General features: G+C 42.9%; 7 protein-coding genes across 12 annotated transcripts; 5 read left to right on the top strand and 2 right to left on the bottom strand.

Moving 5' to 3' along the window:
• The first annotated feature begins 13,526 nt into the window (after nt 1-13,526).
• Nucleotides 13,527-30,504, top strand: LOC125690071 (serotriflin-like). Its single transcript, XM_048938024.1, has 7 exons — nt 13,527-13,709; nt 26,372-26,596; nt 27,403-27,493; nt 28,002-28,147; nt 28,757-28,851; nt 29,531-29,619; nt 30,377-30,504. Exons 1-7 carry the CDS (start codon nt 13,527-13,529, stop codon nt 30,502-30,504), a joined length of 957 nt encoding a protein of 318 aa, XP_048793981.1.
• A 15,409-nt stretch (nt 30,505-45,913) lies between these two features.
• RHAG (Rh associated glycoprotein) lies at nt 45,914-62,189 on the top strand. Its single transcript, XM_048935366.1, has 10 exons — nt 45,914-46,120; nt 50,681-50,867; nt 51,770-51,920; nt 52,072-52,219; nt 52,757-52,920; nt 53,439-53,576; nt 53,887-54,008; nt 54,950-55,035; nt 55,879-55,952; nt 59,599-62,189. The coding sequence occupies exons 1-10, from the start codon at nt 46,015-46,017 to the stop codon at nt 59,674-59,676; spliced, it is 1,254 nt and encodes a 417-aa protein (XP_048791323.1). The 5' UTR covers nt 45,914-46,014; the 3' UTR covers nt 59,677-62,189.
• Nucleotides 62,190-62,346: 157 nt separating this feature from the next.
• Nucleotides 62,347-82,222, top strand: LOC125688830 (cytochrome P450 2K6-like). Of its 4 annotated transcripts, XR_007374914.1 has the most exons (10): nt 62,352-62,697; nt 63,615-63,777; nt 63,951-64,100; nt 65,007-65,167; nt 65,823-65,996; nt 66,727-66,868; nt 67,030-67,214; nt 67,458-67,599; nt 67,876-68,445; nt 81,956-82,222. XR_007374914.1 is itself a non-coding variant. In XM_048935341.1 (9 exons), exons 1-9 carry the CDS (start codon nt 62,518-62,520, stop codon nt 81,570-81,572), a joined length of 1,485 nt encoding a protein of 494 aa, XP_048791298.1. In that variant the 5' UTR covers nt 62,347-62,517; the 3' UTR covers nt 81,573-82,222. The 4 variants fall into 4 exon arrangements, 3 of the variants coding, with proteins under 3 accessions (XP_048791298.1, XP_048791297.1, XP_048791296.1); XM_048935341.1 differs by lacking the exons at nt 63,615-63,777; nt 63,951-64,100; nt 65,007-65,167; ... (3 more) ...; nt 67,458-67,599; nt 67,876-68,445 and adding exons at nt 77,439-77,601; nt 77,775-77,924; nt 78,831-78,991; ... (2 more) ...; nt 80,533-80,717; nt 80,961-81,102 and having other exon boundaries at nt 62,347-62,697; nt 81,385-82,222; XM_048935340.1 differs by lacking the exon at nt 81,956-82,222 and having other exon boundaries at nt 67,876-68,712.
• A 1,944-nt stretch (nt 82,223-84,166) lies between these two features.
• Nucleotides 84,167-92,072, top strand: LOC125688829 (cytochrome P450 2K1-like). Its single transcript, XM_048935338.1, has 10 exons — nt 84,167-84,244; nt 84,335-84,540; nt 85,472-85,634; nt 85,966-86,115; nt 86,502-86,662; nt 87,676-87,849; nt 88,442-88,583; nt 89,399-89,583; nt 89,791-89,932; nt 91,627-92,072. Exons 2-10 carry the CDS (start codon nt 84,355-84,357, stop codon nt 91,812-91,814), a joined length of 1,491 nt encoding a protein of 496 aa, XP_048791295.1. The 5' UTR covers nt 84,167-84,244; nt 84,335-84,354; the 3' UTR covers nt 91,815-92,072.
• Nucleotides 92,073-92,189: 117 nt separating this feature from the next.
• On the bottom strand, nt 92,190-100,006 carry CENPQ (centromere protein Q). Of its 3 annotated transcripts, none has more exons than XM_048935383.1 (9): nt 99,899-100,006; nt 99,288-99,443; nt 97,072-97,132; nt 96,586-96,700; nt 95,690-95,758; nt 95,177-95,306; nt 94,358-94,477; nt 94,020-94,097; nt 92,190-93,624 (listed from the first exon to the last, which is right to left on the bottom strand). In XM_048935383.1, exons 2-9 carry the CDS (start codon nt 99,438-99,440, stop codon nt 93,496-93,498), a joined length of 855 nt encoding a protein of 284 aa, XP_048791340.1. In that variant the 5' UTR covers nt 99,441-99,443; nt 99,899-100,006; the 3' UTR covers nt 92,190-93,495. The 3 variants fall into 3 exon arrangements, with proteins under 3 accessions (XP_048791340.1, XP_048791339.1, XP_048791341.1); XM_048935382.1 differs by lacking the exon at nt 99,899-100,006 and adding an exon at nt 99,609-99,710; XM_048935384.1 differs by lacking the exon at nt 99,899-100,006 and adding an exon at nt 99,548-99,662.
• Nucleotides 100,007-100,017: 11 nt separating this feature from the next.
• Nucleotides 100,018-118,949, top strand: MMUT (methylmalonyl-CoA mutase). Its single transcript, XM_048935331.1, has 13 exons — nt 100,018-100,100; nt 101,475-101,886; nt 103,458-103,825; nt 104,527-104,684; nt 105,420-105,591; nt 106,466-106,714; nt 108,543-108,654; nt 109,148-109,263; nt 109,626-109,741; nt 113,564-113,695; nt 116,548-116,695; nt 116,783-116,950; nt 118,190-118,949. Exons 2-13 carry the CDS (start codon nt 101,508-101,510, stop codon nt 118,316-118,318), a joined length of 2,247 nt encoding a protein of 748 aa, XP_048791288.1. The 5' UTR covers nt 100,018-100,100; nt 101,475-101,507; the 3' UTR covers nt 118,319-118,949.
• On the bottom strand, nt 118,488-125,545 carry LOC125688844 (opsin-5-like). Its single transcript, XM_048935380.1, has 4 exons — nt 125,473-125,545; nt 123,360-123,653; nt 122,498-122,829; nt 118,488-121,680 (listed from the first exon to the last, which is right to left on the bottom strand). Exons 1-4 carry the CDS (start codon nt 125,543-125,545, stop codon nt 121,333-121,335), a joined length of 1,047 nt encoding a protein of 348 aa, XP_048791337.1. The 3' UTR covers nt 118,488-121,332.
• Between the last annotated feature and the right edge of the window lie 16,404 nt (nt 125,546-141,949).

The raw sequence follows: 141,949 nt of genomic DNA, 5'->3' as shown, positions 1-141,949 counted from the left end.
TACTAAGTTTGGAGAATAATTCATAGGAAATTCAATACCGTTTCTCGAACAGAGATGTTATTTTGTGAAAATCTGGGCTGACAAAGATTTATACGTGGGACTGATGGGTGCTGTATAGGATGTACAGGAAAACACAAGGCCAGCAGAGCACTCTAGTCCATGCAAATCAGCACTAGATGTTTCTGAGTGAGCAATTGGATTCACACCTGGCTCTATTTATTCTGCACACCTACAAGCTCAGGAGTCTTAAATGACAGCACTGATGAACACTTCATTGGTTAGGTTAGGAGCTTAGATACTCAGATCACACCCACATATAGACATTTATATTTACGTATTTTAATCTGCAAGCCAAACCTTACTCCACGAGATCTTACAGTAAATCCTTAGGACTACCTGCATGGGTAACTTGCCTCCTACTTTAGCTGTAGTTATTCAGACAATGAAAAAAAATCTTTCTCATATTTTGAAAAACCTGGACTTTCTTTGGATGAGGGACAAGAGTGCTAGACTCCAGAGATTCCTATTAATTCTGGTAAATGCCCAAGAACTTCTCAGTTAGAAGGCAAATCACTAACTCGCTTCATCAGTTTTCAAATCCCTGTTCTGAAATTCCCCAGAGAACAAACATGCTCTGTAGAACACACGTGACCCAGGTATACAGAGACCACAGTATGATGAACCATAGAATAATCCATCTGGAAATGATCCAGGGAGTGATTCTGAAATCCAAAAGATGATTTGAACACCAGTTCATGCGGCAACAAAACTAAGCACAACCCAGTAGTGCACAAGTCTGGATTGTTACCCTCACCCTGTGTACACCACTAAGCCTATAAGCTACCACAACGAGACACAGTTGCATATGTATGACTGTCATCCAGGCATACATCCAGCTTAAGCCACCTTGAAGATTCATGTTCAGTCTTAATTGCTTGGAGCAACATAGAAATATATTTCATGTAAATTGCATGGAACACAGTTAGGAGAAGCTGGTGATCTGGAAATGGTCAATGAATTTCGGATTAGATGACAAATTTTCAGTGCACGATAATTAAGTGTGTTTGTGGTTTTCTGGACAAATTGTTCATAACTCATGAACAACAGCTTATTCCTCGGGAGAATTCTTAACTGAACTTGCTCTAAAGATAAGCCCACCTGTATAGTTATTTGTCTTTAATCAACAGGTAATAATCATGCCTGGATGGTCACTACTGAATAACAGTAATTCCCATACCGAAGATGTAAGGCTATTTACATGGCCTCCAAGTTATGATAAATGATATAACTTCCCAAATAATCCTCTGCCTCAGAAATCGTTTTTGATAGCTGAGAATTAGAGGATTGTAATTCATAGTGAAAATTCATTTTGAACACACAAAAAGGGAGAATCCAAAAGCTAATCCCTAGGGGCAGTGCAACACAGTATAATTCAGTGCTGGAAGTTAAAAGTGAAGGTGTTATAGATAGGATTTGCTTCTCTTTGACTTACCAAAATAAGATTTAGTTTAAGCAGTACCACTTACGTTCTGTCTTTCTTCAATGAAGAGCAAGAGAAGATGTCCAGAATATAATTTCTCTACCTGTTCTATTATCACAGAATCATAGAATGTCCTGGGTTGCAAAGGCCCACAACGTTCATCAGTTCCAACCCCCTGCTGTGTGCAGGTCGCCAACCAGCAGCCCAGGCTGCCCAGAGCCACATCCAGCCTGGCCTTGAATGCCTGCAGGGATGGGGCATCCACAGCCTCCTTGGGCAACCTGTTGAGGACAGATGAAATGAATCATGCACTGAATATGCCTCAGTTCACCAGACAACCGGGTCAGAGGACTAATTTTATACAGCTGAAACCAGTTACTAGGAGTCTTCATTTTGAACAATTTAGTTCTTTGTCATACAAGTTAATACATCTCTCACATGAAAGACAACTGGCATAGAGCAAATGTTGCATGTCATTGCTCCTGGCAGGTGTGTTATGTGAGTCAGCTTGGTAGGTGTACGAGTGCATGAAGGTCAATGCTAGGGATGCAACATGTGTGCTTGAAAGACAAAATAGCTGTTGCACAGCATGCCTGGAGATTCCACGAAATTAGTACGTGTAGTGTTGCTCATTCACATGGACAGATGTTGTGTGACTTTGCAACTGAGAAACAACGTCTGCAACAGCACTGCATTGAGGTCTAGGGCAGGAATGGGTGATGTGTCCATACCAGGACTATGAGTTAGCTAAGAAGTTGAAGGATGAGTGGAGAGGTGTAATTTTGTGCTGCTATTCATAGATGAAACATAGCACGTTGAATCATGCCTAAAAAGCCCTACAGATATATGGAGTCCAACTACCTCTTCCTTACACATCTGTTGTTGCCTGCCACATTCTTCTCATGTTTTAGAGAACTCCCACGCACTACAGGTCAATAACTGATTACATTTAAAGTGCAAAGAGTAAATACTGCTTCTATTCTTAGTTTTAGACCTTTTTTCCAGATGTGGCTCTAAATCTTGACCCTTTCACCTTGTCTCCACCTCTGTTACGCTACAGAGAGCCAGAACACTGGCTTGATCCATCTGATAACAACATGAAGGCAGTAGTCATTTGCCTTTGCTGGTCATCTAGCCTCAGACACCCCCTAAAAGTAACCGCAGGAGAGAAAATATGGTGGGTCACCTGCAGAGCATGTAAGCCAGCTACTGTGTCATACTTTCAATTTCTGGTGCTCTGCTTGTATATATTTTGGTTTATTTCCTTCTTAAACTACCTTTGCCAACTATTTTAGTAACTGTAGAATGAAATTCTGTTTAATTAAACCTTAGGAAGTAACTTCTTGATAGCACCTGTCAGGAATCATTAGTTTTGTATGCACAGATTTTAAATAAAATAAACCTTTGCTTTTTGCCAACATATTTCCTTTGTAAAAGACTTCTTCCTTATATCCAACCTAAATCTACCCTCCCTGAGCCTGAAGCCATTCTCACATTCCTTCTACATCCCTAGGTAGAAGCCCTAAAAACTGCATTCTCTTTGGCTATCAAAAACCAAAATGCCTAGATTGTGTATCCAAGTACGTTACCTTAAATACAGTAGTAGCTTTCTAAGAGTGAGTAAAAAACATTTAAAAAACATAAAAAACAGTGAGTCAAAGAAAGAGGCCTCTAAGTGCTAAAACTTCCTTACAGGGATGAAGTCCAGCTAAACAAACAGGTTCTCCACTGTCTGCAAATTTCAGTGTAGCTGCTTGCTTCTTGTTTCATGCTGCTATTAATTCTCAAGCACCCAAGCTGAATCCAAACTGCATCAACTTCCCAAATGATATGATTTTCATAAAAACCTGTCTTTCCATACACTAAGACAGAACCAGTAGGCAGTCCTGATGGCATTTCCCATAGAAAACGTGGCTTCCTTTCCTTTCTCCCTGCTCAAATAGACACAGATCCTTCCAATCCCAGGCTAAGTTCTGTCATATCCCAGCCACATCCATGGTGCATGATCCTACTATTTATTTTACCTCCACAAATTCAGCACATGTGCTGGAGGCTTCTGTGCACAACCAGCTGGGTTGTAGCAGATAATGTGTTGCAGTGACAGGTGTGCAATAAGGTGCAGCTCTTCCTGCATTTTTCTGCTTGCTGCATTGCAGCTAGAATCACACAATTCATACCAAACTGTGCAAACCTGTCCGCGTTGTTCAGAAAGCTGCCTTCATTAAAAATAGAGGAGTGCCCTCTGGTGGAAAACTGAACGTCAGAAGTTGAAATGTCTGTGTCACTAAATATTACCACATTACTCAGCTCCAAAACAATGCAGTTTGCTGATAAATCAAAAGAAATCCTAGGGCTCAGACCACTTCTCAGTAACATCAGTAGTTATTTTTATGTGGAAAGAAGAGAGTTTACTAAAAAGTGCATCTAGTCAGAGGTTATTTTATTCTTAAATAAAAACTTGGTTTAGATTTCACTATTTTCCTTCTTTAATAAAAGATAGATTGGGATAGACTTTGTCATGGTATATCTGGGATTTAAACTGATTTAGCAGACACCCAGAGTAACACTCTGTGCTCTGAATATAGAGGGTATGCCCTGGATTTAGAGGGGACTGTGGGAAGTGGAGCCCTGTGCTAGATAACACAACTTTCTCTGTAGGCATAGGAGAGTTAGGCACCATCAGAAGAGCACCCTTTCTTGCCAACACACCACAGAAACGATTGTTGCAGTCAGGGAGATCTCTCCTGCACCTCTGCACTGTATGTCTGTATATAATCACACTCAACTTACAGACCTCACTGGTAGAAGGATGTCACCTACTGGCAGTTTGGGGATGAGAGACGGTCTATGAATTCCTCACATTCAACAAGAGTGAAACAAGAACAGAAAATCCCTCTGTCACCTCAACTTTCTCATCTTTCTGTTCTGATCTTTCTGTCAGAATCATACATTTAACGCTAACAGACGCATGTGCAAAGTTTGGTTCTCCGAGGTGCTGAATTCCTTGGCTTGAACATAAAGCCACCTCGCCTTAAAATTACATGTATACTTAAATATTTGTCAGGATCGGTGCCCAATCCTATCAACTATCTGTGCCGCCAAACCTTTAGTCAAAAGTCTGGGTTAGACATGCCAAGGAGATATGCATCTTGATGGTCCTTCCCTCAGTCTTAGTCATCATTACCATAGAAGAGCAAAATACTCCAATGTGTGATATCATAGAGCACAAAATAGTTAATAAATACACTGCTACTGTATCCAGAATGGCTTCAACTCTGTAAAAGAAACAGCACCTCCCTTTGAATATCCTATACAAACATGTAATCGTAGAGTCAGAGAATGAGAAAATCAATTCAATTGGGAAAGACTTTGAAAAGCCATCTGTACCCGCTCCCCTGCAATAAACCTATGACTTGATCAGGTGCTCAGAGCCCTTTCCAGCCTGACCTTGGTTGCCTGCAGGGATGGGGCACCACCATCTCTCTGGGCAACCTGTGTCAGTGCCTCACCATCCTTACTGTAAACAGCTTCTTCAGTAATGGAGCTCTCTGCATCCAGAGGGAGAGGTATGGCCATGAGCAGAGTTTAGAAAAGTACAGAACAATGTGGAGTGAACCAGGAACTTGTTTCCTATCTGTCAAGTTCAAGAAAAGAGGGTTATGCTTGTGATAATCTCTAGCACCTTCTTCTCTCCATGCAAAAGCACAATGACTGATTTCAAGAGTTTCTGGCTTCAAAAGATATTAGGCTAATGTATATGTGCTCTGCTTGGAGAGAAAAAAAAAAAGTTTGTTTTTACCTTCAGGGATCTGAATCACAAAATCACAGAATCACAGAATCCTAGAATCCTAGAATGGTTTGGGTTGGAAGGGACCCTTAAGATATTCCATTTCTAATCTACTCCTATAGTCCCCACTATCCCAGGCTGCTCACAGCCCCATCCAACCCGATCTTGAGTACTTCCATGGAGGAGGCATCCACAGCTTCACTGGGCAACCTGTTCCAGTGTCTCACCACTCTCACAGTAAAGACTTTCTTCCTAACATCTAATCTAAATCTACCCTTTTCCAGTTTAAAACTGTTTCGAAACAGGGCTTTCCCTATGGCGAGGACAGTGCAAGCCTTTCAGATGGGAGCAGCAGGACAGGAAGGAAGATACATTTCCCTTGAAGTGAATCTATGCATTCTATCAAATAATTGGTATGATGGTATTATAAATAGTAGATGAGTATAAGCAACAAACTGCAGGCAGTATACGTTCAGTGCAACTTTTAGAATGTTTAAAATGTTAAATGTTTAAAATAACAGGTAAGAAAATTCAGAAGAAATGAGTCAAGGGTTTTCATGATGATTACAACCCAGCTATAAAACAGCTACTGTTTGTATAGAATAAGATAACTGTGTATTATCAGCAAATACAGTGTAGTACTAGTGATACTCACTCAACTTCCATAAATGAAAGCAATGTTGTATCAGTTATTAAAAAAAAAACAAACACAAATACATTGTGATAGCACTTTTTCTTCTGGCACTGAGCCTCACCTCAGGCAGAGACTTCCATTCTGACATCTCCCACAATTCTTTTTTTAATTTCACCTTCGCAGTAACAATCTTAAACATCATCTCCTCATATTTATATAAGATTGTGTGGATAAAGAGTGACATAGAAAAGATCATACAGTTGATCATGTGGTAATGAATGGATGCCTGGTGCCATGTTGTTTGTTATTTAATGCATGGCAATGTGTTTAAAGTTGTTCCATTGTTTCTTAGTGTCAGGCTGGGCAGGTGGAGCAGGTTGTTATATTCAGCTGGTTCCCTGAGCCATGTCTTCACAGGATAAATTCAATATACACAAAACCATCTCAGGCAAATACCTCTGGTTTGTGCATTTTGCATTTGGACTTTGAAAAGTTCCTTCCAGTTCTGTTCTTGATCTAAGCAAGTATTTTGAAAGTGAAGTGTAAACTACTCTTCATTCCTCACCATTTGTTTATCAGCCTTAAGGGAAAAAGGAAAAGAATCATAAACAAGGAAAAAATACAGGGCACTTCAGGTTGGATATTGCAAAGGATTTGTTCTCCAAAAGAGCAGTCGGGCACTGAAATGTGCTGCCCATGGAGGTGGCAGAGTCACAATTCCTGGAGGTGTTCAAGAAACAGATGTTGTACTGAGGGACGTGGTTCACGGGAAATATAGATGGTAAGTGGACAGTTGGGCTGGATGATCTTGGAGGTCTTTTCCAGCCTTGGTGATTCTATGGTTGGGCTTGCAAAGAAGTGGGGTTACTTCTGTAATGACACCTACTTGGCTTGTTCCCAGGATGGCCGTCCATATGGGTTCAGGGAACAGGACTGTGTGTGCAGAGAGCATCTCAGCAATCCTGCTCTTCAAGGTATGGCTGCTCTCCATTAGAGGACAACATCATACTATGCTCTTGGGAAAATTAGCACCTGAATCTGCTTTTGCAATGGGAACACTCAGCACTGCATTTGATGGCCTCTGCTCCAAGCTAAGAAGTGAATTCTGGGTTTCACTTTGTTACCTGGAGGTAACATTCCACCCATGGTACTATGAATGATCCATGCAAAATCACTGCTTAGAGTGAAAGTAGTCCACTAAGTCTTTCTAGGGGAGTCCACCACAGAGCCAGCTGGAACAGCTGGTTACACTTCTGGGCAGGGTGCTCTATCAAGGAAGGAGCTCTCTATCTGATGCTCCATGATGCACTGGTGAGCAGCCTCTCTCCGTAGAAGAAATCTAGGATGACTCAGTGTGTGTTAGATACAGACAGTGCAAATAACCCCTCTGGTTTCACAAAATCACTGAATGGTTGAGGGTGGAAGGGACCTCTGGAGCTAATTTTGCTCAGGTTCACAAGCAAGTTGCTCATGACCATGTCTAGGAAATGAATGCTCCACTGAACAGACCAGGGGAAAGACAAAAGACATTTAAACAATGTTTAGGAGACCACAGGGCAGATACTGCATCAAACAGCTCACCTAACCCTTCTGGACATCCAGCTCTACCAAATTAGCCTCCTCTTTCACTTCATGGGAGATTTTGTCTAATAACTGACCAGCTAACTGATCAGCTACACCCATTGCAAACATGAAGGTGGTAGGAGAGAAAAACAGTGCGTAAAGCATCATTCACCTGTTAAGCTTATCACTGATAGATATAACTGAGCCAGCAAGCTCAGCAGACTTGCAACAGAGAAGTATGAATACAAATCTACATGAAAACAGTTTGAGCTTCGAATTTTACACTCAGAATGAATACAGTCCTCTAGCTCTGCAATCCCAGCTGCCAGCTTTACCCAGACGTGTTTCAGCATACAGCTGCCGGCCTTTCTGAGATCCTTGGCATCACTCTGAGATGGCCCAAGTGCATACATCTGCCACTTCTGGGAGAAAGCAGAGGGAAAGTCTTCAGAAAGACAGCAAAGTATAAACTGAGAGTTGAGATAAAGCAATTGAGCAGTGGCTCAAGTATTCAAGAAGGAAACACACCTACATGGAAATGCATCATAGAAATAAATTGGAGAGAAAAAAAAAAAAAAAAAGGCAGTCCAAAAACTAGCAGGGAATCACTGAACCTTTTTGGTGAGTCATAAGAGCCATCGGTGTTCACAGAAGTGCTGGAAATTGACATCTCAAAACCACTGAGGATTCACTCCAAGAAGCCCCATATACCAGCTCACCTCCCCCATATCTGCTCCACCAGCACACTCTGCAGGGTCATAGGACTACTGGTAGTCCAAAAGCTTGCTGAATCCTAGCCTCCACTGCATGCAATAAAAGTCATACCAAGCAATAAATAATTATTTGATGATTTAAAGTTATGTATCTCCTGCTTGAACAGTTTTCACCTTTGACAGAAGTTAGGGTTAAAAGATAAAGAAAGATTTCGGAAGAGAATTTAAGAAAAGCAGCCATAGTTTACTCTTAAAATTAGGCTTTCAGATGGTGACGTGATTTTAAGGTAAATATACATTAACTGTTTATTTGATAAGCTGAAGAGAGTTTGCAATTTAATTTTTGGCACTAAAAGTGTTCTTGAGAAACAAGTGCTCTAGTTGTACAATGGAGAATGTAAAAGAAAAATTGCTATGACAAACAGAGTGTTTCCTGGTAAACACTTTCTAAGTCCATGGGAGTGGTACTTCACTGATCCAAAGCATTTGCTCTTTGAAAAGCAAAGGACAAGCAAGACAAACATACTCTCTCCTGAAAGCCCAAGAACTTTCCATCCCCTAGTATAAGAAATAAAGCAAAGTAGGCAGGAAACCAGCATGGCTGAACAACTGCACCAATATGGTGGCCTTATAAGGTGAGTGACTTCATCAGTAGACAAAGGAAGGGCAACTGATATAATCTGCTTGGATTGCTGCAAGGCCTTAGATGCAGTCCCACATAACATTCTTATTTCTAAATTGTAAAGGTACAGGTTTGAAGGGTGCACCACTCAGTGGATAAGGAATTGTTTGGATGGTTGCAGCCACAGTGTTGTAGTTCTACGTCCAGGTGGAGGCCAGTGACAAGTGGTGTCCTCCAGGCATCCATCTTGGGACCTCCAACCTCTTTATCAATGACCTAGGAGAAATGCAGTAAATTTCCTTGTAGGCTGTCCTTCTTTCAACAGAAGTTGGGACAAATTAAAGATTGCAATGAGATGGCAAAGGGGTACTTAAGTTTGAAGAAAATCACCACCAATACTCACGGTACTAATCAAAGAAATCTTTGAAGCATGAATGACCAAACTCATGGACATAATCACCCCACTGCAAAGGTGATTTAGACTTTTGGGAAGAATGAATATAGAACTTCAACCTAAGAAGGGAAAAGAAGGAGCATTTGAATCATAGTAACTTTGGACTATGTCAGTCTGTTTGACTGACATAACTGACTGACTGAAAATTTGATCCCAGATCAAATTTTTGGGGGGGGAAAGTATATAAGGCCATAAAAACTTTCTTGAGAACAAAACACATTCTACATATTGAAGTTCCAGCCAGACATCAAGAGAACCTGTCAGATGGTGAGGCCACACAGTAGCTGAGTCCTTAAAAGAGAACTACAAGTGCACAGAGTAGAAGAGTAAAAAACCAATTACCCTGCTGCTGTGGTATGCAGCAAACCTACACACAAGATAAAATCCTGCTCGTGTTCAACTTGAGTTATGCAGAAGAAACAATGCTAAAGCAAAATAATTATGTTCAGTGACTGTATATGGTAAAGTACAACCAGTAAGACCTGGACAAAGCTAGAGATGTTAGGAGTTGTAATGGTACTCATACCTACCTTATCAGGAAAGACATTTAGGACCAGAATTAGGTCAGAAATGGAACAGTAAAAAACTAGAGTCAGTGAAAACTTGTAGTTAGGAAAGAACTGGTTTTTGAGAGTAGCCTGAGGGGAAAAAATACAAAACAACAGAAAGATTGTCCCAAACTTAGAAGAATGGAAAATAAAATCAAAGAGGGGTTGTAGATAAATCTTATAGCAGTAAGGGAATAGACATCTACAGACCTAGGTCACACTAAGCAGTGGACCTGAGTCCACAAGGACAGCAGAGAAGCCCTTTGGGCAGCTCACTGCACTCTGTACCAGGCCAACACCTGGAAGCCTTAGTGCAGTGGGAATAGCATTGCATAGAATCATAGAATCATAGATTGGCCTGGGTTGAAAAAAAACCACAATGCTCATCCAGTTCCAACCCCTGCTGTGTGCAGGTCACCAACCAGCAGCCCAGGCTACCCAGAGCCACATCCAGCCTGGCCTTGAATGCCTGCAGGGATGGGGCATCCACAGCCTCCTTGGGCAACCTGTGCCAGTGCCTCACCACCCTCTGGGGGAAAAACTTCCTCCTCAGATCCAACCTAAACCTCCCTTGTCTCAGTTTAAAACCATTCCCCCTTGTCCTTGCATCTCAATATCAAAAGGACTGTAATTTAACAGTTGCTCCAACTGACTCATTAGATTTAGGATCCATGATTAACAGTTCCACAGCTGTGAATAATCACTTGCATAGTTATGTAACAGTCAATTAATATTACTAGCTTGATGACTGGTTAATTGTAGTACATTTTATTGGTTAGTAGGATTACTGATTTTGATTACTTGTTGCTTTGCTTATTACCTCAAGGTATCTTCACTAATCAATAAACATCTTAATTAGTTTGTAGCAGGTACATCTCATGTTTCCAGTCCAAGAGGGGTGTATCAGCTGTCAGCTAACAGATGGATAATTGACAAGATGAGTAAAACTGAAAGTGACAGACAAGACACATTTCATCTTTATAAGACTTCTGACATTGTCCTATATGTTGTCATATATGAACAAAGAAAATGCACTTTGGATTAAATGCCTGTGAAGAGAAGACACACTTAGCTGGAATTTGGAATGTTTCAATTCGCATCTCACACTGATGTGAAGAATTCATACCAGGTAAGGACCCTGAGGGCTCCCCTGTTGCAGGAGGCAATCACTGTTTTCACTGTTTACTTGCACAGTTGAATAGGAAGTGCAATTATTAAAAATTTCACTGGCACCAAGCTGGTTTATGTTCCACATTGTGTAGAGGATGGGATTGGAATTTAAAAAGAGCCTAATAAATTGGAAATGCTGTCTGGGATGATAGAAGATAAAGCAGAAGAATAACAAAGGGCATAAATGCCTCCTCCATGGAGACACTCAAGGCCAGGCTGGATGTGGCTCTGGGCAGCCTGGGCTGCTGGTTGGCGACCTGCACACAGCAGGGGGTTGGGACTGGAGGAGCGCTGTGGGCCTTTGCAACCCAGGCCATTCTGTGATTCTGTGATTCTATGATTCTGTGATTCTGTGATTCTGTGATTCTATGATGCTACGATAAATGCAACTGGATGATAACAAGCCAGAACACAATATGGCAGGAAACAACCTAAAGTTTTAGAATGGATTTAAAAAAAAAAACAAACATGTTTTATTCTGGGGTGCATTAGCCACCGTCTTATTAATAAGACCTATAAGTTTGTTATTTCATTCTTCTCACTATTATAAGTCATAAGTTGGCATATTGACATTCCAAAGAGGTTTCTCATATATTGCTTTGTAAATATTAGTGCAGAAATGACTCAGAATGTAAAACCTGTACTGCACTTTGTGGAAATTCCTAGTGCAAATTTTTAGAAGAGAGATGTGCACGCTTAACCTTACACCGGGCTAAGTAATCTGCTTGATATCTTAAAATATTGCATAAATGCAGTAAACAAGAAGTTGACTTATTTCCTTCAGGTACTTGAAGCCTGCAGTTCTTTTCTACTGGAAATTTACACCTGTGATAATGCTACTAACTTCATTTCTCCATTTTAATCAACATTACCCCTCCAGCAGTGGGACCTGTGGTGAGGGTACATTTGGCCAGACATGGTATGGAGACCTTTCCCAGCTACTAAAGTGGAACTGATAACTTTCAGAAGAAAAATAGAAGCAAACAGACTGAGCAACAAGAACAGAGGGATTTATTTATTCTCCTTTTATGAGGAAGAAAGAACTAGACCAAGATGAATACATGATCATAAAAAAAATTGCAACCTGCAATGTAATAATAATAATAATCCAAGCCAGAGTGCTGGGTGGCCCATAGGCTGCAGTGAATATTTCTTAAAGCTCTCACCATAGCTGCCCAGGCTTGTGGTGTAATAAAGTATTCTCAAAGAGAAATCTGAATGTCAAGAATTATTGAAAAAGGACTTCAGGATCTGCAATCATGCAGCATCTCAACCTGCTTAAAGCAGTGCCTGACTCTGTAAAGCCTAAATGAAACACAGAAACAAACAGGTCACTTCAAAAATAATGATGCCTATTAATTTCCATGAAAACTAAGTTCTAACCATGAACACAAAGAGCACGGTAACACTGTCGGATAGAGCAAATTCTCAGCTACAAAACACTATTTTTCAAGGTAGTCACCACCATTATCTGTGCACTGTCACCAGCTGTGAACAACAGCCTGCATGCTGCACTCATAACAGTCTGCACCAGTGGAGATGACCACCACTGCTGCTATCACTGCTGTTGTGCAGTGATTCACTCCTTGTTGTGGAATTCAGTTCTACCCTTTTTCTTCCATTTCCACATCAGATGCCATTCTGTCAGACTGCTCCTCAGCTGCCATCTGTCACATGGCAACAACATGGAAGGGGATACTGGTGGGAAGGTTCAACCTCTACTGCCATCCCACCAACATCCGCCTCTGATGATGTGGGCTAACATAAATAAAATAGGAGGCAATACTTTTGGAGCAGCCTTCCTATTTACTGAAGAGTCTGCTTATGACAGACAGTTTTAAAATTAAGGCCCAGAGTTTGGAAAAGATTCTTTGTTTCTTCTTGGAAAGATGCTTAAAATAATTGCTACATTTTGGTGCTTTTTCCTGCAGCTGAAACAGAGTCATGGTGGGAGAACTTAATTATTGATAACTGTTGATAACCTTTCCTTTCCCATTTTCTCTAATAAATTAGAAAAAAAATGTAATTCACACTGAATCACCCCAGTGACCTGGGACTAATGTGCTTAATTCTGCATATTTAGAGGAAGAGATGCAGATAAGTGCACAGCACAGTTAGATTTCCATCTCCTTTCCCTGTGCAAATAAATTACTTCACCCACTGTGTAGGAAACTTGGATGGATCCCTGCTCTGCTTGAATATGCTGAAGCATGTATCCCTCCTGGATGAGTGCCCTGATTCCTTACGTCACAGGGATTTGTGTCGGCTTGCACACTCTTCCCTCTTCTCCCTCTTCCCATTTACTGCTGGAAGTGGTGAAGATGCCCAGATAGAAGCGTCTCACACCATATTAGATGGCTTGGTGACCATAGTACATCTGGCAGATATCTTGTGAGAGTCAAAGACCTGGCTGTCTTCCATGTCATAACAGATTGGGTAGATGGGGAGGGAGAACGGTGGGTGCTGTGTACCTTGACTTCAGCGGTGTTCAGTGTTGCCTCCAACAGCACTCTCATAGGTAAGCTTAGGAATTTCAGACAGATGAGTGGGCAGTGATGTGCATTGAGGACTGTCTGACTGGCATTGCTCAGAGGGCTGTGATCAGTGGCATAATATGGTTGCAGGCTGTAGCTAGTGATGTTCCCCAGGGGTCAATGCTGGGTTCAGTCTTGTTCCACACCTTCATGAGTGACCTGGATGAAGGGGTAGAATCTCAGTATGGGAAACCAAATGGAAAGGTATTCATTTCAGTTTTTAAACCAATAAAAACACTGCAAAAGTCAGAATATGGGACAAAGATGACACCTTAAATTCTCTATAGTCAATAAATGCGCTTGATTTTTGAATGGTAGGTGAAGCAAGGCCATCAGGCCCAAATCTCTGAAAATGATATTTCTGGTCAAGTTGAACTTGCTGATACAGACAGAGTTCATGAGACATCTTTCATCCAAAAACAGAGTCTATGAATATTTGTTTATAGTGCTTCTGAAAGAGCTTCTGGCTGCTGAGGGCAGGTTTTTATGTGACTTATTCTCTGTACAGATTCATTTTGGGATCCATAGATAACAGACAGCTCCAGTTCTTACACTCCTTTGCAGAATAGTAGGAGATGAGATTCACTTCTCCAGGACTGAAATATCTGTAATGCAAACTAATTGCTCCAAATATCCTTAATTGTTAGTTAACTAAAATATGTTTTTAATTCTTGAATTATGTGTCCTGCTTTAAGGTGAGGCATTCAGAGCAATGCACATCCCATCTTAGAACTGACTACTTTTCTACAGTGACAAAGAGAACTGAGTACAGATGAAGACGACTACAGTACAGATTTTGGTAAGCTGAGTTCTGGTTATTAAAAGGCTAGTATTGGTATGTTTGGTTGTAGTGGTGGTATTAAATGCCAAAAAATAAAGGTTACTGTGGTCATTTGAAAATGAGTACTTTGAGTGGTACTGATCTCATCTGCCTTTCACCTGCAATTTCATCTGAATCCAGGTTAATGAAGACCACAGTCTGATATGTAATAAGCTTGCCAAAAATTACATATCTTATTATGAAATGAGGCTCTCCCAGGAAACCCTTAAAATTCATAAAAGGCATTTAATCCAGTTGGGAGTCCAGAAAATGTTGTGGTGCCCCTGAGTACCCTGCCAAGCTCCAAATGCCCTTTGGAAGGGAACTGGTCTTTCTTGTGTCCTGTGTAACATTTTTAGCACTGCAATGTGCCTTGGACATCTTCATGGACGTTTCATTCTACTGCATTTAGATTTAGGTCTGCCTAAGCCTTGAAGAGGTCCTTCACTCTGATGGGTTAACTAGCTCAGATGCAGACTCCCACATTATACTTGCCCTCTTTTAGTTAGACACAATTATTTTCTATGACTTCTTTCAAAAGAATCTACTCATTAACTTATTAAGAAATGTCTGTATTTGCTTTTCCCCACCTTGACCACAGAAAAGCACTAACGTAAGCACGTGTATTTAGATATCTTCAACATTAGTGTGAATAACTGGGTACTTACCAATATCACAAACTTGCAAAAGAAATGTATTGGTTTCAGCCAAGAAGCAATTTCTTTACCAATTATTCTTCTACAGTTCATTATAGCATTCAAAAAGTCAATGTTCCAGACTCTGCTTCCTGAACTGTGTGTACATTTTCTATCTCTGTAAAAGGCAAAAGTATTACAGGATGTAGAAACCAGAACTCTATAGCTTCCATTACAGTGCTTATTTTTTTCTTTTTATCAGGGCCTTTTTCATGCAGTTAAATACTCCCACTTCCCTCTTTTCCATCTATGCCTATGATTTCTGCTCGTCAGCCTGTGGAATGGCCCCGTTTCAGCAAGGTGTGCAGAAAGCCCTCTCACTTGACAGGGTGTGTAATGCATCCCGTGGTAACATGAGTTCAATCCAGCCTTTATCAAGCACCTTCCCTCTTCATGGTGTTAAAACCTCTCTGCTGTTACAAACAAGGTGAAAAGCTGCTGCACAAACAAGTTTGTCCATGGCCAGATGCAGTTAATTCAATCATTATTACAATTAATATTGTCATTAATCAGAAATAGCATTTCCAAATGACTCCTCATCGTGGTGTACTGTCACTTCAGATGAGGCATCTTTAATGAATTTTTTCATTGCTCTGAACATTTCCAGTGTGCTTATTGTGACCAGTCCAATGCAATAGACCATGTAGGACTCACTATTTGTGAATCAGATTTCCTTGTTTTCTTCCACATTTAACATGCTTTTCAGTCTTCATAAGTTAAACAGTTTTTGTCAATTGGACAATGTTATGCAAAGACCAATCCTCCTGCTACACAATGCATCAAGTGTAGGAGAAGACCAAAATGGTTATGAGTAAAATGGAGGATTGACTTTTTACACAGGTAGGTAGTGATAGGACAAGAAGGAATGGATTTAAACAAAGTGGGGAGGTTCAGGTTAGATGTTAGGAAAAATTTTTCATTCAGATGGTGGTGAGGCAATGGAACGAGCTGCCCAGAAAAGGGTGGGCATCCCAAACCTGGAGACATTCAAGACCAGGTTTCATGGATTCCTGGGCAGTTTGGTCTAATGGTTGGCAAGGCTACCCATGGGAGGGAGGTTGGAACTAGATGATCTTTGAGCTTTCTTCCAACTCAAGCCATTCTATGATTCTGTGATTAAGGCTGGAACATTTTTAAAGAATTCATGGCAAAAGGCCCCATATTACCATCAGTACTGACATGTTAAAGAAACACCTTTTCCAAGCAAATGCCTGTAGCAAACAAAAAAATGCATTCATGTGAAATGCTAGTTGTTTGTATAGCCTGTTTCAGACAAAGATATCTACAGCTGAAGTCATTAGCTACGTAAGCTGAAGGTGAGCTGCGATGAGAAGTCATGCTGCGGGTCTGCTTCTGGCAGTGGACCTGAAAAATCACCAATAGTCAATAGTGCCTGAAATGTTTTTTTAGTAAAGGGAAAGCACATTTCAGCCATGAAAGACAGCAGGTGTACCGTAGTGGGCACTGATCTAACTGGTACATCTACTTGGACTGAAAATGGTAAAGAAAAGCCATGGAGAATGTCTTTGCTCTCCTAAGGCATAACAGCAAGTGTTCCTATGGGAAGGGTAGAGTTTGTTGCACCTGCTCTCAATGCTAGCTGAATACACAACTCCTCCAGATCATTGCAACAGTATTAGAATTGTGCTGTTGTCAGAATTTTCAACATGCAAGTTGTCCATGCTCAGCATCTCCAAGTCTGTAATCCAATGACTTTCAAAGATTCTGCTGCCATTAAATTCAGGGGGACTGAAAAAATGAAGAAACTGGAATTTTGCCTCCCCTTGTCCTCAGATCAGATTCTCATAGTTCATATTTACTTAAGGGCTGGAAGAATTTCCACAGTCAAATCTCTCCAGATGAATTTGTATATATTTTAAACTAACTTTCCATAGATTTTTCCATAGATCTATCTACTTTTAAAATACATACATAGAATCACGGAATCATTAAAGTTGTGAAGACCTCTAAGACCATCCAGTCCAACCATCAACCCATCCCCACCATGCTCACTATCCATGTCTCTCAGTGCCACATCTACCTGTTTCATGAACATGTCCAGGGACGATGACTTCACCACCTCCCTGCACAGCCTGTGCCAATGCATTAGCACTCCCTTGGAGAAGAAATTCCTCCTAATATCCAACTGCCCCTCCCCTGGCACAACTTGAGGCCATCACTTCTCATCCTATCGCCGTTATGGGGGAGCAGAGGCAGACCCCCACCTCACTAAAGATATTAAGCAGGACAGACCCCAGTTCTCACTCCTGTGGAACACCACTCATGACCAGTTGCCAACTGCATGTAACTCCATTCACCACCATCCTCTGGGCCCAGCCTTCCAGCCAGCTCCTTACCCAGTGAAGAGTACATTTGTAGAAAACTGTGAAATCAATCCTTTTTTATTTTCTTCTTTTTTTTTTTTTTAATTAAATTACTCCACCCTTTCAGATAGTCCACTTAAGTAAGAGGGAGTTGGTATGCTGAATTGCTCTCAGTACCTTTGACCAGGATGTCAGTTTTATTAATCTCTGTTTTCTTCCCAATTCTTTTACCCATTGACTATGATTTGTAACATATCTGAAAGATATTCTTCATAAGATAAATGAATTTGATTATTTAAACAGGTGTGGTGCATTTTAAAGGAATAGTTGCAAAATATTTTTTAATTTTAACAACACAAATAAAGCTCAGGTGACTGCAGCAATTTAATGAAAATTATTGGGTGTACTGGATGGAGTGATTCAGAGGGAAATGTGTGTTTTCACTTTAAATCTTTCAGTCAGGCTTAGATAAATATTTTCTATATGGTAGAAGGGAAAAAGGCAAAACAATCACCCAAGACACTGAGTAGGTGGAACTGCTAGATTCTGCCTCTCCTTACAGTCAATAGAGAGATGCAATCTTAATAACTACAGTAGGTAGTTTACTGGGCTTCTTACAGTGATAACTGTAATCTCATCAAAGTTACCACAAGAAAAGCTTTCACAGAGATAAAACACCCTTGCCCTTCTATGAGAACACTGAAGGACGTAGGAGAGCTAATGACTTCCCATAGTTCTACCCATTATACAAAAAAAAAGAACAAAAGCAACTGTGTTGCAAAGGAGTTATAATCCAATATTAAAATGTTGGCAATATCAACAACTTCAGAAGTTCTGTAGAAAATAGGAAATAAACAAAATTAAGTTGTATTATGAACAGTAAACTCAGCTGAGCATCAACCAGAATGTTGCTCAGCGAGGAGGCACTGAAGTAAAGGCAAGGATGAGGAAGGGAACTACGTGTGCAGAATGAGGAGATGCTTTATGACTTCTAAAAGCCAGCAGGCACCATAGAAGGAAGCAAGGCAAGTTGCATTTCAACAGAGCAGAGATGAGCATTGAAGAACTATCAAAGTTGACACAGTGATAATACTTCATTAAGGCCAGTGGAAAAAAAGATGATACAAAGGGTGATTTAAGTAATGCTACCCTGAAGGAAAACGAAAATCAAGCACAAGCCATGCATCCAAACATCTCTTCAAAGCAAGGGGGAAGAGGTACACACCTGTTTTGCAAGTAGGTTACTCTCAGCAATACGTGGAATCACAGTCTTTAGGGTGCCTATAAGTAATTCCTTGTGCCACAGCCCATCGGCCTTGGTGAACTAAAGCTATATATGTTTTATATATTAAACTAACGTTCAGAAGCTACCTAAAGAAAATATCACCTTTTCCCAGTGTGTTGATCTTTCTGTGCATAGCCACTAAGTGATTGTCTTATGTGACTTATGTCTCTACCTCAAAATATTTATGGCATCCTTTTGTCAGAATCAGAACAGAGAATTGCAAAGCAGCATCCCTAAAGTTGAGCTTTGGTTTTGTGAACACATCAGTCTGTTTATCAGTCTACAGGGGTTTTTGTGTTGCAAAAGAACAGGCCCTTTATCTTCTCTTTTCCTGCCCCGGAGATGAGAAAAATAAAAATAAAAAGACAGAAAGAAGAACAATGCAGTTGGATTGGTTTATTTGCAGTCACCTGTTCCTTAAGAAAAGTTATTTCTTCTAAAATGTACAGCCCCAAAGGTGATGTCATTTATCTGTAATAAATATTGACAAAGAAAGGGAATGGGTATATATATACAACCCCAGCGTGAGGAGAGCCTCTAACTTCCACCACTCTTCCCAAGCAACAGAAGTATCTCCAGAAAAAGGTAATGTACAAAAAATTCAATTTCAGTATTAGAAATTGTTATCCACAGTTACGTGGTCAGCATTAGTGGGGCATTGTGTTACGAAGGCTAGTGTAGTTAATAGCTAAGTTTTACCAGACCTGGTAATTAAAAGAAAATGTCTCCTTGTATTTATCACAGAGGCAGAGTTTAAAAAAAATGAATTATATTTTCTGCTTTGAAAGCACAGCTTCCACCTGTCTGGGTGAGAAATCTCTGAAGTGAAGTCTAAATCATGGTCTTTTAGTTCAAAAGGTGCTCTTCAGATAAATCAACCCATTTTGCACTGAACTGTGGTCAATAACAAGAAATACATTTCTATTTAATGACTGCTATTTAAAATTTATTTCTCTGGAGTATGGGGAAATACCAGTACATCTGATATTTCTTCAAGGCAGAACTTGATTGTCAGAATGGCAAAGCACTGGCACAGGCAGCCCAGAGAGGTGGTGGAATCTCCTTCTATGGAGGTAGTCAAGACTCATCTGGACGCTGACCTGTGCAATCTAATATGGAGAACTGCTTTAGCAGAGGGGTTGGACTCAGTGATCTCTTGAGTCACTTCAATTCTGTGCTTCTTTGGTGTGCCTTCAAAATGTTGCCATCTAGAGATGTCAAGTACTTGTCCAAACTTTCAGGTATATGCCATTTTAAAACATCTTTTATATATTCTAGTACACAGTAAGCTGATTGTGTCTTCTTAATGCAGAATGAAAATTTTGTTACAGAATACATTTGTATTTATTTACAATTTGATCAAAGTTAATTTGATCAAAGCTGCATTAAATGAAGAGAGGTTTCAAACAGAGCTAACTAAAAGCATGTTGCTGTGATCTGTCTTTTTGTAAACTTTATATGATCTACCTGATTGAATACTATTGACACAGGAGGGTAACAATATGTGGGAATGGTCATCTTCTAACTTTGAAAAAAATGCCAAATAAATTTATTCCAAGGAATCTTTATGAGGTTGAAAGAGGGAATGGTCTTAAACTGAGACAGGGGAGGTTTAGGTTGGATCTGAGGAGGAAGTTTTTCCCCCAGAGGGTGGTGAGGCACTGGCACAGGTTGCCCAAGGAGGCTGTGGATGCCCCATCCCTGCAGGCATTCAAGGCCAGGCTGGATGTGGCTCTGGGCAGCCTGGGCTGCTGGTTGGCGACCTGCACACAGCAGGGGGTTGGAGCTGGAGGAGCGCTGTGGGCCTTTGCAACCCAGGCTGTTCTGTGATTCTATGATTTGGTTGACATCTGACAATTGAAGAAGTGCAGCAGTATTTTAATCTGCTTTAATTCTGAATCTAGACATGTTTTGTGTTTCCTGTTGTTGGAGTTACAGAAAGATCCTCTTCCTATGTGTAACTGGAGGAAGAGTCAGACAACAACTCAGCAGACAAAAATATCCCTCAGGTTTAGGATTTACTCTTCATTAACATGAGTGAGAGCCCTGTCTCTACTTCATGCAACTGACTTTTATCTTATGCAAGCCTGAGAATGCAAATACCTGAACGGCATGAAGTCTGTAGTGTGATAGGTTGTGTTACTGATTTGTATCATGTGACAGAGTACAGTACTGAAATACATGATCAATCTCTCTGCAAGCTATCTAGCATCAGGAAGGTTCAGTTACTAGACCTAGTTCTCTGGGTATTTTCACAGGCTGAATCAACCTCATAAGGTTTCTTAGCCTAATCTCAGGGCCATCATAATGTAACTATGGAGCCCATTGGATTCAAACTCATATCTGCATGGCACTGCTGGGGTGCCATTTTTTGTTGTTATCCATTTGGGAGTGGATACACGCAGCAAAAAATACAGCAGAATAACCCAACAGTCTGTGCAGCTATTGGTCTGAACTCAGACCTCTTCTACCTGTGATGTCACATGTAAATGAAAAGGTAATTGTGTTGTTCCTTTTCTTTTTTGGCATAGTTTCCCCACAGGTAGAATGAAGCTCTGTATAGTCGAGCAAAATTCAAGAAAGGTTCTCTTGTTCTAACAGTGGCTTGATTGCCATTTTCTGATATAGTGACCCACACCTTATGTTTGTTCATACATTTCCTGTGAATATTAGCAGTAAGATCTCTCGGATAGATGTAAAAATCACAAGGTACATTTATGTGCTGTGATTGAGTGAGGTCCAGTGCCAGTGGAATGTCTTTCCTATGTTTTAAACTGATGTGGATTAGTCATAAAATGTGGACGTGAAGTGGTCTCACACACAAAGAACGACTTCATGTATTCCAGTTTTCCAGTCAGTCTTTCCCAGACTCACCGTCCAGGGCCGAATTTTGCTTAGAGATTGAACTGCAAACGAGGATTAAAAATGGACCTATTTGTGCCTCATTAGAGACCTGAGTGCTGCTCTTGAAGATGAAATTTGATGTGCCTTGTATAAAAGCAAGAGTTTTATCAAAGCATCTGGGAAGAAAACTAACATGCTTTCTGTACAGCTGTCATTATTCTTCATTATTATTCCCATAATAAAAAGAAATTTCTGACACTGCATGTGTAGATCAGACTCACCATGGAGGACTAAACAGCAAGTAAATCCACTGCCTTCAGTACTATACACCCAGCATAAATGAGAGGGAAACCACATCACAAATTCAGACAGTTTCAGGTATTAAACTATAAACAGGATATTAATAACATTGTAAATGCTGTCTCTTCCAAGTTGTCATTCTAGTTCCTAACTAACTGAAAGGAGAATTAAGTGTTTTTCCAGGACCCATTAACCTGCAATTAATTCTTTGAAATGTGGACACATCTTTCAGGTCTTACCAGAACTAAAAGCCCTCTGCAGCCTTTCTTCACTTCTTCAGCTCAACACATTTATTATAGTTATCACCCAGCACAGACTGAATGGTGACCTGTAATGCTCACACTGTGGATTTTTCTGAGTCCTGCTCTAAGTTTTATAATGTTCAACCAGTTCCATTGCTTCTCTTTTCCTCCTTTGCTTTGGTCTGTTTTAGGACAACTTGTTAAGCTCAAAGTCACTCTCATTCAGGATCTTGCCACATCTTCAGTCTTTAGAAACAGATAATTTATTCTCCCTCATCTGTAGGATAAAACATTTAATATTTGCTTTCCTTCTGATGCAGAATAAATATTCCATGAATTTGACTGGTCTAGAGACTATTTACGTACTGTGCTATTTCCTTCTATAAAGAGTATTTTCAACTAATAACCAAGTGCATTATCTGAATATTTTGTTAATACATTTGTTCAGATGGGAATGAACACCTCCATTTTATTGCATGATTATGATGTAGACTTGACAAAGAAACAGGGAACAGAAAAGAAACAGAAGCACCTCTTTATGCGCTAAGCTCCAACAAACAAAAGCTCCACTCCAATATACCACCTTTCAGTATGGATGAAGCTTTCTTGAGCAAAACACTGCCATGACCCTGCTGTACACATTAATGAATTTTATTTTTTATATATGAGGAGGCAAAGAATAAAGAAATAATGCAGATTTGGGATATACTGAGTAAAGAAATCAAGAGGAGTTTGATCTCTCTCTGAAAAGAAACTCACAGCTTTCTGGTACTGGTGGTCTCTGTGTCAATACAAGGTGAAGTCGTCTCTCTGTAAGAGACAGTGGTGTCCATGCATCATCATATACTCATTTGTGCAGACTCAGCATATGCAACCGTATTTGGTAATGACTAAAATAATCTCCTATGTGCCATGCTTCATACTGCAATGTTTTCTCATCCTGCTTACATTCCACAGAACACCACAAACTTTGTGCAATAGAGATTAACAGATTTTTGTTGTTTCTTTGCCTGCTTTTCCTCCATAGAAATGGGTCCTCTCACTGCAATCATTTGCCTGGCTGCTTTGATACACCAAACTGATGGACAGGTAGGACCTGTCCTATTGAACGGACCGGTTCCAGGAAGGGTAAGCCTGCACTGGGGAAGGGATCTAAAGCAAAATAAGGCTGACAAAAAGCTCTTTGGGGGGGCTTTTTGAAGCCAGCTAAAGTTGGCAGACTAACCATGAGCTAGCTGCTATTATGAAACGTGGTGGGACCACTCTCATGACTGGAGTGCTGTGATGGATGGCTACAAGCTCTTCAGAAGGGATAAACAAGGAAGGAAGGGTGGTGGTTTGGCTCTTTATATTAAATAGCATTTTGATGATGAAGAGCTTGGGGTTGGGAACGATAAAGTTGAGTGCCTATGGATAAGGATCAGGGGAAGGCCTGTAGGGGTGACATCTTGATGGGAGTCTGCTATAGACTGCCTATAGACATCAACTTCCCTGATATATGTTGGAAATTTAATACAGTGCAGAGGAAGCAGTCCAAGAGGTTTCTAGAGTGTGTAGAAGATAGCTTCCTTATGCAGCTGGTAGGAGAGCCTACCAGGAGTGGTGCCCTGGTGGACCTACTCTTGACTAACAGTGAAGGACTGGTGGGAGATGTGAAGGTTGGGGACTGTCTAGGGCAGAATGGCCAAGACAAAATTATAGAGTCATCTACTGCTGGAGATGTCAGAAGGATGACTAGCAAAACTGCTATCTTGAACTTCCAAAGGGTGGACTTTGACCTGCTCAGGACACTTGTTTCAGGGGTCCTGTGTGTCCTGAAGGGTCCAGGGTTCCAGAAAGCCTGCATGCTGAGATGGAAATCTTAAAGGCACTAGAACAGGGTGTCCCTGAATACTGTAAGGAGAGCTGCAGAGGGAGAAAACCAGAGTGGATGAACCAGGAATTCTTGTTGAGACTTTGGGAGAAAAAGAGTCCTCTAGAAAATGGGACAGGCTACTTGGGGAGACTACAAAGAAGTAACTAAGATATGCATGGAGGAAATTAGAAAGGCAAAAGCTCAGAATTGATGAACTCAGAAATGAACTCAGATTGGCCACTGCAGTAAAAGAGAACAAGTTATATATTTTACAAATATATTAACAGTAAGAGAAGAACCAAGGAGAATTTCCATCTTTACTTGATGCAGTGGGGAATGTGACCACTGAGGATAAGGAGAAGGCTGAGGTCCTCAATGCCTTCTTTACATCTGCCTATAATAGGCAGATCAGTTATCCTCAGGATGCTTTGTGCCCTGATCTGGAAGTCTGGGATGCTATGCAGAATACACCCCTGGTGATTCAGGTGGAGACAGTTAGAGAGCTACTTCTCCATTTGGGCTGTTACAAGTCCATGGAACCAGACAGGCTCCATCCTAGGGTGGATCATCCCAGCTGATTGGCAAGGCTAACTGCCGAGCCGCTTTCAGCCATCTATCAGCATTGTCTGGAGAGGTCCCAGAGGGTTGGAGGCTTGCTGATGTGACTCCAGTCATTCCCAGATGAGGGAAAGGCTGTGGATGTAGTGTACCTAGACTTCAGCAAAACCTTTGACACGGTCTCTCACCGTATTCTCCTGGGGAAACTGGCTGCCCTAGCCTGGACAGATCTACCCTTCTTTAGGTAAGGAGCTGGCTAGAGAGCCATGCCCAGTGGGTAGTGGTTAATGGAGTGGAGTCCAGCTGGTGACCCCTTACAAGTGGTGTCTGCCAGGAGTCAGTACTGGGACCCATCCTGTTTAATATCTTTATTGATGACCTACATGAGGGCATTGAGTGCACCCTCAGTAAGTTTGCAGATGACACCAAGGTGGGAGGTGGTGTGGATCTGCCTGAGGGTAGGGAGGCCCTTCAGAGGGATCTGGATAAGCTGGACCGCTGGGCTGAGGTGAATAGGATGAGGTTCAACAAGGCCAGGTACCGGGTCCTGCACTTTGGCCACAACAACCCCATGCAGCGCTTTTTCTCTCAGAGAGTGATCAGGCACTGGAATGGCTGCGCAGGGAGGTGGTGGAGTCACCATCCCTGGCAGTGTTCAAGAGGCATCTGGATGAGGAGCTGCGAGACCTGGTTTAGTGCTAGTGGTAGCAATGGTGATGGGAGGACAGTTGAACTCGATGACCCTTGGTCCTTTCCAACCTTGTGATTCTTTTATTCTGTGATTCTATGACCTAAGCAAAATAGTTGTATCTAAACACATTGTGTAGATAGCTGATGCGGTTGAGTGATCTCTAGAACTTTACAATACAGAGTTGAAATTATTGTTAGCACACATTATAACATATAAAGATCTCTGTTTCCACAATAAAGATGAATTCTTGTTTTCCTGAGGTTTTTGTATTAAAATGTTTTTTCTGTCTATCTAAATATTCTCCTTTTTGCAAGAATAATTCTAAAACTACTTATTCCAAACGAAATAGATGAACTGATAATACTTTAAAATAATTAATCTCAGTGTCAGAAATGCAGACATCGTTTCTCCAAGAGAGTTAATATTTTAAGGTGTAGATATCCACTACATAGACATTTGGATGTGAGCTATTTATCAAGATCCACTTAATAAGGAGAAAAAAAAAAAAAAAAAGAAAAGGAAATAGGTCTTCCAGGAAAGATGATCACATCTTTCATTAGCATCCATTTCTTTACTGTGAGGGTTAACAGTCCTGGAGTAGAATTCCTAATGAGGTGGTTGATGCCCCATGCCCTGTGTCAGTGTTCCAGAGGCATTTGGATAATGTCCTCAATATTATCCTTCAATTTTTGGTTAACCCTGAAGTTGGACTAGATGATTGTTGTAGGTCTCTTCCAGTGGAAATACTGGTTTGACTCTTTCTGGGGTATCTGAGACATTCAAAAGATGCATTACAGGCTTTACAGAGAGCTGTACCTTTTGGAAGAAAATCTGAAACTCCCAGGGTATTTCAAATGATCGTAAGTATTTCAGAAGATGGTCTGCAAAATGCCCTAAAATCTGATTCAGCTTCACATACTTCCAAAGCTTGAAAGTAATAAGAGTCAGGGAATTTTTTAGTGCATACAAGAGGCTAAAGTAAGTCATGACATTTGGTTCCAGAGCCAAGCGTTCTCCACATTTGATGTGGAGACATCTGAAGTTAGAATTACTATCTACTATATTCATTTAGGGTCATGTCTTCTTATGAAAAGTGCAGTTTAAACGAAGGATGAGAGAGGAAAAAAAAAAAAAAAAAGCACATAGAAGAATAGAAGAATCAATAAAGGAAAGCTAAGAATTTCCAAGTTCTCAATCAGTCTTGCTTATAAAAAATCAGAGAACTAGAACCATCATTGCTATTGTTTTCCAGGTGCTTCCTGGCAACCGAGTGAACCAGAACTTCCCTTTTAACATTGGATACCCACGAGGGAAACCCCGTTTCCAAAACCCACCGAAATACAATGGTAATCGGATAAAAAACAAAAAAGTGGTTCAACAAGACCTTGTTGCTCTCAAAAACAAGCAGATGATCCTTGAGGAACACAATGAAATACGAAGATCTGTAGTTCCAACAGCTAGGAACATGCTGAAGATGGTAAGTGATGGATAGCTAATCAGCTGCTTTCAAGATGATTAGCAGAATGTTGTATCCTTCTAAACACTCCACACTCAGTGAATAGAGAGGACAGGAAAGTTACTCTGGAAATGAGATGAAAAAAATCAAAATTATATCCCTTGGTTTCTACAGAACTCATGCTCTAAGCTTGCAAACTAAGATGCTGTAAGCACTTGTAAAGTCATTGCAAAGGTCTCAGAACAGGCCACGGGTGCTATCTGAAAACTCTCTCTTAGCCAGCAAGTCCTGATTTGATAGGATAAGAAGTAATGGGCTTCAATTGTGTCAGGGGAGGTTCAGGTTGGATATTAGGAAAAATTTCTTCTCAGAAAGAGTGGTAATGCATTGGCAAAGGCTGCCCAGGGCACTGGTGGAGTCACTGTCCCAGGAGGGATTCAAGAAAAGGGTGGATGTGGCACTTATTGACATGGTTAGTGGACATGGTGGGAGTGGGTTAATGGTTGGGTTGGGTCATCTTAGAGGCCTTTTCCAACTGTGATGATTCTGTGATTTGTGCAGTTAACAAAACTCAAGTCACTTGGCAAAAGTCCCTATGCTTAGGGTCATTTGTTTGGAGATGGTATGAACACAGGTTTGCCCCAACCACATCGATTTATTGCTGTCAAACCTGTATTAACCTGGCTAGCACAGTGAGTCACAGATTCTTCTTGCCTTATGTTTGCTAAACATAACCAGCAGCAACTCAGACACAGCTTTTTTTCTTCTCCTTCAAGGACTGCACAAATTTTCTGTGACCTGAATGCTCCTTCCTTTGTGTCTTTCAGATGTGGAACGAGAAAGCTGCCAAAAATGCTCTGAAATGGGCAAACACATGTGAAATGCAAATCAGCCCAGTGCAGAACAGAGTTGTTAATGGTATGGGAAGAACATGGGGACTAAACTTATGGGTTAATGATGACTTGCAGAAAGCATATCTGCATGGACTAGATATAAGGATAAACGTTAATCTGCTTTTTATCTTTTGAGGATTCTTAAACATGAAAATGTCATCTTTGTCAGAGAAAGACCCCAAAAGACAAACTGTTGGAGCCTGAGAGAGAGGGCAAGCTACAAACTGACCCTGTTCTTGTACCTTTCTTTAACTATTCTCTCTCAGTTCCTGCTGGAGACAAGTCAGTAGGATAGAGAAGTGTTGGTCTGACTAAGTACACATATTTTTGTGTCACGTTTTGTAGTCAAATAACCATCTGTGACTGAAAGGTCACTGATATCGGCATAACATGCCTTGCCAGGATCAAGTGTACTATACTCCAGGGGTTGTAGAGTGCTAATGCCATAAAAAATCGCCATTCCCTCTGTCATGCCTCCCACCCTATCACTTTCTTCACTCCTATGTAATAAAATAGACATACTTCTACTTCAGGTATCACCTGCGGTGAGAATATCTTGCTGTCATCTCAACCAAAAACATGGGCTGAAGCAATCAAAGTCTGGCACAGTCAGGCCGCCAATTTCAAGTATGGTTTTGGAGCGACTACGAAGAGCGCCAACGTCAAGAACTACGCTCAGGTATGGGGAAATGAACTGCAGTGATACACTAGAACCACACGTGTACAGTTAGGGTTGCTGAGGGGTGTTTATTATCAGGAAAAGAAAAAAAAACAAAACAAAATCAGTGCCATCAAACTGTTATCTTTTATGTTCTCATCCAAAGATGACTGAAAAAATCTTTTCTCATTTACATCTGAGACAATGGAACCAATATCTAAGAGAGCTGCCCAGAAGAGAGGCGACCTGTAGAAAACATAAATGATAACGCAGCCACACAAATAAATAAATAAATGATAACGATGCAATACTTTTTATTAGTAAATAATGGAAAAAAACATTAAAATATATACATATGGACAATGAAATGTCAAAGGAAAAGAGCTATGATGAAGCCATTCAAGTTGAAATTTCTATTATTCTCCCAAAATTGTGTCCAAAACATTTGGAAACCAGAAGACATCACTAATTCATTTTCCTATTTGTTCCTCCTGACAGCTAACTTGCAAACATAACAGAGAGTGAAAATGAATAAATAAATGAATAAATCTATCTTCTGATTTAAAACGTAGTGTGAAATACATTTGAAATACAATTTCTGACATGACTTCACTGTTTTTTATTCTACAGCTAGTGTGGTACAACAGCTACCAGGTTGGGTGTGCAGTTGCCTACTGCCCAAGGAACCAGTACAACTACTTCTATGTTTGCCACTACTGTCCTCCGTACGTACTGCTTTTTGGTTCTCTTAAGATGTTCTAGACATGGTTTTAGAAAGTCCTGCAGTCTGTTGAGCATTTCTAGGATCAGCTGCCTCCAGTTTGTTTTGGCCATTTGGAATTTTGAAAAACGCCAATGTGAATTGTTGCTTTAACATCGAGTTGAATATAAATGTTTAGTGTTATCCATGTTGAAACTGGAAGTAGGGAAATATTAGCACATGAATGAAGACAGAAAGGTCTGTGTAAGGGTCAGGCATCAAACACGAGTCATCCTGTAACTCTGAACACAAAGAAAATAGTCAGACACAAGCGAAAGCCAACAGCAAAGGAATATTCACAGAAGAGCAAATCTCTAACACCTGCGTGTCAAATCTCTAACACCTTGCTGCCAAGATAATTTCCTTATGTGCTGGAAAGCCATTAGAAAAGCAGAACAAGGAAGCACGTAATTTTTTAAACTGGTAATGCTATACAAAGGCAAAAAGCCAATTAGTTTTCTTTCCCTAAATGCCTCCTGTTTAAAAACAAAGATCTGGTATTCTACAAATAGCCCAAACTCAAACAGAATAATCATCTTACCCAAAACTTGTTGTTGTCTTTCATTGTGATGAAAAAAAAGTAAACTGTCAGTGGCTCAGAGCTGCACTTTGATCTCCTGGTGTTCGTTTCTTTAATATTTCAGCGGGAATAACATCATGCAAGTGGCTGCACCTTACAAGAAAGGACCCAGATGTGCAGACTGTCCCGGCCACTGTGAGAGAGGGCTTTGCAGTAAGTGCACGTACTTTTCTCCTTAAAACAAACTGTTGTGCTGCCTCATATAATGACTTCACTCCCTTACAGCATGTCTCTCCATACCTAACCTTTTATTACCTCCACGCAACCTTTGGCAGGAAAGATGTCACAGAACCGCCTCTTAATTTATCTCCACCTAACATAACAGTGGTTAAGTAACTACTGACAGGGCGTGAGCAGGTGATCTCCAGGGGACCCTTCCAACCCCCTCACCCACCGTATTGGGTGCACGGCGTTGCTGCAAAGATGTGCACGATTAGATTGGCAGTCTTCTGCTGCCCTCTGCAGGGAAGCTCCGGTCACAGTGTCAGGATGTGCTTCTACATCCAAGGGCACGTCTGAATTGTCAGCTTTCACGTGTGTCCCTATGGACATAAAGATCTTCACCTGCCCCTGGCTGTTGTAGAATTCCATGTGGAGCAACTCAACTGCTTTTCTGTCTGCTTCCCCTTCTATGAGCAATTTTATTCTTATATACTCAGTTCTTATTAAGTATTCTTATATACTTATATGCTTATATACTCAAGCAATTTTAACAGCTGAGCACAGAACTATAGAATACCAAGGTCAGAAAAGAGCTCCATGATCATCTAGTCCAACCACCCACCAATATTTCCCCAACAAATGTACAAAGACTGCTTAGACAAGAAAATGAATGTAGTAGAAGTATCACAGTAGGACTGTTTTTTTTTTCAATTAATACATTTCGTGGCCTTTCTCTGTTCTGTTTCAGCCAATCCTTGCAGACATCGAGATGCATTTCCAAACTGCAGAAATATGAAAAGCTTGTTTGGCTGTAAGCATTCAGTGGTGAAAACGAAGTGTCCTGCCACCTGTAAGTGCACCACTCAGATTGTATAAAGGCCTGGAGGATGTCATTGCAGCTGCTTTGGAACTTATGTACGAGGAAAGAGTAGAACTGAGAAGAAAAAAACATTCATGCTCAGTGTTTCAGCTCAGATTGACCTGAATGTAACTTGTTTATGAAATCACATAATTGTTTCAGTTCCAAATTAATCTGGTGGCTCAGATAGACTCTGATGTTATGTTAGGCTTTATAAAAATCATGATTAAGCTATTAATGTGGTTTTCGGTTTTTTGGTGGAAGTTCCACTGATTCATATTATTTTAATGGGAAACGCACTTTTAAAACATGAAAATACATGTTAAATTCCACTTAACTTTCTTCTGTTACCTTTTCTTCAATTATAAATGGAATATATTCCTGGCTAAATAAATGTATGTTCACAAACAAGAAAAGTTGTTTATATATTTTTTTATTTGGAAAGTTTCTCATGGATACTTCAAGGATCTGTGATACTTCATGCAAGTGAGGATGAAACTGGAAAAGAAAAGCAGAGGCAAAAGTCATGCACTGTTTTGTACAGAAAAGATAAGAGGTCTACAGTGATTGTGACCTAAACACAAATCTTCTGACACACAGAATCACATCTAGGGTAGGAAGGCCCTACATAGGGATCTGTATGGGTTGGATCAATGGGCTTAGGCTGGTGGGTTGAAGTACAAGAAGACAAAGGGCCGGGTGTTGTATTTGGTCACAACAATCTCTAGCAGTTATAAAGGCTTGGGACAGAGTGGCTGGAAAGCTGAGTGAAGGAGATGGAATGGGGGTGTTGGTCAACACTTGGCTGAACAAGAGCCAGCACTGTGCCAGGTGGCCAAAAAGGCCAAAGGCATCCTGGATTGTATGAGAAATAGCAAAGCCAGCAAGAGCAGGGACGTGATCATCCCCTATACTTGGCACTGGTGAGGCTAAACATTGAGTTCTGCATTCAGAGTTGGGCCCCTCACTACAGGAAAGATATTGAGGCCCTAGAGCACATCCAGAGAAGGGCAATGAGGCTGTGAGGGGTCTGGAGCACAAGTGTTATGGGGAACAGCTGAGGGAACTGGGGTTAATCAGGCTGGAGAAGAGGAGGCTCAGGGGAGACCTCACTGCACTCTACAGCTGCCTGAAAGGAGATTGTGGCGAGGTGGGATCAGCATCAGCTCCCGTGTAACTAGCAGTAGGATGAGAGGTGAGGACTCAAAGTGAAGCCAGGGTGGGTTCAGGTTAGATATTAGGTAAGATTTCTTCTCGGAAAAAGTGGTCAGGCATCGGAACAGACTGTCCAGGGAGGTGTGGAGCCACCATCCCTGAAGGTGTTTAAGGAAACGGTAGATGTAATACGTAGGGACATGGTTCAGTGGGTAATATTGATGGTAGGTGGGCAGTTGGACTAGCTAACCTTAGAGGTCTTTCTCAACCTCAGTGATTTTATAATTCTATGATCTGTGCATTGAAGTGATAAATGCATTTTCTCCAGAACTGCCCAGGTAACAGCACTAATTTCTATCAAAGCACACCTCTGGACCTCTTCCAGTAAATTCAGCTAAAGGCCTTGGATGTGCCTTCTCCTTCCTGTATTTGCATGCAGACCATCAAGTATCACCTAAGGGGGAGTTTAGCTGGATCTGCTGTACTTGGTCTTAGGGCCATGATCATTCTTGTATTGCTTCTAATCTTACATTTACTTGCATAAGATGCTGGTGATATTATTATTACCTGTTAGGGCTTTACTCTTTGCATTGTTTCTGTGTGTGCAGAGTTGCTGAGCATTTGACACCAATGTATCAGAACAATATGACTCTCTTGCTGACATTCCTGCAGTGGGTGCAGTTCAAAGAGATCATAGAATCATAGAATGATTCAGGTGGAAGGGACCTCAAAGACCATCCAGTCCCATGGGCAGGTTTGCAAACTATCAGATCAGGCAGTAGATCCCAGAGTCCCATCCAGCCCGGCCTTGGACTGGGAACCCACAGCTCCCTGGACAGCCTGTTCATGGGTTGTTTTAATGATAGCCAAATAAACTGCCTTATCTTCATCCATTTTTTGGCTGGAAAGCTGCCTGATGGAAAGGGACCTTGGTGTACTGATGGACAGTTGGCTGAATATGAGCCAGCTGTGTGCCCAGGTGGCCAAGAAGGCCAATGGCATCCTGGCTTGGATCAGGAATGGTGTGCTGAGAAGGACTAAGGAAGTCATATTGCCCTGTAGTCAGCACTGGTGAGGCCTCACCTCAAGTACTGTGGTCCGTTTTTGGCACCTCAATACAGAAAGGAGATGGAGGTGCTGGAGCAGGTCCAAAGAAGGGCAGCAAGGCTGGGGAATGGCTTGGAGAATATGCCCTACAAGTAGAGACTGAAAGAACTGGGGCTGTTTGGTCTGGGAAAAAGGAGGCTGAGGGGAGACCTTATTGCTCTGTCCCAGTACCTGAAAGGTGATTGCAGTGAGAGCTGGATTGGTCTCTTCTCACTGGTGACAGAACAAGGGGAAATGGCCTCAAGTTGTGCCAGCGTAAGTTTAGGTTGGATATCAGGGAAAATGTCTTTACAGAAAGGGTTGTTAAGCACTGCCATGGGCTGCCCAGGGAGGTGGTTGAGTCACCATCCCTGGATGTGTTTAAAAACTGTTTGGATGTGGTGCTCAGGGCCATGATTTAGAGGAGGGTTGTTAGAGTTAGGGTAGGATGTTTAGGTTGTGGTTGGACTTGGTGATCTTTAAGGTCTTTTCCAACCTGAGTGATTCTATGATTCTATGATTTTTCAGGTTTATTTTCCTGCTCTGCCCCTTAACCTTCGAGCACTTGGGTTAAATTACACCAGCAACATGAATGTGAAACGAAAAGTGAATTTGTCCTCATATCCGATACATATCCCCCCCTCTGAATTATTTTTCTAACGTTAATGAAAAGGTAGACACAGAGTTTATAAACTTTGACAGAAATTATAAGATGTGCAAACAGCTGCAAACAGCACTTCTCTGAAGAAAGAGGCTCCACTCTCAAGCCTCTGCAGAGCAAACAAAACATCCCAGCTCTGTGCAGGATGCCCTGCAGTGTCCTCAGGTACTGAGTCATGTACGCCAGCCCCGAGCAGGACTGACATCTCTTAACACATCCGCTCGCCATTTTAGACCAGCAAAAATCATTCATTCGATAGGACTGCAATTCTGGTTCAGAGCACAAGAGGGTGAACTATGTCCAGACATTCACCTCGATCAGGTTTTCACATTGCTACCTGTAGGGAGATCTTTTACTAGAAACAGAAGTTCTGAGCCTGCTCCAATTGTTCTTAATAGTAATCTGTGCAGCGTTTATTAGTTAACTCTTGATGAATAATCACTTCATATAAAATCAGTTTGGTAGTGGTTAATTCCCCTTCACTGTTTCATCGCATCTCTGTTGGCCAAATGACTTTCCTGTCAAAGCCATTTGTTCTTCGAAATTAAAGCAATGTTTTGATTTCCAGTATATCAGTGCTAGTTCCAGCAGCCTTGATCATTTCTTCCATCCCTCTCTCTCCAACTCAACAAACATTTAATGATGAGAGAATTCTGTGAGAGCTCTCTCCTCAAAGGGAGTTTTTGTGCTCTGAATAGCCAACTATGCCATTGGAGCAAGGCAGCAGAGCTCACCTGCACCACAAAGCTGGGGCAACACACAGCCTACAGGGCTGAATGGCACATGGGCATCATGCAGCCTACAGGGCTACTGAATGACATATGGGCATTATCCTTCTTCTCATAGCTAATTTCAAAAGATTTTGGTTCCCTACTGATACAGAAGAGGAAAATAGCAGGTGAGATGGAATGCTACCTGGATTATCCTGTTTCTCAAGACTGCAAGGAGAGTGTGGGACACTGTCTGGCACTTAGCTGTTCATGTCCCTAGGAAGGCTGAGATGTTTCTGAATAGTGAATAATCAGTTTCCCATAGACAGGTGAGTCCATGATTCTATGACTGATTCTCAGTGAAATAAAAACAAGGTGACAACTGAGCTCTAGTAATACTGCTTTTCTCCCTTCTCAGACTATATCCACACACTTATTTTGATAGTAATGCCATGAATGTTTTTTCCTCTTTGGTACTAGCGTAGGTTTCTCAGCATCTACTGAAATTATACTGTCAGGACTCTGATACTTTTGAGATGTAGTTCAGTAGAGAAACTAATAATACCAAGAGCTTCTTACTGTTTCTGTTTGGCTCCAGACATCCTCACAAGAAGCACATATGCTGAGAGATGATAAGAGCAGCTACTATGGTACAGGTCTTATCTGTGGAGAATGGGGTAAAAGCTCCTAAGTAGCTCACTTACATGGCAATGACATTAGGCACAGTTTTGAACAAAAACTAAGTAACATTTAATGGTCTCATGGCTTGTAAAGAAGGAACAGTTTTGATATTTACAATAAGTCACCTGCAGCCATCATGTTATCTACTTTCTTGAGAATCAACTTCAGAGCTAAGGAAAATGAAAGATCTTTCACTTTCAGTGTCCAAAGTCTTTGCTGAGATCTCTGGGCCTAAGTTTTCAATATTTTTCTCTATCAGTCAGATAGAGAGAATAACCATGCCATGAACTTTACCTCATTCATGCCCTTAATGTATCAAACCTATAATAGCAGCAAGTTTGAGCAGCTAAAGGTAAGATTTTCTACTGGATGGAAAACAAGGTTTGGAAAGACTGGGGGGGTCTTTCATTTCAAAATGCTATCCAGAAATTTGCTGACATCATTGGGTAAAAACAGATCACCGAGACTGTCCTTCCACTGTTCAGAAAAAGCATGAATTACACGTTTCCACTGAATGATTAACTTTTAGATAGACATTCACAGGTGAAATGTGCACCACTCCAGCTTGGTAACTCTCTACATTCCCCAGAGCAGCATCATTCCTTCAGTCCCATCAAAAACACATGTTTCTGGTGTTGCAAGATGGGTCACTTGATGGGAATAAATCATCAGGTGACCTGATGATAATATGTAAATGAATACATGGAATCTTACAGACTACAAATAGAGTTGCAAAGGGTTAAAAAAGGAGAATTTGCTCAAAAAACTACTACCTGCCCACTGTAGTGCATTCACCTGTTGCCAACATAGGGCAACATTCTAAAATGTTCTATTGTATATTCACATATGATGATCATAGAATCACAGAATCACAAGGTTGGAAAGGACCTACAAGATCATCTTGTATCCTCTATCCAACTAGTATCCAACTAGTATCTAGTATCCAACCATCCTCCTATCACCACTACTACCCACTAAGCTACTAAGCCATATCCCATAGCACCTCATCCAGATGCTACTTGAACACTCCAGACACCTCTTGAACACAAGATGTATGGATATATTTCCCATGGGTGTACAATTTCCCTACTGAATGCGTACTCCAAGTAGATCCACTTATTATTTCCTCTGAGTTTCTATCCCAACTGGGGCCTTCACTTCAGTGTTCAGGTTAAGTCTCTATCAGGACATGCACACATGTGCATACATACATACTTCCTTGGCAAGCCACTAGGAATCCATGTGGTTGGAATATCCAGGACAGAAAATGGCAACGAGAACCTCGAGCCCTTGCAGCACAAAGCCACCAGGGCCAGGACAGGATGAGGATGGTTCCCACCCCTGGGCTGCTCCTGGCTCTTCTCAACCAGGCTGCCAAGGACGGGTTCCTCCAAGTGTAAGGGTCACAGTTAAACTGTGAAAAACAGGAGATGGGACTTCCTCATTAAAAAGATACCAGACAGCCCTTTCGACTGCAGGCAAGACTTTTAACCTCTCTGCTTCGATCTCACTGACTGCAATGCAGAGATAAACTGACACAGCCAGGGGTGAGAAACATTAATTAATGCACAGTAAGAGCCTGAGAAGCACTAAGATCTGGTGATTATAATATTGCATTCCATAGCCAGACTTCCAGTAGAATTACATCACAAGTCAAGGAGACACAGGGCACAAGGGGGTAGGAGTGATGGTCACTGGGCTCAGCGGGATGCTTTGGGTCAGCACAGTGCAGCCATCTCTTCCTACGACTAATGAAGGTGCTTTGACTCTGTCATCAAGGGGAAGTCTTCCAGAAAAAGCAGTTTTCAGAAGTCAACCTAAATGGATGTGGAGATTGCCTTGCATATATTAATGAAATTGCTCCCATTAACTATTCCCTGCATTTACTGATGAGCAATCCAATGCACCAAATGTCAGAATCTGTGTAGGCTCCATTTTCTGATACAAGCCAGTCACTTTTTGGCCACCTGGGCAGCCTGCTGGCTCATGTTCAGCCGAGTGTCAACCAACAGATCAACAGACCAACCAACCCTAGATCTTTTTCCATACACAGCTTTAAAGCCACTCTACCCAAGCCTGTAGCACTGCCTGGGGTTGCTGTGGCCAAAGTGCAAGACTCAGCACTTTGTCTTGTTGAACTTCATCCAGCCCAGCAATCAGCCTGTCCAGATCCCTCTATAGTGCTCTCCTACCCCCGGGCAGATTGACACTTCCAGCCAACTTGCTGCCATCTGCAAGCTCACTGAGGGTGCACTCAATTCATTCATCTAGGTCGTCAGTAAAGCTATTAAACAGGACAAGCCCGAGCACTGACCCCTGGGGAACACCATTCATGACCAGTCACCAGCTGGATGTAACTCCATTCACCACTTTCTGGGCTGGGCCTTACAGCCAGTTCTTCTTCACTGGTACTCTACCAGTGAAGAGTAACCTGTTCAAACATTTGAAATGACTTATGAGGGTATTTTTTTCAACTCAGAGGTATAAAGGATTGTCACCTTCCAGCATTTCTCTGCTGGCAGGAGTTCTACTGCACATCAGCGCATCGCAAAATGCATCCTTCAGAGATCCTTTTTCAATCTTGGAAAATTATGTTATCAAATGAACTCTTTTGCCCCTAGGAGCTACATATCCAGCTAGGAGGGATTTAGCAAGCTTCTCCACTGCGGTGTGAATAGACTTCTTACCTACAGGTAGACCAGCTCTAAGTCAAGATCTGTTTCACCACTTTGACCAGTAAGGCAACAAGAGTCTGATGGTACAAGACTGTAGCCATAAATGCACTCAATAGGTGTTAAGAGTCTACTAATTGACTGCAATAAATGTGTATGACAGAGCAAGTCAACTTCATTTGATAAGGTGCTAATGATCTGGGAGCAGCTATTGTGCACAGGCTCAGTTCTTCTGGAAAGGTAAGGTGCAGATTTCTTCTTCTTGGTTCAGGGCAAAATTTAGGTATTCAAAATAATGGCAGGAAATGAGGGAAACACCCCATGACTGGAAGTCTGATAAATCTGGATGCATTTTACTGGTAGATTTTTCCAGATCAGATTCAGATCTGAGTCTCCTCCCAGCTGCTTTGGGGCTTTTTTTTCTTTTATGTCTGAAGCAGACACCATTGTTTAGACTGTGGTTATCTGATGGCTTTTCCTGCAATTCTGTGGCTTGGTGACTGTCTGGAGAATTATTGTTACAGGTTAATGAATTTTATTTACCACTTTACTTACCCAGGGGAGGAAACTGAGTCCTTCAATCTTTTTTATTCCTCAGGCAGCTATATGGAGAGATTTGTTTGCAGGCAGAAATGGTGCTGTTTAGTGCATTGCTTATTCAACTATTCCCATTCCCAAGAGAAATAAAAGCAGACCATGATTAAGATATCTCTTTAATTTCATTACATATTTGCATTTAGCTATAAATAACAGGCATAGGATGGTGTGGATATCTTCAGGATGTTCTCAGAGTTGTAGTGCCTGAAAAGATTTTTCCAAAGCCCATTGGAGACAATAAAATGTGTGGGTCTGAACTATATGTTTTGATAAAAAAGATGGAACACGTTTTATTTATAAAACATACACCCAAACTTCTCACTGTCATTCTCTGTGAATAAGTCTTACTATTTTAAGAATAGTAGCTGGCATAGAAAACACAAGAGTGACCTGACCAGGTATCCTAATGAAGACCTCTAGACACAGATTGATGCTGAGACATCTCTTACCATTCTCCTCTCAGTAAGTTGAGGATAGATTTGCAATTAAGGCACTGGAGCTGGAGAATAGCAAGCAGAAGTCCTTGTGCCAACGTCTTGAGTCTTCTTTGGAAAGGGTCCTGGAATAAACCAGGGCCAGAACCTCAGATTGTTGGATGTTCTAACCAACTCAATCTGGAGGTTTTTTTTGTGGTCAGTGAAGAGAAGAGAGAATAGTCCAGAAATTTCAGGATGACAAATGCAGGAGAAACTCCAAGCCATTAAGGAGTCAGTAGATGCTCAACATATACTCAATTTTCTGTGATTATCTGTGCCTCCCTCTGCCACTGAGATTCCTTGAGGTCTCTTCCAACACAGGCCATCCTGTGATTCTGTGATACTGTAATACTGTGGAGGCTGTCAGCTTGAAGAAACTCTCTAGTGGAAAACTTGGATATATTAACTGTGAGAGGACTGCTAACCCTTGTAGTGACGTAATGAAATATTACCTTAGGATTCTTCATGCATTTCCAGAAAACAGAAGATCAAATTCTATCTGACAAGATACTGGTGAAAATTGATTTGAAATCCTAATTAAAATTTTAATTATTTTCCATTGACTAAACTGAAATTGAGACTGTAAGAAGAGATAAAATATTCAGGAAAACAGACAGTCTGCAAAATATCAGAGAAAATCGAGGAGCCAACCTAATTAGAAAAGCAAAAACTGAAAGGGAATATGATTGCTGCCTACAAATATCAAAAAGGCATAGAAAATGCAAGCACTGGTTGAGTCACCAGGTGTTTTTGTCACCAGAAATAGTTATGTACACTGTATGATTAAAATTAGGGCAGAAATCTGTTCCTAAGCATTAAAACTGGAAAGATATGCAGCAGTCTCCCAGCTGAATGAAGGGTATACAATTTAACTTAATAGAAATCAAAACATTTTTGGAGGGGATATTGTGATAAGCTCCCCACAGTCTCAGGAAGACACCTCAGTGACCTAAAAGCTCCCTGTGTTCCTAAACAGGCAGCTGCTGGGTGATGGAAGAGGTAGAAAATGCAATCACAATAAATATCTTGCCATGGAAGCAGCCATTGTTCTGGGTGTTCCTAAGAAAATCAGCTCATGAAAAAAAATGAGAAAAGGGGAGAGAAGACAAGAGAAGAAAAATAAACGGGTAAAGAATGAGGATGGAAAAGTAAAATGAGAGGAATCGGTAAAATGTGAAGGCATGGAAGGGAAGTATGAGGAAAGGGGAGATCATCCAGATAAAAACACAGAGAATTGCCCGTGGGAGCCACAGTTCACTTCAGGCCATACCGTATCAGTTTCACTTTTAGCCCTGCCTCCTGGGTTTATTCTTGTAGTCTCATAGTGATGAACAGTCATTGCAGATCTAGCTAAACAGATCTGTTAACAAACCAGCATCCATCCTGGTAAGATTTACTTAGTGCTGGTAAGCATTTATTTCAGATGCATCTGTAAAGTAGGTAAGTAAGATCCGTAAGACTGTGGCATCTAATGAGCTGTGGCATGAAAACCTTGTCTGAAGTGCGTGAACACTTCAGAGACTGGACTTTTCCACTGCAATTGTTTTCTGCTGTACCCATATGCAATGTGTTCTCAGTTCACTGGAGTACGTCCAGTGCCTGCTTGGCCCAGATGGGCTGTTGTATTTTAAGTAGTAAGCTAGGCTGCTGCTGTTCACTGAAATATTGCTTGGCCCATTGAAAGGAAATAATAAATTCATCTTGTCAGTTCAATAGCACAGGACTACTTCTGGATATTCAGTGATTTAGGACCTACTTCCTGGAAACTAAAAAACAGACAAATTATTTATATATGTCACAAATCATGTCTTGCATTTGGTCAGCATTCAAGCTGCAAACAAAGAAGTCTATTTGCCTGATATTCAGGCAGCTGAAGGAAAAGTTAGTTGTACACAGGAAAAAAGTAAGCAGTATGTGAGTTTCTTGTAGGAATTTTTTATCTACAGATTGTTCTACCTGCACTGCAAACATGCATGCATTGCTACTACTGCTATGAGCTTTGTGTTATGGAGTTCACTTGAGATTGCTTTACCATTTGTGTGCTGTACAAGATTTAGTGGAGAAAGAAGTACTTAACCTTCTCAGTGGGTGGGCACAATGAAGGGGCAGAGATGGGAAAGGCCCTTTTGCTGAAACAGAAAGCAAGTAAATTTGCTTGTAAGCCATCACCCCAGTGATATAGCCTTTCCCTCTAGCAAACTGGGGCATATGGGACCTTTGCAGGAGTAGCACAGCATTGTACTGAGATGAACTGTAACTATGAAGGACCAAATGTAAATGGAAAGGAGCATTTATAAAGGTGAAATGAGTTGTTTTCAGCAAACGTCAAAATGCAAATCAGACCCGATGGTGGAATAGAAGCCTTGAAACTTAAAAACACAGAAAACAGGTAAAAAAAAATCTGATTGGGAATCCAAATTTCTTCAGCCACAAGGCAGAGATTGTAATGAAGGCAAACGGACAAATGCATGTACTGTTGAAGCTAAATTACCTGAATTCATAACATCTATAGGCTCGTTAACTTTCAATAGCAGTGTTATTTGCTATTATTCCTCACAGGAAAACACTCACATACAAACTGATGGACCTAAGCTGATCTTATCAACAGTTAAAGCAATGCACCATGTTTGAGCATAAACATAGAAAAGCATCTTGCACATGTCTAGAAAAGGCTGTCTTCACTGAGACATTTGTCAGTGAAGAAAGGAATTGATAGAGAAAATTTGTATTACTTTCATGAAAGGGTGAATATGATGAAGGAAATCAGCATTACAGAAATTGTGTAGTTTCAAAGCTGATCAGGACTTTTCTCCAGAGCTGAAAATCCACTTACATTTCACCTCAACTGATTGAGGAACATTGAAGGAGTTGCCAGAGGCTGTTCTGAAGACTGTTTTGCACATAATGTGATTGTCAGATAAACGGGAATTCAGAAGAATCCATAACTTTCTTGTCTCTCTGACTCTTAGACGTGTGATTTCTCATGAACACCTTTTATAAACATCATAGAATCATAGAATCATAGAATCATAGGATGGCCTGGGTTGAAAAGGACCACAGCGCTCATCCAGTTCCAACTACCTGCTATGTGCAGGTTTCCAACCAGCAGACCAGGCTGCCCAGAGCCACATCCAGCCTGGCCTTAAATGCCTCCAGAGATGAGGCATCCACAACCTAAATCTCAATCAACAAAGTATCTCAAACTTAAAGTTTTATTCTGTTTCTCATTGCTCCTTGTGAATAATAATAATAATAGTAATAATAATAATAATAATAATAATAATAATAATAATAATAAAGCTTTAAAGAGCATGTAAATCATCCACCTTCCTGCATTCATCCCTTTTTTATCACAGGAGCAACTCAAACGGGCCCATTTGTAAGGGAGCAGGAACACTTATATCTCTTGTGGACAGCTTTCCTGTAGCAGTAGGATACTCCTCAACCAATAGCTTCTGCTTATTATTTTAGTCCTTCTTCACAGTGCTTCTGTAGTATAAGCAGAACCTAAAACAGCAGAGTCAATGACAGTGATACGGATCCAGTGAAGGCAAAGCTACTGTTGTTATCTAAGAAATCAGAAAAAAACCTTCAATGCCACTTTCCCCTTTGAAGTGAATGAAGCTACATTCGTGTCTGGGGACAAAGCTCACTTGTGGAGGTGAGCTTTCGGCTTGAGATGGAACGTGTGTCAAGAGCAGGACTCAGTGATCCTAGTTGGGTCCCTTCCAACTCAGGATGTTCTATTCCGTTCCACCGTGCTGATTCAAAACATTGCAAAAGTTAATGTTTAATGAAGTAACTCTACTGTGACACCACAGAAATGGGATAAATGTTAATATTCTTGAAGAGCCTTATTCAACTATTTGGAAGGCTGACATGCTCTCAAGACACAGTCTATAAATCCATCCAATCAGAAGAGGAATATTTGTAGTTCAGACTTCAGTGGAATGAACTCAGGGTTGTAAATGATGCCAGGCTGTTCAGCAGACTAGTGGAATGAACTCAGGGTTGTAAATGATACCAGGCTGTTCAGCAGACTAGTGGAATGAACTCAGGGTTGTAAGTGATGCCAGGCTGTTCAGCAGACTAGTGGAATGAACTCAGGGTTGTAAATGATACCAGGCTGTTCAGCAGACTAGTGGAATGAACTCATGGTTGTAAGTGATGCCAGGCTGTTCAGCAGACTATGTTGGATCTCTTCTAGGAAATGTCCCAAATCTGAGTAATGCCTAATTAGCCATCAAACATGATCAAAAGGGCCCAAATTATCTATTTAGCCTGTCTGAAATATTTTCTTTTCAGGTGAAATCAATTCTCTTGGAAGTTCCTATTTCTATTCTCTGTATTTCTGAAAGAGAAGCACTATTGGATAGATCCGACACTGAAATCTATGGTTTATATCTGTTCAGATGAATGCCACTGTTGATGATGTCTGAGGGTATTCTTTTGGAATGTTTCTCATTCTTTACGTAATGATATCACTCAGACTACTCCCTTATCTCTTGTTTTGAATTGTTTGGAAGACAAAGTCTTTTCACATATTTATATAAAGGCTGTGATATCTTACCAATACCATATCTTTACATAGGGCATACAAGTAGGAATCTATTTTAAGAATACATGGTACAACACACACACCAGTTAGTTGACAGATCCAAATGTGCCATAATGCTCATCATGGAGCACCCTCAATTCTTCCATTCTATTTAAGTAGTCATGATTGAGCTGAAGCTAATAGGGGGATACAAGGGAATTTTTTAGATGCTGAAGACTATCTGCTCCAGGACATGTACAATTTGATTGCACTCTGCAGCAGTGAGATGGTTATGTAATGAGTTCTGGACTTTGAAATGAGGTTTTGTAGGTGGCTGCTTCCCGTCAGCCGTCAAGTTTATATCAGAAACAAGGCAACCAAAGACAAAGATGGGAATGACAGAGACAGCCATCAGCACTGTCATCAGCACTACTTCCTCCTACAGACAAAGTTTCCACTTTGATGTAAGGCTGCAAGATCAGGATCCATTTACTGAACACAATCAATGAAACAGATATTGGAGTATGTGACTATTGGAATGCTCTATCTTCATGTCCCTAATTGTATGTAATTGACTTGTGAGTGCCATATATATGTGTTGGCTGGACATCAGCTCACCTCACTGGGAAAGCCATTGAATTTCCCTTTCTTCTCACACATAGCCAAAAGCAAAAGAATAAGGTCATGGGGAAAGCTGTATACATTCTATGAAGATGTCAACATGAAGTTTGCAAAATAAATTTGTAAATATTTTATATTCCAGGTACACTGTTACATCAGTTTTCTGACATGCGTGTGCTAGAGCACAGCTTTTGTTTGCACTCTCAAATAACAGATCCCTGCTCCATCCACTGCACAGGTTGCAATGGACTACAATTGAGCAAACAAGAATGTATTTTTCAAGTCATTATAATTCTTACCTGAAAAGCCCAGGCTTATCTATCCTGAGTCAACTTTCTAGGAGTTCAATGCCTAAGCCTAAACTACTTGATACAGTCTCTCATTGTAAACAGTGAAGAGAAATGTATACCTATAAAGCATTATGCATCATTTCCTAAGAGCTGATAAAAAGTGATGAGGTTTACCATTTTCTTAAGATGCACATAATTTCCTGTTAACCACTAAGGCAGTGAAGCTTGATTAACTTTGGCATGCATTAATAGTTTTACAGTATTTATAGCCTGTGTGTTTATGTACCTACATTAAATTGTAGATATAGAGCAAAAATCTCAGAAAATCCTGCTTAAATGAATTTGATCCACATAAAATGTTTAATACCTATTGAAAGGTACTTTTCCAAACAATATTTCAACTAGGATTCTCTGCATCCCTGAAAGAACTTAACATAAGGATTGCACACATATATATTCACTTGGAAGAACACAATGCACTGAAAAATTAGAGATATTCATGGTTGAACCATGGTTTAAAAACAAAAGCAAACAAAAACACACATTATTTGTGATTTTGTTCTTGTTTAATTACTTCCTGTGCAAATGAAGGGGCTCAGAGCTCCTTACAGTCATGCAGTGCTGGCTGTCTTATCCTGTGGCACAGCAAGAACGATCAGTATCTCTTTAACAAAGCTCTGCTTCCTTTCTTTGAGCTTTTCAAATGATATACAGTCACTACGAAGGAAAAATGTGCATACGCTCACTGCAGCTTTGCCACAAAAAAGTGTGATTCCATGATAGACTGCTACATTCTTCTTTATTCCCAAAGCTGCAGGCTCATCTTAAAGAAGAAAGGCCTGAGATAATCTTAAATTTTGTCCAAACAGTGGCCTTTTTACTTAGAAAGCTGAATAGTGCCTGGAATTTTATATTAAGATTACCACGGCTCTGTCAAGAAAATGTAGTCCAGGTAGTAGAATGAGCAGGGCACCATTCCTAAAGCCTAACTGGGGTCAGTCACTTGGTTTGTTGAGCTGCAGGCTGCAAAGAATGTAAATTATCCTCTATTCTGGGAGATGTTTTCCTGAAATAAAGTCTCCTACCATGCAATTTTGGCCTAAATATGGAATGATCAGAGCCAGTAGTCAGTATCACATCAGTAAAACATTTTCCCCCCAAACAGAAAACATTTAAGGTTCAATACAAAGTTTGACAATCAGTGTGAATCTCAAGGATAAGTGACCACACTCTCATAATCTTAATGAAATTTAATTAGCTCTTTTATTCATGAGAAAGTTGATAAGCTGAGCTTTTTAAAACCATTTAAGAAATCTGGTGTCTGAATTATTTCTACTCGTCTGTGCCAAAGGAAATTCAAAAAGCAATGATTTAAGTTGAAAAAACACAGCTTGATGTTTTGACAGCTAGGAAGATTCTTTTTGCCTTTCTTTTGGAGAAACAGAATTGTTTTATTTTAGAGCAGCAGATCACAATGAGAACTCGTGTCCTCACCGAGTACACTTCATTCACCACGAAATAGAAACACAGTTCTCTTTTCCCAACTTATCCTGTTACCAAGAAGTAGGAGATCATTCATGTTTCCCATAAGATGAGAAAAGTTTGAACTGTTCAGATGAAAGCTACAGCCTGGAGAAGTAGATGGACTGCAGGAAACACAGCTGACTGTAGCTCTGTTTTGCAATACATGCAACAAATCAGGCTACATGAGATTTCCTTCTTGGCTACTTTCTTAGTTAAAAGTAAGAATACACAGAACGTATCTGTGGCTAAAGGAGTTGTTTTGCACTGCAAGCTGAGAAATATTTAAACCCGTATTTCATACACAGAAGTAGCCTGGGAAATAGAGGTGGCAATATTGGCCCGTACCGTTTCCTTCCCATAGTGGGTGTGACGGTTGGTTTGCCTGTCTCTCCTTTTTTTTTTTTGGCTGTATCACCCAGACCCACAGAACTAGGCAGCTCAGTTGAAGGCAAGCGCCCTTTATCAGGTCCTTGCAGCCTCCAGCTCTCCCGCAGTGCCTTCAGCCCTTGACACCAACATGAGGTTCAAGTTCTCGATCATCGCTCTTCTTCTGGAAGCGGTCTTCATCGTTCTGTTTGGGCTGTTTGTGGAGTATGGCGATGGGGACAGCTATTCGTATCCGTGTAAGTACTGCCGAGATTCACAGAAGTTAGAATTGCTTTCAACTAATCCTAACCAACACTTCTGAATAACTTAGGGGATCAACTAACGTAGCTTGAAAAGAAAAGCAGACCTTGGGGCAAAGAATCTTCTGAAGGGTGAAATCAGTAGACTTCAAAGACGAATTCAGGTTGTGCACATGCTGGAAATGATCCCTGGCCCACCGTGAGCCAGGCTACAGCTACAACTGCACAGTAATTTAGCATCTCAGACAATTGTACTGTAACATGCTGCTATATACATATGTAATGTTATATTGCTGTGTAACTATATAGTAGTTACACAATTGTACTGCAGCAGTAATAATACAGCTATTTCCTAAGAGCCTCTCCACCTACCTCTTCTCTGGCTGGCCTCCAAAACAACACAACGACAGCAAATGACATAACAACAGTGTCTGGGGAATCCTGGTAAAATTTAGTAAGCCAGAAGGATGTTTTCTAGGTCATGTATCCTTCAGATTCAGATTAAGGTCCATTGTCCCTACAAGAAAACAGAAAATTGCCTTCTCCTGAATGTCATACCTACTGGTACTAACTTGTCCTATACTTTCTTGGTATTCCTCTTGCCAAGTAAAATGAAGAAAGGTGTCTGAGATCCTTATGCTTATTGTAGCACTTAAACAGCCTTGAGTGGCCATTTACACTTCTGTGATAACTGTTACTGAACTTCAGGTGTTCCGAAGGGAGATATCTGTGCTATCTAAAATGCAAGCTATTAAATTAGGGATTGCCTAACGTCTTTCATTCTTTAAACAGGACAGAAAGTTTGGCTTGTTTCCCCTCTGTCTGCTTTCCTGCACAGGCAGTGTATGACTGTGCTGTAATCTGTGTGCTGTACCAAGTTGTTCACACTACAGAACCGCTAGCAAGATTCTGGCTCAGGTAGAGCAGCACTTTGACCTCCTCCTAGGCATAGCAAAAAACAGAGGTTGTTTGTGATAGGCAACACAGGTAGGAAAGGTGCTTTGGGAGGGAAGAGCACATACAGATACAAGTCAAGCCATGCCACGTGCCCTTTAGCCAGAGGACAGCTCTGGGCTGTTCAGTTTACTAGCACAGACGTAAACGAAGAGAACACCACCGACTTGATGTTGGACTTTATGATGCTGACCTGGAAGTATGTAAATCTAATCCTTGGCAAACAACTGGAAGGAAAGAAGAAGAATGTCCTAACACCTGTATTTTCACTTGTAGACCCTCTTCTTCTCAAACATCCCTATCAGCAAAGTGCATACCGGCAGTTTGCAGAAGCACCTGGCAGGCAGTTAATGGCAGAGTTGTGTAGGTGATTTGGGATATATCCTGAGTCAAGACTTTCCCTGAGTTCCCATACTGATAGCTTCAAACTTCCTTCCATGTTATCCCAAGGAGCCCTGAGTTGGTAACTTCACCTGTAGCTCACTAGTTACATCTTCCAGTTACATCTTGCACTCTCAAAATTGCAGGGCAGGGCCTGACTGTACGCCTTAAATATCTCAGCACCATAAATCCAAGATTTTTGGTGGTTTTGGACTCATTCATTAGAATGGTGAAAATAATCATTGACGACAATTGCAGTTTTGCACTAAGATAAGGGGGACCTAGCTGAAATTTTTCTCCAAACAAAGCTTTTCATTCTGTTTCTGGAGGAAGTTATTACAGGCAGAGTTACTTGGATGGTCAACTTTAGGTTTTATGCCACTAAAATGGGAAGACATGGGTTTGAGATGATTTCACAGGTACTCCTATGGAATTTCTTCAGTGCTGGCATTTAATGTATTGCCATAGACCCATGATTCATCTTGCTAAAAATATTCTGGATCCCTTCCCTTCAAGTTTGTAAGGTAACTGCTTTCAGTAAAACAAAGCTGCAGTTTAAGTATACACATAGCTGTTTAAGTGTATTTGCATTAAGACTCACTATCATGCATTGAACTTGTAGGGAAATTAGTATGTTGGTCTTCGGCAGCCTTGGCAGAATCACAGGCAGTTTCTTTGTTCAGGATCTGCTGGAGTATTTTTCCCAGTATTTCTCTTCCTGCCTCACAGAATGGAAGAACCACACTCTGTTAAACACAGCTAGTTACTGAAACAGATTATTTCAAAGTCCTTTGCTTTCTTCATCATTTCAAAACATTCTAGACCTACTGTTCTTTAGCAGAAGGTACAAAAGGTAGCTTGAGCACAAGGAATGAGCTAGATCAGTTGCAAGTCTTCACTCAGCTTGTGAAATGGATTACATGTCATATTTGGGACTGGGATAAGATTCCTTATAGTACATTTCAAGTGAGAGCTGAGCACAAAGAAACCCCATAGAAGGGTAGAGCAAAAATTAAGTTCCTCCATCAAGGTGTCTTTGAAACCTGTTCTTTTGCTCATGTGTAATGTCAGGTTACTTAGACATCTCCTACAGTAGGCAAGATTGAGTGAGATGCTAAATACATGAATCCTGCATAAGATGAATACCACATCTCTAGGCATCCTGTGCCAATTCTTCACCACTTTCACTGAAAGACTTCTTCTTTATATGCAATCCAAATCTACTCTCTTTAAATTTGAAGCCATTTCCCCTCATCCTATCCCACAGACCTTAATGGTTCCTCATAGAAAATCATTTCAAAAACAGAAGAAAAAAGTTTTACAGAGGCTCATACAGAGAAGCACCACCGCCTTACTTTAATAAGGTTCTTCTCCTAAACATTCCCTACCAATTTTCTCTGACATGAGGATACAGGCAAGTTAAGCTGTGTTTGCATCCCTGCATTCAAAAGGAAACTAAAAAAATTGCTGCTGGTAAAATTAGAAAGATTGTATTAGCATTGTTTGTACTGCCCTTACCATAGTTCCTTTGAAGGAACGAAATCATTTGAGCTCGAAGGCAGCTATTAACTTTCACTGAACACTGCAGTACAAGATATTCAAGAGTATCAAAAGTGTGGAAACCCAAACAGAAGAGCTGTTTCTATATCTCTTAAAATGAGCATTAGGTACAACACAAGAGCTTGAAAAGTAGTTCTGGGAACAGTAACAAGGAGGAAAATGGGGAGTTCCCAAAGGACTGCAGGAGCCTCAAAAATAATTTCAAATTATTGAAGTCAGGAAATAAATTTGAAAATGTTTGGCCTAAAAAAGAAGCTGAAGGGTTGGGGGTGTTTGAGAACCACCACATTTCTACAATAATGTTAGATGTGTGTAGACAACTGTAAAGAATGTTACTACTGGCATGCTTCCATTTCATTACTGAAGTACAAATATAACAGGGTTTATTAAGACTCTCCAGGAGCTTATTGCACTTCTGGGCCCTCTTTTGGCTAAACACAGAAACACATATAGCAAAACAATAGGAATGTCAAAAGCACCTGAATGTGGAATGTAACTTCAATCAAATATTGTAATAATCAGGTCAATGTCTCAAGTCTCTGTGTGTTTACATGTAAGAATCAGCAAAATAGAAATGGACAGAATGAGCTTTTCTCTGCTGGGCTTCTTACTAACAAAAAAAAAAAAAAAGAGAAAACAATTACTGGGATCAAATCTTGTGGATGTAGTGTTCATTAAATTGCACAAAATTCTTCAGACCAACCTTTTTTGAAATATAAAATATCCATGTTGTGGTGAAGCACTGGCACAGGTTGCCCAAGGAGGCTGTGGATGCCCCATCCCTGCAGGCATTCAAGGCCAGGCTGGATGTGGCTCTGGGCAGCCTGGGCTGCTGGTTGGCGACCTGCACACAGCAGGGTTTGGGACTGGATGAGCGCTGTGGGCCTTTGCAACCCAGGCCATTCTGTGATTCTATGATTCTATGGTGATAAATTTAGTTTATATTAAAACTAAGTTCTAAGAAGGACTAGATGGATCAACAACAATATTGCTTAGATGGATCAACAACAATATGGTTTAGTGCTAGTGGTGGCAATGGTGATGAGGAGACGGTTGGACTAGATGATCTTGTAGGTCGTTTCCAACCTTGTGATTCTATGATTCTATGATTCTATGCTGTTTGAAAGAAAAATCATATTTGAAGTAGGGCTAAGTTTATGCTACTTAGCAACATTAAGACATTTAGGGCCATATATAAACTGTTAAATTCAAAGTAGGCAGTTGAAGAACTCAATCTGTTCTACAACACTTTGTTAAGAATCACAAGCATACTTTTGCCCAGTGCCAACTAGTAGACTCTCAAAACAACCTCTTGCACATTTTTGAAGTTGGCCAGGATGTGATGGATGCAACAACCTTTATTTCAAAGGAAAGAAAAATTTTCTGCAAGGACATGAAGCTGTGAAGTTCCACGTGGCTTCAGGTCCAGATGAAAGCTATGGGCATATTAATGTTGTTCACATAGAGATCTAGTGTTCCTTGCATAATGATAAATTATAAAAACAACCAATTTTTTTTCCAAAAACTCAGCTAAAAGGCAGGTCAGAAAGGATGGAACACACTGATAACATAAGTGTAGAATCCTTTCAGTTTTCAGCTAAATCTTCCTTTATCCCTATATATTCTTCTCTCAAGTCACTGTCAGACATCTTCTTCTTTCAGACTTTAAGGACGTCCATGTGATGATATTTATTGGATTTGGTTTCCTGATGACCTTTCTGAAGAAATATGGATTCACCAGTGTTGGTATCAACATGCTCATTGCTGCCTTTGGTCTTCAGTGGGGCACTCTAATGCAAGGATTCTTGCACAGGGGTGAAAGAGGGAAAATTCAGGTTACCATTGAAAGGTACGTATGAAATTTTCCAGAAATGAAACTTCTATCCCTTAAAATATCAGAATAAAGATACAAAATCTGTGAGATTAGTTTTCCAAACTCATGAATTTCTGATGGAACACTGCTATCAATCTTTTTATCTTTCACCCAAATAGCAGCACCTGCTGCACTGGGTCAAGGGAATGCAGGATGAACTCTGAGCTGACAAGTTACATGTGGAACATAAGCCATGTAGAGAGACTGAATGGAATCTCTGGAGCTGTGCAAACAGGAGAATTCTCAGCAGTAGTGTGGCTCCCTCCTGCACCCAGCAGGCACAGAGGGATCTGTTCTTCCATGGCACACGGGGTCACAAAGGAAAGGCTTGAGCAATCTGTCAATCCACACATGAGGTTTTCTCCTGCTTAGGAGGGAATAATTGGTGCAAACACAGGGTTTGGAGCCCAACCTCAGAAGAAGGGACTTCACAAGTAATGCTTCTAGGTGCTTTTAATCTCTCCTCCATTGATCCATCTTGCTTCTAGCAGGGTCTCAGAGTGTTTCCATGTATGCAGTTCTGCTATCTAATAAAACTTGCAGAAAACTTTGAAAGAAACCTCATCCCAAATGGTTAGGGATAGACATCTTCAACCCACACCTCTTCCAAATTTTGACTGTGATCTCAGACAGCTGAGTAGGAGGCAATTTCCCCACATTTTCTCCTCAGCCTTCTATAAGATGCCCACACAACCCAACTAGGAAATTCTGATGTAACTTTTATCCACAAAAGAAGATTCTTTGTGACTTTGTTTGAAGATTTACTCTGTCACTTAATGACATAACAAATTTGAATACATCTTTATTTCAGCTCCCATTAAGCTGATTTTCTCTCTCATTTCTCGTTGGTTTGCTTGCATTTGTTTTCTCATCTTCAGCATGATAAATGCAGACTTCAGCACAGCAACTGCTTTGATTTCATTTGGAGCAGTCCTGGGGAAAACCAACCCTGTTCAAATGCTTCTCCTGACGTTTCTGGAGATCACAGTCTTTGCAGTCAATGAATATCTAGTTACGGAAATATTTAAGGTACAACTATTTACAAATAATTGTTTCCTGTTCTCACAATTTCCTGTTGTAACACATTTTCACTGTGTAATGTTTCCAGTCATGCAGGAAATCAAATCCTTATTTCTTTGTTGTGTAAATGTTGTGCTACTATTTCGGGTCCCTGATACAGGCTACAGATATTGGAGCCTCAATGACCATCCATGCCTTTGGAGCTTATTTTGGTTTGGCTGTAACACTCATTTTGTATCGTCCTGGCTTGAAAAACAAGCATGAAAATGAGGAATCTACCTATCACTCAGACATATTTGCCATGATTGGTAAGTAAAAGTAGCACAGCAAAGTAATACTGAGAGATTAAGAGTCTTCTACTCCTCTTTTATCCATGTTTTTATGATCACCAATTATTATGCTTCCCCACTACTGAATGTTAGAAACCACACGGGTGTTGAATTGGGTTTTCATCCATCTGCCCACCAGATCTATTCATAGGTCAATTTATAATTGAAAGCTATCTGCTCTATCAATAAATGACCAAAGATTTACATGCGAACTCCCTCACTAATGCATCCTGCTCTGGCATTTTCACAGTGATAGTGACCTCTAACTGTGTGGGGCACAGTGAGGGGTTGCAATATGTTAAAGTAAGATTTGTCAGAATGCATCAAAATCTCAACTTCCAGAGTCAAAAGCTTCTGCATTGACTGCTATTTCTTCCAGCATTTTCAGTTATTTTACATTTTCCTTGACCATCTTCCTCATTTCTTGTACTTAGTGCTGTTGTATTGGATCTTTCACAGTGAAACACCTCTTCTGACCAAATTGTTTTCATTTTGTTTTGACTTTTGCCCATACAGGTACCCTGTTCCTTTGGCTTTTTTGGCCCAGTTTTAACTCTGCAATTGCAGATTTAGGTGACAAGATTAAAATAATTATCAACACTTACTACGCCCTGGCAGCATGTGCTGTTACAACATTTGCCCTCTCCAGCCTGCTGGATCAAAGAGGCAAATTCAGTATGGTAAGAGTCCTACCACTACCTCTGCTAAATCAAGAAATCCCCTATAATACAGGTGATAGATTGGTTCCCAGTGTCCATGAGCTAGCTGAAGCCCCTGCACTGCAGACACAACCAGGGTTGTCATGCTTCAGAAAGCTGCAATGTCATATTGCACTCTGAGTCAACCCACTCTGCTTTATGTATGTGATTTGGTTCCCCAATGGGATCACTGCATCTGAAGAGAAGAATGCTCTTAGGTACTATCAGGATGGTTCCACTCTCTCACCTGTGGAACCTGCTGACATTGGTTCATTTAGAAGGACATTTGGGTCTTATTCAAAAGATGATCTTCCCTGAGTTTTCATTTTGAAATACCCAAAAGAGGTTGACTGGCTTAGAACTGCTTTGAACCAGCACCCTCAACTCATAACAGGGAACTGTTTTAAATTCCCAATTGTTTTTCATTGTAAAAATCCCTTACAAGTCATTCAGCCCCAAAACAAACCTCAGTTCCATGTCTAACAGCTTCATGGTTGCAGGTTCTCATTCAAAATGCCACCCTGGCAGGAGGAGTAGCAGTGGGTACCTGTGCTGACCTGACAATACACCCTTTTGTTGCCTTGTGCATTGGGAGCATTGCTGGGATCATCTCTGTCCTGGGGTTCCACTTCCTGACTGTAAGTATCCAGGACCTGCCTCTGCTCTCACTCACATACTGCTTCACCAACTTCACTGGAGCTTGCTTTCTTTAACAGAAAGAAACTGGCTGATAAACTGCAGAGAGTATATTCTCTTTTATTTTCAAATTATTATTTTGAAATGCATGTGATTAAAATATATTCTTATGAGATAACTTCAGTGGCTGAAAACATTGGGAACATCACTGACATTCCTTGTTCTGTAGTGCTATATTTATGATGGGAACTTGGACATCTGTGGCATTAGAGGTACTCAGTTGATTTTGAACTACATTTCCCCTCATTTCAGCCTGTTTTGGCATCCAAGCTGAAAATTCAAGACACATGTGGAGTCCATAATTTACACGGCTTACCTGGAATACTGGGAGGCATTGCTGGCATCATAGTAACTGCAGTACAACATGAAACTAAGTAAGTAATATTCAGAAAAGAGAAAGAAGTTTCCTTTACTGAAGATCTATTTTAATTTTTCACTCTCCTTGGATCTAATTATGATTTATTTTCAGAAAACCTACTGTAGGGAACTGCTTTCACAGGGGTTGAACTAGATAACTCCCAGAAGTCCCTTCCAACCCCTACAGTTCTGTGATTCTTTGAAATTCACCTTTGATTAGATTTCAGATCAGTGTTCTGAAACACTGAGCACTGGAATAAGCTGCCCGGGGAGGTGGTTGAGTTACTACCCCTGGATGTGTTTAAAAACTATTTGGATGTGGTGCTCAAGGACGTGATTTAGCAGAGGGTTGTTAGTTAGGGTAGGATGGTTGGGTTGTGGTTGGACTTGATGATCTTTAAGGTCTTTTCCAACCTGAGCAATTCTATGATTCTATGATTCTGATTTAAATGGGACTGTTGTTGGTATCCCGTCATTAACATGGTTTATATGCAAAGCTTGTTCCACATTCAAAGATCAGATAAAAATTTAAACAGTTGTCAAAAAAATAAATAAATCACCCTTCAGAAGTAGAAAAGTCATTCTCCTGCTTCTACAATCAAACCTCAGGCAACAGAAAGACTTACAAGAAAAACACCAATCAACAAAATGGTCCATTTCCATTCTCTTAAGAAGATCACAAGAAGATGGAATGGTAGTCTTTTTGATAAAGGGAAACATTTTATGAAGATTGAGAACATGTCAGTAACCTTTTCAAAGAACTTGTGTTAAACTATAATCCAAAACAAAACCAAAATACAGGCTGTCCCATATGGCTTCTGCAGTGGCCATGGCAATGAAAGGTTATTTTCCAACAAGTCGTTCTGTCCAGCAGAGAGCAAACATAAAGTTGTGAAACCAAACCTCACCCTGTACTTTCATAGTTTTCAGTGTTGACTTGTTTTTCTGTCTGTTTCAGGGGAGGTGTCCAACTTACCGCTGGCAAACAGGCTGCTGCCTTGGGCAGCACAATTGGAATTGCACTGCTTGGTGGAGCATTGACAGGTCAGTTCACGTACAGTTCAAGTACACAGTTCGTAACTGCACACAGCAGTTGAAATATATAGGATGTTAGAGATGTGCTTGTGGAGAATTTCAATCTATCAATAATTTCACAAGAAAACTAGGAAATGGAAAGACAGAAAAGAGTAAATCATGATAGCATGCTAGCAGAATCATGAATATGGGAAAGGCAGTTTCTCAACCAGTCTTCAAACAGCAGATAGATATCTTACTGAATCTTACCTTCAAAGGTACTGGTTTGTATACAAAAAGCACTATTGTTGCTCCAGTGGAAGTTCTGCTCTAGATTCAGAAACTTAAAATGCTGAACAGAAGCTAGTTTGAGATTAGCTCACGACCCATTAGGTGTCCCATGTTTTCATGTCATTCTGTTAATCCTATATAGATGTCTCATTCTATAGTAGGGTGACTGAGACATCCGTAGTGAACTGGTAGATACAACACAGGATTTACAGGAGAGCTGTGTCTGGCCCGTATCCATTGGGATCTCAACCATATTTCCCATCTTTTCTGCTTTGTATATGGAGAAGAGCAGGCTGAGACATTTTAGTGATTTCTTTTAATTTAATATTGTTAACTAAATCACTATAACATATTTCCTCCCAAAAGCTTGATAGTGGTGCCTTCCTTAGTCCCAGAGTTGTACTAAAGGACGTGATTTAGTGAGGAAATGTTGGTGATAGGTGGATGATTGGATTGGATGACCTTAGAGATCTTTTCCAACCTTGGCAATTCTATCATTCTATAATTCTATTCCAGGACATATCTGAAGAATGTATTTTTGGATATAGTTTTTTTCAACTTCTGAGGTCTTTTTATCTGCAGGTGCTATTCTAAAGCTGCCCATCTGGGGACAAGTATCTGACCAGAACTGCTTTGATGACTCCGCTTATTGGGAGGTAAGATACAAACCACTGTTAAAACAAAGGAACTATATTTTCATCATGTTAGAAGAGATACAACACATGGAGGTTTGGACATCAGTCAACTTCCAAACACGTTGCCCAGCCTTAGGCTGTGAATTTATCAAGGCAAACTACTAGATTTATTTTTGACCAGCCAACTAGTCATGCTTTGAATGAAAAGCAGAAATAGAGCCAAGAAAATGAGGCCTCAGTGGAGTTCTTTACATCTGCAGAGAGAAAATTGGAAAGGCAAAAGCCCAGCTTGAACTCAACCTGGTCACTGGAGTAAAAAGGAACCAGAAACTCTTTTACAAATATATCAATAGTAAGAGGAGGACCAAGAAGAATCTCACAGAATCACAGAATCATAGAATGGCTTGGATTGGAAGAGATCTCATGAAGCTCCAACTGCCTGCCACAGGCAGGGCCACCAACCTCCCCATTTCATAGCAGCCCAGGCTGCCCAGGGCCCCATCCAACCTGGCCTTGAACACCTCCAGGGATGGACGGGGCATCACAGCCTCTCTGGGCAGCTGTTCCAGCACCTCACCACTCTCACAGCACACAACTTCCCCCTGACATCCAACCTCAGTCTTCCCTTCCTCAACTTCAAACCATTTCCCCTTGTCCTGCAGTTATCCGCCTTTCGAAAAGTTGATTCCCCTCCTGTTTGTAGGCTCCCTTTAGGTGCTGAAGGCTGCACTGAGGTCACCCCGCAGCCTTTTTTTCTCCAGGCTGAACAAGCCCAGCTCCCTCAGCCAGTCTTTTAGTGGAGGTGCTCCAGTCCCATGATCATCTTTGTAGCCTCCTCTGGACCCTCTCCAACAGCTTTGTTTTTCTTGTTTTGTGGGCTCCAGACCTGGACACAGTACTGCAGATGGGGCCTCACATGAGCAGAGTAGAGAGGGACAATCACCTCCCTGTCCCTGCTGGCTACTCCTCTTCTGATGGAGCCTAGGATACCATTTGCTTTTCGAGCTTCAAGAGCACACTGCTGGCTCATGTCCAGTTTTTCATCCATCAGGACCCCCAAATCCTTGTACTGCAGGGCTGCTCTCAAGGACAACTCCTTCCAGTCTGTATAAATGCCTGGGATTCCTCTGGCCCAAGTGGAAAACCTTTCACTTTGCTGTGTTCAACTGCATTAGATTCACCCAGGCCCATCTTTCAACTCTGTTAAGGTCCCTCTGAATTGGTGTCCCTCCCTTCCACAAAGAAATCTCCAATCTTTACTGGATGAGGCTAGGAATGTGACCACTGAGGATAAGGAAAAGGCAGAGGTTCTGAATGCTTTCTTTACATCTGTTTTTAAAGGTCACACCAGTTATCCTCAGGGTACTCCACTCTCTGACCTGGTAGTCTTGGCTGGGGAGCAGACAAAACCTCCCACCATTCAGGAGGACAGTCAGAGACCTACTAGTCCAACTGGGCTGCCACAAGTCCATTGGGCCGGATGAGATTCACCCGACAGAGCTGAGGGAACTGGTGGAAGTGATAGCTGAGCTGATTTCCATCATCTATCAGCGCTCCTGGTGATAGATGGACCTGGGGTATTGATTGATGCCAGCAAAACATGAGCCAGAAGTGTGCCCAGGTGGCTAAGAAGGCCAATGGCATCTTGGCTTGCATCAGGAACAGGGCAGTGATTGTTCCTGTGTACTCAGCTCTGGTGAGGCTGCACCTCGAGTGCTGTGTCCAGTTTTGGGCCCCTCACTGCAAGAAAGATATTGAGACCCTGGAGCGGGTTCAAAGAAGGGCAAAAAGCTGGTGAGGGGTCTGGAGCACAGGCCATATGAGGAGAGGCTGAAGGAGTTGGGATTGTTTAGCCTCAAGAAGAGGAGGCTCAGGGGAGACCTCCCTGCTCTCTGTAACTTCCTGAAGGGAGGTTGTGGTGAGCTGGGGGTCGGCCTCTTCTCTCGTGTAACAGTGATAGAACTTGAGGGAATGGCTCCAAGCTGTGCCGGGGGAGATTCAGGCTGGACATTAGGAAATAGCACTGCTCCAAAAGAGTGGTCAGGTACTGGAATGGGCTGCCCAGGGAGGTGTGGAGTCACTGAGCCTGGAGGTGTTCAAGGAACGTTTGGACGTTGTGATGAGGGACAGGGTTTAGTGAGAACTATTGGCGATGGGTAGATGGTTGGACTGAGTGATAGTGTGGGTCTTTTCCAACCTTGGAGATTCTGTGATTCTATTGTATTTATATTCAGAGAATCATAGAATCGTGTAACAGTTTGGGTTGGAAGGGACCTTTAAGATCACCCAGTTTCAACCCCCTGCTATAGGCAGGGACACCTCCCTATAGTCCAGGTTGCTCACAGCCCCATCCAGCCTGGCTTTGAGGACATCAAAGGAGGAGACATCCACAGCCTCACTGAGTAACTTGTTCCAGTGTCTCACCACCCCCACAGTAAAGAATTTTGTCCTAATATCTAGTCTAAATCTACCCTCTTTCAGTTTGAAACCATTTCCCTTTCTCCTCTTGTCCTGAGAGTTCTCACTCTTCTTGTAGTTTAAACATAGTATAGGCATTCCTAGCTCAACAGTGCTGCTTTTCTATCAACTAGAATTTATTGCTAAGTGAGATTTAGAGCACTTCAGTGCATCATAGAATCATAGTGCTTAGTGCTTCTTGTTTGAATGATCTGACCATCAAAGTTATGGCTTAAAGCTCTGGCTCCTATCATTATTGATTTATGTATGAAGACACAGGCAATGAGGCTTAGAAGCAAGAATATCTGAAGTTGCCTTGCTAGGCTCCCTTACACTCAACAAAATGATAGCTCTAGAGTGCAGCTCATTTCAATCATTCCAGGTCTCTACTAGAGTTATGCTAATTAAGATTTAAAGAGTCTGCTTATTCCACACTGGTAACCATGGATGTTTAACTGCCTACCTCAAAGATAAAGATAAATCTATATCTTATATACAGTACACGTAAATAAAATGTTGTTAACTTACAAGGAATTGTTACTAATTTTTGAATGAATTAAACTCCAGTACAAACCAAACGACTTGTCTTTTAGTCATAGAATGCTTGCAGTTCAATGGGAAGTTGTGAAACAAAACATCAGTGGATGCCCCATCCCTGGAGGTGCTCAGGGCCAGCTGGATGGGGCCCTGGGCAGTCTGAGACAGTGCCTGATTTAGTGATGGCAACCCTGCCCACAGCAGAGAGCTGAAACTGGATGATTTTTGAGGTCTGTTCCAACCCAAGCCATTCCATGATTCTTTATCCTGTGACTGTGATTCTGCGATCAGTTGTGACACTCAGGAAAGAGGAAAAAAAAGAAAAAAGCAAAAATTGTTAATGGCAGTTCTGCAAGCTATTTGACATTGGGAAAGCAATAAGCGCTGGTTTTCAGCAAGGTCTGAATAATCTGAATAGCCCTGTTATATAAAAGTGATACAAACAGACAGGAGAATGAAAAGTTTAAATCAAGGATGAAGAACTAAATCACAGCCTGTGTTGACCGGCAGTAGTAATTAGTCTACTCACTTGAAGGTCCTTTAGCATCAGTAAATTCCTCACAATTAATAAATAGACACATAATATGTACAAACAGAATTACCTTCTCAGTATGCTTCAGTCTCCTGATATCTTTATCTCATCAAATGAACTGTTCTTTGATTTCCATGACAGGTTCCAGAAGAGGAGAAGCTGCATGAAATTAATTCCAACAACTATGATGAGCACAGCAGATTTGAAGCTATCATGTAGGAAAACATATATAAGTCCTTATGATGCTCTTTTCTGTTTCTAGTGCTAAAAACCAACTCCCCAGAATTTTTCTAACCACAAATATCTTCCAGAAGCAGCTGTAGGTAGCTGTAATTCTGTAATATTTTTTTTAAAGTTTGATTTTAGCATAAATTGTCATTATGTCAGGCTCAGGAGAACCAATTTGATTTTCCCAATGTTCATTCTTTTGGAATGAGGATTGCTAAAATCTATAAAGATTCTGTCTCCAACTTTCCCTCCATCAACCAAGCAGGTGAACTTATCGTAGAAGGAAATTTCCAAGTCAGGACTTTCCCCCGATGAACCCATGCTGACAAGGGCTTAGTTATCAGATTGCAGGGGGAGACTGTAATACAAAATAGCACAGATATTATTCCTATTCTGCTTGCGTATTTTTTCCTCAGAAAACTATAAAGATACTAGGTACAGCTAAATTCCTATCCAAGGATTCAGGAGCTTATTTATTCACATGAAACCATGAGTTAATTGCACTGAGAGCTGACTGCAAAGAAATGCCTCCATGAGGAATAGCTATTTACTATAAGGAAATCCCCCAGAATGGTCCCCTCAGGAGTTATGTTTTGCTCATTGAAACAAATGGAAAAAAAAATAAACTTTGTGCTTCTGTTGTCCAGTTCTCTCAATCTTACTATAGCAAACTGAGCACTCACCTGCTGTTTCCTGACCTCTGTTGTCAGGTGGGGGGTTACCTCTTCAGGCTCCCTCAAAAACTACAACAGAGAGATGGGCCCTTCTACATGGAAATTTATCCCACGTAACCCAGCTCTTGTTTTCTGGAAAGTCCTTGTTTCTTTTTGACAAAGAAGAGCCCTAGGAGCCTAGGTCAGCCTAGGAAACTGTGTAAGATGGTTTATAATGTTATCAAATATATATTTTGATGCAGTGAGGTGATAACTAGGATGAGTGTTCCCCTACACCCTGAAAACATCAAGATGATGGAAGAAGAACCAACGAACTTTCATTAGCATGGAGGAAGCAAAGCATAACATCAACAATATCGATAAACGTCACCTGTGTTGAACTTGATGTCACAGTTATGAGTGGGGGGATGTATCCTGCAGGGAAATTCATAGCCCATCACCCTTATCTGTAATGAACCCACGCTACTAAGCTCACTCACCACCTGCTGGCACTGCAGAAGCCAGAGTCTTAGTGGAAGGAACCAGAAGGGCTGAGCAGGCAAGGACAGTGGAATTTGGGGGTTTATTTACTTCTCCTAGTGCATTTCTGGAGACAAATCCAGTCCCACAGCATCCTTCCAATAGCCTGGCAAGTCCTGTGTATGCAGGGAAATTCTGTACATATTCTGAAATTCTGCACAGGTCTAACCCTTGACCATCTGTAAGTAAAAAAACCTCCGCATCACCATTTCTTTTCATAACCTAAGAGTCAGTATCATTCCTTGTTAATAATGCTGGCCATGCTTGTTTTGATGCAGCCCAGGATACGGTTGGCTTTCTGGGCTGCAAGGGCACATTGCTGGCTCATATCCAGCTTCTAAATGCCAATGCCCACCGGTCATTTTCAACAGGCTTTTCTCTATCTATTCATCCCAAAGCTTGTACGGTACTGGAGGTTGATGGGACCCAGGTGTAATCCTTGCACCTGGTACAGTTGAACCTCATGAGGTTCACCTGGGCCCACTGCTCAGCCTATCTAGATCTCTCTGGATGGCACCCCATCCTCTGTGGGTGCTGACTGCACCACACAGCTTGGTATCATCCACAAACTGCTGAAAGTACGCTCTATCTCACTGTTGATGTCATTGATGAAGATATGGAGGAGCATTAGTCCCAGTACTGAACCCTGAAGGACAACACGTGCCTCTGATCTACAACAGGACAGTGAGCCACTGACTGTGCTTCAGCCGTCTTTCTTCAGTAACCATATCCCCCAGGCATGGCTTTCAACCAGGACATAATCCTACAGGCTCTTCTCTCTGTTATTCTTCTTGAAACTGTCAGATGACAAAAGTAAGTAACACAGCTCAAGTCTGAATTTCTTCCTCCTCCTCCCTCTAAAAGAAAGTTTGCTGTGGCTCTCTTGAGCTTAGAAACCCAAGTACCTTTGCTTTTCTGCAGTGGATGCACCACTCACTGAGCTACAGAACACACACCAAAACTGGATGTTGAGACTAAGAGGTTTCTGTCTATTCTAGGTCCTGCAGGTTTTGTCCCTTACTTGGCAGTCTTATCTCTTCCTTGGCTATCGACATCAAACTGGGCAAAGGCAGAGGGGTAGACAAAGAAGGAAAATTGGAGGGAGAACAAGAACCAGTGGATGTATCAAAAGTTGTAAATATAATTTTATGATGATAAGAAGTAGAGATCCTTGGGTTAAGTTGCCTGAGGAAAGTTTGGGGGTTATAAAGAAGATTGTTTTAAAGAACAGAGCATTTAAATGAAACAAATGACCCTTGCATCTCTTTGGCACACACACTTCTTTAGTGTCTCCAGTGTGTTTGACTGATTTCAATTTCAAAGTTCAAGGCAGAATTTGAGTTGCCCTTGCTACATTTATGCCACCAGATATCTCTACTAGTGTAAAACACTAATTGACAGATAACTCGTTAAACAATTACTAGGAGAGCATAAAATTAGTGTATTTTGGTACTGCCCAGTAGGTATTTTATGAGGGTAAAATTGAGGAGAGTTGTCACTTCCAACATTTCTGAGAAGTGGAGCTCATCCCTCAACTTCTACACCTCTTGGTGCAGAAGTGCCATTATTGCTTGAAAGAGCTTCAGGTAGAAGCTTGCTTGAATTATCATCTCTTCAGTTCAGCTTTTGCTGAAAGGCAATGGATTGGGCCAGCCTTGTTCCTGTGGGCTTACTGCTCATCCTAATTCTCCTGCTGATTTTGAAAACACAACATTTCTGGAGGAGCCAAGTGAAATTCCCCCCAGGACCGCAGCCTTTACCCATCATTGGAAATCTGCACATGATGGACCTAAAGAAACTTGGCCAGACAATGCTACAGGTAACTTCTGTTGCTCCTTTCCTTAGAGCTCTCACTCCAAGTCCGTCACTGACTTCTTGAAAGGGATACAGAGATCTCAAGGCATGGAAATTGCAAACACAACTGTATTATTCTTTGCAGTGGCTTCTTTTCCTACTATGTGATACTGTGTAGTGCAGAGCAATTGGCTTGCAACCACGTTATCGAGGGAACTGAGCTAATTCTGTGGAACAGAGGAAATGTTAGCACTCTTCAGGCAAGGGTGACAAGAAGAGAGGGATCCCGGATCTCCCACAATTACAGAAACTTCACCAGGGACTGCTGAAACAGTTAGGGAAGGGACCAGAGCTTTCTGAAAGCTGTTTGCTGGACTCAGGCACCAGGAAACTGGCAAACAAATTTTTGATCCTCTCTCTTGATGGAGAAAACTTTCTGGTTTCCCAGAGCAAACTAGGAAAAAAACCTCACTGCTTATTCTTTCATACCTTGTAGCAGGAAACTCAGGGCTCTTGGGATAATAGTGTATAGCAGTCAGATATTTTAGGATTTGGGCATTCCTTGCTGAACTATTCCTCAAAGCCATGAACAGCAAACATAGGGGTTTCTGGCAGTTCCCGTGCCTTGATGTATTACCAGCTTGGAAATCAATCTCATTTTGGTTAGCTATGCATTTCCAATGAGTGACAGAATCAGTGTAGTGGACATTATTAGGCCCACTGAAAATCTTTTATTCAAATACCCAATTAAGCATTACAGATCCTATTGTGATTCTTTAAAATCACAGAAGCTCCAACACTTGCAGCATGAATTCCCAACATTTTGGACAGCAGATGCAAAGCCAGTGCCATGTGGGAAGAAGAACGTTGAACCTGCTGAATAACAAGTGTTTTTTGCTTTGCCAAACATCATGTTCCTCCCCTTTCTTTTCATTCTACTAGCTTTCTGAAACATATGGCCCAGTCTTCACAGTTCAGATGGGACTGAGGAAAGTGGTGGTGCTGTCAGGATATGACACAGTGAAGGAAGCTTTGGTGAATCATGCAGATGCATTTGTTGGGAGGCCTAAAATACAAATCATAGAAGAAACAGCAAAAGGAAAAGGTGAGTGGGCTGTTCTCACATTTTCTGTCCCCGTCCTTTTCAAGAGGCGCAGGTGAAAGAGAAGCATGATGAACCTGATGAACCTCAGCAGTCCATCAGTGTGAAACCTTCACAGAATGCATGAAGACTCTTTGCTTAAACTGTTGTGTATGTGTTTTAATTTTCCATTTCAGGAGTTGTATTTTCTCGTGGAGAAAACTGGAAAGTGATGCGAAGATTTACTCTTACAACCTTACGAGACTTTGGGATGGGAAAGAAGGCCATAGAAGATCATGTTGTAGAAGAGTACGGATACCTGGCAGACGTAATTGAGTCACAGAAAGGTAGGGAGATTCTTAATTTGACAGCATGTACCTGACTTTTCTCTGAAAGCATTTTCAGGAATACCAAAGGATGAAGGAAGAAGAGGTACATCATTCTCCAATATCAATGCTGTGATGAGTACACATGAGTTGTGTCTGTCTCCTTGTATCTCTACCTGGCAATTGCCTGGTGTGTAAATGAAAACTTTTATTGAAGCACTGGAAGACAAACACAGAGTTCAATTCAAAACAGTCCAGTTGAGGAAAAGGCCTTATTATGCCTCGTGCAGCACCTCCATAAAGGACTGACATGGACTCAGGAGAAAAGTAGAAGGCAATTGCAGGGTTGTGCATATCTAGACTGAAAAATTGATTGCCCGTCGAGGCATATTTCTGCAAAACGCCTTCCAGTAGAAGACAGAAGATTCCTTTATACATTTCTCCAGCGTCATCCAGGACTATTTGTCACTAGGTTAGTTACCAACAGCAGCACTTAGAATGGAATCACAGACTGATAGATTGGCCTGGCTTGGAAGGAACCTCTACAGACAATCTTGTCCAGATTCGCTGGGAAATGTAGGAAAACCTTCCACTAGATCAGGTTGCTCAGAACCTCCATCCAGCCTGGCCTCGAGTTCCTCCAGTGATGGCACCCACTACTTCTCCAGGCATCCTGCTCCATTGCCTCATCATCCTCATTGTGAAAAATCTCTTCTTTGTGTCCAGTACCCTGTTACCATGTTAAAACACTACTTCTTGTCCTATCACTACATCCCCTTTTACAAAATCTCCCTTCATCTTTCTTACAAGCCAACTCTGTGCCTATCATTTCCCAGACTTCAATGGGGCTCTACACGCTATTGTTGCAATTTAATTGATGGCAATAACCATTGATTGTGTTGTTTGCATCATCTTTTCCTTTGCTAGGGAAGCCCCTTGAGATGACTGAGCTGATGAATTCTGCTATTGCTAATGTCATTGTGTCCGTATTGCTTGGAAAGCGGTTTGACTACGAAGACCCCATATTCAAAAGGCTTGTGTCACTGATGAATGAAAATGTCAAGCTTTTGGGAAGTCCATCAGTGTCGGTAATTGATCTGGTTGAATGTTTCTCTTCAAAATCATGCACAACACAGAGTGATAACACTGCATCTACCCCCGATCACTGACATTCATCTATCTGTATGTGACAAATGCATCCTGAAGTGGCAGGAAACAGACCTTTGGTACTACATACGGGTTTCTCTTAGTCTGGGCGAGTGTAGCTTGACTTCATAAAAAACAACTGAAGAGCATGCTACACGAAAAAAAGGAAAGTGTTCCCAGGTGATAGAAGTTGCCCTTCATTTCCTATCTCCCAGACAAAGAATAGTGTCAAAACTGTGGAAATGTCTGCAACTGTCTCTTAAATTGTAAACATCTCTTGAGACACCCAACTCCAACCAAGCTGGAGAGGGAGGGATGAGAAATCTAAGAGTGGAGAGGTAGGAAATTATATCCAAGACATACACATAAACATGGGATTTCTAGGCCATCAGCTAGTGTGATTTATATAGTAGAGAGAGTAAATTTTATCAATTTTACTTAGTTGGGTGGGGAAGAGATGGGTAAAGAGTGCTTTGTGACAAGATTATAAGGCTATATAATATTTTCTGTGCGGGGTATTGTTGAAAAGCACTGTTGAATAGTGGTACATCTACTTAGTACCTGCTTTCTCCTCTTCTGCATCTGTGCATCTTACAGCTGTACAATACCTTCCCCATCCTTGGATTCTTCCTGAAGGCCCCAAAAAAATTTACTGAGAATGTAAAAGAAGTCAACAATTTCATCAAGAACACTTTCACAAAGTATCTCAAAGTCCTGGACAGAAATGACCAGAGGAGCTTCATTGATGCTTTTCTTGTCAGACAACAAGAGGTAATGGAATGCCAGCAGCCTCCTCATTTCACCTTGCTTCCCTTTCAATTGTATGGGGCTGCTCAATCACAGCCTTAACCTCTGATTGATCACCTGAGGCAAGCACGAAGTCATCCATGGGAGCACAGGTGAAGTCAATTCACCTCTGCTGCAGGAAGGGGAGGAGCCTGGCTCTACCCCTCCTAGACCCATTTAAGAACTCACTGCCAGGAGGAGCGTCTCTTCTGGAGACACACTCCACTGGAGTTTTTTATGCAAGCCCAGGATTGGGTGTGTGTTTTCGTTTCCTTACTCTATTATCCTAATTACATCAGACAAACTCCTGGATGTACTATACCATCTGTATGTTCATTGATTGTTCATTCAATGGATGCATGCATTCTTTATATGCTCTGCTCCATGGCCCAGGGGACAGAAAGCTTGACTTCATCACTTGGATAAACCCAGCGAGTGCTCCCTGTACTTCAAAGTATTCTTGTTAACACTGAAATAAGCCTTGCTGACTTGACTGTGTGTTCCTCTGGGCAGCAGAGTCACTCCAAGCACTCGGTATTTCAAGACTCAGTTTAATACAGACTTCTGAAGGCATTGCCTCAAAACTTCCTCTTCCTTCACACTTTTAATTCCTCCCTGACATTTGTCTATGAACTTTTTCCCCTGTTTTCCAAAATTAAAACAGTGCTTCTTGACTATTTAACCGGCTGTTTGAATTATTGTGTTATTTTTCCAGGAGAATGGAAAGGACAATACATTTTTTGATGATGTAAACTTAACTGAGGTCGTGAGAAATCTGTTCATAGCTGGCATGGATACCACAGCCACCACTTTGCGCTGGGGCCTTCTGCTCATGATGAAATATCCTGAAATTCAGAGTAAGTGGAAACTGGGCGCTCAGTGGCTTTCTTCTCCTCAGGTCCCCTTGCCCTGAACCAAAGCAGGGCTGAATAAAAAGCCAGTTCTCCTTATCCCAGTATTCCTAGCAGAGGAAAGAGAGAGTTGAACAATGCATGTATGATCCATGTGCTCTTTTCAGAAAAAGTCCAGGCAGAGATAGATCAAGTGATCGGATCAAACCTCCCAAGAACCGAGCACCGAACTAAAATGCCATACACAGATGCTGTTGTGCATGAAATTCAGAGGTTTGCTAATATCCTGCCGTTGAACTTGCCTCATGAGACTACCATGGATGTCGCTATCAAAGGCTATTTCATTCCCAAGGTAAGACACCAGCAGCACTTCTTTCCTTCCCTCTCTCCCCAGTGGGACACCTCTTTCTTTCCAGACTGCCTTGCATCCAAGGATGCTCACTCACTGTGAGGTGCTCACAGCTACTTCTACTACCCTGTTCATGTGATAACATGATAATATATGTTAATATGTTATATTTCTTCAGTCCAGCATTCACCACCGCTCCCAGCAACACCACTGTTAGCGCAATAACTGCTCTACCTTGGTTTGCAGGGAACCTATGTCATCCCCTTGCTCAACTCTGTCCTGCAAGACAAAACCCAGTGGGAGAAACCGTGCTCCTTCTACCCGGAGCATTTCCTCAACTCAGAGGGGAAGTTTGTAAAGAAGGATGCTTTCATGCCTTTTTCAGCAGGTATGTTCTATTCTGCTCTTTGGGCTCTGAACTGGGCATCTGCAATTCTCTCTTTCTCACAGAAGCTGATATGCCACACTTTTCCCAGGTGTTACCCCTCCTTCTCTCTCCACCTACATCTGCTAACTTGAATAGGCCAGCTTTACCCATGGACTCAGACTCTGAATTCACTCCCCTAAGACATAAAGCCCCTCGCAACTGGAAAACAAAGAAAAAGGAAAGGAAAGGAGCACAGCTCCCATTGACTCTCACAGACCATTCTGCATTTCTTTGCAGGGCGGAGGATCTGTGCTGGTGAGACTCTTGCCAAAATGGAGCTCTTCCTTTTCTTCACCAGCCTTCTGCAGAGGTTCACCTTCCAGCCTCCTCCTGGAGTTTCCCCCTCAGACCTGGATCTCTCTGCCACCACTAGGTTTGTCGTTGCCCCAGTTACTCATGAGGTCTGTGCAGTGTCACGTTCCTAGGGACTTTTATCAGCTGCCTTCTTTTCCTGGGACACTCAGATGAAATATCTCAGTTCACCTCTATTCCCACCAGGCAAGCCTGGTACTTCTGAAGCTAGTAGGTGATTTCTTGCCCAGGCACACCTTGACTCATAGCAAGAGGTGTGTCACCCACCATTCCAAAAGTTTGCAGTCCTGACCTTCTGCCACTCATTGAATAAGCAAATTGATGGTCTCTGTGAGGATGAATGAGTCCATTCTGCATGTTCCCCTCAAGAAAAGAGCCTGGGACCAGACTGTGCTGACTCTGTGTCCAGAGCTCATGGGGTATTGCACACATGTCACGTACGCACACGGGGACTTTCACCTTCCTCCTCCAGCACAGCTGCACTCAGCTGCCCAAGTGAAAATGGCCCATTGCACATTTTGTCCCCACACCACTGCCCTGACTGTATGCAAAACACACATAGAAATGTCACTGAACAGTTCAGCGTGAGATGAGTGTGAAGATGTTCACTATTGCAGAACTTTGGTGCAGTCACACAGAGGACTCATAGAGGATTGCATGCCATCTAGAAATTGAAATTCTTTTAATTTTCTATGGAATAATATATGTGCTAATAAAAATTAGAAAAACCCAGGAAAACAATAAATTCTCCGTGTCAAATCAGACTGTTGCCAATGTTCTCTTCAAAACTGAACAGTTTTGCACCTGAAATGGAAACTCTGTGTTGAGAACAAATCAGGGCAGTACTTCCAGTAGGAACTGGGCAAGCCAGTGCTTCCATGGCACCAGTTGGACCAGGAGATTTTGCAGGTCATTTCCAACCTTTCGGTTCTGTGATTGTGATTCTATGGTTCTAATTGCTCCCTCTATGCTGGGAATCATCCAGCTGAAAAGCAGCTTGACAGAAAAGGTCCTGAGTGTCCTGGTGGACACCAAACTCCACATGAGCCAGTGAAGTGCTGTTATAGAATCACATCTGGCTCATACAGAATCACAGCTGGCTCATGTCCAGCTCCTCGTCCATCAGGACCCCAAGTCCTTCTCCGCAGGGCTGCTCTTAAGGAGTTCTCCCCCCAGTTTTTATATACCTGGGGTTGCCCCAACTCCAGTGCAGCACCCTGCACTTGGCCTTAGTGAAACCTCATTAGGTTTTCATGGGTGCTCTTCTCCAGCTTGTCCAGGTCCCTCTGCATGGCTTCCCTTTCTTCCAGTGTATCGACTGCACCGCTCAGCTTGGTGTCATCTGCAAATTTGCTGAGGTTGCACTCGATGCCATTGTCTGTCACTGATGAAGATGCTGAAGGGCACCGGTCCCAACACTGACCCCAGAGGGACTGCCTGTCTCCGGCCTCCACCCTGATACAGAACCATTAGTCACAATCCTTTGGCTGCGTCCAGCCAGCCAATTCCTAACCCATCACACAGTCCATCCTTCAAATCCACACCTCTCCAATCTAGAGAGAAGGATGTGGTGAGGGACCGTGTCAAAGGCCTTGCAGAAGTCCAGCTAGATGACATCGCTGCCTTTCCCCCATCCACCAAAGCCATCAATCCATCGTAGAAAGCCACCAGACTGGTCAGGCACGATCTGCCCTTGGTGAAGCCATGCTCCCGAATCTCCGCTTTACCTCATACGTGCCTCATAGAGTACCTCAACTTCTTCTATGTCTGAGGAAGCCAGCTTCACGTTACCTTTCATCAGAGGGGGAACGCTCTCCTTGGCCTGTCTCCTCCTGTCTATGTACCTGTAGAACCCCTTCTTGTTATCTTTCACATCCCTCGCCAAGTTCAGCTCCATTGCACCTTGGCTTTCCTAGTCCTATCTCTACACACACAGACAACAGCCCTGTATTCCTCCCAGGATACACAACCCTGCTTCCACTTTCTCTACAATTCCCTCTTTTCTCTCAGTTTAAGCTGCAGATCCTTGCACAGCCATGACGAACGCCTGCCTCCCCTGCTCGACTTCTTCTGCTGGAGGATGGAGAGCCGTTGCAGCCTCAGAAGGGTGTCCTTAAAGAGCTGCCAGCTTTGTTCTGTGCCCATGCCCTTAAGGACAGTTTCCCAGGGGATCCCACTCAGCAGTTCCTCGAGCAGCTGGAAGTTTGCTCTCCTAAAGCACAGGGTCCTAGCTCTGCTTTTTGCCAGGCCCGCATTCTTCAGGATCACCAACTCACTACACTGGGTCACTACAGCCCAGGCTGCCTCCAATCTTAACCTCTCTAATGCTCTCCTCTGCATTAGTGAGCACCAGCTCCAGTAAGGCTTCACCTTGGCTTGGTCCATCTGCTACCTGGACCAGGAAGTTGTCCTCAACAGACTCCAGGAATCTCCTGGATTGTCTGCCCCCTGCCACGCCGCTATCCCAGCAGGTGTTGCCTTCTTAGAGGAGCCCTCCCTAGTACCTCCAGGACAAGTCTGGGGCTTTCCCTTACCACCTCCCAAGGTAACTGTTCCCACGTGCTTCTCTGTCGCCTAGTACACCCCCTTCCATCATCATGTCTAGTTTAAAGCCCTTGTAACCAGCCTTCCCACCTTGTTCCCAAGAATATTATGGCCCTTCTAGTCAGTCGGTTCCCATCTGCTGTCAGCATTCCTCCTTTCTCAAGGCTGCATCCCAAGCCATAGTAACCAAAGCCCTGAGCACAACACCATTTGCAAAGCCGTTCATTCAGCGTGTCCACCCTCCTCCTTTTGTGTGGATCCCAGTCACCAACTGCAAGGACAGAGGTGAACACAGCTTGCACTCCTGATCCCTTCAGAAGACTTCCCAGAGCCCTGAAGTCCCTTTTGATCACCCGAGAACTTCTTTTGCCTACCTCTTCATTTCCAATGTGGAAAACCAGTAATGGATAATAATCAGAGGGCTTAACCAGGCGAGGGATGTTGCTGGCAACATCTCTCGTCCAGGCACCAGGCAGGCAACACACCTACCTCCCTGTGGGACAGATCTCAGCAGCATATTGGGCCCTCAGAAGGAAGTCCCCTATGACAACAGCCCTTCTTTTTTTCACAGAATCACAGCATCACAGAATTGTAGGGGTTGGAAGGGACCTCCAGAGATCATCGAGTCCAACCCCCCTGCCAAAGCAGGTTCCCTACACCAGGTAGCACAGGTCGGCATCCAGGCAGGTCTTGAACATCTCCAGAGAAGGAGACTCCACCACCTCCCTGGGCAGCCTGTTCCAGTGCTCCGTCACCCTCACTGTAAAGAAGTTCTTCCACACATTTGTGCAGAACTTCCTATGCTGCAGTTTCCAGCCGTTTCCCCTCGTCCTGTCTCCACTCACCACTGAAAAGAGTCCGGCCTCGCCATTCTGCCCCCCACACCGTAGATACTTATAGACCTGAATCAGGTCCCCTCTCAGTCTTCTTTTGTCAAGGCTGAACAGACCCAGATCACTCAGCCTTTCTCCATAGAAGAGATGCTCCAGGCCCTTCACCATCTTTGTGGTGGACTCTTTCCAAGAGGTCCCTGTCTTTTTTGTACTGGGGAGCCCAGAACGGGACGCAGTGCTCCAGATGAGGCCTTACCAGGGCAGAGCAGAGGGGGAGGATCACCTCCCTTGACCTGCTGGCCATGCTCTTTTTAATGCACCCCAGTAAGCCATTGGCCCTCTTGGCCACAAGGGCACACTGCTGGCTCATGGCCAACCTGTCGTCCACCAGGACACCCAGGTCCCTTTCCGCAGAGCTCCCCTCCAGCAGGTCATCCCCCAACCTGTACTGGTGCATGCCATTATTCCTCCCCAGATGCAAGACTCTACACTTGCTTTTGTTAAACCTCATCCGGTTTTTTTCTGCCCAGCTCTCCAGCCTGTCCAGGTCTTGCTGAATGGCAGCACGGCCTTCAGGCGTGTCAGCCAATCCTCCCAACTTTGTATCATCAGCAAACTTGCTGAGGGTGGCCACCATCCCCTCATCAAGGTCATTGATGAAGATGTTGAACAAGACCGGACCCAGCACAGACTCCTGGGGGACACCACTGGTTACAGGCCTCCAACCGGACTCTGCACCACCAACGACGACCCTCTGCACTCTGCCAGTCAGCCAGTTCTCAACCCACCTCACTGTCCACTCGACTATCCCACACTTCCTCAGCTTTGTTATAAGGATGTCGTGGGGAACAGTATCAAATGCCTTGCTGAAATCAAGGTAGACTACATCCACTGCTCTCCCCCCATCCATCCAGCCAGAGACAACATCATAGAAGGCTACCAGATTGGTGAAGCACGACCTCCCCCTGGTGGACCTGGTGAAGACAGAATCCTTCCCAGCAATAGCAGGTTGATTACACTGGGTCCCTCTCTCAGTCTGAGGGAGTGAGATATGCCCTGACCACAAGTGGGCTACTGCAGGCCTATCCAGCACTGAGAGCAAACCAGGCATGTACCATCAAGGCACTCACTAAACTGATGTCTGCCTACAGGACACCTCAAGTCATCGAGAGCGACCAAGGAACTCCTTTTACTGGTGCAACGATACAGCACTGGGCAGAAGAAAACAACATTGAATGGTGATTCCACCAGCCATATAATCCAACGGGGGCAGGCCTTACTGAACGTTAAGTGGTATTCTAAAGGCTGACCTGAAGACAGACTCCCAGGCCCTGCAGGCATGGTCCAAAAGACTGTATGAAACCCTGTGGGACCTGAATGAAAGACCTAGAGACGGCAGACCCAGTGCCCTGAAAATGCTGCAGACAATGTAGGTCTCCCCACTTAGGATCCAAATTACGGGCACTGATAATTAGGCAACACCCCAGATTGGCAGTGAAAATAATCTTCTGCTCCCTGACCCTGAGAATTTAGAACCAGGTACCCATAGAATGAAATGGCCTTGGAAGTTGCAGGTAGGACCCAAGTGGTGCATCCTGCTTGCAACTTGGGGGAGATTGCTGGCGGTGGGAGGCTCAGTAGTCTCTCTAGTAATTGGTACGTGGCCTGCTGATATTGTCGTCAACACTCCATTCTTCATTGCTAAAGGGACCCCCATCATGTCCCCACGGCAGATCAGGACACCCCCTTTGGTGCCTGACATAGTTGCACAGCTGCAGACATCTGGCCAGAAGGCGTGGTACAGATGGCCCCAGTACAAGCCAAAGCGTTGACCCAGGATAGAAATACAGCCTGTGTCTTGCCCTGGAGGTACTTTCCCATCCTGGTGCCTCCAAAACATCTGTATTACTCTCTGTGAGTCTTTGAGCCTCTAGGAAGGCTGGAAGGATCGAAATGCAATCAAAGCATTCCAGTGTTGCTGTGAGATCGCGCACAACACCCGGTGATGGGACTGGTGGAGCACAGGATGGACCTGCACTGCATGACTACATGCCTCCAGTAACACCACTGAGAATTGACCCATGAAAGAGCATGAACATCCACCATACACTGATCATCGCTATCTTAATTTATGCCAATGTACATCACGACGGGAATTGCATAGGCGTTGCGATGTGTGGGATCTCTGTGTTAGGGAAGACTCAGCCTCTATTTAATTGATCACTGGTTTATGCTGTGAAGGGATGGAGTGTATGGGAGCTGTGGAATCATGGCCTGAACCACTGATTGATCACCCGAGGCAAGCACTGAGTCGCTGCAGGAGCACACGGGAAGGCAATTCACCTGTGTGACTGGAAGGGGTGGAGCCTGGCTGCACCTCTCCTAGACCCCATTTAAGGGCTGACTGCCAGAGGGGAAGGATCTTTTTCTGGAGGTTGCTCCCTTTGGAGTTTTTACTGCATGCCTAGGGCAAGGGTGAGCATTGCTGTTATTTTCGGTTGTCTCGTTCCACTGCGATAATCTTTCCAGTTATACAACCTGTACAATACCAGCCTAAGCATGCCACTTTGCTAATTGTGTGTTTTGGGATTGTACAGTCTATATTAGGATTATGCTAATTAAAATCTAAAGAGTCTGCTTATTCCACACTGGTAACCAAGGATGTTTAATTGCCTACCTCAAAGATAAAGCTCTATATCTTAGACACAGTACATGTAAATAAAACGTTGTTAAGTGCCAAGGAAGATTTTGGTTTTTTTTCTTTTTCTTTTTGTGGTTGGACTGGATGATCTTGAAGGTCTTTTCCAACCTTGGTGTTTCTATAATGAATTAAACTCCAGTACAAACCAAGCAATCTGTCTTTTAGTCATAGAATGCTTGGGATACAATGGGAAGTTGTGAAATCAACAGATCAGTACTTGTTCTGAAATTCTGCACCGGTCTAACCCTTGACCATCTGTAAGTAAAAAAAAACTCTGCATCACCATTTCTTTTCATAACCTAGGAGTCAGTATTATCAATTGTTAATAATTAAATCTTATCTGTGTGTGGAGGGAATGATGCTCACAGTACCTTTTTACCTGCTTTGTGGAGGTACAGAAGAAACACACCAATTAGCACACAGTTGGACATAGGCTTTAAACATTTTCTGGGGCATCATCCAAGAAAACAAAATGACCTGGCCTTTACTCCAAATGGCAGCAGCAGACTCGGGGCCAAACAGTGAGAGATGAACCTAGATCATGCTCTAGATCCTCTTCCATGCTCCCAGCCAGGTAGAAGTAATCACAGCAACATTGGAATGGGAGGGGATTCTGAAAGGCCATCTGGTCCCACTCCCCTGCCGTGAACAAGGACACACACAGCTCCTTCAGGTGCTCAGAGTGCCGTGCAGCCTGACCTGGGGTGGCTCCAAGTACAGGGAATGCACGACACCGCTGGGCAACACGTACAAGTGTTTCACTGCAGATCAGCTCCTTGCCCTGCTGGGAGCCATGCTTGTTTTGATGCAGCCCAGGATGCAGCTGGCTTTCTGGGCTGCAAGGGCACATTGCTGGCTCATATCCAGCTTCTAACTGCCAACGCCCACCGGTCACTTTCAGCAGGGCTTTTCTCTATCTATTCATCCCAAAGCTTGTACGGTACTGGAGGTTGATGGGACCCAGGTGTAATCCTTGCACCTGGTACAGTTGAACCTCACGAGGTTCACCTGGGCCCACTGCTCAGCCTATCTAGCTCTCTCTGGATGGCACCCCATCCTCTGTGGGTGCTGACTGCACCGCACAGCTTGGTATCATCCACAAAGTGCTGAAAGTACGCTCTATCTCACTGTTGATGTCATTGATGAAGATATGGAGGAGCATCAGTCCCAGTACTGGCACAACTCATGCCTCTGATCTACAACAGGACAGTGAGCCACTGACTGTGCTTCAGCCATCTTTCTTCAGTAACCATATCCCCCAGGCATGGCTTTCAACCCCGACATAATCCTACAGGCTCTTCTCTCTGTTATTCTTCTTGAAACTGTCAGATGACAAAAGTAAGTAACACAGCTCAAGTCTGAATTTCTTCCTCCTCCTCCCTCTAAAAGAAAGTTTGCTGTGGCTCTCTTGAGCTTAGAAACCCAAGTACCTTTGCTTTTCTGCAGTGGATGCACCACTTACTGAGCTACAGAACACACACCAAAACTGGATGTTGAGACTAAGAGATTTCTGTCTATTCTAGGTCCTGCAGGTTTTGTCCCTCACTTGGCAGTCTTATCTCTTCCTTGGCTATCGACATTAAACTGGACAAAGGCAGATCAGATAGTGTCAGAGTAAAGGCCTCCAAGAACAGAGCTCACTGACCTCAGCAGTGACAAGAAGGAATTAGGTGTCTAACCTACCTGAGGAAGGACAGAAATAGGTAAGAAGAGGGGTGAAGGAAGTGGAATGAGACTGGAGACAAAGAGGCAAAATTGGAGGGAGAACAAGAACCAGTAGATGTATCAAAAGTTGTGAATATAATTTTATGATGATAAGAAGTAGAGATCCTTGGGTTAAGTTGCCTGAGGAAAGTTTGGGAGTTATAAAGAAGATGATGAGACAGCAATGCCTAAGAACAGAGCTTTTAAATGAAACGAATGACCCTTGCATCTCTTTTGCAGACACGCTTCTATAGTTTCCAGTGCCTCCTGTATGGTCTACTGGTTTCAGTCTCAAAGTTCAAGACAGAATTTATGTTATCCTTGCTAAATTTATGCCCCCAGACATCTCTACCAATGTAAAACACTGACACATAAGTCATTAAACAGTAACTAGGAGAGCATAAAATTAATGCATTTTGGTACTGCCCAGTAGGTATTTTATGAGGGTAAAATTGAGGAGAGTTGTCACTTCTAACATTTCTGAGAAGTGGAGCTCATCCCTCAACTTCTACACCTCTTGGTGCAGAAGTGCCATTATTGTTTGAAAGAGCTTCAGGTAGAAGCTTGCTTGAATTATCATCTCTTCAGTTCAGCTTTTGCTGAAAGGCAATGGATTGGGCCAGCCTTGTTCCTGTGGGCTTACTGCTCATCCTAATTCTCCTGCTGATTTTGAAAACACAACATTTCTGGAGGAGCCAAGTGAAATTCCCCCCAGGACCGCAGCCTTTACCCATCATTGGAAATCTGCACATGATGGACCTAAAGAAACTTGGCCAGACAATGCTACAGGTAACTTCTGTTGCTCCTTCCCTTAGAGCTCTCACTCCAAGTCCGTCACTGACTTCTTGAAAGGGATACAGAGATCTCAAGGTATGGAAATTGCAAACACAACAGTATTATTCTTTGCAGTGGCTTCTCTCCCTACTGTGTGATACTGTGTAGTGCAGAGCAATTGGCTTGCAACCACGTTATCGAGGGAACTGAGCTAATTCTGTGGAACAGAGGAAATGTTAGCACTCTTCAGGCAAGGGTGACAAGAAGAGAGGGATCCCGGATCTCTCATAATTACAGAAACTTCACCAGGGACTGCTGAAACAGTTAGGGAAGGGACCAGAGCTTTCTGAAAGCTGTTTGCTGGACTCAGTCATCGGAAAACTGGCAAACAAATTTTTGATCCTCTCTCTTGATGGAGAAAACTTTCTGGTTTCCCAGAGCAAACTAGGAAAAAAACCTCACTGCTTATTCTTTCATACCTTGTAGCAGGAAACTCAGGGCTCTTGGGATAATAGTGTATAGCAGACAGATATTTTAGGATTTGGGCATTCCTCGCTGAACTATTCCTCAAAGCCATGAACAGCAAACATAGGGGTTTCTGGCAGTTCCCGTGCCTTGATGTATTACCAGCTTGGAAATCAATCTCATTTTGGTTAGCTATGCATTTCCAATGAGTGACAGAATCAGTGTAGTGGACATTATTAGGCCCACTGAAAATCTTTTATTCAAATACCCAATTAAGCATTACAGATCCTATTGTGATTCTTTTAAATCACAGAAGCTCCAACACTTGCAGCATGAATTCCCAACATTTTGGACAGCAGATGCAAAGCCAGTGCCATGTGGGAAGAAGAACGTTGAACCTGCTGAATAACAAGTGTTTTTTGCTTTGCCAAACATCATGTTCCTCCCCTTTCTTTTCATTCTACTAGCTTTCTGAAACGTATGGCCCAGTCTTCACAGTTCAGATGGGACTGAGGAAAGTGGTGGTGCTGTCAGGATATGACACAGTGAAGGAAGCTTTGGTGAATCATGCAGATGCATTTGCTGGGAGGCCTAAAATACCAATCATAGAAGAAACAGGAAAAGGAAAAGGTGAGTGGGCTGTTCTCACATTTTCTGTCCCCGTCCTTTTCAAGAGGCGCAGGTGATAGTGAAGCATGATGAACCTGTTGAGCCTCAGCAGTCCATCAGTGTGAAACCATCACAGAGTGCATGAAGACTCTTTGCTTGAATTGTTGTGTATGTGTTTTAATTTTCCATTTCAGGAGTTGTATTTTCTCGTGGAGAAAACTGGAAAGTGATGCGAAGATTTACTCTTACAACCTTACGAGACTTTGGGATGGGAAAGAAGGCCATAGAAGATCATGTTGTAGAAGAGTACGGATACCTGGCAGACGTAATTGAGTCACAGAAAGGTAGGGAGATTCTTAATTTGACAGCATGTACCTGACTTTTCTCTGAAAGCATTTTCAGGAATACCAAAGGATGAAGGAAGAAGAGGTACATCATTCTCCAATATCAGTGCTGTGATGAGTACACATGAGTTGTGTCTGTCTCCTTGTATCTCTACCTGGCAATTGCCTGGTGTGTAAATGAAAACTTTTATTGAAGCACTGGAAGACAAACACAGAGTTCAATTCAAAACAGTCCAGTTGAGGAAAAGGCCTTATTATGCCTCGTGCAGCACCTCCATAAAGGACTGACATGGACTCAGGAGAAAAGTAGAAGGCAATTGCAGGGTTGCACATATCTAGACTGAAAAATTGATTGCCCGTAGAGGCATATGTCTGGAAAGCGCCTTCCAGTAGAAGACAGAAGATTCCCTTATACATTTCTCCAGCATCATCCAGGACTATTTGTCACTAGGTTAGTTACCAACAGCAGCACTTAGAATGGAATCACAGACTGACAGAGTGGCCTGGCTTGGAAGGAACCTCTACAGACAATCTAGTCCAGATTCCCTGGGAAATGTAGGAAAACCTTCCACTAGATCAAGTTGCTCAGAACCTCCATCCAGCCTGGCCTCGAGTTCCTCAAGTGATGGCACCCACTACTTCTCCAGGCATCCTGCTCCATTGCCTCATCATCCTCATTGTGAAGAATCTCTTCTTTGTGTCCAGTGCCCTGTTACCATGTTAAAACACTACTTCTTGTCCTATCACTACATCCCCTTTTACAAAATCTCCCTCCATCTTTCTTAGAAGCCAACTCTGTGCCTATCATTTCCCAGACTTCAATGGGGCTCTACCTGCTGTTGTTGCATTTTAATTGATGGCAATAACCATTGATTGTGTTGTTTGCATCATCTTTTCCTTTGCTAGGGAAGCCCCTTGAGATGACTGAGCTGATGAATTCTGCTATTGCTAATGTCATTGTGTCCGTATTGCTTGGAAAGCGGTTTGACTACGAAGACCCCATATTCAAAAGGCTTGTGTCACTGATGAATGAAAATATGAAGCTTTTTGGAAGTCCATCAGTGTCGGTAATTGATCTGGTTGAATGTTTCTCTTCAAAATCATGCACAACGCAGAGTGATAACACTGCATCTATCCCCGATCACTGACATTCATCTATCTGTATGTGACAAATGCATCCTGAAGTGGCAGGAAACAGACCTGTGGTACTACATACGGGTTTCTCTTAGTCTGGGTGAGTGTAGCTTGACTTCATAAGAAACAACTGAAGAGCATGCTACACGAAAAAAGGAAAGTGTTCCCAGGTGATAGAAGTTGCCCTTCATTTCCTATCTCCCAGACAAAGAACAGTGTCAAAACTGTGGAAATGTCTGCAACTGTCTCTTAAATTGTAAACATCTCTTGAGACACCCAACTCCAACCAAGCTGGAGAGGGAGGGATGAGAAATCTAAGAGTGGAGAGGTAGGAAATTATATCCAAGACATACACATAAACATGGGATTTCTAGGCCATCAGCTAGTGTGATTTATATAGTAGAGAGAGTAAATTTTATCAATTTTACTTAGTTGGGTGGGGAAGAGATGGGTAAAGAGTGCTCTGTGACAAGATTATAAGGCTATATAATATTTTCTGTGCGGGGTATTGTTGAAAAGCACTGTTGAATAGTGGTACATCTACTTAGTACCTGCTTTCTCCTCTTCTGCATCTGTGCATCTTACAGCTGTACAATACCTTCCCCATCCTTGGATTCTTCCTGAAGGCCCAAAAGAAATTTACTGAGAATGTAAAAGAAGTCAACAATTTTATCAAGGATACTTTCACAAAGTATCTCAAAGTCCTGGACAGAAATGACCAGAGGAGCTTCATTGATGCTTTTCTTGTCAGACAACAAGAGGTAACGGAATGCCAGCAGCCTCCTCACATCACCTTGCTTCTCTTTCAATGAATGCATACATTCTTTGATATGCTCTGCTGCATGGCCCAGGGGACAGAAAGCTTGTCTTCCTCACTTGGATAAACCCAGTGAGTGCTCCCTGTACTTCAAAGTATTCTTGTTAACACTGAAATTAACCTTGATGACTTGACTGTGTGTTCCTCTGGGCAGCAGAGTCACTCCAAGCACTCAGTATTTCAAGACTCAGTTTAATACAGACTTCTGAAGGCATTGCCTCATAACTTCCTCTTCCTTCACACTTCTAATTCCTCCCTGACATTTGTCTATGAACTTTTTCCCCTGTTTCCCAAAATTAAAACAGTGCTTCTTGAATATTTAACCAGATGATTAAATTATTGTGTTATTTTTCCAGGAGAATGGAAAGGATAATAAATTTTTTGATGATGTAAACTTAACTGAGGTCGTGAGAAATCTGTTTACAGCTGGCATGGATACCACAGCCACCACTTTGCGCTGGGGCCTTCTGCTCATGATGAAATACCCTGAAATTCAGAGTAAGTGGAAACTGGGCGCTCAGTGGCTTTCTTCTCCTCAGGTCCCCTTGCCCTGAAACAAAGCAGGGCTGAATAAAAAGCCAGTTCTCCTTATCCCAGTATTCCTAGCAGAGGAAAGAGAGTTGAACAATGCATGTATGATCCATGTGCTCTTTTCAGAAAAAGTCCAGGAAGAGATAGATCAAGTGATCGGATCAAACCTCCCAAGAACCGAGCACCGAACTAAAATGCCATACACAGATGCTGTTGTGCACGAAATTCAGAGGTTTGCTAATATCCTGCCGTTGAACTTGCCTCATGAGACTACCATGGATGTCACTATCAAAGGCTATTTCATTCCCAAGGTAAGACACCAGCAGCACTTCTTTCCTTCCCTCTCTCCCCAGTGGGACACCTCTTTCTTTCCAGACTGCCTTGCATCCAAGGATGCTCACTCACTGTGAGGTGCTCACAGCTACTTCTACTACCCTGTTCATGTGATAACATGATAATATATGTTAATATGTTATATTTCTTCAGTCCAGCATTCACCACCGCTCCCAGCAACACCACTGTTAGCGCAATAACTGCTCTACCTTGGTTTGCAGGGAACCTATGTCATCCCCTTGCTCAACTCTGTCCTGCAAGACAAAACCCAGTGGGAGAAACCGTGCTCCTTCTACCCGGAGCATTTCCTCAACTCGGAGGGGAAGTTTGTAAAGAAGGATGCTTTCATGCCTTTTTCAGCAGGTATGTTCTATTCTGCTCTTTGGGCTCTGAACTGGGCATCTGCAATTCTCTCTTTCTCACAGAAGCTGATATGCCACACTTTTCCCAGGTGTTACCTCTCCTTTTCTCTCCACCTACATCTGCTAACTTGAATAGGCCAGCTTCACCCATGGACTCAGACTCTGAATTCACTCCCCTACAGCATAAAGCCCCTCACAACTGGAAAACAAAAAAAAAGGAATAGAAAAGAAAAAAAGCACAGCGCCCATTGACTCTCACAGACCATTCTGCGTTTCTTTGCAGGGCGGAGGATCTGTGCTGGTGAGACTCTTGCCAAAATGGAGCTCTTCCTTTTCTTCACCAGCCTTCTGCAGAGGTTCACCTTCCAGCCTCCTCCTGGAGTTTCCCCCTCAGACCTGGATCTCTCTGCCACCACTAGGTTTGTCATTGCCCCAGTCACTCATGAGGTCTGTGCAGTGTCACGTTCCTAGGGACTTTTATCAGCTGCCTTCTTTTCCTGGGACACTCAGATGAAATATCTCAGTTCACCTCTATTCCCACCAGGCAAGCCTGGTACTTCCGAAGCTAGTAGGTGATTTCTTGCCCAGGCACACCTTGACTCATAGCAAGAGGTGTGTCACCCACCATTCCAAAAGTTTGCAGTCCTGACCTTCTGCCACTCATTGAATAAGCAAATTGATGGTCTCTGTGAGGATGAATGAGTCCATTCTGCATGTTCCCCTCAAGAAAAGAGCCTGGGACCAGACTGTGCTGACTCTGTGTCCAGAGCTCATGGGGTATTGCACACATGTCACGTACGCACACGGGGACTTTCACCTTCCTCCTCCAGCACAGCTGCACTCAGCTGCCCAAGTGAAAATGGCCCATTGCACATTTTGTCCCCACACCACTGCCCTGACTGTATGCAAAGACACACATAGAAATGTCACTGAACAGTTCAGCGTGAGATGAGTGTGAAGATGTTCACTACTGCAGAACTTTGGTGCAGTCACACAGAGGACTCATAGAGGATTGCATGCCATCTAGAAATTGAAATTCTTTTAATTTTCTATGGAATAATATATGTGTTAATAAAAATTAGAAAAACCCAGGAAAACAATAAATTCTCCATGTCAAATCAGACTGTTGCCAATGTTCTCTTCAAAACTGAACAGTTTTGCACCTGAAATGGAAACTCTGTGTTGAGAACAAATCAGGGCAGTACTTCCAGTAGGAACTGGGCAAGCCAGCGCTTCCATGGCACCAATTTGTCCCTTCCAACTTGTTTATTAAAGAGCCCTGCTGTAGCTTTTGAGTCAAAAGGGCATTTGAGAACTATCTAGTCTTCTTGAACTTAAGCAAAGCTTTCAACACCATTTGCCATAAGTTGTCCATCGTGAAGCTGATAAAGAAAGGGCTGGTTGGGGAGATAATGAGGTAGGTTTCAAATGGCTGAAAAAACAGCCGTGTAGGGTGGTGGGCAGTGGTGCCAAGTCTCGTTTGGGGCCAGTAGGACATAGAGGATCAACACTGTGTCCAGGCTTCTTGAACAACTTCATTCATGATATAGATGAAGGAGCAGAATGTAACTTCAGAAAAATTGCTGATGGCACAAAATTAAGAGGAGTGACTGATTCACCCGAGGATCTGGCTGTCATCCAGGGGGATATCAAATGGCTGGAGAAACAGGCTGACAAGTACCTCAAGAAGGTCAGCAAAGAAAAGGGCAAAGTCCTGCACCTGGGGCAGAACAAGACCATGAATCACTCCCTCTATGCTTGGGATCATCCAGCTGAAAAGCATCTTGGTAGAAAAGGTCCTGAGGGTCCTGATGGGCACCAAGCTCCACATGAGCCAGCAATGTGCTGTTATAGAATCACATCATGGAATCATAGAATGGCCTGAGTTGAAAAGGACTTCAAAGATCATCCAGTTCCAACCCCTGCTGTGTGCAGGTCTCCAACCAGCAGCCCAGGCTGCCCAGAGCCACATCCAGCCTGACCTTGCGTGCTTCCAGGGAGGGAACATCCACAGCCTCCTTGGGCAACCTGTGCCAGTGTCTCACCACCCCCACAGTAAAGAATTTTGTCCTAATATCTAGTCTAAATCTACCCTCTTTCAGTTTGAAACCATTTCCCTTTCTCCTCTTGTCCTGAGAGTTCTCACTCTTCTTGCAGTTTAAACATAGTATAGGCATTCCTAGCTCAACAGTGCTGCTTTTCTATCATCAACTAGAATTTATTGCTAAGTGAGATTTAGAGCACTTCAGTGCATCATAGAATCATAGTGCTTAGTGCTTCTTGTTTGAATGATCTGACCATCAAAGTTATGGCTTAAAGCTCTGGCTCCTATCATTATTGATTTATGTATGAAGACACAGGCAATGAGGCTTAGAAGCAAGAATATCTGAAGTTGCCTTGCTAGGCTCCCTTACACTCAACAAAATGATAGCTCTAGAGTGCAGCTCATTTCAATCATTCCAGGTCTCTACTAGAGTTATGCTAATTAAGATTTAAAGAGTCTGCTTATTCCACACTGGTAACCATGGATGTTTAATTGCCTACCTCAAAGATAAAGCTCTATATTTTAAATACAACACACATAAATAAAATGTTGTTAACTGCACAGGTTTCCCAAAAAGCCTGTGGACTCTCCTCTTTGGAGATGTTCAAGAGCCTTCTGTAGATCACTGGGCAAGTAGTTCCAGGTGCTCCTGCATGAGGGAGGGGATTGGATCAGATGACTTCCAGAGGTCCCTGTCACTGTCAATGATTCCATGACTCTGTGATTTGAAATTCCCAAACAATCCAATGAGAGCAAAGTTACAAAATTGCCTAAGCACTTAGCAAAAATATCTCTGTGTATTAATCACTTGGGTGTTGGCATTCTGATTTCAGCACTTAGGGTAACAACGCTGTGCCTGTAACAAGGGTGAAAATCTAACTATCAGTAAGCTGAATGACATGCAGAATTCATGACTTTGATATCAAACACCAGATTCATGACATCTGGGCTATCATTATTGGGCAATGATGGATGGTCACCTGATCACACAGGCTTGGTAAATATTTAACTGAATCTGTACCATACTGGTACTCATTAACAGGCACAGGGAAAGAGAACAAGCTAGTCACAAAGTGCAATACCCCTAACTGGAATAGAGGTTTATGGACTAGTGTTTCTTTTTTTTTCTTTCTTTTTTTCCAAGAAGACAGAAATCCAGACTTTGCATTTTCTCTTGTCTCTTTTGTAGTAACACTCTGCTGAATAGAGATGGACTGGAGCAACTGCACGACCATGGCTTTAGTGTTCATCCTGACTTTTTTGTTCATTATGAAAATTGGAGGTGTCTGGAGTAACCACCAGAGAAAGAAGTTTCCCCCAGGACCAAGGGCCTTACCCATCATTGGAAATCTTCATTTGTTTGATTTGAAGAGACCCTACAGGACTTATCTACAGGTAGCCATTATCTTTTATGCTGGACTCAATGCTGGATCAAACGATCCCTGTGGATCGCTCCCAGGATATCCTATTCTATTCTTCAGGATATTCTATGATCCTATAGTTCACATAATCACACATAAGTGCATAGTCAAAGATGCCAGAGAATTTCCCTTCTCCTCAGTGATGATTTTAAATGAAATATTTGTACCTACATGTCTGCATGAATTTCACAACCACAGATTTGAAAGAACACTGAGATGCAGTTTTGGAAAATAGTTTGCAGATATCCCATGCAATTTAACTGGCTTGGCAAAAGCAGGCTCCATCTCCTTTCAGGTCAATGGAACCACTATATCTTTGCTGTAATTGCTGTGTCTATTCTATCAGACAGCTGATCCCCCAACTTGAGCTCAGTTCAAGGCTTAGAATTCACACATATTCTGTGCATAAACACAACTGGGAACTATATGTTCACCCTCAGTGTCAACATTGCAAATGGCAGAAGGCTGTTAGTGAGGAAAACCCTCTGTAAAGATCAAATTCTGCTGCAGCTACAAGAGTCTGGTATGACAGTACCCCCACCCAAGGCACTGCCCTTAATTCACACACATGCCAATGCTGCTATGTCATTCTGTATAGGTGCTGGCACTTGCTTAATGGCTGCTGATGGCTTTGACTGCCAGTGCTAAATGCTTACTTTCAGATTCCCTGTACAAACACTCTAGAAAGGAAGATCAGTCATGCAGACCACCTCATATTGTCAGGAGAACCAAGAACATTGTGTTAAGTAAAAATAAACCAAGCTAAAAAGGTACCAGCTTAGGCAAAACTGCTTAGGAAAACATTTTCATAACTTATGGACAAGGCAGGTCAATAAGCAGCACTGAAAAAATGGTGAATTTGTAGGTTGCAAAAGTTGTAAATCACTGTTATCTTCTTCTGCCAGCTGTCAAAAGAATATGGTCCTGTCTTCAGCGTTCAGATGGGGCAAAGGAAAGTAGTAGTGATCTCTGGGTATGAGACAGTGAAGGAAGCTCTCATAAACCAGGCAGATGCGTTTGCAGAGCGACCTAAAATCCCCATCTTTGAAGATCTGACCAGAGGAAATGGTAAGTTGGCTTTCTTTTTCCTAATCAAAAAACTCTGTTTCCTACTTAAAAAGCAGAGGATGTCACATCACTTAGAATGAGAGAAAATATAAGGCGCAGGAAATAGGGAGTCATAACCTCATTGACTTCAGTGGATCTATTCGAATATTGAACCAAATTTTGTTTTTCTTTCTTTTGTTGAAGTCTGAACAAATTCAGGGAAACTTTTATTACCTCAGTCAGACAGAATTTAACCTGTTTCCAAACTCGCTGCTATTGCTGCCTATGTCATTTCTCTGCAAACTATTTACTCTAAATCTGCCACTGCCTTGGAATCTCCTCTGTGTGTCAGGGATTGTTTTTGCTCACGGTGAAAACTGGAAAGTGATGCGAAGATTTACTCTCACAACCTTACGAGACTTCGGGATGGGAAAAAGAGCCATTGAGGACCGCATTGTGGAGGAGTATGGCTATCTGATAGACATCATCGGGTCACAAGAAGGTGGGTAGATGAGACGTTCATCAGATCTCTATGGTTTTGTTCAAATTATCATGGAATCATAGAATGGTTTCGGTTGGAAGGGACTTTTAAGCTCATCTAGTTCCAACCTCCTTGCTGTAGGAGGGGACACCTCCCACCAGACCAGGTTGCTCACAGCCCCATCCAGCCTAGGTGCCCTGTGGTTTGACAGTAACCTTCTCAAGTTCTTCAGCTGTTTACTTTGAGCTAAATCAATTTGATTAATTTGGCTCCTCTGTTCATTTGGTATGGCTATCTGACAATAAGTGCTCGTCACTAATAATAAAAATAAATAAATAGTAATAATCAGTGTTTAACTTACATAGTGTCTTCCCACAATGTAATGTGTTCTTTTGTTCACTGTGTAGGAAAACCCTTTGATGCTAGTAAAATAATCAACGCAGCGGTTGCTAACATTATCGTATCAATATTACTTGGAAAACGATTTGACTACAAGGACTCCAGATTTATAAGGCTTCAACATCTGACCAATGAAAGCATGAGGCTTGCAGGGAAACCTTTGGTTACGGTAATGTTAAACATTTTCATGTTGCTATTCTATAGTGAAATTATACTGGTGGTCCATTGAGGGTATTAAACAAAAAAGACTGAGATATTGAGAGATAATGAGTTCACAGTCATTTGGGGACAAAACAAAGCTTACAAGGCGATCAGGTCATCATGCATCCATCAGCCAAACCCTCAGTCTCGTAACAACTTAAATTGTAGTTGGATGAGTGTTAAATCTGGACTGAAAAAATCAGATTGCTTTCTCCCTTCTTTCTTCCTTTTTCCCTTGTGATATTTCCTGTTTGCAGAGCATTGACGTGAAGTGAATGGGAGAAATAAAATAAAATAAAATAAAATAAAACATAAAATAAAGCAAAACATAAAATAGAATTATAAAGGAACATATGGGAGTCAGTTTAATTTTCTGTGAGATAACTTTCCCCAAAATATGGCTCACACATGTACAGTGAGCTGCCCATACAGTACACTCTCAGAACATGGGAAAGGGAGAAGCTATGGAAGGTATGGGCTACCTGTATAAGAAGCCCTGATACAGAACATATTGTTCCATGCTACTTGTGTGTGGAAATGTCTCAATGAGTGATAAACCATTTGCAGCCAGCGGTACAGATATCACCATACACATCCGCACAATTCAACTTCCATTCTGCAGAGGGAAAGGGTTTAACATACCACCGTTTGTACCATTGCAACAGTGGCAAGATACAGTTTTTCACACCAATTTCTTCCTTTCATTTTGTAATTATGCTCCGCGTATGTTTGTGTGTGACACAGATTGAGATGCATGGGAAATAATTGCAGTAGTCCTCGAATTTTTACTATTTCCTGTATTTATCAGTCCTTGGGGGATTTTCTACCATGAATTTGTCCTGTTGTGATCTAAACAACAAAATATTAACATGAAGCCTCCGTTCTTTGTATCTGAAAAGGGGACATGATATTATTCATTTGTTCCTGTAAAATGTACTTAGACTTTTGACAGCTAAATGCTAACATCTTTCACTCTTGTAGATGTACAACATCTTCCCATACCTTGGATTCCTCCTGAGGGCCAACAAGACTCTTCTCAAAAACAGAGATGAATTCCATGCTTATGTAAAAGTTACTTTTCTAGAAAATCTCAAAACTCTGGACAAAAATGATCAGAGAAGTTTCATTGATGCATTCCTTGTTAAACAGCAGGAGGTAACTGGATCTTTTTTCATCAAACTTTCATGCCTTTGTGAAGTCCTTCACAATTTCCTTTGAGTGCTAATAACCATAGCTTGCTTTCTTTGGCAATTTAGCTTCAGCCAACATGGTTGAAGAATCAGTGGGTATGAATGGGTATTTCATTCTGAATGAATGAATATTTCATTCTGTTGCAGTTCTGACCCCTTTTAATCAGCAAAATTTTCTTTCTTTAAGCTTTTCTCCAGACTAGTTGGGTACATTTACCAAGGCTACACCTTTCCACATGCTCTGTTCTAGTCCTTTTGACTCTTCCAAAAACATAATGCATTACAGAGCAAAAGGGCTCCCTGGGCCCTACTGGGATCCTTATTTGATGGCTGTGATGCATCTTAGTTACCTTCTACAGAGATAAACCAACTCTCTTTGAAACTGGCCTCATTAATGGCAGCAGTTACACAAAACAAAACCTCTGTCAACACTGTTACCTGGGTGTAAGCCCAAAGCTCTTTGTCCTTTATATTAAATAGAGTATTTAGCTGTCTGTATCGCATTTTCCATGGAAAGCTTTAAGTTTTCACCCTTCTACCTCATTCATTTCTTTCAGGAGAAATCCACAACCAATGGGTATTTCCATAATGGCAACCTGCTAAGCTTGGTGAGCAACTTGTTCACTGCTGGTGTTGAGACCATTTCCACCACACTAAACTGGAGCTTTCTGCTGATGCTGAAGTACCCTGAAATTCAGAGTAAGTGGCTTTATGACAGATGCTCTTGAATTCAGCACTTTAAGAACTGAATAGGACCTTTGATGGTTAATGAATCTGTTAAAAAAAGACGAACTTTTCAGTTAATTATTATCTAGGTATGACTACAGCCTGTGGTTCAGACCCAGTGAGGACACATTAGCCAGTCTACACTGTAGATTACTGACAATTTTCGTATGGACTAAGTTCTTTTCTCAGTAAAATCTCGATGATTAGAAAAAAAAAAAAAGAAAAAAGAAAAAAACAACACACAGAGCTATCCTGTGTTGGGCAATGAAGCTGTTCCAGGTTTCTTTCAGAAACACCCCGTGGATAACCAGTGGAAGAGACTTGCACTTTAAAATGCCTGCAAGCATTCAGGGAACTGCTCTTTGCCCAACATCTGCAGAGAGGGACATTTTGCTACCTCTGCCAAGCTGATCTGAAGCTGCTGCCTCCCACCTTCCAGAAAACAACACAGAACCCAGCAGAGAATATGAAATTACAAAAGAAGTAATTTTACTAGTTCCATTGTTAATAGTTTAATGCAAGGATATATAAGAAAACAGAACTTACACGCACTTTTACACATATATTTAGTTGACAAGGAAAATATTAACTATGAAAAGTCTTCTTCAATTATCCTTATTGGCAAAGAAATTATCAGACACTGTAGTTCTGCTCACCACCCATTATTAAAAGATTTTGGCAGAGTGTGTGGTTTTCACTCCAGATCTTCCATAGTTTTGCATCAGTGCAATGCAGTATGTCTGAGGGGTGAATCATTATCTCTTTCTTGCATTGGTTTCTCTCCTCAGGAAAGGTCCAAGAAGAGATAGATCAAGTGATCGGGTCAAACCCCCCTCGCATTGAGCATCGAACTCAAATGCCATATACAGATGCTGTTATCCACGAAGTTCAGCGGTTTGCTAATATCCTGCCATTGGATTTGCCTCATGAGACTGCTGAAGATGTCACTCTCAGAGACTATTTCATTCCCAAGGTGAGATGCTTATGGGATTGTTTCTTTTAGTGTTTCTCCAATCTCAACCTTGGCTAATGTGACATATATGAACGCTTTTGTGAAGCCACACAATGGCAGTCAGAATAATTTCGTTGTCCAGGCTGATTTCTTTATGGTAAAATCTTATTGCCATTACCTCCACTGAAATATTTGACTGCAGAATACCTCCACTGTCTCATTTTGCAGGGAACCTACATCATCCCTTTGCTGACCTCTGTCCTGCGAGACAAATCCCAGTGGGAGAAACCAGACATGTTCTATCCTGAACACTTTCTTGATTCCAAGGGAAAGTTAGTGAAGAAAGATGCTTTCATGCCATTTTCAGCAGGTACCTTTTTATTTACTGCTGTTGTACCAGTCTTAGGCCGCTCATACCAGTGGTTCTTCGTTATCAAAGCCCCCATATTTCCCTTTTCATGGGATCATTGCCCAACTTATATTTCACAACTTTCTCAGGATGTATTTCTGATAATAGGTAGTACTCACAAACATCTGCTAACTTTTTCAGCCTCTGGTTCTTAGTTTCTCAGTATTTAATCGTTATAAAACAGAACTGGTAGTGAGTTCTTAATTGTGAAGGAGGTTTTCAATAAATTTCCTGAATGTTTAGATAACACATTTCTGCATTACAAATCTGCTCTACAACATGTGAATCTTTGGCTCTAGCTCTTCCCATACACAGCTGCATTTCTGGCCATATATATCCTATATATACAAAGCATGAAGGAAATGTGGATTCTGTACATTTTCCTGGGGCATCAAGTTTAACTTTTTAATGTCCCTTTTCAAGAGTCCTCATTAGTCCCAGCTGATCAGGTCTTCTTAACCTGTGACAACAAACAAGGGTCACGTTATGTTAATACCTAAGCTCCTTTTAATAACAAAGGATGTAAAGTGGCTGCCATTGAGTCTCCTACAAAGAGCGATGATCTCCTCATCTTACATACCCACATCCTTTTCCAGAGCACAGGATATTCCTACTCTCGCAGTGATGCTCCTTTTCTGACATTTCTACTGCTTTTCAGGCTCTGTCATTGTTCAGTTAAGTTCCTATAATCGATTTCTGGCCAGCATTTCCACAATACTCTGCACTTTTTATAGGCCTTATATATTTTGTGTCACATTTGAATATGCTTTTTCTCATCATACTCAACACCCAACATAAGGTAAAACCCATTTTTGGGGGGGAAAGAATGTCTGATGTTCTCAATTCAGTAACCTTCCTTATCAGATTCAAGTCTAAACATCCCGACTGAAATCACATCCAGGAAATGTGAGGTCTGGGCATTCCCTGGAAGGCTTGGTTCATAGCACAGCCACGCCATAGTGTCTCATTTTCTTCCTTGTCCAACAGGGGAGTTAAAATCAAATCTTAGTTCAGGCTGTTATTAGTTCTGGCCTTGAACTATTATTAAGAAGTTTAGAAGCTGCTGAATTTGACCAGGATTGAAAAAAAATTACATTCACAACAGTTCTAAAAGGGGGCTTATGTTAAGTGTTCCACAGACTATCTCCACCCTCTCGCAGCTCTGTCCTGGCATAGCCAACATTTGTGAGTTTTCTGAGGTCTTTCCTGTCAAAATATAACATAAAAAATTGCCTGTGATTAGGCTAAGCTTGCCAAAATCTGGACAAAACCAGTCACAGGTGGTTCAGGAACCAAAAATAAATCCCTACTGGAGAAGAAGAACGCATATTTTGTTGAAAACTGGAGTTCAGAAATTTAAATTGTATTTGCATGTATCCCCAAATACAAGCATACAACCAACCCTCTTTAGGAAAAGAAAATAATGACTAAGTGGCTTTATAATTACTCCTTTAAGACCAAATATCCAAGCATCTCTCTCATGCTCCCATGTACTTCTGAGTGTTGCTTTGTCTTTTGTTCATATTTGGGACACGGCCTTTCAAGTCGCTGTTCTTCCCCAGAATAAAAGGTGGTAAGAGATGTTTGATATCTTCCAACCACTGAATATCAGCTCCAGCTGATTCTGTTCCCACACATTCTGCATGTCTTTGCAGGACGGAGGATCTGTGCCGGTGAGACTCTTGCCAAAATGGAGCTCTTCCTCTTCTTCACCAGCCTCCTGCAGAGGTTCACCTTCCAGCCTCCTCCTGGAGTTTCCTCCTCAGACCTGGACCTCAGCCCTGCTGTTTCATTTAACGTTGTCCCCAAACCCTATAAAATCTGTGCTGTAGCACGCTGTTAGGGCTCAAATCAGCATCAGTTTGATGTGAAAATGTCTTGACTTTTTCATGGTTTCCTTTGGCAAAAAATATTCGCAGCACTGCATCGTAATGAAAGTCTTCAGCACATCTAAACCAAAATGTTATTTTATCTTTTATTTAGAATCATAGAATCACAAGGTTGGAAAGCATCTACGAGATCACCTAGTCCAATTGTTCTCTCATTACCTTTACTACCACAAGCTACTGAACAATAAAAGTCCACTCACTGTGAAAGGGCACTTGTTGTGGACCAGAATTATCATTGACTCAAGGATCAACCTAACTGATTGCCTAATCTGGGCTAAATAATAGAGAAACTTTATTTCTTCTTCTGCCTCTGAATTGTAAACATTAACTGACATGCATGAAAATACAGCGCAGGTTCCACAGAAGGCAAAGTTTGAAAAAGGATTTGACAATAGAACAGGTATCAAAAGTCAGTGAGAACAGCTTTAGAAAATGAAAGATGTTATCTTGTTTCCTCAGCATAGTCCAAGCAAATTAGATGTTTGCCTTTCTACCACATATTCGCCTTTAAATAAAACACCTCTGTAATATAAGAAATCCAGTGTAACAAGAAAAAAAAACACAGAACCATCAATGTCAGAAAAGACCTCCTGCATCAGGGAAAGAAAGGAGAGACTTCCCTCATTAAAATTTGCAGCATCTTATAAACACTGTACAGTTATGTCAGTAAGCAGAGTTATCCAAAGTATTTAGAAACATTTATAATCTAGTTTTCCTTCTAAATGTAGGAGAAGAAATTATGAGATGATTGTCTCATGTTTTATTAAGAGTTTCAGTAGCTAGTAAGCAACAGAACAAGCATCTGTGTAGTAAGTCAATGTAAAGAGCACTGTGTTCCAGCTGACAGTTTGGCTAGAGAAAGCACTATTTAATAACTCAACCACTTATGATAGAAACTCTACCCTGGAAAAAAAATATAGGAGATGAAAGGACACGTGAAAAATGGATGTTTGACTTCATTTTCTTTCTATAAAGCTGGAAAATAACTGGAATGAATGAAATGAGGTGAGCACAACTTGCAACTTAAAAAATTTGCTCTATAGTTTTCTCACCCACTTTCTCCAATCATGAACATAAACAACATAGAAGTGTGTTTTTAGAAGCACTGAATATGAAAATGTAAATATAAACCAGTAATTTCTACCAATTCAACAGGAATTTTAATCTCCTGCCATGGAGACGATTTTAGGTTACTTTTAAATAAAAAGTGGATAAGGAGACTTGTAACAGAGTATGAGATAAACATATTTGTACTACATTTCAGGTTTAAAGATGGACTTAATCCCAAAATAAGTGTTAGTTTAAGAGGCACTGCTTTCAACAATTTACAAAGTACAAAAAGTCCAAACACAACAGGTAACTTTAGTGTATGAAATTACTTAAGGATACACAGGTGCCACCTTCCTCCCTCCCTTCACATGGGACAACAGATTTCAACATTAAAAGAAGCCATAATACGTCAAAGAAAATAAAATGCAGATACAAACTTACAGCTTGGATTATATTCAGCAGCACAACAGTAAAGCCATTAAGAACAGAAGTGCCATTTCCATGACCCAGTACGGTGTTCCACTGTACCACAGAGTGTGCTGGCATAAATCTTGTTTCAGAGAAGACTCCAAATGTTTAAGTTTCTCAAACAAAGTCCACCTTCTCATAGATCTTTTCAATGAAGGTCAACATATTCCTCATGTCAGCTGACTGCTGAATGGTGTTCATATCCTCTAAAAGACCCTTCTGATTTTCTACCATCAAAATCTCTTCCTGAAAAGAAAGAATAGTAGGCAATAAAAAACTGATTACGTTGAGTCCAAAAGGAATTTCACTCCATCACACTTTCATGCAGCCTAGCTGTATTTAGATACAGCTAAAAATAATAGAGATTCAAAGGCACAGAATGAGATAGGCTTCCTTCCATCCATAGATATGCACCAGAAATGATTACAGGCTCCCTAGGACCGTAGGGTTCCAAAGACATGACAGGTATTCCTTTAAGTGGCATGTTTTCAAGGGCTTTGTTCTGTATTTAAAACACAGCTCTATGTTCTGAACAAAAAAGAAAGAAAAAGAAAAATCTTTCTGCTAGACTGGCCTTTCTGGCACTGGTTAAGTGATAAACAAATGATCAAATTGCCTCTGAAAATATACTCCATGCTTACCTGCAAAGTGGATGCCTGTAAACTGCATTTGGGGAGTTCTGGAAGGTGAAGTTCTTTATTGTCACCTTCCCGGAACAGCTAGAAGGGAAAAATAAACAAGACAAATAAGGACAAACAAATATCAAACACACAAGTAGAAAACTAAACTGTCATTACCCAAGTTGTTTTGTTTGTTTTTTTTTTTCTTTTTAATTTTGCAACTGAAGTTGAAAAACTGAAAAGGTACATTTCTAAAGGCAGATGAGGCCTTCACGCACAACCTTCTCTGCAAAACAGCTTGGCTCTGCTGGCTCTTAAAACAGCTTCTCCTGTAATGCTGCAAGACCTACTGTCAGTACCTTCCTGGCCTTTTTTTCCTCTTCCTCCAACTGGCCCTTGAGCACCTGGATGTTGTGCTGCAGTCTCAGTATAGTTTCTTCTGTGTGTTCTGCTGATTTCTCAGCTTCATTTATTTCTTCCTAAGATGAAATATAAGCAAAACCAGAACGACATCAACTTTAGAGATGGTAAGACTTCTGTATTTAAGAAAAAGTATAAAAATCCCTACACATGCTGTTCTAAAGAACAGGAAAAAAAAAAACCAACACAAAAAAAACCCCAACAAAACAGAACAATAACTGAACTTAAAGATTCTTTAATATCTTCATTAGTACTTTGCAAGTCACTGAGGGTTTCCTGTCTCTTCTCCGAAGCATCAGTCAAGATACTGAAAAAAAAACCACGAACTAAAACACACTCTGTTCTGCAGCAAAGGTGGGTGACAATGACAAACAGCAGACTGCACCTCCAGAGCAGCACAGGCACAGCCAGCAGTCCTACCATAACGTTGCAGCACGCTAAGGAATAATGATAGGACAAGGGGGAATGGTTTTAAAGTGAGACAGGGGAGGTTTAGGTCGGATCTTAGGAGGAAGTTTTTCCCCCCGAGGGTTGTGAGGCACTGGCACAGGTTGCCCAAGGAGGCTGTGGATGCCCCATCCCTGCAGGCATTCAAGGCCAGGCTGGATGTGGCTCTGGGCAGCCTGGGCTGCTGGTTGGCGACCTGCACACAGCAGGGGGTTGGAACTGGATGAGCACTGTGTTCCTTTGCAACCCAGGCCATTCTATGAATAGCAAGAGCTTAAAACTTATTTCCTTCCCTTCTGCACATTTCATACCTGCAATTGTACCAAAGCTGTTTCATTCATCTCAAGCATTTGTTTCTGTGCCACTTGAAACCTCAGGACATTGCTCAGGTTGCTCAGCTTCCCTGAGGGTACCTTTAAGGTCTTGAAGACTCTCAGCACCCTTCATTTATAAGAAGAAAAAAAGAATGACTCATTAGGAGTTTTGTCTTTTTTCTTTTCAAAATAAAAAGAAAACTATTAACTTCCCTGTGGAGAAATAAAACAGTTTAGCACAATTGCTGCCAGTGAAGTAAAAGGATCAAGATGGGAAGAAAAGCTGTCTTAAATTATTTTCCAAAGTGGAATTCTAAAATTCATTAACTGTGGATTAGCAAACATGATGCTTGCCTACAGGAAGGGCACAAAAGAGGATCTGGAGAACTACAGGCCTGTCAGTCTGACCTCAGGGCCAGGGAAAGTCATGGAGCAGATCATCTTGACTGCCATCATACTGCATGTACAGTAGGAAGTCAGATGACCAGACCCAAAATTATAATTTCTTACCTTTCTTTCAGCAAATTGAGGTGTTTCTGAACATCTTCTTTTCCCTTACTTTGTTGGCACAAAATAGATCTGGAAAGAAAGGCAAAAATTTTAATCAGAAAGCCTGAAAACATGAAGAATGCATTAAGACAAGTGAAAACAGTCAGAACTTCTCTAGATGAAAATTCCCAGCTTCAGACAAAGTATTACATCATACACTTTCTGACAGAAAAGGACACAAGAGGGGTTTTGGTCAACAGCCACATGAATACAAACAGTGAGCCCAGATGGTCAGAAAGGCCAGTGGTGTTTCTAGTTCTCAGCAGAAACAGTGTCCAACTGTACTAAGGACTGCCCCTCTGTACTCAGCACAGGTGAGACCACATCTGAAGTACCATGTCTAGTTTTGGACCCCTTATCTACAAGCAAAATACTGAGTTGCCTTGATTGAGCATGTGAAGAGAATAGCAGTGAGGCAGGTGAAGGAATGGGGAAGTAAGACATATAAAGAGAGACTGAGGGAAAAAGAGTTGTTCAGTTTGGAGAAGAGAAGGCTGAAGGGAGACCTCATTGCTTTCTTCAACTTTCTGGAAGGAGGATGGAGCACGATGGAGAGGGCAGCTGGACCTTGGAACATGCTGCCCAGGGAGGTGGTTGAACACCCAGCCCTGGAGGTATTTAAGAGATGTGTGGATGGGGTGTTTAGGGACATGGCTTAGTGGTTTATGTGGTAGAATTAGGTGATGGCTGGCCTTGATCATAATGGGTCTTTTCAAAATTAAATGATTCTATACCAGGTAAAATGTATCCAGCTGACTACATCACCAGAAGAGCTCCAAAGCTTTCCTGACCTAGGCAGTATTATGATTTTCAGTCTTGTGAAGCAGAAAAGAATCACCAGGATATGCAGCACTTACAGTATTCCTGAGTCCATCACACCTTCCAGAAACTTCCTGCTGCTCTCTGAGAGCGGTTGCCACGATCCTAGCTTAGCACTGGATAGCTTCACCTTTTTTGAATGACCTTTTTCTCCTGATAACACAAAGGTAAAAAGGAAGAGAAATGGTTTCCCAAATCTTGGTCAACAGCCTCACGACTCACCTCAATCACCTAGCAGACAAGGATGTAATGGTTCATATTTTTCCATGTCACAAAAATATTACATCAAATCCATCCACATTATGTGGTGTTTATTTGTTGCAAGTGACAAGTTCTTTAACAAGCACAAAATAGAAACAGGTTCCTTCCTACACTAAAACTGTACTGCAAATATTCAGTTACTGTTCAGAAAAAAACAACCTCCAACTCATTTTACTGACATACCTTAAACATCTATGACTTGAACAGAGTAGTTACTATCAGCACCATATGAGACAAAAAATAAGGAAAGAACACAATCTGACCTGCAGAGGAAGAAGAATCCTCATGTTCCTCATCTTTCCTTCCGACTGCCTGAGTGACATGCTGAAAAGAAATATTTACCACAAACGCTGTCATTTTGAAACATCCTTTAATGTGCAATCACTTACTTACTATCAGAAACCTGCTATAAAATGTGAAAGCACATCAGTGCCTGACTACAAAAAAAGCTTTCTGAACCATAACATTTTAATTCATCTCAGGCAGGTTAAGGAAAGCAACTCGCTCTTCCCAGTTGCTCCTGTTTGAAGGATGGCTCACAATATTTTTGGCTAATTAGGGCTGCACTAACTCAAGTGATGGCAAACAATTTTATGCATTTTCATACATTGGCTAAACTCAGTCCTGTGAACAGAGAAAGATACACAGCCGTGCTTCCCGTTCTGAAACAGGAACTTGAGAACAGGTTTCAAGATTGATGAAAAAGATCATCAATTTTTTTTTTTGTGTATTTGCAACTACACTTTAGTTAACATAGATTGAAAATCTGCAGATAATATAATGGGCTGTATGGGACTGCAATCAGACACTCAACTCAAAAATCAGATTATGTCTCTTTGTCAGACTTTTTTTTACGCCCTGTCTTTCCAGGAAGAGACATCCCCCAACCCACAGTCATGCCTTATTCATGTCATCACTTTTTAGCAGTACGTACATTTGTGAACAACTGTTCTCAAGGATGAAGCACAGAAAGAATAAAATTTCACTGAAAACCTTTAACAAACATCTTGAGAGCTCACTAGGAATGGCAGCCATTGTCATCAAACCTGCCTGATGTGTTAATGTCACAAAAACAGGTCTACATCCCTCTGGTTTTATGATTTTGTTGCTCTCTTTCGTTTTAGGCTTGAATAAAAAAATACAAATATATATAAAAAAAGGAAATAAAATAATTGTTGCTTATACACATCAACTATGGAACATAGAAGGGCTGCTCTGAAAGTAATGCCTCTGTTTTATTATGTTGGCCCATAATATCAGAGGCAGACGTTGCTGGGATGGCAGTAGAGATTGAACCTTCCCATCAATATCCCATCACATACAGGCATTACAGACAGTCTGACAGAATGGTGTCTGACATGGAAGTGGAGATGAAGCAAAGGTGTGTCACTGAATTCCTCCATGCAGAAAAAATGGACACCATGGACACTCATCAACACTTGCTGAACATTTATCTGCAGTACTGTGTCCAGGTCCGGAGCCCACAAAACAAGAAAGACAGAGAGCTGTTAGAGAGGGTCCACAAAGATGATCAGGGGACTGGAGCATCTTCCCTATGAAGATAAGTTGAGGGAGCTGGGCTCGTTCAGCCTGGAGAAAAAAAGGCTGTGGAGAAAAAAAAGACCTCACTGCAGCATCTTCAGTACCTAAGGAGTCCGAAGGGAGGGGAATCAATTCTTTGAAAGGGAAGATAACAGCAGGACAAGGGGAAATGGTTTGAAGTTGAGGGAGGGAAAATTGAGGTTGGATGTCAGGGGGAAGTTCTTTGCTATGAGTGGTGAGGTGCTGGAACAGCTGCCCAGAGAGGCTGTGATGCCCCGTCCATCCCTGGAGGTGTTCAAGGCCAGGTTGGATGGGGCCCTGGGCAGCCTGGGCTGCTGTGAAATGGGGAGGTTGGTGGCCCTGCATGGCACAGGGGGGTTGGAGCTTCATGATCCTTGAGGTCTCTTCCAACCCTGGCCATTCTGTGATTCTGTGATTTATGGAGACCAACCAGTGGATGTGAGCATAGTGAGGGGTTGGTGGTGCATATCAGCAGTGGAGAGAATGAAAGTGGTCACCTCCTCTGGTGCAGAATTTCAGGAGGGTAGCATGAAGGCTCCTGCTCATGACTGGTGAAAATGCATAGCTAATGGTGGTGGCTACGTTCAAAAACAGCATTTTGTAGCTAAGAATTTGCTCTATCAAATGGTGGCACTGTGCTCATTGTATCTATTATAGTTTCCATGGAAATAAAAATGAGACATTGCTTTGTGAGCAACCTATGTATTTTATATGTAGCCAAAGACAATTCCGAGCTGTCTAGCCAAAAGGTTGGACGCCATGGCCTTGGTCAATGTCTGTAAGGGCATTTTCTCAGGAGGAGTAACTTTAATGAGGGATTTATTATCAATTACACCAGAAAAGCCAGGCAAAACTCTTCTTTCTTTCTTTCTTTGGTTACTTTTCTAGCTTGCTTTACCCAAAAATAATGACTTACCTTTTTTTTCTGATGATGTTTATTTCCTTTGCCCCCTGTTCCCCTTTTCTGGCTGGTAGGTCCTTGCAGGTTGTGTGACTTAGTGGGTCTTTTTGCTGTTCCCCCATCAGCAGCTTCTCCCCTTTTACCAGAAGATGCAAGGTGGCGTTTCATGGTCTGCAAGCCACACAGAACAGGAGGAAACAACATAAATAACCCACTAACTCAATTCCTCGTGGCTCAAACCATGCATCAAGGAACACAGGGCTGTAAAAACCCACAGGCAGAGCGTGTTCCAGTGTCTGCCACCCTCATAGTAAGGAGGTTTTCCCTCACGCTCACATGGAGCTTCCTCTGCTCCAGCATGCGCCCTCTGTCCCTGAAAGCAGGCCAGCCCTCCCACTTCCACACAGCAGAGAACGGCCACGTCTGAGCCGGCACGCAGACTACAACTCCCAGCATGCACCGGGGCCCGCGGGAGCAGCTGTATACACTAGCCGAGAGCAAAGCATGATGGGAACTATAGCCTGTAACTGCAAAGACCCCCTCCCCGCTTTCCCGAGCCCGTGCCGGATAATACAGCACAAACATCCACCAACCCCTCCAGCGCCTCACCCTGCCCAAAGACTCACCACCCCGCCGCCTGCTGAGCGTTCCCACCGCCACCGATTCGCCTCAGCCCATAGAGCGGTTAGCAAACCGTACCCCGCGCGCAAACCGGCGCATGCGCATTGGCAGCCACCGCCCCCCGCGTAGAAGGGCGGACACAGGGCGGGAATACGCGCATGCGCAGTGCTGCGAGAGGTGCGGGTGCCGTGAGGGGGCTGACAGCAGGTAGCGGGGCTGCAGGGGCCGGGGTGGCTTTGGGGTCTGTCCTGATCTTTCCAGTTCTCCCATTCTCCCCGCCGAATAGGGCTGGGAGCCCTCAGGGACGCCTTGAATCGGCGTCCTCACTCCTATTGGCCGCTGAAGGGGTGTGTATAGGGCGGGCTGTGGGACCAAACGGGACTTTGTGGTGTCTGCTGCCTGGGTAGGTGTGTGTGAGGAAATGGGGTTTCACAGAATGGTTTGGGTTGAAAGGGACCTCAAGGATCACGAAGCTCCAACCCCCCTGTGCCATGCAGGGCCACCAACCTCCCCATTTCACAGCAGCCCAGGCTGCCCAGGGCCCCATCCAGCCTGGCCTTGAACACCTCCAGGGATGGATGGGGCATCACAGCCTCTCTGGGCAGCTGTTCAGCACCTCACTGCTCTCATAGCACAGAACTTCCCTCTGACATCCAACCTCCATCTGCCCTCCCTCAACTTCAAACCATTTCCCCTTGTCCTGCAGTTATCAACCCTTTGAAAGAGTTGATTCCTATTTGGTCAAATGAATGCTGAAAGCTCTAGTGCTGTGTTCAGTTGTAGGCCACACATTGCAAGAAAAACATGGAGGCCCTGGAGCGTGTTCAAAGTAGGGCAACAGATCCGTGAGGGATGTGGAGCATAGGTGTTATGGGGAGTGGCTGAGGGATCTGGGATTGTTCAGTCTGGAGAAGGGGAGATTCAAGGGAGACCTTATTGCTTTCTGCAACTCGCTGAGGGGAGGTTGTGGTGAGGTGGGTGTCAGCCTCTGCTCCCAGGTGACAGCTATAAGAACAAGAGCTAATGGCCTCAAGTTGCACTAGGGGAGATTCAGGTTGGATATTAGGAAATATTTATTCTCCAGAAGAGTGGTAATACATTGAAAGAGGCTGTGCAGGGAAGTGGTGGAGTTACTGTCCCTTGAGGTGTTCAGGAACCGTTTAGATGTGTCAGATAGATACATGGTTTCATGGGAGTGGTAGTGATGGGTTGGACTCGATAATTAGTGAGGATTTTCCAACCTTAATGATTCTGTGATGCTATGACTTTCACTGGCTGGTTAATGATGGTGTTGTTTAGGGGCCAAAAAAAGTTACGTGTTTCATGTGTGGCTGTAAATGAGCTGCAGGAATGTCTTCCCTTGCTAGAAGAAAATGTAGGATTTTTCCTCGACTCTTTTTTGCGCTGTCTGATTGAATGGGAAGGGAAAAGGATGTCTGTCAAATCAACAAGTGAATAATATGCTTTTGTTTATTCCTGAGTAATTGTTCTGGCTTTAGCAAATTGCTTGAGCTGTCATGCACACTTCTCCCATGTCAGATTTATATGATAAGGTAAAATATGTGGTTTTAATCCCTTCAGCTCACGCCATACTGGCCACCCATTGGGTCAAACATGCTAAGAGCCAAGGATGCTCTTCTGTGCCTGCAGTCCTGCCGTTGCTTCTGCCCAACACAGCTTTCAGCCTGCAGGCTCACATGGCGCTCACTGCACCGTCAGCCACTGCACCCTGAATGGGCTGCCCTTGCTGAAAAGCAGCTGAAAGGCAAGAATCCAAAGGATTTAATTTGGCATACCCCAGAGGGGATCAACATCAAGCCCTTGTACTCCAAAAGGGACACAGAAGAGCTTCCTGAGGAGCTGCCAGGGGTGAAACCTTTCACTCGAGGACCCTACCCAACCATGTACACATACAGGCCGTGGACCATCCGCCAGTATGCTGGCTTCAGCACTGTGGAGGAGAGCAACAGGTTCTACAAGGACAACATTAAAGGTAAGACAGCTGTGCTGGGAGAAGACATCACCGAGCTAAACAATGGGAAACATTCACACAAAGAGTTGTATGGCCAATGTGATTATGGAGCCCTGTGAGTTTTCATTTCTGACGGGTTCTTCCCAATGGTACTGGATCGTTTCTGAAACTCTCTTTACTTCATTTTACTATTGAGATGGAAAGATGAACACGTGAAATGCTATCTGTTGCTACTCTGACTTGACGCTGACAAAATTTGGCAGCATCCCAGGGTCCAAAGAGTAGAGAGTTCATGGAACGTTCACTCTTATTTTGTGAGCACGTAGTAGCTCGTAGAGACAAAAAAATCTGAGCTTGGTCAGTTAGGTTTCTGAGATCAGTTCATTCTGGCATCTTGGGTTCCCATCTCGTATTGTCAGTTTTAAACTCACATAAATACATACGTGTTGTGTCATTGTGCTGCACTAGTAAGGCCAGCTTCATAAAAGATTGGTGTTTTCATTACTTGAGAGCAGTTTCCCCAGTATTTCTGCAGAGGGTTTTGCTTTGCAGCACTATTAGGTATTTTCACTTGTAAAAGTCTCTGAGTCTGCTCTCTTACAGCTGAAAGTTGTCACTGTACTTCAGGGCTAACACTAGTTTTTAGATGAGCAATAGAGGCTGATGTCTGACAGCTAAGAGTTCTGCTGATGATAAAGAAGCTGATTGGCAAAGGAATGAAGTGTAGTTTCTTCAGGAGCTGCAGTGCTGATGGATGTCTGGGATTTGTAGAGTTTCAGGTACTGGTTCCACATCTCAGCAACAAGGAGCTCTAACTGTCTGGTTCCCTGCTCTGTATGGACAATTTTCTCTCACTGCATATGTCATTTGAACCACGGCAATGGTCTGTATTCATATGTTTTATTTGTAGTAAAGAGAAGTTAATGTGGTGTGATTTATCACACTGTGTTTCCAGCTAAGCAGTATTTCTGTTTGCAAGCCCTGATACTACCTGTGTATACACATTTATAATTTGTGGCTCAGTAATGCATTAAGCATAGTAAACTGATTATGTGGCTGACATGGAAAGACTAAATATTTTTGTCAACTAAGCTTTTCAAGTTGAAAATTACCATGTATTAGATGACTTTGGAGAAATCTGAGCAGGAAGCAACAAAAAATGGGTTTACTGCACAAACCTGAGTGGTGGAAAATAAACTGTATAAAATTAAATCAATCAGAGAATGGCCCGGGTTGGAAGAGACCTCAAGGATCACGAAGCTCCAACCCCCCTGTGCCATGCAGGGCCACCAACCTCCCCATTTCACAGCAGCCCAGGCTGCCCAGGGCCCCATCCAACCTGGCCTTGAACACCTCCAGGGATGGACGGGGCATCACAGCCTCTCTGGGCAGCTGTTCCAGCACCTCACCACTCTCACAGCACACAACTTCCCCTTGACATCCAACCTCAATCTGCCCTCCTTCAACTTCAAACCATTTCCGCTTCTCCTGCTGTTGCCTCTCCTTTCAAAAAGTTGAGATCCAGTTCTAATGCAGCTGTTTAACACTTCTGAATCTTTTTTTTTTCTTTTTTTTTTCTCTTCTTCACTTAGCTGGCCAACAGGGATTGTCTGTTGCTTTTGATTTAGCCACCCATCGTGGCTACGATTCAGATAACCCACGAGTTCGAGGCGATGTTGGAATGGCTGGAGTTGCCATCGATACGGTAGAAGACACCAAAATCCTTTTTGATGGAATTCCTTTAGAGAAAATGTCAGTTTCTATGACAATGAATGGGGCAGTCATCCCTGTGCTGGCAACGTTCATTGTAACTGGGGAAGAGCAGGGAGTGCCTCAGGCCAAGCTGACAGGGACAATCCAGAACGACATACTGAAGGAGTTCATGGTCCGAAACACGTACATCTTCCCTCCAGAGCCATCAATGAGGATTATTGCTGACATCTTCCAGTACACCTCAAAGGTATTCATTGTTTAAGTGTGTTTACTTCATTTTTATACCTGGTTGACTATTTATAAGGGGCTTTGCAGAACGAAGCAGAGAACAGAAAGACCTGTCATAGTGAACAAAGATGAGGTTGTGGAAGAAGGTGGGAAGACAGATCAAGACAAATTAAGGTCTCAAATCATTTGCAAACATTTATAACTGTTAGGATTAAGCAAATTCAAATCCAAATCAAATTCAGACAAGCCTGAAAAGACAGCAGGAAACTTGGATACAAGGAGTAGAGAGGCTTTTTGTTGTGCAGGGGGAGAAGCCACATAGTTAAGAAGCATTATTCAGCTGTTAGCAGGAGCAAGGAGGTAGAAAACCTAAAGGCCTTCTGCGGTGAAATAAAGCATAGAAAGCAGATAAGGAAAAGGGTGAATCCTTGGATTTATGCCTGGAAGTTCGGTGCTACCAGTTGTTTTTTGAGTTGCATTTTCATAGGAGAGTTGGGACACTTTGAGGAAGAGAGTGATGATGAGAAATAATAAATAAAGCACAACAAATATTGAGAAGTAGTAAAAGCATGGGAATGTATGCGAAATAAACATCTGAAAAGAACAGTTAGCATGTTGTATTTGCAATCTACAAATAGTGGATTATTTGTGAGTGTTGTCAGCACAACTCCCAGGTTTTCTCCTCCCTGCTGCTGTAATACACTTTTTTTATTTTTGCAGTATATGCCAAAATTTAATTCCATCTCAATCAGTGGATACCATATGCAAGAGGCAGGAGCTGATACCATTCTGGAATTGGCTTATACTATAGCAGATGGCTTGGAATACTGCAGAACTGGACTGAAAGCCGGCCTTACCATTGATGAATTTGCACCAAGGTGAGCTAAATACAAAACTCATTTTGGGTAAAGTTCCTAGAGTTGAATTTTAACCTTTTTCAGGATTTCTACACGTACAAGTAATATTTGCAAGGCTCTTGCTGCAAATATATTTTCCTACCTTTGAAACTTTGTAACAAAAAAACCAAACTAAAACAAAAAGAATACTTAGCTGGTCCAGACTACATCTGTTTTAATGGACCGAATAAAACTAATTTACAAGCCCAAGCATTGCCCAGGCTTGTTGTAATAGTTGGTTTGTGAATCAGTGAGAGGGTCTCTAAGCAGTGGTTGAAAGAGGTTCTAATGGAGTTATAGCTTTAGGACTGCAGAGTGACTTGTGCTCCTAAGTAGTTTGTGAGCAATAACCACACACATACATTGTGTCCAGCATCTTTCCCCAGCATTGCAATGCCACTGTCTGTGTTAGTGATGTGCTGGAGCTCTTCTTCCCCCAGGGCTCCCCCTCATCAGACCCAGGGCACATCTTAGCAGTTCCAGAAGCCATAGCCACTGGCAGTTTGCCTGCAGTTACCTTGTTTCAAAGACTGCTTATTGGCATAGATGTGTGTCTTCTGTAGCAAATGGCAGCAGTGTCCAGGAATATTCCTATCACCTCACGTAAATCTGTAAAATTAAATTAATCGGGGGCCTTGCTGTAGGTCTTGTCCTTTACTGAAATTGAGTTTTTAGATTGGTTTAATGTTTTATCCTGTTTTTGTACTCTTATTACAGGCTCTCCTTCTTCTGGGGAATTGGCATGAATTTCTATATGGAAATAGCTAAGCTTCGAGCAGGGAGGAAGCTATGGGCTCACTTGATAGAGAAAAAGTTCAATTCCAAGAATCCCAAATCTCTGCTGCTTAGAGCTCACTGTCAGACTTCAGGCTGGTCACTCACTGAGCAGGTTAGGAATTGTACTCTATTTCCTAATTAAAATATGTTCTCGTAGTGTATATCTTAAAGAAGGCTGTTACAGGCACCTGCATTGAGTGATTCTTCACTGGCTTAGGGCACAGGTTACCCAGTTACCCCTCTCTGAGGATCATGAAAGTTCTTCTTTTACTCTGAAGGTTTCTGCACTCAATGCAGCTGTTGAAATGTTTGAAGAAAGCCGAGAAAAATCTTAACCTAAATGCTAAAATTGCATTTCGTAGTATTGACTTCCTTTTTGTGCATAGTACTCCAGATTATCTGTTGCATCCATTGATGTATCCGTGAATTTGCTACAAGCAAATTTCCCTGCTGTAGGGAACCTGCTTTGGCAGGGGGGTTGGACTCAATGATCTCTGGAGGTCCCTTCCAACCCCTACAATTCTGTGATTCTGTGATTCTGTAACAGTGGCTCCCACCTTTGTGTAATACTATCATTAGTGAAATTACTGAACATATGTGGCTCCAAAATGGATCTTGACTCGTGACCTGTTCTCCAAATGTGCTCTGAGACTTTGGTATTCTGGGGTGGAGGGATTCTACCGTCTCTACTTCGAATTATTTGTAACACAACTCGATATCAATTGAGCTTTGCTTTATTATTGTGACCGATTTAACTGTACATCAATAATTCTGGCTTGCTTTATTGATTAATCTCTTTGCCTGAAATACTGTTGAGCGATACATCCATTTCATTGGATGTCTCCCAGTTTTTCAGCTTTTGGTACGATTACAGTTCTTCTGTTGGGAATTTTGCAATCATTTATGTGCAGCAGTGTTTATGAAATCAATATACCTCAGCCCTGTGCCAGAAGCTTAGACCTTTAGAACTTTCCTTTTCTTTCCAGGATCCCTTTAACAATGTTATTCGCACTACGATTGAAGCAATGGCTGCAGTGTTTGGAGGCACCCAGTCACTGCATACAAATTCATTTGATGAAGCTTTGGGTTTGCCTACAGTGAAGAGTGCTCGCATTGCTCGCAATACACAGATCATAATACAGGAGGAGTCAGGGATTCCAAAAGTGGCAGACCCCTGGGGGGGATCCTTCCTGATGGAGTGCCTCACCAATGATGTCTATGAGGCTGCTTTGAAGGTTGGTTTGCACGCTGTTTTATCTTTTGTAGGAAAATTGCAGCTATAGAATTTTTGAGAGATGACTGTTCCGTATCTTGGTAATTTCTTAGGGAGGAATTATTTAACCCTTAATCTTCAGTGGGTTTTTTTTTTTTTGAAGATGAACTTTATAAAAGTGTACATACAGTGTTTAGAGAGATGCATCAGCATTTCAGCAGACTGCCTTCAGAAAGGAAATATTTCATTGTAGGGCAGATAATGAAAATATTTTGCACTCTAAAGTCTCCTAATTTTAGAGAATCTGTGTTTTCTGTGTATGTTTAAAGAAAAAAAATGAAGAAGAAGAAATGATCAACCCATCCTACTTAGGTACATGCAGAACAGGATCTCCAGGGAACCAAGCCTGCTGGAGTTCCAGAAGTGTTTGGACAACACTCTCAGATGTGGGCTGATTTTTTTGGATGATCCTATGTGGAGCCAGGAGTTGGACTTGATCTTTTTAGAACTCACAATGTTCTTTGATTTATGTCTACTCGTGTGTGTGTTACTCTGCTTCATATTTAGAAACTAGAGGTTATTGGAAGCCAAATTTTGTAGCCGTGTAAGAAGGCAGAAAATTGTTTGGCCAATGCAGAATTTTTGCTGTTGTTGTTCTATTGATTCAAAATCTTTTTTATTTTTTTCAAATAATATATTTCATTTGTCAGTTATTAGTTGCATGTCAAAGGTATAGCCCAAGAGTAGCCTGACTGGTGGCAGTCCTGAATAAAACTGTCCACCTTTATGTGGAGCTGTTGGATTGGATCCAGAGAAGGGCCACAAAGATGTTCAGAGGGCTGGAGCACCTCTCCTATGAAGAAAGGTTGGGAAAGCTTGGTGTATTCAGCTTGGAGAAGACTGGGGGAAACCTCATTGCAGCCTTCCAGTACTTGTAGGGAGCTTATAAGCAGGAGGAAGAACAGCTTATTACATGGGCAGATAGCGATAGGACAAGATGGAATGGGTTTAAACTAAAAGAGGGGAGATTTAGATGAGATGTCAGGAGGTAATTTTTTACTCAGAAGCCAAAGAGGCAGTGGCAGAGGTTGCCCAGGGAAGTGTGGGTGCTCCAACCCTGGAAGCATTCAAGGCCAGGTTGGGTGGGACTCTGGGTTTCCACAGCAGAGGGGTTTGGACTAGATGGGCTTTAAGGTTCCTCCCAACCCAAGCCATTCTGTGTTTAGCCTACAGGTAAACAGTGATTCTGCCTTTAAGCAAAAGTGCCAAATCCCAACATCAATTAATGAACTAATACAGGATCAGACACTAGGCTGGCACCATGCAGATTGCTGTGTGTAGTGGGGTGCACTGGCAGGTGTCTTTTAGGACTGTGTTAACTAAGATGCTTCAGACAGTGCCAAGCATGGTCTGATGATCACTCACTGTAGGTAGTTTGAACACAGTATTTTAGAGTTGAATGGGCTTTTGTATGAGAGTTGGACCATGACGCAGCACTTGTCTTCAGGATCTGGCAAATGGCCCTGGCTTTTTTTAGTTCATTAAACTGACAGGCAAAAGTCAGTGCAGAATCAAGGTCTCCAATTTTAGTCCTTTGTGATGGGCAAACAACAACTGATTGTGGTTGAACGTGCCTTGCACTGTTACTGAATTCATGGAGTTTTGGCAATAAAAATGATCTTGTTTGAGATCTCTTGCAACATATACCAGAATCTGGTCAGAGACACGGAGAGCTAGGAGAACAGGACTGTATACTTAGATGTACTTAGAATTTGGATGGTTGTGCAACTGCAAAGCTTGTTTTGTGAACCTTACTAATCCTCTTTTTCTCCATCTTCTGCATTTCCCAGCTCATTGAGGAGATTGAAGAAATGGGTGGAATGGCCAAAGCTGTCGCTGAGGGAATTCCCAAACTTCGTATTGAAGAGTGTGCAGCCCGAAGGCAAGCCAGGATTGACTCTGGTAGGGAGCAAGAAGGCAAAAGAAAGGAACTTTTGTTTTTTTCCTGCTTTCTTTTTGAGGTAGTACATTTAAACTGCTGTTCCTGAGTGTAAAACTGTGACAGCCAGCAGGTGGCAGTGTTGAATGCATCTGGCCAAGAGGCTCCGTTTCCTTGAGAGCCGTTTATTTGTCCTGAAGACCAGAAAAATCATTTCATTTTAACAGTCACTTCATATTAGGAGATGATGATGCAGTTCTTTATTTGTGTATAGGTACATAAACACAGACAGTGAGTGTCTGTGGAGGTGTGTGTATGTGCAACTGTGTACACAGTGTGTACACAAGTGTGGGAAATAGACTTAAATCCTTCCTATATTTCTTCAAGTATTTGAAATGTTATAAAGCAAAGCACTGTGTTTTATTACTTAAAATGTTCTTGTCGTATAAACATTGTGTCTTTTCACACTAATCTGCACATATATCCTAAATTTTTTTGTGTTTCCACTGGAAATAGGTTCTGAAGTAATTGTTGGAGTAAACAAATATCAGCTAGAAAAAGAGGAGGCAGTTGAAGTTCTGGCTATTGATAATTCTTCAGTCCGTAACAAGCAGATTGAGAAGATTAATAAGGTGGGAAATACCTTCTTAAAAATGAAGGCTGTTACAATTGCAAATAGAGCTTAGGTAAACATTACAGAAAATGTGGCTTCCCTAAAGCATGACCCTTAAATCTGTTTGGATCCACTCTAGTTGTCAGTGGAGAAGTTGGATTTCTGTTCATTAATTTCAGTAGAGTGATGGAAACCCCCCAGGAAACGAAGTAGCAACAAAACCATTTGACTTTTGTTCATTTGGTGTTCATCATTGCCTTTCAGACAGTCTCATGAGGATATGGATTTCAAAACAGAGACAGAAAACAGCTATGCCATGTTTTGCACTCAAAGCACGTAACATTTCTTACTCAGGCTGAATATTTTTCTTCTGCACTTCAGGTGAAGGCCAGCAGAGACCCCGCAGCAGCTCAGCGATGCCTTGATGCTCTAACACAGTGTGCAGCCACAGGTGAAGGCAATATCCTGGCTCTTGCAGTGGAAGCAGCACGTTCAAGGTATTAGAGATAAGGGTGAAAATCCAGCTGCTATTTAAAAACTGGTTGTTCATTTTCAGGGGGAAGTTCTTTGCTATGAGAGTGGTGAGGTGCTGGAACAGCTGCCCAGAGAGGCTGTGATGCCCCGTCCATCCCTGGAGGTGTTCAAGGCCAGGTTGGATGGGGCCCTGGGCAGCCTGGGCTGCTGTGAAATGGGGAGGTTGGTGGCCCTGCATGGCACAGGGGGGTTGGAGCTTCGTGATCCTTGAGGTCCTTTCCAACCCAACCATTCTGTCATTCTGTTATTCATGTTTCAACTGTTTTTGGGTATGGTGTCAGTGAGGTTGGTCTTGAGGTCCTTTGGACTTTATTTTGGAGATGGAAGTAAACACAGACTTGTGCATATGATATTGTAAGACTGTTGCATTTTACAGTCTCTTGAAGCTATGCTTGAATTTCTCCTGAAGAACAATGGGAATACACAGTATCTCATCTGAAATGATGTTGTACACAGGAGTTGTGTTGTTTCAGGCTCAGAATCTTAGCAGTTTTGAGATAGAACTGCCTTTTTCTGCCACCCTGCCATTTCATAGGTCAGGGAGCTTGAGAAGCGACTGAGATGTGAAAAGGGATGTGCACAATCCTAACACGGTCTGTTGCTTCATCTTTTCCTGCACCAGAGCTTGGTGTGAAAATGTTTTTATCGTTGAAGGAGGATGTTTCCTTAGGCAGACAGCGGTGTAAAAGATCCTCTTGAATGGAGCAGTGAGGCTTCCTTTAGAACCCAATGGAAGATGGGTGGGTTTTTTGGTTGTTTTTTTTTTCACCTAAGGTGCTTTTGAGACTATTTTCTGCTTCAAAGTGAACATCAGTCTGTAGAATACAACATATCTGTCTGTTCCTTAATTAACTAAATGCCTCAGAAATGAGCAAGCCAAAATCACTCATGTTTGGAATGCCTTCTTGCTTGTTCTCAAGTTTCTTCATTCTCTTTTTTTTGAACACTAACAGCCACTCTTTGAATACATTTCTGTACAGCAGCATGTCTACCTATACCTGACCTTGAACTGTGGAGGTCACTGGAGGATAATGTTAGATTTACCAGGAATTCATGTCTTCTGTACCAAAATTGACAAATTACCCGCTAGTTTCTTTCCTTAGTGACCTTGTTTTTATTATCTGTCAAAGCATTAATACTTTGTAAGCTGCAGATGTGAAACAAAATTTATCTCTGCCCTGAAGCCATGTAGGCTAAGTATGGGATGTGACCACAGAATGACTTTGTTATGGCATCTGATCATGGAGTTTTGAGCAACCTGGGCTAGAGAGAGGTGTCCCTGCCTATAGCAGAGTGGTTGGAACTTGGTGATCTTAAAGGTCCCTTCCAACCTAAACATTCTGTGACTCTATAAAGAGTATCTGAAAGAGCACTGTATGTACTGTGAGCAAGGAGTTCTCGACATAGGGCAACATGCAAAGAGATTTTCAAGAGAACACACTCAGTGTAGTCTGTTTCTGCATCTCTTGAAACTTTCATTTGTTTTTCTGCATAGAAGGAACAGAAGAGCACAACACAGGTATGCTTGCACACGCTGCTCTTCGGTTTAAAACCGAATAAACTATACATAAATGTTTCTTTTGCAAAAGAAGAGAAGGAAAAAGATTTGTTATTTTCTAGAGAAAGCAGTATGTTCTGCCACAGAAAGCCTTTAGGCAGTTTTCACAGGAGTAAGTTGCCAGTGTTTATGGAGGATCTGTATCTATGTCAAGGCTGTGATGCAGGCTGTGATGTCTGGCATTGTGAGAGGGAGTCACTATTTCCAGATCCTATTTATCAGTCTGCTGCAGACTTGCTGTTCAGCCTTGAAGAAGTCTCTTAATCTAATGCTTATGCAGTCTGTTTTTCTACTTTTTTATTAATATCAGACAACAGTAACATTAACAAGATTATTTTGATATTCTGAAAAACAAAAGCCAGTGTAACACAGGTTGTACTTGCTAAGCTTTCTGAGACCCCACAGATGCTGTGAAATGAAGATTTACACAGAGATGTCAGCAGGTTCTGATGCAGTCATGGACAGGTTGCTTTGTAACTAATGCTCTCTGTGGCATTACTAATAAAATAAATTCAAAGAGAGTTCCAGGCTAAGTCCAGTTCATCCATAAACTTATAGATAATATAAATCATCTATTACTTGACATTGGTTGCTTTTTTTGTGTATAATCTTCTGGAGTCCAGACTTGACTCCTTCTTATGCTGAAGAAGAAAATGGGTAAGAGCAGAGAACTTTCAAAGTATAACTCCAGAAGGTAAAGGGGGAGGGGAATTGACAAAAAGATGAAGCCTTTGTCTGTATCATGAGTAAAAATCTGCATGTTCAGCTTGCTGCTATCTTCAAGACAAAGCGGGGAACCTGAAGACAGGTACCTCAAAATAAGAGACCACCTTCAGGGATATGCATTAGAGATCTTGCTTACATGCTCAAGATAGGATTTTTGCTGCTTCTGCCATTTCACATTAATGTAGCTTTAGATTATAACTACTGTTAAGTTTGCTGAGTATGCTGCACGTGAGCCAGTGACAGAGCAGCAAAATAGCTGGGCAGCCACGGGAAGTAAAATACCTCTCTGAGATGTACAGGGGATCCAGTTAATACAGCGAAAATCCATCTGTTCTACTGGCTGTGTGGCAGACTGTAAGGTGGGCATCACACAGAACCGATCTGAAATGCAAACAGCAAAAGGAAACCTGCCTGCAGTTCATTGGTCATCCTCTTGTGAAGGTATATGGACGAGAAGTTGCACCAAATGTCCTTTGAGTCATTTGTATTAAAACCTTTCGAGTACCTCATCTCACCTAAGAGCAGCTTATAGGTGATAGCATATTTTGACTGACTGGTCATTACTGATGATATATTTCATCAGGAGCTCGGTGGTATGCTGGCATATGGTGCCAGCTCCCAGTTCATTTCATACCACAAGGAAGCAGTTTGTTGTGATGCAGCTAAGTGAACTGCTCTTCCTCCACAGCTGTTTTCCCCTTCTAAGTAGACTCCTTTCCTCAGTATTTGGTTGTAGGCTCAATTGTTATTAGAACACAGTTTTTGGGACAGTTCTGCATGTGAGATTTTACACGGAAGGGTGGAATCCATTAAGCACAAGATTTTAAATGCTTTGTAATACAAGCTGTTGTTTCATTTGTTTGTATGAGAAGGCAGCACAGCCTGGTTTGCTTCTGGCAATTGTGCTATAGCAGTAAAATGTGTATTATTTCTAGCACACACGGTGTCTCAAGTAGCAAACAAAGCTTGTTACTCGCATGGAAATCTCAGTCAATAAAATAGCTATGCTGGAAGCAGATAAGAAGTACTAAAATATAAAGAGCAAGGTCAAGAGAAACAAATTCCAGTAAACGAGTTAGGTTGCAGTCTGCTTTTGTGTGTGTACTATTTCTTTTTTTCATTTTCTTGATATGTATTTTTTGACTCTTAGTATATGAGTCCAAATGCAGAATCCTGCAAGCTGAGCATTAAAAAATTCCCAGGTGAGAAAACTTGATTTAATTTCCTCAGTATTTTGCCATGTAACAGTCCCAGCTGCCTTGTCATATGTAAAGTCACTTCTCACATCAGCAGAGCAGTATTTTCTTAAAAATACTCTTGCATGTTCCAGTAGTGAGATGCAAGTCAGACATCCAGAGTTGCAGGGCCACAGGGGAAGCGAGTGTAATTGATTTTTTTGCTTCTGCAGCAAAGCAAAGAGTTGGGCTGCTGCCAGTTATTTCTGTATTCTGTTTCCTTGTAAGCCTCCTGATAGCATCAATACTTTGTTTCTGCATCTTAGGTGCACCGTTGGAGAAATAACAGATGCAATGAAGAAGGTGTTTGGGGAGCACAAAGCCAGTGACCGAATGGTGAGCGGAGCTTACCGACAGGAGTTTGGGGAGAGTGATGAAATCCTTCATGCTATCAACAGGTGAGAAGGGCTTTGCAGGAAGCCAAGCACAGGGCTCACATTAGGTTTCCGTGCTACTGTGCCTTAAAAAAGCCCCATAACAAACCACCTGCCTGGGCATTCCCATACCTGTAAGCCAGTAAGCAGGGTAAGAAAAAATAACTGCCATAGGACAGAAGTCATCAGTTAATTGAGCTAACACTGAGATGGTTTTCTGCTCTGAGGATTTTGTTGAAACAGATGTGGTAGTCTTAGGGTTAAAAAGCTGAGAAACACTGTCTGAAATCCCCACACACTGGTTTGCTTTGTCTGAAGACTGTGTGACAGTAATGTCTACAAATATTTCCAATTATTCCTATTAGTAAAACCTGGTTTTGAGCTGCCCAAAAATTGTCCCTGCGGCTTCGTTCTTCACTGTTCCTAAAATTGTAAGGCTAAAATCTGCCTGGATATCAACCTAAAACTTCCTGTCTATCGTTGTTACTTTGTCATGTCACTAGGGAGAAAACATCAGAAGATGGCAATATGTGTGAAAGCAGTGAGTATTTGTGCCTTTTGGCAGCTTCTGCCTTTGCTGCTGTTCTCCTGAGTGAAGAGGCTGAATTGTTACAGTGGGCAGTGATGTAATATGGGCTGATGTGTCCCTGCTCTGTTGGGTCTTATACATTAAGGAGTTAGGGGATCTCTTGAAAGGGAATTTTCAGATGGCTTCACAGTATTGATGTTTAGCCTGATTGAAAGGTCATTGTGCTGGCAGATTTCACAGTCTTCTCTTATTTCAAATGTTTCTTTTGAATGTAAGTATTTATCATTAAGCCTTTACGTGAAGCTGAACCTATTCCTTGAGAATCAAGAAGTAGTTTCTTTTTTGCATCTGTCATTATGTCAGAGTTCATGTGTACATGGTATTGAAAGTAACTTTGCTACAAGCCACTTTTGCACAGGCCTTCAAAAGTGAAATTTCACACCTGCCCCTCTCTTAGCTCAGGTCTTGGGGTGTACTGCCTTAGGTAGTCTTGGAGCACCAAAAAACTGTTTCTGTTAGGATTGAGCTTGTGGGTAGTAAGAAAATAAGAATATGGAATAGAAAACAGAACAGAGAGAAGAATTGTAAGACTTCACAAATTAATGCAGATACTTACTGGTTGGAACTTAGGAACACAGAAGGCAGTCCCAACTCCTCCAGATCCTCAAGTAGAAGATTGGTTAGTCTTCTTACCCCAGGCACCTGTACAGGCTGGGAGGAGTGGTCCTTGAGAGCAGCTCGGCAGAGAAGGACCTGGGGGTCCTGATGGACGAGAGACTGAACATGAGCCAGCAGTGCGCTCTGGCAGCTCGAAAGGCAAATGGGATCCTGGGCTCCATCAGGAGAGGGGTGGCCAGCAGGGACAGGGAGGTGATTGTCCCTCTCTACTCGGCTCTTGTGAGGCCCCACCTGGAGTACTGTGTCCAGGTGTGGAGCCCTCGGTACAAGAAAGACATGGAGATTTTGGAAAGGGTCCAGAGGAGGGCAACTAAGATGATCAGGGGGCTGGAGCACCTCCCCTATGAGGACAGGCTGAGGGAGTTGGGCTTGTTCAGCCTGGAGAAGAGAAGGCTGCGGGGTGACCTCATTGCAGCCTATCAATACCTGAAGGGAACCTACACCCAGGAGGGGAGTAAACTCTTCAAAAGGGCTGACGACAGCAGGACTAGGGGAAATGGTTTTAAGTTGAAGGAGGGAAGATTTAGGTTGGATGCTAGGGGGAAGTTCTTTACTAGGAGAGTGGTTAGGCCCTGGAACGGGCTGCCCAGGGAGGTTGTGGATGCCCCGTCCTTGGACGTGTTCAAGGCCAGGTTGGACGGGGTCCTGGGCAACCTGATCTGAATGTGTATGTTTGGTGGCCCTGCTAGGCAGGGGGGTTGGAACTACATGATCCTTGGGGTCCCTTCCAACCCGGGTGATTCTGTGATTCTGTGATTCTTCTCTCAGCTCCTGTGATAGAATTCACTTCTAAACTGTGCGAGTGCTTTATTTACTGCTCTCACATGATGCATTTTCTGCTCCTAGCTCAATCTACTGAGGCTGTTTAATTCTGTGCTGATAAATGCTTTGTCTCAAGCCATTCTTTTCCCCCAAACTAAACCCGTGGATCCTACAGTGACTAACCCAGTCAAGTCAGCATTTGGTTTCGAATGCACCAAGTCCATACAGCTCCATCATTTAAAAGAGTACTGAGAACACTATAAGCAGTATTAAAAAACTCCTTTTAGCAATGTTTCTGAGAAACAGTTGTCTTTGCTTCCTGCTCCAGGATAGATACTGGCAGTACATGGATAATGAGAGGTAAGGTGACAGATGAATCTCGGAGGCTGTGGTTACACAGTCACTTGTAATTCAACAGACAGCTGAACTGTCACTAAGCAGAAGGGAGGGACTGGACACACACAGAATGGAAGCTGTACTAATCTTTTTCTGTGCTCCTGCATAGTGATGTACTACTGCACAGCACTTCTTGTGCCATGCTTCAACCTTTTTAACTAAATGCTCATAATTATTCTTAAAATCTAAGAGTTGTGTTTAAGTTGGTGGTTATTCAGCTCATTAAACCCTCAGAGAAAGCAGTATTTTTACCATTGCAAAGCAGAAAAGTAGTGGTTTTCTTCAAAAAAGAATATTTTATTGTTCCAAATAGTAAATACAAGGAATGGATTAGTAATCACATAACAATAACTGTGCCAACTACATAAGCGAATGATGACTTGGAAGATCCTTTTATTTGATGTACAGAAATTATGCTGCAGTTGCAGCTAGTGCTTTTATTTCAGATCTGTGGAAATGCTTCTGGTGAATCTCAGTGACTGACAGTGATGTCATTCATGCTTTCCATCAGAGTTACCAAGTTCATGGATCGCGAGGGGCGCAGGCCCCGGATACTGGTTGCAAAGATGGGCCAAGATGGCCACGACAGAGGAGCTAAAGTTATTGCTACAGGATTTGCAGACATTGGCTTTGATGTGGACATAGGTCCCCTCTTCCAGGTATGACTGACTGAGCAGTGTTCAATCCCACGTCCTTCAGCAGCCAGGCCGGGGCAGTTAGCTGTGTGTAATCCTCTTTCCATACAGACTCCTCGCGAGGTGGCCCAGCAGGCTGTTGATGCAGATGTGCACTGTGTTGGTGTGAGCACACTGGCAGCAGGTCATAAAACTCTCGTGCCTGAACTCATCAAAGAACTCGATGCCCTCGACCGCCCAGACATTCTTGTTATATGCGGAGGTGTCATCCCACCCCAGGTAATGCACCAGCATCATCTCCACCTGTGCTAGTTTTAGCTGTTTCTTAGGTACTCTGAATGTCAGAGGTGACATACAGCACTGAAGGCTGCTGGGTGCCATCACCAGGTTCAGCACAGATCTGCAGGAAGGTCACACGGTGCTGTCACGTCTTGTTGATAGAGCTTTCTGTGCATCATGTCCTGGTTTAACTTATGTTGTTTGTTGGATGGAGTATTAAGTTCTGCTGTGAGGAGACTAGCCTCGGGGAAGTGTTTTTCATGTTCTGTTAGTTTCAATTACCAGTACCTTGCATAATATTGGTAAAGGTTAGCTCCCATCTGAAGGGAACTTATTTCAGTAATGGTTCTGAAGAGGCACAGTGACTAAGAGGTATGGCTGATAGTGCAGCTGCAGGCTGCACATCTCATTCCCTAGTTAGCTGCTCCTCTTGTTCTCTGTCATCAGGCTTAGTCCCTCTCATTAACTATTTCTCCTAAGCTTGCTGGATTCCCTCGCAGTCAGATCTGTGTCTTTTTCCTACAATTTTCTTTAGCTCATCCAGAATTTGCCCGGCAGTTACATCCCTAGGTTTGTCTTCTGTCTAGAGAGAGACAGATTCTAGAGAGAGAATCTAGATTCAGACTGATTTTGCATACAAATTTATTTTAACTTCCTTTTCCCTGACATTTTCCTTCTCTAACCAGTCAGGTACGTAGTTCAGGATGGAAAGACTTTTAAAATGTACCAATCTCCTAGGATTTTTCTAAGAGACAAATTATGTTCTGTCCATTAGGATACCACTAGCCTGTAGCTGAAAGACATGTAGAATATCCTGTGTAGAAGTGAGAGAGACTAGATAACTGCTTCTCCAATCACTACAGAATTTCAGGCTGACTATAACATCAGAGTTACTTAGATTGCAGGGACCATGAGCAGCCAGTCACCTATTCCAAGCCTTTGTTCAAAGCAGCATTTTCAAAATTCGAAGGTAGATCAAATTTAGATTAGGTTATTCAGGGTCGCATCCATTTGACTTCTGATATTAGTCTGATGATAAACAAATAAGACCCTTGTTGTAGATGCTTTTTAGTATTTCTTTATTCCTCCAGTTACTGTATTTTTTGTCATTTCCATTGATGCTCTGTTGCCTCTCAGGGAGTTGATGCATATTTTCTCAGGCTCGGCACATACAGTCACTGTGAAGGTCAATTTTCTGTTGCACTGTTAACTAAAGATCTCACATTTCTTTCTGGACAGGATTATGATTTCCTACATAAAGCTGGTGTTACCAAAGTGTTTGGCCCAGGGACTCGTATTCCTAAAGCAGCTGTCCAGGTATTGGATGATATTGAGAAATGCCTGGAGAAGAGGCAGCAGTCCATGTAATGCTGAAATGCAGCACTATTCACCCAGCCTTACGTTAATCACTTTGGGAATGTAATCATCAGCGAAGGACGGCCAGCCACGTTCCTTTGGTTCCCCACGACCTGGTGCTTTGTGCTTTCTAAGAAAGTTGTAAATTCTCTGCTTGTTCTGCTTGAGGATTATTTATGTATTTACCCACAAAAAAAAAAAATTATCTCTGAAACTATTAATTCAAGGAATCAAGGGAATTCAGGAGGTGGGTTTGCTGTTGGTTTGTTTTTTTGTTTTTTAGATACACTGATAAATAAAATATCAGCTCAAGCTCTTTGGTTGACCTCTTTTGCATCCAGATAACCATCTGAATTTTGGAATCATATATTTGGCAGGCATGGGAGTCTTCAGGCAAAATTACTAAAGTTCAGCAGAGATGTGATTGACTTAAGCAGCACTTTGGTGTTAATGTTAATCAGACTCAGTTCACTTTAGAAATAAGTAAGTAGATAAAACATAGTTTTTCTAAGTTCATGGTTTGTTTAATAAGACAGTAATGTTGTATCTGGCAGTAACCAATATAGGAGCAGCTGTGCACCTTTTGCCTACATCATTGCTCCTGTGCTTCACTTTTTCTCAAATAAATCATAGAATCAAAGAACAGACTGGGTTGAAAAGGACCACAATGATTGTCTCATTCCAACCCCTGCTGTGTGCAGGTCGCCAACCAGCAGCCCAGGCTGCCCAGAGCCACATCCAGCCTGGCCTTGAATGCCTGCAGGGATGGGGCATCCACAGCCTCCTTGGGCAACCTGTGCCAGTGCCTCACCACCCTCTGGGGGAAAAACTTCCTCCTCATATCCAACCCAAACCTCCCCTGTCTCACTTTAAAACCATTCCCCTTGTCCCATCACCATCCACCCTCACAAACAGCCGTTCCCCCTCCTGTTTATCCGCTCCCTTCAAGCACTGGAAGGCCACCATGAGGTCTCCCTGCAGCCTTCTCTTCTCCAAGCTCAACAGGCCCAGTTCCCTCAACCTTTCCTCACAGCAGAGCTGCTCCAGCCCTCTGACATCTCAGTGCCTCCTCTGGACCCGCTCCCAGAGCTCCACGTCCTTCCTGTGCTGGGGCCCCAGGCCTGGACACAGCACTGCAGATGGGGCCTCACAAGAGCCGAGCAGAGGGGGACGATCACCTCCCTGTTCCTGCTGGCCGCCCCTTTTTAATGCAGCCCAGAACACAGCTAGCCTTCGGGCTGCAGGCACACACTGCTGCCTCATGGCCAGCTTCTCATCCATCAGGACCCCCAGTCCTCTGCAGGGCTGATCTCAGAGGGTTCTTCTCCCAGTCTGTATAAACACCTGGGATTGCCTCAAACCAAGTGCAGCTCCCTGCACTTGGCCTTATTGAACCTCATCAGGTTCACGTGGCGCCCCCCTCCAGCCTGTCCCTCTGGATGGCTTCCCTTCCCTCCAGTGTCTCACCTTGGTGTCACCTGCAAACTTGCTGAGGGTGCACTCAGTGACACTGTCTGTCATTGGTGAAGATGTTGAAGACCACTGGCCCCAAGACCGACCCCTGAGGGCCACCAGTTGTGAAGTTCCTCTCAGTGATCATTCTCACTTAATGCTGTACCTTTGTCCAGTGTTGTTCTTGCTATAGCTGTTTATTTAACAGCTAGGCTTTCCCTAGGTAAATTCATCCTCAGCTCTCACCATTTTTGCCTCCCCTCTAGAAGGAACTGAAAGAAATCCTTTGTTATGATGACACTATTTTTATTCTTTTCTTGCTGTTTCTCTGCTCACAGGTAATATCAGCCATTACCTATGTTTGCTGTATTGACTCCTTGATTTTTAAAACTCAAATCATCTTCAAAATCTGCATCTTGTTCCTTTCGAGTTCAGCAAATTAAATTCCCACCTTCAACTGGAATCTTTATATGCTTGAAGGAGGGCTCTTTAAAGCTCTGGATTGGGACTTGCTAACATATATCAGTTCTCTCCTGTCGTATTAAGGTTGAAAAATGAAATCATGAGTCTAGGGAAGGAATGGTTCTCTCACTCAGCATGGACTATTTGTACGAGGCCCTTTAAGGAGACAAAATACTCAGGTGAACTGACTTTCCTTCAAGCTAGGGATCAGTTCCTGCCAGGCAGGTAATCCTGGCAACATCTTTTGCCATGCCGTTCCCAACCATAACATATCTTCTCCAGGAAACAAATGGTAGAAGAGATATCAGCCGTCAACAACCTAAGAGCACAATTCCCTTTGCCAAGAGGGTCCTTCAGATCTCATGCTGCTGTCTGTGACATACAGAAGGCTGCTACCTAACCTCCTCAGACCAAGGCTGCTTGACTCCTTCTTATGCTTTGTGATTTCAGGAACAGCACCTCTAAGGGTGTATTTGTTGTTCTCTTTCAGATGTGTAGATAACAACCACTTCATTACCTCTTCCTGGCATTGGATATTTCTTGCTGCCTGTATGTTTTTCTGTCTGTAAAGCCAGGCTGGATGGGGCTTTGGGCAGCCTGGTCTGTGGGACATATCCCTGCCCATGGGGTTGAAACTGGATAGGTTTCAAGGTCCCTTCCAACCCAAACCATTCTGTGATTCAGGAAAGCTGCTTTCTCAGATGTACTTATTTGGCAGTGCTTTGTGTTCAGGCTGCTCTTCACTCTGATGGCTGTTACTGACAGAGCTAAGGGTCCCCAGATGGGTTGCATTAAAAAGTTACAAGCAAGAAAAAAATAAAATAAAATTAATTATAGCTGTTTCCCTGAATGTTCGTGCGACCAAAGGTGATGATGGTCTTGTTTAGTACATAAATCTATTTCCTCTAAGGTGGAAATTCGTGAAAAAAATAGCGTTGCTGTTGTTGTGCATTTTAAAAACAGTAATTGGGAGCAGTTTGAAAAATATATACTTACAATTTTAGTATTTGACATAAGATATTCAGTGACAACTCCGCATGCTGCACTCCTGCTTGTTTGGACCCACGAGTGAGTCAGAATCTTGACGCATGTGCTGCAAGCATTGCTGCACGTCAGTGCATCGCAGCTCCCTGCCTCTCCACCTTTGCATTGGAGGAGAGACGTACGTTATCCCTCCCACTCCACATCATCGAGACGGAATTGTCCGCAGAGTTATCAGCGCTGAAGAAATGGACCCGCCAACCCCAGCAGCACTGCAGCTGTTTGATTTCATGACGGAAAGTTTTGCTGAAGACGTAGTAAATAAAAGGGTTGTAGGCGGTTGAAGACTTGGCAAACAGACACGGCAGCAGCGTGACGATGGGCTGCAGGGAGTCGCCGGAGTTCAACATGGACCAGAAGCTGGCTGCTGCGTACGGCGTCCATGCGCTCAGGAAACCAACTGAGATCAGCACGGCCATCTGAAAGGGAAACACGGCTTCAGTCCTCTTCCTGCACAGGGCACGTGGGCATGGGCTCAGGTGAAATACCTGAAGCAGTGAGCTTGCTACTTGTGCAATAAGTGATCTGGGCAGTGCACATGTTGCTGCTCCCACCGAGCACATACACACTGCGATTCCTATGAAGGGGCTGTCGGGTTGGACTCGATGATCTCTGGAGGTCCCTTCCAGCCCCTACAATCCTGTGATCCTGTGATCATCCTGTTCTCATCCCCCTCCTGACTTTGACTGCAATACGCCATGGGAGAAACAGCCCAGCCAGAAAGCTCGGCTTATCAACGGAGTGGCCTCCAGAAAGCTTGAGTCTAAGCTCTTCTGCAGGAAATGTGGCACGGTGCTTATGTGAAAAATAACATTATCTTTAAAAAAACACCTGTTTCTATAGGGACTGTCTATAGCTCTCACCTGGAACAGCCACTCAGTCCATTTAAAACGCTTAGGCAGGCAGGACTTCCACTCCAACTACCATGTGAATGTATTCATCAGTTACTCCAGCATGACTGGAAATCTCTACATCCAAAAAAATCACAGATGTATCTGACTACAAACAGCTTGCACGGTACCTGTGGCATATAATCCTGACCATACTCCTGAAATGACAGTTTCCAGGAGTCCCCTGATGGGGTCAGAGTATGGGTGGCACTGTAACCACATCTCCACCTTTCACCAACGCTAGACAAACGCAACAGAGGGTCATGAGCACACCACACACGAGCAGGAGCAGTTCCATGCAAGCTCCTGGCTGCTGCAGACCCTTCCCCTCACTGGGATGACTCACCAACGTCAGCTTCTTCTCCAGTTTAGCTGCGTGAGGAATCCTGTTGGTATTCTGGATTTCTTGGTATGCTTTATGAACCTTCCAGGCAATTCCCAAGTAACAGGCGACGATGGTCAGAGCAGGCAGGACTGTGCACAGGAGGAACATGCTCAGGATGAATGAAAAGCCATTGGAGGAGCTGTGGAACTTGCTCCAGGCTATTGTACAAGAGATGCCAAATGGCTCGGGGCCGTAGTAGCCCCAGCCTACCAAGGGCAGAATGGCCCAGAGCAGGGAGTAGAGCCAGATGAAAGTAATCAGGATGTGAACAGTATTCTTAGAGATTTTGTTACCTGCAAGAAAGAGGACAGCAAATCTATGTGGATCTCACCTCAACCACACAGTTTTTGCAACAAGTTCTTCAACATACAGATGGTGGCTGCAAATATGCATGGGTTGGGTGAGCCATGAGTGCAGCCCTCAGTGCCAGCCTAAAGCTTGCGAAGTCATGCTGCTATACAGGATCAAGTGAACTGCAATCCCAGACCAGGAACACCAGCACACAACTCAAGTTTCAGTACCTCTGCTTGCAGAGAAATGACAAGATAAGACAATGTGGTGCAACAAATATTTGGGATCTCCATTCCCAACAACAAAGTTGTTTCATCAGTATTACTGAGAAATGAAAAGCCACACTGCTTAATAAGGAATTCAGCCAGATCCCTCTAGGTGAGGTGTGGTAGGAGTGGTGGAGGTTTGGTATTGCAGTTAAAGTTGAGACAGTTACTGATCTGATACTGCAGCCCGTGTTCAGCAGAGTCCCTCTCTGAACATAATGGCCTGAATGCATCGTTATGAGGCTCCCGGAGATGCAATGACTTACTGTTAGATTTGGATGAATTGGTAACAAGGAAACGAATCACAGCCATGGCACACAGCGTCATCATGCTGCAGACACCAAAAAGGAAACCCATCAGGGCATAGTATACGCAGGATGCATCTCCTCCCAGCCAGGCGTGGTTCCAGGCAGATGCAATGGCCAGCGGGTACATGCTGACTGCCATCCCAATATCTGCTACTGCCAGGTTGACTGTAAGCAGCTCCGGTGACTTCAGGAGGGAAGAGCGTTTCATTGCTGTAGCAAGGACAGCAGAATTTCCAAGGATTGTCAGGATGGCTGAAAGAGAGGAATCAGCACAGACAATAATACCATGGACTTAGCACACCTATGAGATGCAACTGCACAGAGGATGTGATAAATGCCTGTTGTTAGCCTGGGGCTGAAGGGTAGAAGAAGACAGATGTCAGTCAGGCTGTGGTTCTGCTAAGGACTTGCTAGAGCGAAGAGGAGAAATTCTGTCCTATGAATCGCAGGCTGTACCTTGCCCTTTCCCATCACCAGACATCCACATTACTCCTCTCCCTGTTCTATGCGCTACATTCCACTTATTCACCCCTGGATCCAATCTTGTGTAAGTAGCCCACACCTGTTCTCGTAGATTACCTTGCACAACATAACATCAAGTAGAATGGACCTATCCACCTCCTCTGTTCTCTGGTAATATCCCTGTTTACTTTCTATGAGAAGAAATTGTTTTGCCAGAGGCAAACTGGAGAGCAGTTGCCTGCTTTGCAAAAGGACCTGTTGGACATACATTATTCAGTGATGCTATAGGGCTTTTTGACAACAGTGTCAAAAGGACATGCAGCTAAACAACTCATTTTCTCTTCTCTTACATGTGAACACTGCACTGGAGCAATGTTTTGATCAAAGGCTTTTCTGTGTCCTCTGAAGTCAGAAGTGAAAAAAGGGTACAGGAAAAGTGAGGGTGGTGAGACACTGGCACAGGTTGCCCTGTGAGGCCATGGATGCCCCCTGTCTGGAGGCACTCAAGGCCAGGCTGGATGGGGCTGTGAGCAGCCTGGGCCATGGGAGGTGTCCCTGCCTACAGCAGGGGGTTGGAACTGGGTGATCTCAAAGGTCCCTTCCAACCCAAACCATTCTATGATCCTATGATGAAAACATTCTGTCATGTTCTCTCACAGCAGTGGAAACAGGAAGGCTGCATTTGCTCACACACAACCCATTCATCAAGTGCTCACAGGCAAACAAATCAGGGGACACGCAACAAAACCAAACTACATGCACTGGCATAAATGCACACATGGGCACAGACGTCAAGGGAAAGATTTCAACAGGACATGTGTTGGTGAAGCTCTGGACAATGCAGTGCCATGTCAGGCTCTGGTAGCTCACTGCTCAGTACATGGGATGTTCCTGAGCTGCACAGAGGACTCTGATGCAGTGCTGGAAGCAATGCCTATGGATCCCTATAGGAGTGCTGTGAGATGATAGCAGAGTGGCACAAGAGCAGTATCACAACGGCAGCAGCAGGAGCCAAAGGAGTTCCCTTCTTGCTACCCCATCCCATTACTTGAACTCTGTATTTGCTTCTCTGTGAGAAAGCAGCTGACATCTCGGCTTGGGTTCTGTTCTACCTTTTCAGTTGTGCAGATATTGATTTTTCTCATGATGAATTCCACTCTTTGCTGTCAGCATGACTGAGGGGACAGGCGCACAGCAGTGCATGGAGAGGTATGAGATATGAAATCCTAATGTCAGTGCTGCTTCCAAAACCCTTCCTTTTGACACACAAAAAAATATATGCTGGTCTTTCTGGGACTGCGTGCCTAACCCAGTCCAGCTCCTCTGCAAATAAACAGCTGTACACAAACAAAACATCTGGTCCGTGCAACGCAGCTGCTCTTCACCCACAAGGAAACCCTCCCAGGGTCACACCACGCTGCCCTCCCTGCTCAGCCCTGCAGGACAGGCTGCCCCCTCCCTCAGTGTGCAGGGCTGGGATCCCACAGTAAAAGGCAGACAGCTTACTTTCAATACTTGTGATGCCACAGAGGCAAACCTGTGCTGGCAAGTCATGAAAGCAGCCCCATTCCGCTCAGGCTTCGAGCAAACAGGCTGTGCAAGAACTCACCTACGATCAGAAGAAAGACCCCAGCTCCATAGTCCACTACCGGGTGCAGTTTGGAAATGTACTGCTCCTCCATCATCCCTTATGGAAGCAGGTGAAGGTTTTAAATTAAAAGTGAAGTGGTCGTGGTGACAAAGGGGCTCTTCCTCGTGGCTCGCCTGCCGCAGATGCGAGCCAGGCAGCTGGGTGCTGCCGGGGCCAGGGGACCCTCTGCTTTCTCCTCTTTCCTCCTCTCGTGTGACAGAGGAGAAGGCTGGGGTGAGAGGAAGGCTCACCCCCTGTGGACACAGCGAAAGCTCAGTGCAGCCACTGGCACTGCACGCCCGCCCGCCTGGCAGACATCTCCCCTCCCACCCCTCCTCTCCCACCGCTTGGCTTGTCAAGCAGCTTCACAATGCACATCCCCTCCAAGTGCAATTGCTGAGCAAAAACAATTGTCATTCATCCATCAGCAGCCGTGGGAAATAAATCCAGGCTGAAGGATGGAGCAGGGAAAAGCAGATGAGGGGTTTTGCTTTCCAGTCTTACGGATGTGTAGGGGAAACATGAAGCTGGGATGGGGGGCCTCTGGAACGATGAGAGGAAAGCTGTTTGCTGTGGGGTTCTGAAGGCTCATAGCCACACCACTAAAGGCAGGATGTGCAGAGTACTTAAAGGGCTGGTCTGGTATTAAATGTGGAGGTTGGTGGCCCTGCCTGCGGTGGGGGGGTTGGAGACTCATGATCCTTGAGGTCCCTTCCAACACAGGCCATTCTGTGATACTGCAGTGGGCAAACCTGCAGGATGCTCTGTGCAGTAAGCACAGCTGCAGAGCAGCGGAACTGAGAGCTGCATCATCCCAGTGACACTCTTCTGTTGTTAGTGGGGAAGCAGCCAGAGCAAAACCTCCCATCCAAATCTACATTCCTCTTATAATACCTGAGCCCAAAGTTATTGTAATGCTCTCACCGTCATTATAAATGCTGCTGAGTTTTGCTCCAGGCTCCAAATAAGGCATGTCTATCAGTGTACAATGCAGGCCTGGATTTTGGTGTGTTCACTGTACAGATCTGTAGTTGCAATGTCATTAACATGACTTCCAGCCTGGGCAGCACACAGCCACTGCAGTAAAGAACTGATCTATTCTCAATTATTTAATTCCAGTTCATGGATGTGCTAAGCTGCATTAGCATCGTGCTCTGCTTGGCCTATTTCACTCTGTCCAGACACCAGGAGTTGTCTGGATCCCCAGGCAACCTGAAACTTCCAAAATCCTTGGGAATCTCAGGGACTCCAAAAGTCCCAAGTTTCACCAGAAAGCAAAACTGGCCATGCATGGAAATGCTGTTGCACAGGTTTGCTGCACCTGTCTGTCCTCGTCCCCTCCTGAAGCTGTCTGGGATTCACACACAAGGGACCCCTGCCCTGAAAGCTTTGGGGACTTTAATTCAGCAAGCAGGTGCACCCAACACATCCAACACGGGACTTAGTAGCTCTCACAGCCTTCTGAGTCCTCAATGCTGAGCCACTGCCCTCTCAACTGAGACAGGGGAGGTTTGGGTTGGATATGAGGAGGAAGTTTTTCCCCCCGAGGGTGGTGAGGCACTGGCACAGGTTGCCCAAGGAGGCTGTGGATGCCCCATCCCTGCAGGCATTCAAGGCCAGGCTGGATGTGGCTCTGGGCAGCCTGGGCTGCTGGTTGGTGACCTGCACACAGCAGGGGTTGGGACTGGAGGAGCGCTGTGGGCCTTTGCAACACATGGCATTCTATGGTTCTATGATCCAATGAAGGAAGCAATTCCCTCCTCCAGATTTAGAGACTCAAATACGAGAGTGTTTCATCTACCGGAGGTGCTTTCCTCTCCATTTGAAGCTGGATTGCTCTGCATCTAAACTGCAAGTTTGAAGGGAGAGGAAACAAACCTTATCTGACTGGTATGGCTCTGAAGGGAGCCCTCACTCCAAAACCTTTGACTATATTTTGCAGTGAACAGAATTACTGACTGTCTCCCCAGCACTGACTAGAGAATTTAGGTACAAAATTCAGCCCTAATTCCACTGCAACAGAAGGAAATCTTATTTTTAAAGGGAACTGAGCACTACTAAGATTTAGGTAGTTTCGTTGACCCATAGCAATGTTCTACCTCAACAGTTCTGCTGCTAGTACATAGATGTAGGTGAGTCGTAGTGGAGGAGAGAGGAGAGGGAATGTTTTTCCATCATATGCTGCAGCCCAATGGTTCCCATCCTCCACCATTCTTCCGTGATAAACCACTTCTCCTCTAGGGCTGGCTTTTATGAAGGCAGCTCAAGTGCTTCTGAAAAATCCCCCCAACACATCCCACCTTGGTCCATAGTCAGCAGAAGCACAATGGAATCTGAAAGCATTCATGGCATACATAAGTGCAAAGAGACGGGACAGTCCACCAGCTCTTCTCCAGAGCTCCTGAAACAAATGCAGTGATCGAAATTGCTGGCCTGAAAGATCTCATCACAGAAGACATAACGTTTGTGAGCTTCCTGTTGAAACTGAGCTGCAGTAAAGATGGAAAGGCAAAATGTATGGGTAGTGGAAAGGAAAACACAGGAGGAACTTGGGTTCCTATCTGGGTGGAACTCCTCTCTAGGCAACTTTTCCTGTGGTCTCATTCAAAGTTTCATAGGGTTTTATAATGAATGACAGCACCTAACTCAAGACATCAAGCACCTGTCCAAGGGGCTCAGTGCTGGTGTTCTCCATCAAACACAGACTCATAGAATCACAGAATCACAAGGTTGGAAACGACCTGCAAGATCATCCAGTCCAACTGTCCTCCCATCACCACTGCTACCACAAGCACTAAACCAGACCTCACAGCTCCTCATCCAGACTCTAGAACACTGCCAGGGACGGCGACTCCACCACCTCCTGTGCAGCCATTGCAGTGCCTAACAGCCAAAGGTCAGCAGCTGAATGTGGCTGTTTGCTGCAATGCTTCTTGAGCCTCAAGAGTGTAAGAAAGTATTGGTTAAGACTAAGGCTAAGAAAGTGATATAAAATGAAGTTCCTTTATCAGAAAAGCTAAAAGGAGACAGATATGATGTCTGATATGCCTTGCAGCATGAGCATTCTGTCAATTAACTCAGTGTAGTGCACACAAAATCGTAACATCTGTAGATTAAACAATGCCAGACCACTGTGGAGGTGCTGGGATTTGTCTGTTAAATTCACAGTTTGAGGTTTTAGGCTGGATGAACTAGCGAGGCCCAAAGCCTTTGCAAGGAACAAAGCAGCTCAAACAGGCCCAGGATCATTCCCAATAAGCAGTAAGAACACCAGTTCCGAAGATGGCATGAATTTGATTCTGGGAATGTGGGCAGATTTGCCCCTGGTTGTGTTTGGGTTCTGTCTCATCCTGGGCGAAGCATTTAACTGAGAAATGGTGGAATCTCCAGGTACAGCCGTCAGATGAGACGTTACTGTTTGTTTTAAAGGATGGTCGCTGCTCAAATGCTGCTTATAATTCTGATAAAGAAAATGCTTGGGAATGTTTCCTTGCCTGTATTACAGGGCCAGCTCACCTAGCGTTCCGTTCTGGCTCTTCCTGATGAAAACAGAGGGGAGGGCTCAGCTCAGGGATCCCTGAACCAAGCCAGACCTGCTTTCCCACTCATTGCATGATCCATCCTCGCTGCTGAAATGAAATACAAATTTTCTACAGGCAAGCAAAAAGAAAGCAGAGGCAGAATTAGAACTTTTTGCTGAGAATTAATTACTCCCCTGAGGCCCCACTGGCTGCATCCTCTTCCAACTTCTGTGGACACCTTAGATTACACTGTGTGGATATTTCATGCTGGTTTAGATGGCATTTCATTTATTGTGAAACCCTGAGCCTTGCATCACGTGGGGTAGGATTACATCAACAATTCAGTTATGAAATGGGTGAAAGAAAATCAATGATTAAAAACAGAAGAGTTGCCTGATCCCAAACCCAGAGCATTATTCATGTGTCGTCCAACAATAGCAAGCTGTACACAGTGTATGATCTTCCTGCACTTCACATCCATCTGAATTACCTGTTTACAGCTGAAGCACAGTCAAACGTGACCATCTTGACAGGCCCAATTCTGGAGGCTCACATTTTAGAATTATTCAGTGAAACTTCCTTTCAATTTAAGAAAGCAGGCTTTAAATTAGACAGATATAAGAATAAAGTCTGAACAATTCCCAGATCTGAAACGAAAGGCACGAATTTCAGAGGCGCTGTAAAAACAAGGCAAGGCAGAAACACCACATGAGGTGAGAAGGGAAAGATGGCAATGAGAGATGAAAAGGTTAATTCAACATGCCAGCGTGAAGCTTAGTGCAGTTGTTTCTGTGCAAGGTGTGATAAGACAGACACTAATACACTGCAAGTGGGAAGGAAATGGCACCAAAGGTGCTCACATAAAATGAAAACTTCTGTCAGGAAAAGAGAAGCCTGAATAGCGCTGCCTGTAGCGTGGAATTTATGTAATGCAAACCTGCTTGGATTTAATGTGCTGGCTATCTTCAGACCTCAGTTTAATAGTGGTGTGAACACCCCTAAGCCTCTAATTTTCAGTTTCAAATCCATGTTCATGTCCTGCTATGCTGGGTATTGCACAAATAGTCATGAGGGGACTCTTGCTTTCAGCCTCAGAAGTCTTTCAACAGTTCATTGAGAAGAGCTTTCAGCAGTGAGCTCCTCTGAGGTGGTTCCATCAATTTTCCTTTGCATTTTGGTCCTGTTCTTCCTTTATTCTCAGTTGCTTTGTGCCATCAGACCCTGGAAAGAAGTTATACATTTTTCAGAACAGACTTCTGAGAACACCTGAAGACAGCAATATTCCACTCTTTGCCTCCTTATCATACAGTCAAGCACAATTTTGGTGCATTCTTTCTTCCTTTTAACGACAGAACTAATTCCTCTCCACTTTGTGGGGAAGTTCTGAACCACACATCCCTCCAAAAGAACAGCTGAAACTGGTCCTTCTTTTCTTTCTTCCCTATTTGTGATAGCAGGAACAGCATCTGGAGAACTGACACAGGACAGAACAGGCTCTGGTGCTGATGTCCACAAATGGAGAGGTCAGAGCATCACATAGAAGGGCAAACACTAGAGGACTCTTATCAACACAGGTATGAGGAGAACAAAATCCACCCAGTGCTTGCCCTTGTAGAGTCCATTTATTGCATGCTGCTCTTGCGCTGCGTGCTGCACTGAAGGAGAGAAAAGAGGAATTTGTTTTGAGGGGAGCCAGTTGTATTTATGTAAAGGCAGTCAAAGGAAAGGTTGCCACATTGGGCAACAAGAGATCAAAGTAATTTTGACTACCTGCAGGAAATGAGCTGAAGTGCATACTGATAAAATTTACCCAAACAGTGCAAGCTGATGTTGACCCTGTGCTGCCTCTGGGCACTGCCTGGTTCATAGAACCATAGAATCCCAGCATGGCCTGGGTCGCAAAGGCCCACAGCTCCTCCAGTCCCAACCCCTGCTGTGTGCAGGTCGCCAACCAGCAGCCCAGGCTGCCCAGAGCCACATCCAGCCTGGCCTTGAATGCCTGCAGGGATGGGGCATCCACAGCCTCCTTGGGCAACCTGTGCCAGTGCCTCACCACCCTTGGGGGAAAAACTTCCTCCTCATATCCAACCCAAACCTCCCCTGTCTCACTTTAAAACCATTCCCTCTTGTCCCATCACCACCCACCTTCATAAACAGTCGTACCCCCAAATTTTTACAAATGCTGTCTGCAGGACTCAAGTTCCAAGGCATACCTGCCTCTGTGTCACCTGCTTGTTTCTTCACAAAGACAGGAATGCAGCAGCCCAGGGTTGTGATGCTGGGATGTGACAGATGGCTGTGTACCCAGGGTTCAATCAGGAACTCAACTACATGGCACTACAGACGAGTTTGAAGGTCCTGCTCCAGCCCTGCCATTGCCTATGGTGTGGCACTCATCAAGTTATTTCCTTCTTCTCTCTGCTTCTGATTTACCTCCTGGGACTGTGCATTAGTCAAGGTCTCACTGACCTCCTACTATTTCTGCTCAGGGTGCAGAAGCAGTGCAGTGCCACTATTGGCTTGTGCCTCTCAGCACCATTGTAATGCAACAACAATGGTTTTAAGGAGGAGGCCAATTTTTTTTTTCATATTAGGGTTTGGCTAATTTTACTGTTCCTAATTTTTAAATGGACTCACACTGGGAATTCAGAAATGCTGTGATTACTAGTTATTATTGAGGGAGGAAGATAGCTGAGACTGAGTCCCGTAAAAGCTGTAGTGAAAACTGTAAGTGGAAAATCGTGGAGATGCTTCTCTCGGATGGAAAAGAACAGGATCCTTGTTCAGTCTGAAACATGTTTAACAGAGCAAGAGGACAGAAAGATTGAGAAACAAAGACACAACAGAGACAAATGATGATAACAAATTCTGATTAGGTGGAATGGGGAAGACAAAACTTCTACAACAAGCTGTGGTGGCACCAAGAGCATCATTCAAAATGACCCTGTTAAGGGCAGCCACCAGCGCAGTTGCCTGCTGATGCATCCCACTGCTAAGGGAACTTCCCAAGCTCTTGTCTTCTTGTGAACGACATCGCTTGGCTGAGAGAGTTCAAGGGACAGCACCCAAACTTCACCTCTAGACCCTCTGTTTCTTTGGGTCTCTTTATCAAATGTACAAACTCATCTTCGGGTCTCTTTTTCAGCCTTCAGACTACATTTCTGTGGGGGAAAGAAGCCACAGCTCAGTTATGCTTTGCTAACAGAGTTGCCCATCTGATTATGTTTCAAGGACCACTTTGTAGTGAAAAACAGGACAGGAAAGGTCTCAGCAAAGCTAGGCATTGCTGCTGCACTTCTAGATGGGCACGATCTATATTTCTCTGCTTTTTAAGTCATGTTCCATATGCTGGAAAAAATATTACCTCACTCTTCAGAGGCTGGTTCAGATTATTCTGTAGTAGACCTTGCTTAAAAACAACAGCACCAACTGTGAGTACTTTCTGCACTCAATTACACTGAAAAATCAGAGATGAACCTAGCCTGGGAAAAAGAACCAAACCAGCCCTGTGGTGAGGGCCCTGGGGAGCACTGGGTTCAGTTCCTTGCCTTGCCACAGCCTTCCTCTTGGCTGTTTGGCAACTGATTAAATTCTTCTGTTCCTCATGCCCCCAAATTAGGCTATGGATGTCAACAAAGCCTTCTTCTTGTCTGCACCCATCAAATCACTAGCACGTACATGGAACGTCCCTCCCCAGAAGCATTTTCTATTCAGTCTGCGTTGCAAACTTGTCTGTTTGTTTGTTTGTAGACCCTGGTCCCTTATTAGGAGAGCATTTCTGTGTTCTTTCAGAAGGGAAAATTCTAGGCCATCATTTATTTAAAAAACCCTGACCATAACAATATAACACACAATCCATGAGGTAAGTAACGAGCCATGATTAAGATGCTTTCTTTACTCATTGTTTCTGTGATCCTGACCTGTGGTTACTTTGGTGTGTGGGGTTGACAGGGTAATATTAATTTGTTTTTGCCTTTGTTTTTTAATTTGTAATGGAATATATTTAAATATCCATCTGTCTATCACACGTACTTATAACCCCTAACATTAGAAACAAGGTTTATTTATTGGCCTCCTGCTAAACACATTAGAATCTCTGTCCATCATGTGTCCTTAATTGGATTTGATAACATCAGAAGCAGAATTTATTTCAGCTAAATATAACCACTTAGTTTTAGATTGTGTCCAAACTGATCTCCCAGACCTTGACTAGACTCAGTGCTGAAAGAGAGGAGCTCTGGATGGAGAGCGCATCTAATCTGAATAAGGTCAGATGCTGTTTGCAAGTGCTGATGTGACAGTGAGTCACAGAATCACAGGATGGCCAGGGTTGGAAGGGACCTCAAGGATCACGAAGCTCCAACCCCCCTGTGCCATGCAGGGCCACCAACCTCCCCATTTCACAGCAGCCCAGGCTGCCCAGGGCCCCATCCAACCTGGCCTTGAACACCTCCAGGGATGGACGGGGCATCACAGCCTCTCTGGGCAGCTGTTCCAGCACCTCACCACTCTCACAGCACACAACTTCCCCCTGACATCCAACCTCAATCTGCCCTCCCTCAACTCCAAACCATTTCCCCTCGTCCTGCTGTCATTCAACCCTTTCAAAGGGTTGACCCCCTTCTTGTTAATAGTCTCCCTTTAGGTACAGATACTTGTCTTATTCAAACCATGTTCGAACTGGATCCTGTCCTGAGATACTTATTCTATGCAAAAGAAAAAAGCTATAACAAAAAACGAACTGAAATGTAAGCATCTCATATATTGAGTTACGCTTTTAAACTTGAGTATATTCTCTTTGCTTCCCCTACTTCCAGAATCTGAAACTCCTCACGATGCACAGCAGCCCTGAATCCTGCTAGCTATTTAAAATGACAAATCTTTTCGCTGTGTGACCTTGTCATTATTTTCCCAAAGGTGTTCAATGACCCATTTCTTCCTATAGAAACGTGATCAGGACTGATGATGTCATCTGTACATGAATGATCCCAGCATGAGTGAGAAAGTCATTGCAGTGACCTGAACAACGGGAGGAAAAAAAGTTGCTGCTTTGTTGCCACAGAAAATTGTGTGTACCTGTAAGGCTCTGCCAGTGGGCAATAGCAGGTTCTCCCAGGCATTCTCCAAGCACAAGAGCAATTGTTCCCAGAAACTGAAAAGGAAGATTGGAGCAGTGGGGCGAGTAAAAGTATTGCAAAAGAACCCACAATGCCACCAAAATAAAACTAATACTTAAACCCTCACATTTACTCTCCACAGTTTTCACTTGCCCCAAAATCTACAACGTTCTTTTATGTTACTTACTATTGGTTAATGATGTTGCAGGCTCAGTTCAAGCAGATGGTTCTTCTTATCAGTTCTTTATCTAAGCAATACCTCTGCCTGTCTGGCAGAGAAGAACATGCAGACAAGGTGGGGAGACCAAATGAGATGGGAGGAAATCAGGAGGAATTTGACTTTGTTTATGAGGGTGGATAGTGATAGGATAAGGGGGAATGGTTTTAAAGTGAGACAGGGGAGGTTTGGGTTGGATATGAGGAGGAAGTTTTTCCCCAGAGGGTGGTGAGGCAGTGGCACAGGTTGCCCAAGGAGGCTGTGGATGCCCCATCCCTGCAGGCATTCAAGGCCAGGCTGGATGTGGCTCTGGGCAGCCTGGGCTGCTGGTTGGTGACCTGCACACAGCAGGGGTTGGGAGCTGGAGGAGCGCTGTGGGCCTTTGCGACCCAGGCCATGCTGTGATTCCATGATTCCATGACTCCATCCCAGTAAAACAGTCAGGCACCATCCAAGTGAAACAGTGCTCCATATCCATTCAGCTGGAGGTGACCTGACCTTTTCAGATCACAAGATCCCAACTAATCAGTTTAAATTAGGCACCCTAATTTACTCCTCTCTGAGGAGGCAACTGAACAGTCTGTTGGCTCTCTGACAAAGTGGACAACGTTCAGATTGGATGGGGAAGCTGCTCTTTGTAAAGCACAGCCCAGTGGTATCTTTGGATTAGATGGACACAGGGATTAAATATTGATGGCTGTGATAATGAAGACTGTGAACTAGATCCACCAAATAAGAGAAGACTTGTGCACTAAAGGAAGGCATTATCTTGCTACCATATATTAACAGGCTACATTTACCTGGCCTTTATGGTTGACTGAGCCCCTGTATTAGCCTGTAACTCACTTTGCTTTGCAAGCTCTGCTTTGAGAGTGGCAAAACATGAATAATAAAAACCAGAAGAATGACGTTATCTTAAATTGTGGCACTCATCTGCTAAATTAATGTATGCCTAAACAAAAGTGGGTTTACAAAGCTCACTAAAGCCAATGGAAAGATTCCCAATGACCTCAGGAAGCTGTGAATCACTCCTAAGCGGAGATGGTTCTCCAGTTCCAGTGGCTGTTCTAACCTCCATGCAGATTAATCTTGGACCAGGTGATAAAGCTATTTTCTGCTGATAGGGCAAAGCAAAACCTCTGAACTGGGGGTGGGAGGAGTACATCTCATCCCATTGGACATCCATTTCTAAGCTAATTGCCCTCAGCTCATTTGGTACTTAACGAAGAGAATCGGCATTTCATCTGCAACTCATCACTCCAAAATGGACATCTAAAATAGGTCAGATGACTCACACTCTAAATGTCTTTTTCTTCCAATTGACAATAAAGGGAGCCTGGGATAATTTTCTCAGATTTAGACAGTCGCATGTGGTCTGAAGGATTTCACTCCAAACATCCTCATTGACGAGCTTCAAAAATGTGTTTTCATCTTGAAATCAGATGGCTAAGTCAACATAAGATCTTAGTGGAGACAGGCCCAAGTAGTTCTCATCCTTGATTAACCTCAGTCGATTGTGGGTTGCCTTGAATGAACTACAGGGCTTTGCTTTCTGTAAAGGCTTAAAAAAGCATGTCAGGTTTCCTCATTGACAAAATAGCATTCGATGTACCTTGCTCAGGGTTTCAGGTTCTGGATGATGAGCCCAAAATGGCCTCAGGTGTACTCAAAAGGTAATAATATTAAATGGCCAAGAGGCTTTAAGTTCATGCCACTATTTTGCTCTCAGAAGGTTCTTGTCCCACGGGCAAATAGTGGAGTGAAATTTGGTATCCACTTCAAACCTAAATATACACAAATAGTCTGGGCTCCCACTACAGTTACTGGAGAAGTAGTCAGAAGAAAGTAGGAAACAATTCAGCTAAGTGTAAGTATCTGCTTTGTGTAACTTGGACTACATGTAAGGCTCTTTTAGGTGCAGAAAATCCCTCTCCAGAACAGCAATTTAATGAGCAGCTCCCATGCAGATACTATTTAAAGAAGATACCCTGAAACTGCAGCTGAATTCCACCCACACTATTGGAAACTATCCATTCCATTGATCATCCTTGAGCATATCTTGACAGGGTATCACCTCTGTATTGTAAGATAAACAACATCCTGGGCCAACAGAACTGGTATGTCAGAAGATAGAGAATTAATACAAAGAGGAAAAGGAGAAAAATAAACTTTAAGTAACATTTTCATTTTGTAGTGAATTTTCTCATCCATGTGAACACATATATTGTAGTCATTTTAAAAGCAACATCTTCTATGTGGGTAGGAAGGTTTTTATTCATGTGGGGACTTTTTCATATTGAGATTAAAAATATAGTGTGAAACTTTGCATTTGCCATGAAACAGAAATGCTCAGTTTCAGGCTCAAGTAAACTCAAGGTTTCCCTGCAAAGATGAAGCAAACGTTATCTTTAACTTAACCAGGAGATTGGATAAGATGGTCTCCAGAGGTCTCTTCCAACAGCAACCATTCTGTGATTCTGTGAATGCTGTAAGCTGGTCCCACAAGTGCCAGTCTTTGTTGTATCAGTCTGATTCCATTCCATCAGAAGTTTCGTGGATGAATCCAGACACATTAACATAAAGATTCTAAAAAATTACCCAACACATATAATGGAGTCCTCATGTAAAGTTCTGCTCAGGAATCCAGCTTCTTACTTGGTACTTGTCTTCAAAATCCTCCTGATGGTCAGCAGCTAATGAAAACAAGAATAACAATGGCCATTTCAATAACAGCTGTAAACCTCAAAGCACTTTGTGAACTGAACAGACTCCTCTGAGATGTACAGACCTGTACCATCCATTAGAGAAATGCAGCTCTTTCTGGGCTAGGAACAGGACTTTTGTGCTCAGCAATTCTCTAAAGAACTACAGCTAAGGCGTGAAGGTAAGCAGCTGAAAAGTGAGCCCAGTTTTGATTTTCAGGTAGGCTGAAAATGAATTTTTCTCTCAGTGTTGCCTAAAAACTATCCTTAAACTTTGAAAGAATCATTTCTATTTGAATGAGAGGCAGTAAGCAGAATTTTGCTCTTTTGCACTACAAAATGGCATTGGTTCTGAAGAGCAGTACTGCAGTATCAGGCAAGAGAAGTGGTGGAAGGAGACAGCATGGGCTGCAGGATCATCTGTGTCAGTACACAGCATGAACTCCCATTCCCACTGAGCTTAGGACTGTTTTCCAGTTTCTCTGTTTAGGTAGGAAAGTCCTTGGTGCTTTCATTTCTCTGTCTCTGAAATGAGATCTCTCCTTTGTAACACCTCTGATGAGAAGCCTGCCTAATGGATGGGCATTTTGTTTTGCTTCTGACTGAACAACAGTGATTGCAGGAGAAGCGTGTCAGCGTGAACTGTGCTGCTGCTGGAAGACGTGCTAAAATGCAGGCACAGCAAATGACCCCGTGGAAAAAAAAAAACAAAACAAAAGCAAGTGGTTTTTGTCTGCCCGGGGAAGAATCAAGTCTTCCTATGGCATTCTGCCATGGCCTCAGGGGATGCAACACAAGGTGGTGCCTTGGGATAATTCAGAGCCAAAGAAGTTTCTTCTTAGCACCTTCCCTCTGTGTCCAGTTTTGGGCCCCTCACTGCAAGAAAGATATTGAGGCCCTGGAACGTGTTCAAATGAGGGCAACAAAGCTGGTGAGGGGTCTGAAACACAGGCCATATGAGGAGAGGCTGAAGGAGCTGGGAATGTTCAGCCTGGAGAAGAGGAGGCTCAGGGGAGACCTTACTGCTCTCTATAACTTCCTGAAGGGAGGTTGTAGTGAGCTGGGGGTCGGCCTCTTCTCTCGTGTCATTAGTGATAGGACCAGGGGGAATGGTTTCAAGCTACGGCAGGGGAGATTCAGGCTGGACATGAGGAAGTATTACTTTTCAGAAAGGGTGGTCAGGCACTGCAATGGATGCCCAGGGAGGTGGTGGAATCACCGACCCTGGGGGTGTTCAAGGAAAGACTGGATGTTGTGTTGAGGGACATGGTTTAGTAGGAGCTATTGGGAATAGGTGAACGGTTGGACTGGATGATCTTGAAGGTCTTTTCCAACCTTGGTGATTCTATGATTCTATGATTCCCTTGAGAAGCTCCTTCAGTTCAGCACTACATGAAATGCATTTTTTAAAGCAGTACTTGTGGGTTCTGTGCTTAATTACAACATACCCTCTGCAAACATAATGTCTTTTGACTGACAAGTCATTCCAGCAATCATTCTACTCAATTAAGAAGTCCACACCAGTTGGTGAAAGCCTCAGTAACTTCTGACATGCTGTGTGACTGTCACTCACACAAAGCAAAGAGATATTTTGTCCTTCCATTTATGAGGTTTGCTTGAAGACACACATGGTATTCTGCGACATCTGGAGGGAGAGCAATACTGGAGAGAATTCATGAATCACATAGAAAGTCCTTCCTGCACTTTTCCATTATTATCAGTATAACCTAAACCAGAAGAAAAACAGGAAGAAAGAATAGGCTGTGAGGGACCTGACATGTTTAGCTGGGGAAAAGGCTGCAAACTCAGAAGGCTTTGGCTTTTAATGACAAATGGGCTACGTTTGCAGATAGGAGCTCCTTGGGAAATTATGGAGGTAAGTTTGGCTGTCTTTTAACACAGACATGTAAAAGTCAGCTGTATCACACATCAAGGGTAAATATTTAGTTTTTATTCATAAGCCCGAGGTTTATATGAAGACTTACAGAAGGGTAGATAGGTGAGGTAATTAATACATTATTCTAACTATGGGCAAAAGAGGAGAAAAGAAGGTGGATGCTGTTCTGACTGGCCTGGTTTTAATTTATTGTGTAGCAATTGTGATTCTGGATGACTTCACTGGTGGTTGAGATATTCATCTGATTCACTAAGGAAATGACTCTTCTCTGATCACTCTTTTTGTTTGTTTCCCCATTCTACTCTCTGTACTAGGAAATCATCCCTGATGAATGCCAGGGAATTGCTTAGGAGTTTTTTACTTTGTTTGGATCCAAGCCTGGCCAGCACCTTGCTGGCTATTTACATGATAAATGGACTGAGTTCTGCTGCCTGGGCTGGTGTCTGGTACAGCTGAATGTGTTGGCGTGGCCTGGCAGAGAAGGATGGATGGATGGACAGCTGAGGACTGGTCACTCCATTTTGGAAGGTAAGAGAACTTCACCATATGGACACAACCAGCTCAGATCATGCCAAAAGGCCTCCAGTTAGCAAAAAAGCCCTGGCACCATTTTACTTACTAACAGAGTTACTGGATAAGCATAACTGTAGGATAAAATAGCACCTGGAAGAGCCCAGCTTCAATCAGAGAGCAGAAGATCAGGCTGCCTGGGGAGGTGGTGGAGTCATCATCCCTGGAGGTGTTCAAGAGCCATGTAGGTGTGGTGGCAAAGGACATGGTTTAGATGGGAAATATTGGTGGTAAAGTGGACGGTTGGACTGGATGACCTTGGAGGTCTTCTCCAACCTTGGTGATTCTGTAATTCTATGGCTCTGTGAATAAACCTATGGGAAGGGTAGGTTGATGTTACCAATAAAACAGACCTGGGAGCCTGCTTTGACCATACAGTAATGTAACAATGGAATGGATATAGTCTATACCACTTAAACTAACCTTTTTCACCTTGAAAAAAGAGGTGACTAAGTATAAAGTGCCCACTGAGAACAATTCCAGAGCGAGGTGACTCGTGAGCTGTGCCCTGGAACTGTTTGGAAGAGCTTTAATTGCAACATGCAAAAAAATATGCCAAGAACCAGCTGAACAATTAACACCCAGTCAAAAGCAAAAACATTTTCCCTTTTGGGTGAGGTGGCTTAAAAGTCAAGCTCTGATTATCATATCTTCAGCTCAGTTTTCAGTTCTAATGTCTGTAAAGAATCTTTTCCATAAATAAACCATATGTAGCATACTTTTGGAGGCTGTGGATGCCCCATCCCTGCAGGCATTCAAGGCCAGGCTGGATATGGCTCTGGGCAGCCTGGGCTGCTGGTTGGCGACCTGCACACAGCAGGGGTTGGGACTGGAGGAGCGCTGTGGGCCTTTGCAACCCAGGACATTCTATGGTTCCATGATTCTATGAAATCTCATTGCAATGATCTGAGGAAACACTGCAGTGAAATAGTTCAAGACAAATCAATGGATAACTTGGAACTGTCCCTCCTAGTGGTTTCTCACTATTCAACAGGTACAAATGGTTAGATGCAAGCATCAAAAAGACAGAGTAGTTACAATGGATTTCCTGCATTTTAGTCTCTCTTTCAAATTTGGGTTTTGTATATTTTGAAAGACACCTCTGAAAAGGGAACAAATGTGTGAGATATCAATAGCAGTGATCATTACAACTGATGTGAAGTATGCTTCCTAAATTTCTATCTAAAAATCAGATCTTATCTGCCTCCTTTTCCACAAGGGATGCTCTGAACTAGCTGAACAGGGATAGGGCTGTTTGCGAGTTCTCATGTATTTCTGATTCTCTCACTGCAGAGCCTTTATCTGAGCATGAGCACAGCCACAGAGCATATGGCCCCACAGAGAGAGCTATAGAGCCCTCTCGTGGATGTTCAAATGGTTTTGGCATGAGGAACGTTCGTGTTACACTCTTCTCTCCAGCCATACCTAAGAAATTTGTTACTTAATTACCTTATTATAAGGTACTGAGAGTTGATTGGCAGCACCTGAAGGCTCATCAGAACAACTGACAGCAATCACTTCAGAGCAAATACAGAATAACAGAATCCCAGCATGGCCTGGGTTGCAAAGGCCCACAGCGCTCCTCTAGTCCCAACCCCTGCTGTGTGCAGGTCACCAACCAGCAGCCCAGGCTGCCCAGAGCCACATCCAGCCTGGCCTTGAATGCCTGCAGGGATGGGGCATCCACAGCCTCCTTGGGCAACCTGTGCCAGTGCCTCACCACCCTCTGGAGAAAAAACCTCCTCCTAATATCCGACCTAAACCTCTCCCTGTCTCCCCCTTGTCCTATCACTGTCCACTCTCCTGAACAGTTGTACCCCTTCCTGTTTATCCGCTCCCTTCAAGTACTGGAAGGTCACAATGAGGTCTCCCCACAACCTTCTCTTCTCCAAGCTAAACAAGCTCAGTTCCTTCAACCTTTCCTCACAGCAGAGCTGCTCCAGCCCTCTGATCATCTTAGTGGTATCACCAATCTACTTTTTAGCTCAATTTACTTTCCCTTGCTGCCTTTTCTCCCAGCAGCCAAACAAAGCAGGAAGAAAATATCCTGTCGGTCTGTACAACAACTGCTAACACCTGCACTGCCTTGGGCTGGGACGCAGTTACCTTCAATCATAGAACAAGAGTGGTGTGTGTTGCAAGGGACCTTTGAGATCACCCAGTTAAAACCCCTGCTGTAAGCAGGGACACCTTCCTCTAGACCGGGCTGCTCGCAGTCCCATGCAGCCTGGCCTTGAGTGCTGCCAGGGATGGGGCATCCACAGCCTCACAGGGCATGCCGTTGCAGTGTCTCACAGCACAGAACCTCTTTCCAACACCCAGCCTCAACCTGCCCCTCTCCAATCCAAAACCATTTCCCCTCATCCCGTCGCTAATTCCGTCCCCTCCAGGGACGAGTATGCTTATTATTACGATATTGTTATTATTAAGAA

The sequence above is a fragment of the Lagopus muta genome, chromosome 2 (genome assembly GCF_023343835.1).
Source record: "Lagopus muta isolate bLagMut1 chromosome 2, bLagMut1 primary, whole genome shotgun sequence".
NCBI classification, from domain to species: domain Eukaryota; kingdom Metazoa; phylum Chordata; class Aves; order Galliformes; family Phasianidae; genus Lagopus; species Lagopus muta.
Note: the sequence above shows the minus strand (reverse complement) of the source record. Positions and strands in the feature narration are given on the sequence as shown.

What these genes read in the sequence shown, in the direction of transcription:
- LOC125688829 (XM_048935338.1), top strand. Translation starts at nt 84,355, where the DNA reads ATGGACTGGAGCAACTGCACGACCATGGCTTTAGTGTTCATCCTGACT. An exon ending in AGATCTGACCAGAGGAAATG is followed by an intron (nt 85,635 to 85,965) that starts GTAAGTTGGCTT and finishes TCTGTGTGTCAG; the next exon opens with GGATTGTTTTTGCTCACGGT. An exon ending in TCCTTGTTAAACAGCAGGAG is followed by an intron (nt 87,850 to 88,441) that starts GTAACTGGATCT and finishes CATTTCTTTCAG; the next exon opens with GAGAAATCCACAACCAATGG.
- MMUT (XM_048935331.1), top strand. Translation starts at nt 101,508, where the DNA reads ATGCTAAGAGCCAAGGATGCTCTTCTGTGCCTGCAGTCCTGCCGTTGC. An exon ending in ATTGATGAATTTGCACCAAG is followed by an intron (nt 104,685 to 105,419) that starts GTGAGCTAAATA and finishes CTCTTATTACAG; the next exon opens with GCTCTCCTTCTTCTGGGGAA. An exon ending in ACATAGGTCCCCTCTTCCAG is followed by an intron (nt 116,696 to 116,782) that starts GTATGACTGACT and finishes CTTTCCATACAG; the next exon opens with ACTCCTCGCGAGGTGGCCCA.
- LOC125688830 (XM_048935341.1), top strand. Translation starts at nt 62,518, where the DNA reads ATGGATTGGGCCAGCCTTGTTCCTGTGGGCTTACTGCTCATCCTAATT. An exon ending in TTGGAAGTCCATCAGTGTCG is followed by an intron (nt 78,992 to 79,645) that starts GTAATTGATCTG and finishes TGCATCTTACAG; the next exon opens with CTGTACAATACCTTCCCCAT. An exon ending in AAGGCTATTTCATTCCCAAG is followed by an intron (nt 80,718 to 80,960) that starts GTAAGACACCAG and finishes CTTGGTTTGCAG; the next exon opens with GGAACCTATGTCATCCCCTT.
- LOC125688844 (XM_048935380.1), bottom strand. Translation starts at nt 125,545, where the DNA reads ATGGAGGAGCAGTACATTTCCAAACTGCACCCGGTAGTGGACTATGGA. An exon ending in GGTCTTTCTTCTGATCGTAG is followed by an intron (nt 123,654 to 125,472) that starts GTGAGTTCTTGC and finishes CCTCTCTTTCAG; the next exon opens with CCATCCTGACAATCCTTGGA. An exon ending in CAATTCATCCAAATCTAACA is followed by an intron (nt 122,830 to 123,359) that starts GTAAGTCATTGC and finishes TCTTTCTTGCAG; the next exon opens with GTAACAAAATCTCTAAGAAT.
- RHAG (XM_048935366.1), top strand. Translation starts at nt 46,015, where the DNA reads ATGAGGTTCAAGTTCTCGATCATCGCTCTTCTTCTGGAAGCGGTCTTC. An exon ending in AAAGAGGCAAATTCAGTATG is followed by an intron (nt 52,921 to 53,438) that starts GTAAGAGTCCTA and finishes TCATGGTTGCAG; the next exon opens with GTTCTCATTCAAAATGCCAC. An exon ending in TGGGGTTCCACTTCCTGACT is followed by an intron (nt 53,577 to 53,886) that starts GTAAGTATCCAG and finishes CCCTCATTTCAG; the next exon opens with CCTGTTTTGGCATCCAAGCT.
- CENPQ (XM_048935382.1), bottom strand. Translation starts at nt 99,632, where the DNA reads ATGCTGGAGCAGAGGAAGCTCCAT. An exon ending in AACATCATCAGAAAAAAAAG is followed by an intron (nt 97,133 to 99,287) that starts GTAAGTCATTAT and finishes ATTTCTTTTCAG; the next exon opens with CATGTCACTCAGGCAGTCGG. An exon ending in TACAGGCATCCACTTTGCAG is followed by an intron (nt 93,625 to 94,019) that starts GTAAGCATGGAG and finishes CTTTCTTTTCAG; the next exon opens with GAAGAGATTTTGATGGTAGA.
- LOC125690071 (XM_048938024.1), top strand. Translation starts at nt 13,527, where the DNA reads ATGTGCATTGAGGACTGTCTGACTGGCATTGCTCAGAGGGCTGTGATC. An exon ending in GTTTGCCACTACTGTCCTCC is followed by an intron (nt 28,852 to 29,530) that starts GTACGTACTGCT and finishes TTAATATTTCAG; the next exon opens with CGGGAATAACATCATGCAAG. An exon ending in CTGTGAGAGAGGGCTTTGCA is followed by an intron (nt 29,620 to 30,376) that starts GTAAGTGCACGT and finishes GTTCTGTTTCAG; the next exon opens with CCAATCCTTGCAGACATCGA.